The sequence below is a fragment of the Microcaecilia unicolor genome, chromosome 4, assembly GCF_901765095.1.
Source record: "Microcaecilia unicolor chromosome 4, aMicUni1.1, whole genome shotgun sequence".
Taxonomy (NCBI): domain Eukaryota; kingdom Metazoa; phylum Chordata; class Amphibia; order Gymnophiona; family Siphonopidae; genus Microcaecilia; species Microcaecilia unicolor.
Window position 1 is genome coordinate 338,724,955 of NC_044034.1, and position 121,896 is coordinate 338,846,850.

Genomic DNA, 121,896 nt, shown 5'->3' on the forward strand with positions numbered 1-121,896 from the left:
CCCGTTTATGTTTAAGCAAAAGAGATCTGCATGAAACAAAATATTTATATTTATTTTTATTTCGACTTAATTCAGGCTGTCTCTGTTGCGTCCTGCCTACAAGGAAACAGTAAGTTACATCAAGAGGCAGGACGCAGAAGAGATCCCTGGACTGACCAGAGCAGGTAACTTGTCTTCTTAACTACAAAGTAAAAATATTCATGTCCCCGTGCATACCCCTACCCTCCCACTCTGTCAGACTGTCAAAGTAATGCTTTGATGTTTCTCTCATATATACTATCTGCTACCACATTTGCTTATTTCCAATCTGAGGAAGAAGGGCAACCTTCGAAAGCTAATCAAGAAATGTATTAAGTTATGTCCAATAAAAAAAGGTATCATCTTATTTTCTTTTCCATGTTTTATTTTGTTTGATTTCTATAGATTCTACATGGAATGTTGCTATTCCACTAGCAACATTCCATGTAGAAGTCGGCCCTTGCGGATCACCAATGTGGCCGCGCAGGCTTCTGCTTCTGTGAGTCTGACGTCCTGCACGTACGTGCAGGACGTCAGACTCACAGAAACAGAAGCCTGCGCAGCCTTCTACATGGAATGTTGATAGTGGAATAGCAACATTCCATGTAGAATCTCCAATAGTAGCAACATTCCATGTAGAATCTCCAATGGTATCTATTTTACTGTCATAGTAATGCTTGAATGTTTTCACTTATATACACTGTCAGCTAGCACATTTGCTTATTTCCGTTCTGACGAAGAAGGGCAACCTTCGAAAGCTAATCAAGAAATGTATTAAGTTATGTCCAATAAAAAAAGGTATCATCTTATTTTCTTTTCCATGTTTTATTTTGTTTGATTTCTATTGATAACCTTTAAGAGTGGACTAACACGGCTAACACACTTCTCTATTTTGACTTATAAAACCACTTGCCCCTGAAACATGTTCAAAACGGAATAATCCATTTGTGTACCTAAAAGGTAGACTACACAATAGATGAAAATGTGATTTCATGTGCCCTAATGAAAGGAGAGTTTAATTCTACCTCCATTTAATTTCAATATATTCTATCTTCCCATGGCAGATTACAACAGTTAAGATAATGAACCCATCAGAAAACAGGATATCCTCACTGAAATCTGGATATCTGTATTGCATAGAAGCACAGTGAAGAAAAATCAAACTGTACCGTTTATAATTGCAGTTTCTACCAGCTACTATAATTTTTGAAGCTGTTTTAGTGATAGTCAATTGTTACTACATCTACATTTCTCCTCCAGCTTTTAAAGCACTGCCTATCCAACTAAAACAACTTTAGACTTGTTACAGACATGGACCAACAATAAAGAAGGACAACATGGATACACAGCTGCTCATATCTTTGTGAACGGCAGTGAAGGCTGAGGGGGGGGGGGGGGCAGTGGCGTACCAAGGGGGGGGGGGCGGTGGGGGCGGTCCGCCCCGGGTGCACGCCCCTGCTCTGAGTTCGCTGACTTCGCACGTTTGCTGCATCTCCCTCTGCCCTGGAACAGGTTACTTCCTGTTCCGGGTCAGAGGGAGGTCCAGCGAATGCGCGAAGTCAGGGAACTCTGAGCAGGCACGTGCTGCGGCACCCCCCCAGCGGCGTGCACCCGGGGGGGGGGAGGTTCCGCGCTGCATCTGGGGGGTGCTGCACCCGGGGGGGGGGGTCCGCTCTGCATCGGGGGGGGGGTGCTGCACCCGGGGGGGGGGCGGGGTGCCGCCCCGGGTGTCCGCCCCCCTAGGAACGCCACTGGGGGGGGGGAGTGTAAACAAATGAACCAAACTGGGTTCCATGCTTACAGTGGACTAGATGGCTCACTTCCACTCCTATTAAGCTTTTTCTAACTTCTCCACCCCCTACCTCCCTCTCTTCAGCCAGCTATCTCCTGTCTGCATAGTTATTTTTACTTCCCTGAAGCCTTTTCCCTCCTGCTGCACCTGCGATTCTCAGTCAGGCCCAGATGCACAAAACCTAACGAGCCCACAACTTGCGTTTTAAACTGGTTCCAGCCAGTTTAAAACGCAAGTAGTTCACCCCGGGCATGCACTAAGGGCATTTTCCCTGCCACGGTAGCAGGCAACGAAAACGGAATGCAAATGATTGAAAAGCTATTATAATGAGCTGCACTACCGTTGCAGCCCATTATAATGAGATGCACTACCGTTTTTCCGATTCCCTTACCGTAGGAACCCTAACGAGATGTCTGACCTCTTGTTAGGGCTCCTGTGAGGGAATCGGAAAGGAAAAAGGCCCCCAAAAAAGGTAAAAAAGAAAAAAAAAAGCAGGGAGCGCATGTGAGGGGAGTCCTTTAAGGACGTATTCTTCCTGCGCTTCTGAGAGACGTCTTTTTTTTCGCATTTTTTTTTTTAGCTCTGCCGGCGCTGGTGTTTTTTCCCCCCTTCTATTTTGTCTTCGCCGCCCCTCCACAGCAAAACTTTTATGTTTTCCTGGTTGCCGGAGAATCGGGACGTCCCTTTAGATTAGGCTCCTCTTCCTGGTCTCTTCAGCCAATCAGAGCGCGTTTCGCTGACAACAGCCAGCTAAGCCCGCTTTGATTGGCTGAAGAGACCAGGAAGAGGAGCCTAATCTAAAGGGACGTCCCGATTCTCCGACTCAGGTACCGAAGGACTAGAGAATGCAAGTGAGCTACAACGAGTAGCTCATTTGCATTCCCTATCGTTGATGCATTCCCGTTCCCTACCGATTCGCTATGGAATCGGTAGGGAACGTGAATTACCAATGTCTTTAATGCATCTGGGCCTCAGCTGTTTACCAGGGTCGGGGCCTCTCCTCAGACATGTCCCTGCCTACTCTAAGCAATGTCGGGACGCTGACTGTGAATCGATGCAGCAGGAGGAGGGAAAAGGCTTCAGGGAATAAAAACAACTACAGACGGGAGAGAGCGGGCAGGAGAAGAGACAATAGAACAGATGACTCGAGCAGGAGGGGGGGGGGAGAGAAAGATTTTCCATGTGGCACATAGGTGCCATTTTTTTCAAAATATCTGTTTAGGGGAGCGACCGCTCCCCCTGCGCCCCACCTAGCTACGCCACTGCATAAGTGTAATGGTGCTCAATATATGTAACACTTGTATATTTAAAACACCACGGCTGCTTGTCAAGAAAAACACTGAGAGAAGGCAAAGAAGCACCAGGGGCCGTTCAAGATAGGGTAGTCGAGAGTCCTGTATTAGCAGACCTGACACAGACCATGTTTCAGCGTGAACTACACCTGCATCAGGGGTCAGTAAAATCAAATCTGATTACAAATAAGGAAGTAAAAACTCATATGTTTCTCTCAAGCCAATCCTAATCAGCGAGCAATAATCAGCAGGAAGTAAAAGTACGTCATGATATATCAGCATCCTTGAATTGGCGCCAGAACACTGGCCACGGTATTTGAATATTACATTGCATTACAATATGCTTCCACACCGCTGATACCTTCAGGTTCTTAGCAGTTTACAATAATTTTTAAAAAAACAAGACAGTCTCTTGGGAAGCAAAAAACAGAGAATCTTATTCATGAACTAAGTTATTACATTTTTCTTGAATAAGAAAAAAGATAACTGAGCAGTAAAAGAAATATTAAAATCACTCCAGTCTATCAAACATTTTTAAATCTCTTTACTCCCTTAATTGATGGAAGGACGAAAAGTGAATTGTGAAATGATCTTCAATCCCTATTATTGGAAATAAGTTCCATATGATACATTATATAAATGGGTCGTTCACTATTTAAGATCTTATATAGAAAGCAAAGGAATCCTGTTGAGAAGGAATGGATCCACAGAATCTTAGCGGAGATTGGGTGGCAACACCGGTAATTGGGAAGCAAAACCAGTGCTGGGCAGACTTCTACGGATTCAAGGATTATTTCATCAAAACACATGATTAAAGGTTTTTCTCCCCCCTTTTTTTTGAAGGCTCCTGGTACTTTTTGTTTTGTTCTTTGGACTTTTCTTTGTTCTTTTCTCCCTCTCTTTGCTTAACTTTTTTTTCTAAAATCAAAATAAGATGAAGCGGAATTAAATAAACCTTTTAACACCTTCCAGTTCTTTGCTTGCCTGAAATGCCAAAGATAATTCTAATAAATACAATCTTTTTTTTTCCCCTTGAGTGATGGAAAGACAAAAAAAAGTACCTCCATTCCTTCTTACTCTATGCAGTGTGGGAAACAGAAAATGATCATATAAATATGTGGATGTCAGACCGTACATAATCCTATATAATAAAACTCACCCTCAACGTTCTGAGGACACTGACTTCAGTGTCACTTCCTTCGGGTTCGAAGGGTTCGTGGTGGTGAAGCCAGTGAAATCACTGTCTCTGGGCCCCGCCCTTGCGTCAAACGTGATGACGTCAAGGGCGGAGCAATGGCGTCACAGAGCGAGGGCGGAGCAATGGCGTCAGTGGCTTCACGACTCAGGATATTAAGGTGGCGTGAGTTGACGAGGTGCAGAGCAATGGCGGTCAGTGGCTTCACAACGCCGAAGGGGTGGGTAGGGAGGGAGGGGGGGTTCCGGAGGCAAACCTTGCTAGCGCCCGTTTCATTTGCTCCAGAAACGGGCATGTTTTACTAGTCTTAAATAAAAAGAAGCCAACTTGTAATTCTAGCCTCAACTGGGAGCCAATGTAGCTTTACAAAATTTGATGAGATATGATCAAGCTTAGGGCCCCTTTTACTAAGCTGCGGCAAAAGGGGGCCTGTGCTGACATTAGCGCATCTTTGTTATGTGTGCCGAGGTCCCCTTTTACTGCAGTGGGTAAAAGGGCAGTCTTTCTTTCCTGCAGGAAATGGTTGTGCAGCAAGTAAAGCACTTGCTGCATGGCCATTTTTTTTGGGGGGGGGGGGTGAGCCCTTACCACCACCCACTGAAGTGGCGGTAAGGGATCCTGTGCTAACCTGGTGGCAACCTGGCAGCGAGCGGCACTGCCCAATTACCATCAGGTACACCCCAGAGCGTCGGATATGATGGCGCGCTAGGGGTGGGAAGTACCGCCAGGCTGCTGCCGTGATATTCTTCCCTCTTATCCTTCTACTTATCAAAAGGAATATAATAATTTGGACAGGTGAGGCGATAGGGTTTCTGCCTCCTATCACTTACCCCAAGATACAGTGGACCAGCCATCCCCAAAATAGAATGTAACAGAATAGACAGAGAGAACAGAGTAATTAGAGAGGACGGAGGCTATGTTTCTTCTAAAGGAAAAATCTTTATTACTTACCAATGATAAGAAGGCAATAAAGCAATTAGGCAAAATAATCAGGCAAAGCAATTAAAGTAATAGTAATCAGAGCAATTAGGTAATAACAAAGCAATAAGGCAGGTAACAAACAGCAATTAGAGAGAAGGAGACCACCATGGTGAAGAGTCACTCTGTTGATCATCTTACCTTCTGACTAGATGTAACACCACAGTGCCTTATATACAGTGGATTGGGCATCAATCCCCTCCCAACTTGCAATTTCAGCTAAATTATGTGTTACATCAGCTAATTTCTCACTCACTTTATTGTTTACATAGAATGGTACGTACTATCTGAATGTTTACAGAACACAGAACAATGTTTATGAAACTCAGCATCTTATAATAAGTCCAAGGTTTCTTTTACAGCGGATTATAGACACCATCCCGTTATATGGATTTCCCAGCACCTAGGCCTTATCAGAGTATTATCTTAACCCTCAACACTCTTCGCTTTCAAACTGTATATTCATTCTTGTGTCCTTGGTGATGTAGAAGTAGTGGCACCAGCTCTTCCAGGGTGGGGGAAGAGTGCTCCTTGCTGGGTCAGCACGACCTTGCAGCTCTCAGCAGAAAGTCAGCTTTTCAGAAAATACAGTTCTGAGGCATTTTGAGTCTTTTTAGCCATGCAGTTCATAGGTCATAAATGACCTGTCAGTGGTCAGAAAAGTGCACATCAATTCGTTTCCCCAAATCTTAATTGTAGGTGAGAATTCTCAAATAACCTGACCAATAGTAATAGTCCGTGGGATATTCTCTAGTTTAAAGTTAAAACGCAGGAATTTATTTTTTTCAGTGTTCAGTTTTAGTTCATGACAACTCATCCATGTTTCTAATAATGATATGCAAAGTTGGATTATAGGATGGTCTATTTCAGAGATCGAATTGAAGGGAATAAGCGCCAGAATGTCATCTGCAGAAATATATTACAGAAAGTTGTTAGCTTGTAGAAGATACCCCAATGATTGCAAGTGAACATTGAAGAGTAAAGGCGACGGGGTAGCTCCTGGACAAAGTTTCTGCTGCAGACCGCTAGCAGCTGCGGTTTAACGCTCCCACTGCATCTGACGTGGATGACAATGGGCAGAGCTAGCTTTCACGCCCAACTCCGAGATGGTAGTTCAATCAATGGGTGGAGTGTGCTCCCACTCCCACAGCAATACAAACAAGAGCAGCGCTAAAAGTAGAGCCTAGATTATGTAGGATGTCACCAGCAAACTCCTTCAGGATCACACTTCCTTGTGTGTCTTCTGCACAGTGGCGTACCAAGGGGGGGGGGGCGGTCCGCCCCGGGTGCACGCCGCTGGGGGGTGCCGCGGTGCGCGCCTGCTCTGAGTTCGCTGACTTCGCGCGCTTGCTGCAGCTCCCTCTGCTCTGCCCTGGAACAAGTTACTTCCTGTTCCGGGTCAGAGGGAGCTGCAGCGAACGCGCGAAGTCAGGGAACTCTGAGCAGGTGCACGCTGCGGCACCCCCCCCCCAGCGGCGTGCACCCGGGGGGGGTCCGCGCTGCATTGTGGTGGGGTGCTGCACCCGGGGGGGGGTCCGCGCTGCATCGGGGGGGGGGGGTGCTGCACCCAGGGGGGGGGCAGGGCGCCGCCCCGGGTGTCCGCCCCCCTAGAAACGCCACTGCTTCTGCAGAAGAGTTGCACTTCACTAAGCTGCACCTTCTGGCCATGAACAGGCTCTTCCCTGTTCCTGCTCATGAGCTGAGACCCCTTGCCTACCCCGAGCACTCCTCTCAAACAGTTACTGCCCTTGGCTGACAGTAACTTCCCCTTGACTCAGCCTTTCCAGGATACCGCCTCTCCTCCAAGGGTCCTGGCAGGGGTGAAGGCAACCAAAGACCTCATGCACTCCCCATCCACACCAGTTGTTAACTCTAACTCCCCCCATGTTGTCACTCAACAAACAAGAAACATTTTCCTCTGCAACTTATCCCAGGAACCCACCCCCTTGGTCTGGATCCTTTACCTCCCACAATTCCAGAACCTTCTGGAGCATTCTCTCAGATGACTTTTAGTAATCCCCATTATAATGGGGGATTACAGTTAATTAGCAGAAGCAGCAGTAATTTGGGAGTAAAAATTCAGCCGGCGGCAGTCAGTGAACTTTTCACCACTGCCAGCATTATATCCCAAATATTCAAAGCAAGGCCATACCAGGCACTGGCATTAAATATACGGGTACATGCAGCTGGCCGGCTGCAGTTAACTTATCTGGTTAAATGCTGAATATCGGTACTTAACAACAAAAGAGCCAACTCCACCCCTGGACTGCCCACAAAATAGCTTGTTTGTAGAAAACTGATTAGAGCAGTGGTGACCCTATCATTAGGTCAAATGAGCCGGGGGCCTCAGGCGGCACTTTTCACGGAGCATCATCTCGCTCCTTTCCACCCCCTACGCTGGCCGAGGTCTGGCTTCTCCTCCCTTCGTTTCTCATCCCCCTTCTCCGAGTGTACCTTTTTGGGTTTTCCAAAAGGCAGCGGTGGTGGCAGCAATTCCCATACACTGTCCTGCTGCCAGCATCAGCTTCTACTCTGTACTGCAGCCCGCCGCTGAGGAACAGGAAGTTATGTCAGAGAGGCGGGCTGCAGTAGACAGAAGCCAGTGCCAGCGGCAGGAAAGCGTATGGGAATTGCTGCCTCTGCTGCCTTTTGGAAAACCAAAAAAGAAGGTGCTCTCAGGGAAGGGGGTTGATGAAGGAAGGGGGAGATGCTGGACTGTGGCTGGGGGAGGAGGGAGTTGGGAGAGAGAGTAAGAGTGTGTGTGAAGGGAGAGATGTGGGGAGACCCAGGGCTGCCATCTCATCCTTGCCTCAGGTGGCAGATTGCTTTGGGCCGCCACTGGGTTAGAGGGGATATTCAGTGGTGCTGTACGGTTAAGTACCGCTGAACATCCGTGGATAGCCTGGCATAGGCGATGTAACCAGGCAGGAGTCTCTCCTGCCCAGTCAAATCACTTTGAATAGCAACCCCTTAAAAATTACCATCTTATCGAAAGTCACAAGAAACCTATGGTAGCTTAGGATAAAAGCAGCAGCAGCCTAAATTTAGGAACAGAGCTGTGAGACGAGCAGATGAGGAAATTAAGCATGTGTGAGCTGAAGAGGAAGAAGAGGAGGAACACATAAGCTATGCCAAGAAGAAAACCTCAAAGCGGAGGGTGAGAACTGAGCTGCCAAGTTCCCCAGTTTCAGGAAGGAGACTTTTTGTTTTGAAAGTACATCCTGAATAAAAAAAATAAAAAAACCCTTTCTAATGCAATGCGGTATTTTGTAACTCGTGATTCTACCCATTGAAATCAATGCTGGTGGTCCTATAATGTATCAGGATGGGGTTGTTAGAAATCCAGGACTGGCCTAAAAAATCTCACTTCTGGAACTGGGTAACTTGACAGCTCTGAGAACTTGTTAGCAAAAAGAATTGTATATTAGGAAATAAAGTGCAAATGAGGAACTTGTATATAACTGTGTATTTCCTTTGTAACGGTGATGCTGGGACTGGCCAGTTCAGTGCACTGTGAATAAAAGCACTACTACTACTACTATTTAGCATTTCTATAGTGCTACAAGGCGTATGCAGCGCTGCACAAACATAGAAGAAAGACAGTCCCTGCTCAAAGAGCTTACAATCTAATAGACAAAAAATAAATAAAGTAACCAAATCAAATCAATTAATGTGAACGGGAAGGAAGAGAGGAGGGTAGGTGGAGGCGAGTGGTTACAAGTGGTTACGAGTCAAAAGCAATGTTAAAGAGGTGGGCTTTCAGTCTAGATTTAAAGGTGGCCAAGGATGGGGCAAGACGTAGGGGCTCAGGAAGTTTATTCCAGGCGTAGGGTGCAGCGAGACAGAAGGCGCAAAGTCTGGAGTTGGCAGTAGTGGAGAAGGGAACAGATAAGAAGGATTTATTCATGGAGCGGAGTGCATGGGAAGGGGTGTAGGGAAGGACGAGTGTGGAGAGATACTGGGGAGCATCAGAGTGAGTACATTTATAGGTTAGTAGAAGAAGTTTGAACAGGATGCGAAAACGGATAGGGAGCCAGTGAAGGGTCTTGAGGAGAGGGGTAGTATGAGTAAAGCGACCCTGGCAGAAGACGAGACGGGCAGCAGAGTTTTGAACCGACTGGAGGGGGGAGAGATGACTAAGTGGGAGGCTAGCAAGAAGCAGATTGCAGTAGTCTAAACGAGAGGTGACAAGGGTGTGGATGAGGGTTTTGGTAGAGTGCTCGGAAAGAAAGGGGTGGATTTTACGGATGTTGTAAAGAAAGAAACGACAGGTCTTGGCAATCTGCTGGATATGAGCAGAGAAGGAGAGAGAAGAGTCAAAGAAAGGGGCGGATTTTACGGATGTTGTAAAGAAAGAAACGACAGGTCTTGGCAATCTGCTGGATATGAGCAGAGAAGGAGAGAGAAGAGTGAAAGATGACCCCAAGGTTTCGAGCTGAGGAGACAGGGAGAATGAGAGAGCCATCAACAGAAATAGAAAACGGGGGGAGCGGGGAGGTGGGTTTGGGGGGGAAAATGAGAAGCTCGATTTTGGTCATATTTAATTTCAGGTGGCGTTGAGACATCCAGACAGCAATGTCAGACAAGCACGCTGAAACTTTGGTTTGGATGCAAGGTGAGATATCAGGGGTAGAAAGGTAGATTTGGGAGTCATCAGCATAGAGATGGTAGGAAAAGCCATGGGATGAGATTAATGAACCAAGGGAAGAAGTGTAGATAGAAAAGAGGAGGGGACCAAGAACAGAACCCTGAGGTACGCCGACAGGCAGAGGGATAGAAGTAGAAGTGGATCCACCAGAGTGAACACTAAAGGTGCGGAGGGAGAGGTAGGAAGAGAACCAGGAAAGGACAGAGCCCTGGAATCCAAGTGAGGATAGGGTATCAAGAAGTATGCTGTGATCGACAGTGTCAAAAGCAGCGGAAAGAATGAGGATGGAATATTGACCTCTGGATTTAGCCAGTAATAGGTCATTGGAGACTTTAGTAACGCAGTTTCGGTTGAGTGGAGAGGGCGAAAACCAGATTGTAATGGGTCAAGAATAGCATGCGAGGAGAGAAAATCAAGGCAGCGGCGGTGAACAGCACACTCAAGTAATTTGGAGAGAAAAGGAAGGAGGGAGATGGGTCGGTAATTAGAGGGACAAGTAGGGTCGAGTGAAGGCTTCTTAAGGAGAGGTGTGACCACAGCATGTTTAAAGGCAGCAGGGACAGTCGCAGTGGAAAGTGAGAGGTTGAGAATGTGACAGATAAAAGGAATAAGAGCAAGTGAGATGGCATTAAGAAGGTGGGTGGGAATGGGATCAGAGGAACAGGTGGTACATTTTGAGGAAGAAAGGAGAAGTGTAGTTTCCTCTATAGTAACTTCAGGAAAGGAGGAAAGGGAATGAGGGGAAGGAGAGAGAGGGGAATGGACTAGTGGAGGGAGAGGTGGTGAGGTAGAGAAAGCAAGGTTTATCTTTTGAACCTTGTTGTGAAAGAATTCAGCAAGGGTCTGAAGAGATAATGAAGGGGGAGTTGGGGGAGGGGGCACCTTGAGGAGAGAGTTCAATGTGGTGAAGAGAAGTCGAGGATTAGAGCCAAGAGAGTTGGTCAGTTGGATATAAAAAAGCAGTGATATTCTGAAGAAGGAACAGAGCTGAGCTGCTTCTGACACCGTATTGGTAAAGGTTTCAGCAGTGATGGACTGAGGCTACAAATTGTCACTGACATCTCTAACACACCAGCCTAAATCCAGACTGTAAGATGGCCACTGGACTGGCCTTTTTGGCATTTGTTGGAGTTGCCACTGTGGGCCTGGTTTGGGGAGAGGATTCTGACTATACACATGAACCAGGTGCTATGAACACATTACGAAAGTTGCTAAGTGGAATTGCTTTCCCAGCAGGAGATTTAGGGCATGACCCCCAGCCTGCCCATAGCCTATCTCTCTGCTCAGCCCCGCCCACAGCTCCGCCCCTGAAACACTCACTGATGCGGCACCAGCAGCAGCTTCCCTTTCCAGCAGAGACGGCAATTCCACGTGTTTACAATGGGATTGGGCTGATTCCCGTCGCCCCCGCGGTATTTTTTCCGAACACCACGGTCGCGGCCCTATTCGGCGGTTTTGATCGCCTTGGCCGCGGGTTGAGTGCATTTCTATGGTGACTTCCATTGGGCCAATATTGGACCAATAGAAGCCCTGAGAAGGCGGGCGCAGGCTTCCTTTAAGTATGCCTGCGTGCTCCTGCGCCAGTCTCTCCCGTCCCCGCCCCTGGCACTGTGAGTAAGAGGCAGGGAGGGAAGAAGATCGGGCAGGAAGGATCTGATCCCAGAGCTCCAGTCTCTCCCTGCCCCCCCCCCCCCCCGGCAGCGTGGCGTGCCCACATTTTTCTTTTCGTGTGGGCTCGGAGGCCAGACCTCCGCTTTCATCACTCACACCGTCCGTGAGCGCCGTGACCTCCTCGTGGCAGGCAGCATCAATTTTGCAGCAGCATCGTAGCTGATAACTTAAGTAAGATTAGACTTTTAATTTAACTGAGGGGGGGGGGGGCATGCGGGACCAGTTGGTGCCAGTGTTGATGTTAAAAAATATTAATATTAGCCTCATAAATATTCATTTTGCCTAATTAATATAAATATTAAAATTGGGCTATTTTTGGGCTACTTTTGGCCAGAAATTGGGCTGGAAAATATTTTGCCATCTGGCAACCCTTTCCAGTGGTAGCAGGATATGCCTTAATAAAATGTCATCTCCTGCTGCTGCAGGACCAGCCCCACAGCTCTTATCACGAGACTGGTCCCGTGGGCAGCAGGAGATGACGTTTTATTAAGTTATCTCCTGCTGCTCAGTGGGAGACTCGGCAGGTCTGCATTATATGCAATGAAGAAGAGTTCCAGAGCTGTCTGAAAGCAGATTTGCCACAGGGGAGACAGTTTTCAGAGGACGATTTTAACCCCAGTTCCCAATCCAGCTTATCCACTGACCCACTCTACCCACCACCATTCCAACACTTCACTACCAGCACTGTGACAGATCTAATGGCTGAACATTTGGTGCCTGTTAAATCTCACAGTAAGAAATATTGATCTTGGGACTTGAAGTTGCTCGTGGTCACGTGCAGGCAGAGAAGAAAGTGAACGGTTGGTCTTCTTGAGTCTCCCAGGTTCAATGTGAGTTTCCTGGTTTTATACAGTGGAAGACTCCTGCTCAATGAGGGAAACTTGGTAGGTCTTTTAGAGGGTTTGGTAGCTTACCTGTACCATATTTATTTTATTTTTTTGTTACTTATTTAGGGGTTCTTTTACCAAGCGGTAGCTTGGGTAGCGCACGGCAAAACAGCACTACTGTTCTCGTATACGCAGCGGAAAAAATAGAGCTTCTTGTATGGTAAAGGAATCTTTTGCATCTTCAACCTTTATTGGTGAGTGAAGACTTTCAGGAGAAGACATACTGTGTTATAACCTCATCTGACCCATAAGCACATAAGCACCGCCATACTGGGAAAAGACCAAGGGTCCATCAAGCCCAGCATCCTGTCTCTGACAGCGGCCAATCCAGGCTTCAAGAACCATGCAACCCCCCCCCCCAAAAAAAAAAAATTAATAATGTTCAATGGACTTTTCCTTCATGAATCTGTCTAAACCCCCCCCCCCCCCTTAAACTCCATAAGACCAGCCGCTGCCACCACATTCTCCGGCAACGAGTTCCAGAGTCTAACTACACACTGAGTAAAGAAAAACTTTCTCCTATTTGTTTTAAATCTACCATATTCTAGCTCTAGCTTCATGACGCAGACGTTTGCCAGGTTGGATCCTTCAATAAATTTTGCTTCTTCCCATGATTGGCTCCGCTTTGTTGTTCCATCTGTGGCCCTCTTCCCTGTTCTGTTGCAAAATGATTGAGGTGCGAAACACAATACGAATGATCTCTCTACAGACACAATGATGCAGTTTGCTCAATATTGGGGGTGCTTAGCACCCACTGGCACCCGGCTCCTGTGTGGACACGTTTCTGCCATTTCCTATGTAGTTAAACCAATCAGCCCATCTAAATTTCAGGAAATTGCTGAAGACCACCCTGTTCAAGAAGGCCTACCTTCCAGACTCAAATGACTTCTTCTTTGTTACAGCAAAATTCATGGACTTTATCATCTTTAATTATCTTTTACTATCTTTGTGGTCTTATACGTTGCATATTCGATTACTATCTTATTATTACATTGTTAAATTGTATTTTACTAACAGTAGCCTACACTACGGTATTGTGTAAGCCACATTGAGCCTACAACTAGTGGGGAATTGTGGGGTATAAATGTGTTAAATAAATAAATAAATAAATATTTAAAAATAAATAAATAAATCTCTACATAAGTATTGCCATACTGGGAAAGACCAAAGGTCCATCGAGCCCAGCATCCTTCCAACAGTGGCCAATCCAGGTCACAAATACCCGGCAAGATCCCCAAAACATACGAAACATTTTATACTGCTTATCCCAGAAAACGTGGATTTTCCCCAAGTCCATTTAATAACGGTCTATGGACTTTTCCTGTAGGAAGCCGTCCAAACCTCGAAACTCAAACTTCAGAGTCCAAATCAGTCAGGGCTCCTTGAGGTGATCAGCGCTGAGAAGGCCTTCATTCACTCCGTGGGAGCAGAATGCTGCTTTCACATCTGCCAGTGAAAGAGCAACCTTAAATCTATAGAAGGCAGCACCTTATTCTTTCAGCCACAAGAGGTCACTATACAGCGAAATAAAGGAAGAGGCTGAACATGGAAGCACAGCTCTCTGAGCCTACAGAAGAAAAATACAAAAGAAACCAGCAAGGTTATCTCTGGCAGTTTTCCAAACCCTTGGAACAGTTCATCAACTTTTCACCAAACCTTGAAGGGTAACTACAAAAGTGTGCTTCCAACATATATTGCTATGTCTCTAGGGGTGATTTTCTTAAAATATACACATAAAGGGGATAAATTGGGCTACTGATAGGACGGGTCATTTTACTATTAACCCAGGTTATTAGTAACTGGGGGGGGGGGGGGGGGGTGTCTTCTACTAAAGCTTAGTTTGAGTTATTTGCAGCAGGGCCCATTTTATTTCTATGGGCCCTGCTGCAGATAACTCTAGCTAAGCTTTAGTAAAAGACTCCCTAGGTCTATTGCATAAAATGGGATGAGTTACAGTAGGCTACATTCATAACTTCACCCCTAAATTAATTAGTTAATGAATCAATAAACTGGATTGGTAGTCTGGAAGTGAGAAGTGATGGGGTAATAGGGGGTGAGGTGTCTTGAACCTCCCTTCCCTTTGCTTGTGTTGGTTTGTCTCAAATTGTTACTTCATTAATACCTCTCTCTGTCTTTCCTCTCCCAGCTCTTTCTCACCAGTCTCTGTCTTCCACTGCCTATCCCCACCAGCAATTGTTTCCCTCATCCAATCTATGCCCCCAGCCCATCACCACGAGTCTGTGTGACTGACTGATCCTACTGTCCACGGAGAACCCTCGTTACAGGTAAGTAACTTTACTTTCTCTCCTTCAGCCTGGCCCACCATCCTCCCTCTCTTCTCTCACCAGCCTATAGACTTTTTGATCTTTTTGTTGGGTTCTCCTTCCTCTTCCCAGCAGGTATAGTGGGATCTAGGTATCATCATTGATGATATTTTGAAACCCTGTGCTCAGTGTGCGGCGGTGGCTAAGAAAGCAAATAGAATGTTAGGTATTATTAGGAAAGGAATGGAAGACAAAAATGAGGATGTTATAATGCCTTTGTATCGCTCCATGGTGCAACCGCATCTCGAATATTGCGTGCAATTCTGGTCACCACATCTCAAAAAGATATAGTGGAATTAGAAAAGGTAACCGTGGCAGATGTAGATGATCTGGGTCGGTGAACTGGCATGACTTGTCATAGAATCACCACTGTCCCCCAAATTCTATAAAGTTTTGCATGCCCAATTTTGTGCGTGATCCTTAGAACTGTGCACAACCTAATTAGGTAATGAGCTAATTAGCACTAATTAGTGGCACATTGCTACATGCTGTCTGTTTAGGGTGGGAGTAGTGTGAGAACCCTTACCCGCCTAGAAATAGGTGGCAGTAAAGGCTCCCGCAGTAATGGCCACACACTAATTGGGGAATTAGCGCATGGTCATTACAGGAAAGTATACAAATTCGGCCATTTTACCACTATGCTAAAAATGGCTGCAGCACGTGGGACAGCCTCTTTTGAGTGTGGCTTAGTAAAAGGGCCTCTAAATGTGTCAAGGACACACATAACTGTTAATCTTGCTGTTAGGAGGAATGAAGACATTTTGTTTATTTTTTTTTTTGTTACATTTGTACCCTGTGGTTTCCCACTCATGGCAGGCTCAATGTGGCTTACATGGGCAATGGAGGGTTAAGTGACTTGCCCAAAGTCACAAGGAGCTGCCTGTGCCTGAAGTGGGAATTGAACTCAGTTCCCCAGGACCAAAGTCCACCACCCTAACCACTAGGCCACTGCGTGGCTTAGTAAAAGGGCCCCTAAATGTGTCAAGGACACACATAACCTACACATAACTGTTAATCTCACTGTTAGGAGGAACAAAGGACATTTTATTGATTTTAAGGGTTTTTTTTATTTTGGGAATAATGTAGAGTATGTTTACTGTATGGTAACATTCGGGTATGGTAGGTGGGAATTGTGGGAAATGTTTGGATGGATATGACAAGGGAAGGGTCAGGATTTTTAATATTTTATTGGGAGGAAAGAGGATGATTGAGGGAGGGGGTGGGTTGGCTTCTTTTATTAATACACTGCTGTGATAGTTTTTGTTAACTTGCAAGTGGTACCTTAAAGAGTTTTATAATGATGATTATTATTATTGTTATTAATAATAATAATAATAATAAGTGAGGGTACTGCCTATGTCCTGCCAGTGCGCCGCCCCTTGTAAGTATGTGCTATGTAGTTTAAGTGGGTATTCGCAAAGCTGTGCTTACACGTCATCTAGCCTCTTTGTGCGTAGGTGTGCATATATGCTTGTATTCTATCCATTTGTGCATGTAACACATTCGTAAATGTGAGTGCTTAGCTTACAGAATTGCCCTTTTTGATGATATGCAGAAGCGTATTTTTAAACAGGAGTTACCTGTCTCCTGTAGTGAACTTAGGCAGTTCCTTGACCAGGGGCCGACTGACCATTCGGGCAACTGGGCAGTGCCCAAGGGCCCAGAGGCTCTAGTGGGCCCAGAGGTTCTCCTGCCCCACCGCTGCCGCACACTACAGCCTCCAAGCCTCAGTGGGCCTCCCCGGTCCCACTTTCAAGAGCCCTGGTGGTGTAGTGACCTCTACGGGGGGGGGGGGGGGGGGCAGGAAAGAACAACACTCTTTCCTGCTCACTGCCGCTATTCTGCCCGATGCCGCCATGTTTTCAAAATGGCTGCCGAGACTCCCTGCAGCAGTCTTGCAAGACTGTCGAGACCCACGAGACTACCGTGCGAAGTCTCGGCACCCATTTTGAAAACATGGCGGCGCCGGGTGGAATAACGGTAGTGGGCAGGAAAGAGTGAGCTTAGCCAAGTGGCTTCATTAGAACCATTTGAATCTTACTGTAGTACATATAATTCCTCTTGTATCTTTAGTTTCAGTTTTAGAAGTTATTCTTGACTAGACACTAACTTGACTCCCATATTGCTAAGACAACAACAACAAAGACTTGTTTTTTTCACTTTGCATCAAATCAGATCTATTAGATCTTTAGTAAATTCATGTTGCTTGTCCTTCTTCATGCTTTCAACATTAGCCAAACTAATTATTGTAACTTCTTATACAATGGAATTTGTCTGTGCACTCTTAAACTCCAAACAATTCAAAATACTGAATCACACTGAAAAGACTGACCACGTCTACCCTTTCCTGAAAGAAAGTCACTGGTTGCCAGTAGCCTACGGGGCTAAATTTAAGATGTGAGTTCTGGCATTTCAGATCTTACATACTGGTCGGCCAGCTTTTTCTTTCTAACAACCCTACTTCTTCAGATTACATCATCGCATTCTCTTCACTCTCCAAATAACAGATTATTATAAGCGCACAACTATGGAATGGGCTCCCAAAAGCTGTGAAAACAATCCACGACCACTTAAACTTCAGGAAATTACTAAAAACCAAAAAGGCCTACCCCAACGACCCCACGTATTCCTCTTCACCTACCAACACAGCATGACTATGATCGAACAGGACATCACGCAATCTTCATCCATTCCGACCCTCCACTTATACCTCATACGATCACTATACAACTTTGTATTTGTTATCCACCGACTGGGCAAACGCCTTTGACGGTACTATGTAAGCCACATTGAGCCTGCAGATAGGTGGGAAAATGTGGGGTACAAATGCAATAAATAAATAAAAATAAATCCCTTCCTCCATCTTCTAAAGTTCAACTTGTGATTACTTGTCATCAGCTTTTTATATTTTCAAAACAAATAATACTCGTGCAAAATATACATAACAATGCACCCTCCTACCATGAATATGGGGGCAGAACAAAAACTCCCAAACTGTTTTGGCTCATTTTTACTTTTTATGTTTATACTAGTAAAAAAGGCCCGTTTCCGAAACCAATGAAACGGGCGCTAGCATGTGGCTTTTTTTTTGTGTGTGTGTGTATGTGTCACAGAGTTATTTTGTGTGTGTGTGTGTGTCTATGAGTGTGTGAGGGTGCGGTGTGTGTGCAGGTTGTTGATGTGTGTCTTTTTTTGTTTTGTTTTTTTCCAGCTGTGGTTCTGTGCTCTCCGTCCTGCACAGATAATGAGCCATTCTGCTGGGGAATGCTCCTCCCTTATTGTCACGTAGTTTCCTCTGATTGGTCCGTCTTACGTTGCCTAGTGTTGCCTGGGAACGGTGTTGTGATGGTCCTTTGTGTTTCAGAATGTTGAGAGTGTTTTTTCTGATTGGTCCGTCATGCGAGGGCGGAGCAGAGAGACATGGTCAGTGTTGTGGCTTCACCACCATGAATCCATGAACCCTTCAGGGAGTGACTGAGTGACTTCAGAACGTTGTCTTCAGAACGTTGAGAGTGAGTTTTATTATAGTAGATTTGGATGGTACGACTCCAATCCAAAGGCTTTTCAAATGTTCGCCTTCAACTGCTTTCTAAGGGGTCCTTTTACAAAGGCGCGCTGAAAAATGGCTTGCAGTAATGTAGGCGGGGGTTTTGGGCATGCGCAGATCCATTTTTTAGCGCGCCTGTCAAATGCCACTTGGCGCGCATCTGTTACGGGCCAGAAAATAAAAAAATATTTTCAGACGCGTGTAGTGGATGTGCGCCAAAATTGAAATCACCACAAGGGCCACACGGTAACCGGGCAGTAACTCCAATTTGGCGTGCGTTCGGCGAGCGTAGGCGCCTACGTGGCTTTGTAAAAAGGCCCCTATAACTCTCCGGCTGAGTAATAATCCATAGAAACAAAGGCAACATTATGGAATTACTACCAACAATAATCATTTGTATAATTTATTTTATTTTATTTATTTTTGTTACATTTGTACCCCGCGCTTTCCCACTCATGGCAGGCTCAATGCGGCTTACATGGGGCGATGGAGGGTTAAGTGACTTGCCCAGAGTCACAAGGAGCTGCCTGTGTCTGAAGTGGGAATCGAACGCAGTTCCTCAGTTCCCCAGGACCAAAGTCCACCACCCTAACCACTAGGCCACTCCTATAATGCTGCTGGATGTACAGAGTGCTGTGCACATTATCCCCCGGGAGTTATGCGCACAAATCGGCACGCACAGCTGATTTCTGTGCATAACTTAATTGAGTAACGAGCCCATCAGTTCGAATAATTGGATGTTAACGAGCAATGATCTGTACTAATGGGGACTAATTAGAACTTACACGTATCACTCGCTAAGCATATTCTATAACGTGGTCCGCGTAAATCTACTGCATGGATCTCAAAAGGGGGTGTGGCCATGGGTGGAGCATGGGCAGATCATGGGTGTTCCTAACATTTATGTGCAGTGTTATAGAATAACCCGTTTTGAACTTAAATTTAAATGTGGGCATTCACACCAACTTTTCATTGGTGTAATTGTCTGTGCCTTGATTCTAGCTGTATGCACGGTATTACGCATATTCACTAAATCACACCTAAATTTGTAGTTATGTGGATGGTGTTATGCCTATTCTTTAAATCATGCCTAACTTTAGGCACGGCTTACAAAATATACCTAAGCATGTTTTTTTTCATCACTGCTGATTAATTAGGTTACGTATATCGAATTAGGGCCTATATGCAGGTAGTTTTTCTGTCCCTGCAGGGCTCAAGATCTAAGTTTTTGCATCTGGAGCAATAGTGGGTTAAATGACTTGCCCAAGTTACTACTACTACTACTTAACATTTCTAGAGCGCTACTAGGGTTACGCAGCGCTGTACAAATTAATAACTAAGGACGGTCCCTGCTCAGAAGAGCTTACAATCTAAAGGACGAAATGTCAAGATGGGGTAGTCTAGATTTCCTGAGTAGAGGTGTTGTGATTAGTTGCCGAAAGCGACATTGAAGAGGTGGGCTTTGAGCAATGATTTGAAGATGGGTAGGGAGGGGGCCTGGCGTATGGGCTCAGGGAGTTTGTTCCAAGCATGGGGTGAGGCGAGGCAGAAAGGGCGGAGCCTAGAGTTGGCGGTGGTGGAGAAGGGTACTGAAAGGAGGGATTTGTCTTGAGAGCGGAGGTTACGGGTAGGGACGTAAGGGAGATGAGGGTAGAGAGGTAAGGGAATCACACCTAGGTTGCTGGGATCAAAACCCTGCTGCACAAACTATTAGGCTACGCCTCCAGTCTGTAATTCAGGTCCTGTGACCTCAAAAATCAAGGACCCCCCCCCCCCTAGTTTCCCTGGTTTTTGAACAGGACTTAAACTCTATCTTGAAATTATACTTTAAAAATACATTAAAAACTTTTCATGGGGATAGAATTTGGATATACCCTGATGTAGTCAAATCTACACAACAGAGAAGGAGAGCCTTTTTTGGCATTAAGAGAAGAAACAAAAGCTTTGGGAGCGAGATTTTTACTTGCATACCCATGTAAATGTGTAGTACGCTACATGGATAACAAATACTTTTCTTTTTTAACCTGAACAACTTAGAACTTTTCTTGATATAAAAAAAACTAACCAAATAGACCTTAGACTATGAAGAAGATCTGTGATTAATCAATATATAGGAATAAGCGTGGAATCACCAGGCCTTTTGCTTGTTTAATTTACCTACAATATTCTCCTTTATAATGTTCGTTCGTCCCCCCAAGTAACATAATATTGGTGGTCTAAGAAAGAGCTGAAATGTGTGCGTTATTCTTTTTTTTTTTCATTGTTGGTCTCTGAATTTCTGTATACAAGATTTAAGCTTGTAAATGATTATAAAAATTTATAAAAACTAAAAAAAAATCAAGGACCCCCCTTGTCCTTTTCTTTAAAAGAGAAATAGGAGGGGGGCAGTTAGAGAAGGGAATCCTAAGTGATACAATTCCGTCATTGTGGATTTAAAAAATTACATAAAATCTGCAACTCACAGAAACAATGGAGTCCCTACTTATAAGAACATGCGTTGAAGATTGGGGGGGGGGGAGGGGAACTGAAAAGAGTCAAGATCCTAGCCTCACATATCTTCTCTCTATGTAAAACGCACCACCAACGTTCTGAAGCCTCCACAAGTCCCAACGTTCTAAATGCATGGTGGGGAAACCAGGAATTCGCCCATGAGTGTTGGCCCCGCCCCCCACGTAAAATGTCATGACGTCGAGGGCGGACCAATGACACTCAACCAATCACATCGCGAACCCGTTACTAAGCGACAGAACATGACAAAAGACACATCACGGAACAATGAAAACCAGCAGCACACAATTGCTACACGACGTCAACAGATCTCTGCTCTACACACAAACAACAGACACGGAGGGCATATGAGGGAAGGAAAAAAACCAGCACATACACACACACTCTCACTCTTAACTGGCTATAATGAACAACTGACCTGCCACTATCACAGGGACTGCTAGCACCTCTCTCTCTCTCACACACACACATACACACGGGACACAGAGGGGATGGAAGACAAGGAACGAATCGTTGGGTATGGAGGGGGCGACAGAGGAGATAAGGCAATAACTGCCTCAAATGTTTGTGCTGTGCTATATACAATTATAATGCTGTCTCTTCATTTTGACCCTACCCTTTCACACTCTCTTTCACACAGACGCACACACACACACTTACACTGTCTGTATCTCACACACAACCGCACCCACGCACATATACACACTCTCTCACACAGACACTCAAACATGCCTCAAATGGTTCAGCTGTCCTATGTAAAATTTCACTGCTGTGTCTTCATTTTCACCCTACCTGTGCACACTCTCTTTCACACAGAGACACACACACACACTTTCTCTGTGTCACAGACACACATACATATACACACTCTCACTCTCTCTATAGCCTTGCTAGCGCCCGTTTCATTTGTTTACAAAACGGGCCTTTTTTTACTAGTATATATATAATCAATCATGTTACTGTATAGCTATAAGTGAGAAAGTCAGAAGTGATATAGTTGAGCAACAACTGTCACATCCTTACAGTCGATTACAGGAAGCAAATTCTGAGTTTCCGCTTAAGCAGTACCAGTATGATAAGCAGATTTAATCAGCTAGACAGTTCAAACTCTCAGCATGGCAACCGCGGAGTACCGGTAAGGAAACAGGTTTGAATGGTAGCCTGATTGAAAGACAGGCGTTTACATAAGAGCCTGGCAAACTGAGAAGAAAACCATGCAGTTAAGAAACAGTTATGTGCTTTCCAACCGAAGTTCTGACAGCTTGGGTCTCCGCTCTCAGCAAGCTGCAGGTGCCAAAGTGCTGGAGCAGGTAGGCTCTTATTTTTTTTTTCATGTTTTCCTTGAAATTTGTGAAGCTAAGAAATAGCTATGCATGCAGTTAAATGCACAGATGTATAGAGCTGCAACAGACAATCACAAAGGCGGGTGCTATTAATACAGCATAGCTATGTTTTGCGTTCTGTGTGATGACTTTACTAATAGGCTCAAAGAAATTGCCAAGGGAGGGTCAAAAGCTTTGCAGTATCAAACAGAGAAACTTTTTTGCTGGAGAATAAAATTGAATGTGGGATATTTTGCGTGAAGGGGCTCTTATACCATACTGCGGTAAAAAGAGGCTTTAGCATTTGCTTACATGGGTCATTCCTGCGCACTAAGGAAGTCCTTTTACCAAATTGCGTTAAAAGGGCCCTGCGCTAGCGGCGGGGGCCATTTTTGCCATGTGCTAAGGCCCTTTTACCGCAGCGGGTAAAAAAGGCTGAAAATGGCCATGCAGTACAATTGCTCCTACCCCATGGCCCTGTGAGGGGGAGCTCCAACGCTAACTCGCTGTAACCGGGTAGTGCGGCGCTGCACGATTACCACTGAGTTAGCGCTGCGCTAAAAAAATACGGGCTGATTTTCCCTAGCTTGGGAAATTGCGCACACTGGGGCTGGGAACTACCGCCAGCATCTGCATTGAGTCAGTGGTAGCTCCAGATTAGCATGCGGTAAGCCAGCGTTGGACCCCTCAGGCCATTTTTCTGCATGGGTAAAATGGCCGAATTTCAACTTTTTTATATTAATAGCCTTGTGCCATTAGGACATGAGCCCTACTACTGCCACCCATTATGTAGGCAGTAAGGGGTCACGCACTAACCACAGCAATGTAGCTGTGCTAATCGATTAGAGCAGATTAAGCCTACTCACCACCTCACTTCCTCTGCCCTAAACATTTCTTACCCCATCTATGGGGTCCACAAATCCAAACGGGGCAGGAGTGATTCCAAGTCACTCAACGTGTAATTAAACTCTGGAATTTGTTGCCAGAGAATGTGGTAAAGGCGGTTAGCTTAGCAGGGTTTAAAAAGGGTCTGGCCGGCTTCCTAAAGGAAATGTCCATAGACCATTATTAAATTGACTTGGGAAAATCCACTGCTTATTTCTGGGATAAGCATCATAAAATGTATTGAGCTTTTCTGGGATCTTGCCAGGTATTTGTGACCTGGATTGGCCACTGTTGGAAACAGGATGCTGGGCTTGATGGACCATTGGTCTGTCCCAGTGTGGCAATACTTATGTACTTATGTAAGTCACCCTTGTCCCACTGGGTCAGTATTTCAAAAGGTGCCAGTGGGCCCAAAGGCCACCACAATTTGCTGTACTGAGATATGGATACTGAAATTATTTTATATCTTTCGGGTAGATCCTGGAATCTCTTCTTACATTGATTTGACTTTTTCTGATTGATGTTTCTGATCCTCTCCTTTTCCGTCTTGTTTGGGGCAAGCAGAAGAAATCAAGAGATGTAGCACAGCAGTTTTAAAGATCACATCATGCCCAAATTAGAGGTGAATCCCCTGAATTCTATAATAGTGCACATTTTTAGTGAATGCTCCTGACCCACCCATTCCCCTCCCATGGCCACGCCCCCCCTTTTCAGTTGCATTGTAAAGAATTTACGCACGCATCCTCATGAAATAGTGCTTAGCAAGATGTGCGTGCAAATCCAAACTGTTGCCAATTTGTGCTAATAATGGATTGTTAGCACCCAATTATTGGCATTAGCAGGGTCGTTACTCAGTAAAATTGTGCGCATATCCAAATTTACACACGCAGTTTCAAGTACCATTTACAGAATTCCCCTGTGTATATCTCTGATATTTTACCTTTACTGCCCAAGGGAACAAAAATGACAATGGGGCTCATTTTCAGAAGAGAAAAAAGTCGTCTGCAGTGCGTTCAAATTTCAAGGGAGTGTGTCGGGGGCGTGTTAAGGGGTGGGATTAGGGTGTTCCTAAGACTTGGACATTTTTCAGCCATAATGAAACAAAACAAAACTGTCCAGCCCTAAAACGAAGACGTTTTGAGCTTGACCTGATTTTATAATGAATAAGGCACAAAAAGGTACCCTTAATGACCAGATGACCACTAAAGGGAATTAGGGATGACCCCGTACTCCCCCAGTGCTCACTGACCCCCTCCTCCCCCCAAAAAAATAATGATTAAAAACATTATTTACCAGCCTCTATGCCAGCCTCAGATGTTATACTGAGGTCCATTAGAGCAGCATGCAGGTCCCTGGAGTAGTCTAGTGGTGGGTGCAGTGCACTGCAGACAGGTGGATCCAGGCCCATACCTCCCCCTACGTGTTACACTTGTGGTGGAAACTGGAGCCCTCTAAAACATTTTTTTTTGGGGGGGGGGGGCTCAGCAGACAAGGTAAGGGAGCAATGATAAGATGTTGGGCAGACTGGATGGACCATGCAGGTCTTTTTCTGCCGTCATCTACTATGTTACCATGTATGTTATGTGCACCTAGCAGCATTTATGTGAAGTTCACAGCAGTGCCCCTAGGGTACCCCATTGCTGTCCTGGGATGTCTGGGGGACCAGTCTACTAAAATGCTGGCCCCCTCTAACATCTCAATGGCTTGATTTTCTATGTTTTTCACTTGGATGTACATAGGTGTTCCCGCTGCAGAGTTTGGGCAGAACAGGGGCAGAGTTGCGATGTGCATGCATCCCCTTAACTGTCTGGACACTATCCGCATGATATTTAGTGCTATTTAATCAGCCAGAACGGCTGCTGACTGGTTAATAGCACTTAACCAGCAATCCACCACTGAATATCCCTGGTTAGCAGATAGCCAGTTATATCTTGCAATATAACCGGCTATCCGCTGAATTTTTTAGCCAGGTTTAGTGGCCGCTTGAAACTCTGGTATATCTTTGGCAGGTTTGAAGATAACCAGCTAAGTCTGAATATTGACTTAGCCGGTTATCTTCAAACCGCCCCAAAATAAACTGGATATTCAATGCCGGTCACAAGAATTGCCCCGGCATTTAATATCCGGGTTTTGTGCCAAGCACGGCAATCAGCTAGTCTAACGCCCATGGTCTGAATGTCGGCCCATATACTTACATGCTTCTAGGTCAGTTCCCTCCTGAACAGATCCAACCAGACAGTTCCCACCCACCAATTCCCACTGAACCAATTCCCACCACACCAGGGAGGACAATTGCCTCCCATAACTAAAAAAAAAAAAAAAAACCCCAAAACACTAGAGGAATATTAATCTCCTTTCCTGTCCCCTTCTAGAGCACTTGAGGGGGCAATCCCCTCCTCAAACCCCCCAAGCAATATCTTTTACAAATCCCTTTCCCCTTCCAGACTTGCAGTTTGTTTATGTGTGGGGGGGGGGGGGGGCAAGAAGAGGCCTATGGAGGGTTATTCTATAGGAGACTGCCAAGGACATGCCAGTTTGGAACCCATCAATCTATATAAATGAGACATGACCGACTCACCTGCAAATGCGCAGTAGAGACCGAACGTTGATAGAGTCCAAGCCCCACCTCCACCAGCAGTACAGCCCAATAGGGAGCAGGTCTTGGACATGGGCGTGGAAATCGGAGGAGGAGGGAGGGAAGGAGGGGGCGGAACTGAGAGGGAAACGGACAGAGCGTTGGAGGCGAACTGAGAACAGGACTCACAGGAGGTAACACAGCGACGGCGGAAAGAGGGGGATTGACGCCGGGGGGAGGGGTCAAAAGTGGTGGCGCGAGTCCGCGCCACATCATGCCCGATGTTATTGCGGCGAGCTGGGCGACGCTAACCAATGGAGAGAACCGCGATGTTCCTGGGCGGAGCCGCTGTGGCGAGCTGGGCGAGGCTAACAATGGAGAGAAGAAGGCTCCTGGAGGGAGGGAGAGAAGAAGGCTCCGGGGAGGGTGGGAGGGAATTAGATGTGAAAATAGAACAGACCAATACTCGCCCATTTTAACGGGCTTAACGGCTAGTTCTATAAGAAAATAGATGCCCACTTTTCTTTAGAATACTAGCATAACAGGTCAAATATACGCATCTGCTTTTAGTTGCAAGCACGCCAATGACAGAGCTGATGTAAATGCTCACACCTAGATTGTGAAAATACACGAAAAATCATAGTATTCCTATAATTTATGCATGTAATTGTTCAATCCACCCATGCTCTACCCAGACTCTGAACACCCACCTGCAAAGTGTGCACCATCAAAGATTAGAAATCAACGAAGCAGATCATTAGGAGATGAACACAAATTTATTGAATGAAAACCAAATGATATAATGAGGCTCATTATATCATTTGGTTTTCATTCAATAAATTTGTGTTTATTTCCTACTGATCTGCTTCGTTGATTTCCATCTTGGAATTTGCAGATCGTCTGCCTTGCTGTTTTCTTGGACCCATCGAAGATTAGGGCATGCTAATCGAAGATGAGTGCATAGCTGGAATATTGTCTTATACTCATGCATCGTTAACATACACATCAACACCCCCCCCCCCCCCCGATTCTATAAAGGTCGCTAAAAATTGCACATGCAAATTTAGATGCGGCCTTGATTTACTCGTGCAATTTAATAGAATAACGAGCCAGATAGTGCCAAGAATTGGCTTTTTAACAAGCAATTAATTATTGGCACTAATTAGATTTATTTATTATTTATTTATTTATTTGTTATATTTATACCCCACATTTTCCCACCTATTTGCAGGCTCAATGTGGCTTACAAGTAACCGTAAGGCATTTGCCGTTATGATTGGTAAACAAATACAAGATTGTGTTGTGGTCAGATGAGGTAGATGTGATTCAGGCGTCATTGGGTTGAGGGGAATGATGATAGTAGGTTGTCCAGTACGATCCTTGATTATGTTGTGTTGCTGGGTGTGGGGAGTTATGTTGGATCGGAGAGATAGGCTATTTTGAAGAGGTGAGTTTTTAATGATTTCCAGAAGTTTAGATGGTCATGTATTGTTCTCACAGCATGCGGGAGTCCATTCCATAGTTGTGCGCCCATGTAGGAGAAGCTAGATGCAAATGTTGTTTTGTATTTTAGCCCTTTGCAGTTGGGATAGTGTAGGTTTAGGTAAGATCGTGCTGATCTGGATCTGTTTCTTGTTGGTAGATCTATGAGGTCTATCATGTATCCTGGGACCTGGGACTACGCCGTAGATGATTTTATGGACCAAGGTGCAGATTTTGAAGGAGATCCGTTCTTTGATTGGGAGCCAGTGCAGCTCTTCACGGAGGGGTTTAACGCTTACGAATCGTGTTTTACCGTGATTCAGTCTGGCTGCTGTGTTTTGGGCGGTTTGGAGGTTTTTTTTGTGAGTTGGAGATTTAGTTGGAGATTACACACATAAAGGGACTAAGGCAAGCCAAAAAATGGCCTGCGCTGGTGTAGACGTGTGTTTCGGACACACGCAGGTCCATTTTTCAGCACATCTGGAAAAAAAGGCCTTTTTTGTGGTTGAAAATGGATATGCGGCAAAATTAAAAACAGCGTGTGTCCATTTTCGGCCTGAGACTTTACCGCCACCCATTGATTTAGCGGTAAGGTCTCAGGCGCTAACCAGGCAGTAATTATCAGCATGAGTAAACTTCCAGTTACTGCTGGGTAAGCGTCACGTGGTAGAAAATAGAAAATAGTTTCTACGCGTGTTTTGGACGCACGTCAGAAATGGAATTACCCGCCCACGGCGCGTGGTAGCTGGGCGGTAGTTCCAATTTGAAGCATGTTGGATGCACGTAGGCGCCTACACGTCTTAGTAAAAGGGCCTCAAAGTTAGGTGCGGGATCCAAACCTAAAATGTACGTGCGACCCAAAAAAGGGGGGCACAGAAATGGGAGGGTCATGGGTGTTTTGGGGCGGATCGGGGGCATCGTTTTGAGTTGCATGTGTAATTATAAAATAAAGGTGCTCCTCACATAGGCGTGGGCATTTACACCACATTTTTCTTGGTAGAAATGGTGGCCGCCTACATTTACGTGTGACCTATCTGCGTAAGCATTTATTCTAAAAACAGCACCGAACCCGAGGTGTGGCTTAAAGAAAATTACTTAAGCGGATTTTTCTTGGGCTGATTTTTGTAGGTGCCAGATATAGAATCCAGGGGCGTAGCCAGACTTCGGCGGGAGGGGGGATCCAGAGCCCGAGGTGAGGGGGCACAGTTAGACCCCCTTGCCATTGTTAACCCCCTCCACCATTTTTGACCCCCCTCCCCCTGCCGCTGCCACCACCTTTGACTCTCCCCGGCACCAACCTTTTCGACCCCCTCTTCCCACCACCGCCAACCCTCCCCCGCCGCCGCCGGGTACCTTTGCTGGCGAGGGTCCCCAACCCCCGCCAGCCGAAGTCCTCTTCTCCAGCGCAGCCGCGTTGCTGATCTGCAAGGGCAGGCTTCTGTTTCTGTGAGTGAGGACGTCAGACTCACAGAAACAGAATCCTGTGCGCCGCGTTGCTGATCTGCAAGGGCAGGCTTCTGTTTCTGTGAGTCTGACGTCCTGCACGTACCTGCAGGACGTCAGACTCAGAAACAGAAGTCTGCCCTTGCAGATCAGCAACCTGGCCGCGCCGGAGAAGAGGAAGGACTTTGGCTGGCGGGGGTTGGGGACCCCTGCCAGCAAAGGTATCCGACGGCGGCGGGGGAGGGTAGGCGGCGGGAGGGGAGGTTGAAGGGGTTTGGCGGCGGGGGGAGCCAGGGCCAAATCCACAGGGGCCCATGCCCCCGTGGCCCCACGTACCTACGCCCCTGATAGAATCTAGCCCCTAATGGACTACAGTGCCAGCGTTTATGCATAGATTTGATGCCTAAATCTAAACAGCTTATTATAGAATTACCCACCTTCCCCCTGATTCTATAGCAGGGAACCCACATTGGTGTACTGCTTATTTATTTATTGCATTTGTATCCCACATTTTCCCACCTTTTTGCAGGCTCAATGTGGCTTACGATAATCATGAATAGTAGACATATATTAGAAATTAGACATTTAGTGTTACAGAGGATATTGGGCAACATGATAATGATAAAACATGATAGTAGTATAACAAGCAGAAATTGTGAGACAGTTCTGAATATATGTGGATGAGTTGTGTATATTCACATTGGTTGATCTTTGTGGTATGCCTTGTTAAAGAGATGGGTCTTCAGTAGTTTGCGGAAGTTCATTAGTTCGTAAATCGTTTTTAAGTTGCGTGGCAATGCGTTCCATAGCTGTGTGCTCAAGTAGGTAAAGTTTGACACGTGCGTTAGTTTGTATTTCAGACCTTTGCAGTTAGGGAAGTGCAGATTAAGGAATGAGCAGGATGATCTTTTGGCATTCCTGGATGGTAGGTCTATCAGGTCTGACATGTAGGCTGGTGTATCTCCGTGAATGATTTTGTGAACTAGGGAGCATATTTTGAATGTGATGCGTTCTTTAAGTGGGAGCCAGTGTAGTTTTTCTCGTAGGGATTTAGCACTTTCATATTTTGTTTTACTGAATATAAGTCTAGCTGCAGTGTTCTGGGCTGTCTGAAGTTTCTTGATTATTTGCTCTTTACACCCGGCATAGAGTGCATTGCAGTAGTCTAGATGACTGAGCACCATTGATTGTACCAGGTTACGGAAAACAGTCCTTGGGAAGAAAGGTCTTACTCTTTTTTTTTTTTTTAAATTATTAAATCATTTATTTATAATTTTTTATTTTACAAGGGTCACTTGCAAACAGTAATACAGAGATGATTGCACATTAATACAATATAAGAAGAAAACAATCCCAACTAGATATATGGATTATATACAATCTTTCTCTTTTTTAGACCACAAAGTGAAGAAAAATAGGGAGAGTGAAATAAGACAAGGAAATCAATTAAACAGTAAACAGAAAAAAGAAAACATGGTATTAACCTGATTATCCCCAGACATTACTCATCTAATACATTATTCCACATTGATCATCTGGTTGGCTTCCTCAAGACCAAATACGGTGTATAGTCAATTCATTTCATTGAGAACATACTTATTGTCCAGGTTAAAGTTAAAAATAATACGTCTGATTACATTCTCTCTCTTTTAAAAACCAGAAATTATTTAACGATACATATACTCAAGTCTCTAATTCAAATCCCACTGATTAAAGCAATCCCAGTTTTCACAGGCTTCACTCCTTTCGAAGTAATAATTAAGGAAATATTTCTGAGGAAAACTTTAGGAGTCATACCTGGAACTCTGGGAAAAACAATAATCTCGACATTAATCATCCACAAAAACATCCACCTTATTATCAAAGTTTCTGGTCCATTATCATTTTCAAGATCATAACCAATTCTTGCTTGTACAGAACTTCATCTGTCATATCAATTTTTTCAGTCTCAGAGGGTTCAGTCAAATTGTCCATGCAACTCTCCAATAAGATCATATCTGAAACAAAGTTATTTACTACCACCGTTAGGACCCGAGGCGCCTTCCAGATGGTATTCAATGTAACCTCCATGGGAGCCAAAAACTCCAAGATGATTTCTCTTGAGGTGTTTAGGAGTGGTTCCGCCAATTCGGGTTCTGCTGTAAACGTCCTCCGTTTCAACATATGCCTCTAACTCACTCCTCCACTCCTTTGGACATGGTGGTTGAATAATTCGGGAGCGATGGAGTTGTTTTTCCAGGTCCAAGAGCGTTGACGCTCCTTCGCCGGCGCTAATCAAAGGACTCGCCAACCCTTTCATCTGTGGGCAGTTCGATGCGCAGTGGTCCCACACTTGCTGCTCAGGGGACAAAACGCTGGCCATCAGCGGCTGAACGCCTGTTGTTCCCTTCCTCTCAGTTAAGGAAAATGCAATTGCAAAGAGGAAATTTACATAAAGAAGACAGAACCTCAGAGGGCAGCTGGGCCGTTGGGTATACGAACTCCAGGTCACCATCTCACCATTCTCCCAGTTTGGGACACTCTTTGTCTGGTTTCTCCTCAGAGGCCTGTCTGATATGGGTAGCCCTTCAGCATAGCCCTCTGAGTCACTGAAACACGGAAGCCCCTCCACCACTTCAAGGTGGTGTCCCTTCGGAGGGGAGGTCTTACTCTTTTAATTTCCACATGGAGTGGAACATTTTCTTGGTTGTGTTTTTCGCGTGGTTCTCGAGTGTTAGGTGTTGATCGATGGTAACTCCAAGAATTTTTAGGGTGTCCGAGATTGGAAGGTTCAAATTTGGTGTGTTGATGGTGGTGAATTTGTTCTTGTTATGTTGAGAGGTGAATATTAGGCATTAGGCTTGGGTATTAGATCCTGATTTTCAAAAGCATTTAACCAGCCAGGATCGGCACCTGGCCGGTTAAATGCCCCATACTGGCTATCCGGCGATATTCAATGGGGAATAGCCGGACTATCTCCCACTGAGTGTCACCAGTTAGTGACTAGCAGATAGCCGGTTATATTGGCCGACATAGCCAGCTATCCATTAATTTTCAGCCCCACTTTAGCGGCTGTGGGGCCCGTTTACAGAGCGGCGGTAAGCCCTTCGCGGGCTTACCGCTCGCTCTTTTGGGACTGCCGCCAGCCCAGCATGGCCGACGGTGGTAGTCCTGCCCCGAGCGCACACCATTTCTGGGGGGGGGGGGGGAAAGAACCCCCCCCCCCCCCAGAAATGGCTTGAGCGGCGGTAACCCGGTGGTAATCAGGCATCATCATGTGCTGTCTGGTTAGCGCCAGAGCCCTTATCGCCACCTCAATGGGTGGCGGTAATTGCTCCCTGTCACATGGCCATGCTGGGGGCTTTTTTTACCTGCTGCTGTGAAAAGGGCCCTGATTCGTGGGGAAAACAGCCCCCGCCGCCAGTGCAGGGCCCTTTTTCCTGCAGTTTGGTAAGATGGACCCTATATTTGGCCACATCAATATGTGGGATATCTTTGGCTGACACTTTTTCAAGGGAATAAATGTGCATATTTCTTATATTCCACTGTCCCTCAATCTCTATTGGGCATCTATAGTGTGCTGGATCCGCTCCTTCTAACAGCGCTTCCCTTGAAAAAGCATCAGCAAAATGGGACCCCGTTGGGTTTGAAATATCGAGATATGTTTGCAATTTTTCATTTTGAATGCCATTGTGCCTATCAAGGTTATTTTCAAAAGAGAAGGGCGCCCATCTTCCGACACAGATCGGGAGATGGGCGTCCTTTTCTCAGGGTCGCCCAAATCGGCATAATCGAAAGCCGATTTTGGGCTCCCTCAACTGCTTTCAGTCGCGGGGATGACCAAAGTTCCTGGGGGCGTGTCAGCAGCGTAGTGAAGGCAGGACTGAGATGTGCTTAAGAGATGGGCGTCCTCGGCCGATAATGGAAAAAAGAAGGGCGTCCCTGATGAGCACTTGGCTGACTTTACTTGGTCCATTTTTTCTTGTGACCAAGCTTCAAAAAGGTGCCCAAACTGACCAGATGACCACCGGAGGGAATCAGGGATGACCTCCCCTTACTCCCCCAGTGGTCACTAATCCCCTCCCACCCTAAAAAAAAAACTTAAAATTTTTTTTTCCCAGCCTCAAATGTCATACCTAGCTCCATGACAGCAGTATGCAGGTCCCTGGAGCAGTTTTAGTGGGTGCAGTGCACTTCAGGCAGGCGGACCCAGGCCCACCCCCCCTACCTGTTACACTTGTGGTGGTAAATGTGCCCCCCTTCACCCGTAAGGGCTATGGTAGTGGTGTACAGTTGTGGGTAGTGGGTTTGGGGGGGGGGGGGCTCAGCACCCAAGGTAAGGGAGCTATGCACCTGGGAGCAATTTGTGAAGTCCACTGCAGTGCCCCCTAGGGTGCCCGGTTGGTGTCCTGGCATGTTAGGTGGACCAGGGCACTACGAATGCTGGCTCCTCCCATAACCAAATGGCTTGGATTTGGTTGTTTCTGAGATGGGCGTCCTCAGTTTCCATTTTCGCCGAAAACCGGGGACGACCATCTCTAAGGACAACCATCTCTAAGGTCGACCTAAATGTTGAGATTTGGGCGTCCCCGACCGTATTATCGAAACTAAAGATGGACACCCATCTTGTTTCGATAATACGGGTTTCCCCGCCTCTTTACGGAGCTGTCCTGTGAGGAAAACTTGGGCGCCCCATTTGATTATGCCCCTCTATGTATGTTATCACTGATCACTTATATGGATATTCAGAAAATGTATAAAAGCTGGAGATTTGGAGGTTTTGGTCAATGATGAACTGCAGCCAAAGTGGATGCCTTGTTTAGAAGAAAAAGTGGCACCACTGGCTTTCTTGAGATCTTTTTTTCCTCTGTTATTATTTTTGAGATAATTATTTATTTTGTGATGAATATTTATTAGCAATTTGATAGTATCCACTATGAGGGTCTTTTACTACGGCGCGCTCGCGTTTTTAGCACACACTAAAATTGTGGGTGCACTAAACGTTAGAGACGCCCATGCTTTCCTATGGGCGTCTCTAACATTTAGCGCGCCCACAGCTTCTATTAATCACAGTAGCAGCCCACAATATAACAAAGGGCATAATAATGTGTTTTTTCGTAAACTGCATCACATTGCTGCAAAGCCGCAACAATCCTTTAAGAGCATTCCGAAGCCGCATACCTGCAACAGTAAAAGAAGAGGTTCTGGTTTCCACATAACGTGTCTGCATCGCCGGATCCAAGGACAGCCGCGTCATACTTTCCGATCTCAAATGCCTTTTCGGATGATACACGTGGAGGGGCATAATCGAACGGGGACGACCATCTCTAAGGGCGCCCATCTCTATGGACATCCCGGCGAAGGGGTGGGTCATCCTGTATTATCGAAACAAGATGGGCGCCCATCTTTCGTTTCGATAATACGGTCGAGGACGCCAAAATCTCCACATTTAGGTCGACCTAAGAGATGGGCGACCTCGGTTTCGCCGATAATGGAAACGAAGACGCCATCTCAAAAATGACCAAATCCAAGGCATTGGTCATGGGCGGAGCCAGCATTCGTAATGCACTGGTCCCCCTGACATGCCAGGGACAACCAACCGGGCACCCTAGGGGGCACTGCAGTGGACTTCACAAATTGCTCCCAGGTGCATAGCTCTCCCTTACCTTGGGTGCTGAGCCCCCACAAACCCCCCCAGAACCCACTCCCCGTAACTGTACACCACTACCATAGCCCTTAGGGATGAAGGGGGGGCACCTACATGTGGGTACAGTGAGTTTCAGGTGGGTTTTGGAAGGCTCACATTTACTACCACAAGTGTAACAGGTGGGGGGGGATGGGCCTGGGGTCCGCCTGCCTGGAGTGCACGCACCCACTAAAACTTGCTCCATGGACCTGCATACTGCTGTCATGGAGCTGGGTATATGACATTTGAGGCTGGCATAGAGGCTGGAAAAAATGTTTTTACATTTTTTTGGGGTGGGAGGGGGTTAGTGACCACTGAGGGAGTAAGGGTAGGTCATCCCCGATTCCCTCCGGTGGTCATCTGGTCAGTTCGGGCACCTTTTTGAAGCTTGGTCATGAAATAAAAGGGACCAACTAAAGTCGGCCAAATGCTCGTCAGGGACGCCCTTCTTTTTTCCATTATCGGCCGAGGACACCCATCTCTTAAGCACAACCCCGTTCTGCCTTCCGACATGCCCCTGGGAACTTTGGTCGTCCCCGCGACAGAATGCAGTTGAGGGCGCCCAAAATCGGCATTCGATTATGCCGATTTGGGCGACCCTGAAAGAAGGACGCCCATCTCCCGATTTGTGTCGGAAAATGGGCGTCTTTCTCTTACGAAAATGCCCCTGTTTGAGGACTTGTTGAAAATACACGGGGGCAACAGCATAAATAGTTTGATGCACCTAAACCAACACTTTATGTAACAGAAATATGCTAAATGTCAGCAGGGTACAACTAATACACCATAATAAGTAGCACGGAGGGCCATTGATACAACACTGACATGATGTCAGCACAATCCAAATGAAATCCTTTATTAGGCAACATATTAGAACGTTCATGTAACATAGATATTGTAAACAAGATGTCAACATAGTATGAAAGAGGTATATAAAATAATGAGTGGAGTGAAACAGGTGGATGTGAAGCGTCTGTTCACGCTTTCCAAAAATACTAGGACTAGGGGGCATGCGATGAAACTACAGTGTAGTAAATGTAAAACAAATAGGAGAAAAACTTTCTTCACCCAACGCGTAATTAAACTCTGGAATTCGTTGCCGGAGAACGTGGTGAAGGCGGTTAGCTTGGCAGAGTTTAAAAAGGGGTTGGACGGTTTCCTAAAGGACAAGCCCATAAATCCACAATTTCAGGAATAACTTGTATAAAATGTTTGCATGTTTGGGTAGCTTTCCAGGTGCCCTTGACCTGGATTGGCCGCTGTTGGGGACGGGATGCTGGGCTCGATGGACCTTTGGTCTTTTCCCAGTATGGCATTACTTATGTACTTACTTATGTACTTAACTGCAACCCAACTTTCTGAAACTATGTGCTGTATGAATGCCAGCCTCCTCCCTTCCGGTCTGACCACATATTACGCAAAGCTCCATCAATTCTCAAACTGTCAAAAAAAAAATCATCACAATGTAAACCACATTAACAGCCTGCAGTTTCAGTATGACGTGTCCTCAAGTCAGTTAATTATTAATTCACAATATAGTATGTCTTAAAATGAGATTCCTCAATGATAAATATTATGGATGTGAATTTGTTAGTATGCATATAGGGCTCCTTTTACAAAAGTGCACTCATGGATTTAGCACGCACTAACAATTAGCCTGTGCTAAGTGCTAAGAAGCTCATAGGTATAAAATGGGCTTCTTAGCATTTAGCACATACTAATTTATTTATTTATTTATTTATTTATTGCATTTGTATCCCACATTTTCCCACCTCTTTGCAGGCTCTTTCCCACCTCTTTGCAGGCTCAATGTGGCTTACATTACATCATGAGTAGTGGAAATACATAAGAAAGTAGACATTTAGTATTGCATAAGGATTTTGGGTACATGATAATCATTAGCACATGCTAAATCCATTAGCACACTTTTGTAAAAGAACCCCCTTGGTTTCTTAGTGCACCTTTTAAAAATTTAGGACCTTCATTTCCTAAGCGGCGGTAAGCCCAATGCGGGCTTACTGCTCGCTAAATAGGAAGTACCGCCGGGCTACCACAGCGGCCCAGCGGTACTTCCCACCCCTAAGAGGGGCATAATCGAAAGGGGCGCCCAAGTTTTTCGCAGGACGTCCCGGCGAAGGGGTGGGGAAACCCGTATTATCGAAACAAGATGGGTGTCCATCTTTCGTTTCGATAATATGGTCGGGGATGCCCAAATCACGAAATTTAGGTCGACCTTAGAGATGGAGTAAGAGTTTTCTCAACATCACTACAATTGATAATTTTCAGAGAATCTCTTGGGTTTGGGAAACCATTGCCATGACAGTTTGGGGCTTCTTAGCATTTAACATGCGCTAAATCCATTAGCACCCTATGCCTGGAATAAACTTCCTGAGCCCCTATGTCTTGCCCCATCCTTGGCCACCTTTAAATCTAGACTGAAAGCCCACCTCTTTAACATTGCTTTTGACTTGTAACCACTTGCCTCCACCTACCCTCCTCTCCTCCTTCCTGTACACATTAATTGATTTGATTTGCTTACTTTATTTTTTTGTCTATTAGATTGTAAGCTCTTTGAGCAGGGACTGTCTTTCTTCTATGTTTGTGCAGCGCTGCGTACGCCTTGTAGCGCTATAGAAATGCTAAATAGTAGTAGTAGTAGTAGTGGTCGTCCTTAGAGATGGCCGTCCCCGATTTTCAGCCATAATGTTAATGTGTGTATGTTAAAAACTGCCACTGCATTTAAAATTTTTTTTATTAAACTGAATGTCTGAAACGAACTGAAAAATAGGCATAGAAAAATAAAGAAAAAGGCCACAAAATGAACTGCAATATTTTTGCCCATGCACATCTGTAGTAAATATTCATATATATGAGTGGAGGAGTGGCCTAGTGGTTAGGGTGGTGGACTTTGGTCCTGGGGAACTGAGGAACTGAGTTCGATTCCCACTTCAGGCACAGACAGCTCCTTGTGACTCTGGGCAAGTCACTTAACCCTCCATTGCCCCATGTAAGCCGCATTGAGCCTGCCATGAGTGGGAAAGCGCAGGGTACAAATGTAACAAAAATAAAATAGATACTATTGGAGATTCTACATGGAATGTTGCTACTATTGGAGATTCTACATGGAATGTTGTTATTCCACTAGCAACATTCCATGTAGAAGGCTGCGCAGGATTCTGTTTCTGTGAGTCTGACGTCCTGCACGTATGTGCAGGACGTCAGACTCACAGAAACAGAAGCCTGCGTGGCCACATTGGGAATCTGCAAGGGCCGACTTCTACATGGAATGTTGCTAGTGGAATAGCAACATTCCATGTAGAATCTCAAATAGGAGCAACAGTGGAGGAGTGTCCTAGTGGTTAGGGTGGTGGACTTTGGTCCTGAGGAACTGAGTTTGATTCCCACTTTAGGCACAGGCAGCTCCTTGTGACTCTGGGCAAGTCACTTAACCCTCCATTGCCCCATGTAAGCCGCATTGAGCCTGCCATGAGTGGGAAAGCGCGGGGTACAACTGTAAGAAAAAAAAAATATATATATATATATATATACAACCTGTACAGACTGATACTAGCAATAAGAGTTGCACCTTAGAACTACAAAAGACTGATGGAGTAAACACTGTTCTGGCATGAGAAACAGGGAAGAGTTCCTTTCAGAACCGTTCTATAGAAATGCCAGCCTTTGTGGACCTCTATTCATAAGGAGGGGGGGGGGGGGGGGGGCAATTTTCACACTGCCTGGACTGGTGCTTGGTATACACTGTAAAAGTGAAAATTGGAAATGCTTAAATAAAAGTCTTGTGCACTTCATACCCCCAAACCACTGTCAAAGTAGATCTCGTGGGGATGACTCCAAATATCCAAGTGCTGACACAATAGTATCTCCAATTCCTCTTTCCACCTTACCAGTAGACACGTCTTTGAGATCGCAATCTTCTCCGGGGCATCAAATTTCAAAACATCCCTCAAATACATCTGCCACAAAAACCTTTATTTTCTTAAAGAGCTATTTCAAGCTATTTCACGGTTTCTTTTGTGGCCAAAGAACAATGATATTTCCAGATGTGGCTAAGGCTACTTTGGTCAGGAGAAGGCCTTTTTACAGCTTAGGCCTAAAGTGGTGGCTATTGGAGCCACCTTTTTCCTTGTGTTTCCCTGCAAATGTGTCGTTCAGTACAAGAGAGATAAATATGCAAGTCAGTATTCAAAGTGATTTAACCGGGCAGGAGAGTCTTCTGCTTGGCCAAATCGCGTGAACCTGCTTGACTGCTGATATTCAGCAGCACTTAACCAGACAGTGAATATCAGTGCTAACCGTCCCTTAGTTAGTACTGATATTCACTGTCCAGTTAGCGCCAGGGTGGTCTGAGGGTGGAGCTTGGACAGAGCCATTACTTAATCCATTAGCGGCAATATTCAGACCACTAACCAGTTAAGTAAGTGGATAAAGTTAGGACAGCTAAAGCCTGAATATTGGCTGATGTCTAGTTAACTTCTGGGTAGTAGCATCATTTATTTATTTATTACATTTGTATCCCACATTTTCCCACCTCTTTGCAGGCTCAATGTGGCTTACAATATATCATGAATAGTGGAAATACATAAGAAAATATACATTTGGTATTACAGAAAGGTCTTGGGTAACATGACAATAGTAGAACATAATAGTAGATTAACAATCAGATATTAAAGACAGTTCTGGGTGTATGTATAGGAGTTCATATTTGTTGTTCTTTGTGGTATATCTTGTTGAAGAGATGGGTCTTCAGAAGTTTGCGGAAATTAGTTAGTTCATAGGTCGTTTTTAAGTTACGTGGTAGCGCGTTCCAGAATTGTGTGCTCAGGTAGGAAAAGGTTGATGCATACGTTGTGTTGTATTTTAGACCTTTGCAGTTGGGGAAGTGTAGATTAAGGAATGTGCGGGATGATTTTTTACCGTTCCTGGGTGGTAGGTCTATCAGGTCTGACATGTAGGCTGGGGCGTTTCCGTGAATGATTTTATGAACTAGGGTGCATATTTTGAACGCGATGTGTTCTTTAAGTGGGAGCCAGTGTAACTTTTCTGCTTTCCAGTGTCCCCCTTCCTCCCACCCCGGATGACCCCTTACCAAGCTCCCTATCCCTGTAGGTCCTCCTGCCCTACCTTGTATATCCATGGTGGTCTAAGGGTCCTATGGGCAGAAGCAATGCCCAACATGACTCTGGTCACCAAATGGCTGACACAACCCTTAGCAACAGTCTTACTGTACTCGCTAGTACCACAAGGCCACTGCTAGAGGGTGACAGTGGCCATTTTGTGACTGGAGCCTTGATGAGCAGGATTGAGTAGGCATCGCTCCTGCCCATAGGACCCCTGGAAGGCAGAGGAAACTCAGTTGGGGCCTTCATGTCATCAGGGTTGGGTGGGAGGGGGATTGGGATTACAGACGAGGGAAGGGAGAATCTGAGGTGCTGAGGGCACCTGCATCCTTTATGCAGGTCCCAGCCGATATTCAACCAGGGCTCTCATAAAGTTTCCTGAGCTCTGGTGGCCAGCATATGTGTAATCAGCCACGGATATTCTATGCTTGCGCCTGGACGTGACCTGGCATTGAATATCTGGAGCTAATTCTGCCCTCAGCAGTGTTTAAAAAAATGCTGACCACCGCGGGTTGAATATTGACCAGATACTGTTTTTGGATCACTACAATTGCATTCTTTTCTTGCGGTTAAAATTTCTTCTACTTCATGTTTTCTTTATTATGCTTGTGATTTGGAGTTGAGTTTTGAATAATGCATGGAAATGTTCATATTGATAACAGGTTACTGTTATTTGCCTGGGGTTAGTTTCTTTTTGGAGCTCTACCCCCTCCCTCCCCCATGCATTGGACTGTAGAATAGCCGTGAATTTTGTTTCTTTTCTGTGATTGATGTTTATTTTTCTTAGTATTTTCATTGTGTTGAACTGATTCTTTTTTGCTTGATTCTATTTATGGATTTATAATTTTGAAACTTCATTTAAAAAAAGAAGAAAACAGACAATGCTTTGCCACGTTGAAATAGACTGCAGGTACAAACTATTTGCGGACCTCTGTGTTTTATGTTGTTACTTCATTTTCATTGAAATTAAAATATGCAGAGCTGAAAGTGGAATCTGAGAACATCATTTTGCTCCCCTGATCTAAACACTTTCTGTCCTCCCACACACTCCAGGATCACTTCCCATAAACGGGGCTGGGTAACATTTGCAGCCTGCTAAGTTTAAGCAGATTTTTAGCTGCAACATAGATGGCTAGGTAAATTTCTCTAAGGGGCCCTTTTACTGAGCCGCATAAGCATCTATGCGTGCCCAGCGCGTGCCAAAATGGAGTTATCGCACTGCTACCGCGTGGCCCTTGCGGTAATTTCATTTTCGGCACGCATCCGCTACACGCGCCCAAAAAATATTTTTTATTTTTCTGGCGCACGTCAGCTACGCGTGCCAAGCGGCATTTGGTGTTCGTAGGTCATTACCGCTCAGACCCAGTGCTTTTTTTGTGCCGGTACGCAACGGTACGGCGTACCGGCACCTTTTTCTCCTCCTCCCCTCCCCTCCCATTATTTCCAGCGATTCTCCGCCTCTCCCCTGCCCTCCCATCGACGTCCAGCGATTTTTCCGTCCCTCCCCTGCCCTCACCTCTCCCATATCCAGCGATTCTTCGTCCACCAGCCGTCCTCTTTCACTGCCTGCCAGCCAGCGTCGGACTCAGAAGCGAACGGTGCAGGCAGCGATTGGCTGGCAGCGTCGTAGCTTCCCTCTGCAAGTCCCGCCTATGCGTAAACAGGAAGTTGTAGGCGGGACTTGCAGAGGGAAGCTACGACGCTGCCAGCCAATCGCTGCCTGCACCGTTCGCTTCTCAGTCCGACGCTGGCTGGCAGGCAGTGAAAGAGGACGGCTGGGGGACGAAGAATCGCTGGATATGGGAGAGGTGAGGGCAGGGGAGGGACGGAAAATCGCTGCACGACGATGGGAGGGCAGGGGAGAGGCGGAGAATCGCTGGAAATAATGGGAGGGAAGGGCAGGGGAGAGAGAACTGCTGGAAATCAATGGGATGGGAGGGAAGGGCAGGAGAGAGAGAATTGCTGGACATGGGATGGGATGGGAGGGAAGGGCAAGGGAGAGAGAATTGCTGGACATGGGATGGGATGGGAGGGAAGGGCAAGGGAGAGAGAATTGCTGGACATGGGAAGGGCAGGGGAGAGAAAATTGCTGGACATGGGATGGGAGGGAAGAGCAGGGGAGAGAGAATTGCTGGACATGGGATGGGAGGGAAGGGCAAGGGAGAGAGAATTGCTGGACATGGGAAGGGCAGGGGAGAGAGAATTGCTGGACATGGGATGGGAGGGAAGGGCAGGAGAGAGAGAATTGCTAGACATGGGATGGGAGGGAAGGGCAAGGGAGAGAGAATTGCTGGACATGGGATGGGATGGGAGGGAAGGGCAAGGGAGAGAGAATTGCTGGACATGGGAAGGGCAGGGGAGAGAAAATTGCTGGACATGGGATGGGAGGAAGAGCAGGGGAGAAAGAATTGCTGGACATGGGATGGGAGGGAAGGGCAGGAGAGAGAGAATTGCTGGACATGGGATGGGATGGGAGGGAAGGGCAGGAGAGAGAGAATTGCTGGACATGGGATGGGATGGGAGGGAAGGGCAAGGGAGAGAGAATTGCTGGACATGGGATGGGATGGGAGGGAAGGGCAAGGGAGAGAGAATTGCTGGACATGGGATGGGATGGGAGGGAAGGGCAAGGGAGAGAGAATTGCTGGACATGGGAAGGGCAGGGGAGAGAAAATTGCTGGACATGGGATGGGAGGGAAGAGCAGGGGAGAGAGAATTGCTGGACATGGGATGGGAGGGAAGGGCGAGAGAATTGCTGGACATGGGAAGGGCAGGGGAGAGAGAATTGCTGGGGATGGGATGGGAGGGAAGGGAAAGGGAGAGAGAATTGCTGGACATGGGAAGGGCAGGGGAGAGAGAATTGCTGGACGTAGGATGGGATGGGAGGGAAGGGCAAGGGAGAGAGAATTGCTGGACATGGGAAGGGCAGGGGAGAGAGAATTGCTGGACATGGGATGGGAGGGAAGAGCAGGGGAGAGAGAATTGCTGGAGATGGGAGGGAAGGGCAAGGGAGAGAGAATTGCTGGACATGGAATGGGAGGGAAGGGCAGGGGAGAGAATTGCTGGACATTGATGGGAGGGCAGGGATGAGATAATTGCTGGACATGGAGGGGAGGGCAGGGAAGATAGAATTGCTGGACATGGAGGGGAGAGAGGAGAATCGCTGGACGGGGAGGGGAGGACAGGAAAGAGAGAATTGCTGGACATGGAGGGGAGAGAAGAGAATCGCTGGACAGGGAGGGGAGGACAGGGAAGAGAGAATTGCTGGACATGGATGAGAGGGGAGAGAGGAGAAATGCTAGAAATGGATGGAGAGGAGAGCAGGAGATAGAGGAGAATTGCTGGACATGGATGGATGGAGGAGTTGGCTAGGAGAGAGGAGAAATGCTGACTTGGATGGAGGAGAGGGGAGAGATAATTATTGCTTTATATGGATACAGAGGAGGGAAGAGAGATGAGAAATGCTGGACATGGATGGAGAGAGGAGAAGTGCTGGACAGGAATGGAGGGGAGGAAAGAAAAAAGAAGATGCACATGGATGGAGATGAGGGAAAGGGAAGAGGAGAAAAACTGCACATGGATGGAGAAAATAGGCAAAAGCTGGATCCATGTTATACCTCCTCCAGTCAATTCCATGGAGGAGGACCCAGCTTTTACTTATGGATGCAGGGCAACAAAAGAAGAAGAAAGGAGGAAAGTAAAGAAATAAATGGAAAGGAAGCCCTGGAAACGGAGTTAAGAGAACAGATAGAGAGCAGCAGAATCAGAGACTGGGACCAATATGGATAGAAAAACAAAGTCACCAGACAACAAAGGTAGAAAAAATCATTTTATTTTCATTTTAGTGTTTGGAATTTCTTATGTTGCACTGGGTATACTGGAGCTGTAACAGCTTACAGAAATTATTTATAATGAAAAGAAATCATGTTATTTTTTCTCCTATACTAGTATAATATTTTCAATGATGTCTGTTTATATGCGCCATGGCTGGTATAAGGGGTGTGACCAATGTGGGTGTGGCTATAATAGGGGCGGTGCCATGTGTGGTGACCCCGCCCACAATGAGTACCGGCACCTTTTTTTCTACAAAAAAAGCACTGCTCAGACCCAAAATGGACATGCGGCAAATTTCATTTTGCCACACGTCCATTTTCAGCAAAAATTTTAAAAAGGGATTTTTTACAGGCACGCTGAAAAATGGATTGGCGCACGCCCAAAACCCGCGCCTACACCACCGCAAGCCATTTTTCAGCCATCACGCATTCCCTTTGTTTTTTTATGCACCGGTCCTTATGGACGCCCCTCAGGTCGCATACCATTAATCCGTCCATTCCCAGTTTATGTTGGTCTTGTCATGCTCAACGGGGTACTATCAGACGCCTTGTTTTTGACTGTGTATGCCTTCAATCATTTTGGACTGATGTCTGGTTCACTTTAACGGATATATTTCATTTCCATGGTCCTATGCTGTATAAATATGTGTTGCTCAGAGACCAATGTTTTCGCTCTTCCTTAAGCCATAATGAATGCTTTACTTGTTAATACTTTGCTCACTTTAGCCTTGAAAGTAGTTTTTGGGCACTGGAAGACCCTGGGTCAAGTCACATATCAAGAATGGTGGAATTTGGTATTTCAGACTTATAAATATGATACCTTTCTGGCTAAAAAGTCATGTCGCTATATCACTTATAAGGAGAAATGGTCTTTGTTATTGTCCCACTTTAGAGATGCTTGATGAGAAGGGTTTTTCTTTTTTCTTTTCTTCCTCTCCACTCTGTCTCTCTTCTGTCCTTTACATGATTTTTGCAATTTGTATGCTGTTGTACTGTTACACTGAATTGTCTTCTGTTATTTTATTTTATTTTATTTTATTTATTGCATTTGTGTCCCACATTATCCCACCTCTTTGCAGGCTCAATGTGGCTTACAATTCTTCATGGATGCTGGAGGTAGAAGAGAACATACAATTGGTTTTACAGAGGGTTTTGGGTTACATGGTGGTGAAATACATGATGGTTTTAAAGCAAAAGACATTAGAGAACATTTCTGAATATATTAGAGATAGTGCAGTTACACGTGTTGATCTTTATGATATATTTTGTCAAAGAGATAAGTTTTCAGTAGCTTGCGGACGTTGGTCAATTCATAAACCGTTTTCAGGTTGCGTGGCAGCGCGTTCCAGAGCTGTGTTATTGTATAAGAAAAGGTTGATGCATGCATTGATTTGTATTGCAAGCCTTTGCACTTGGGAGGATGAAGATTAAGGAATGTGCGAGAAGATTTTTTTGCGTTTCTGGGTGGTAGTTCTGTTAGGTCTGACATATATGCTGGGGTGTCACCATGGATGATTTTATGGACTAGGGTACAAAGTTTGAACGTGATGCATTCTTTGAGTGGGAGCCAGTGTAGTTTTTCACGTAGGGGTTTTGCGCTTTCGTATTTTTAAATTTATTAAAATACTACGACCTTAAAAAAAATTTAAAAAGGGATTTTTTACAGGCACGCTGAAAAATGGATTGGCGCATGCCCAAAACCCGCGCCTACACCACTTCAAGCCAAATATAGCATAGTTAGCTAAATTTAAGCCAGCTATCCTTGTACACAGGGACAGCTTGCTAATTAATGCATTTTAGTAATTAGCTCCTGTTCACTGTAATGTGAACCTCATTAATTTCTGTGTCAGTTAACAAAGTGTTTAATAACAGGTATTACCGTAGTGAGCATGCCTTAATAAATGCTGATGTTAAGGCATTTTCTCTGTCTTATATGGGATAATGTATTATCAAGTTTATCCACTCCCACCCTAGCTGAGATAATATTTAACCATCTCTCTGACCTCAAGTGCACCTTTCTTTAAATTAGTCACCTTATTTTCCATCTCCTCTTACTCTTTTACCTATCTATGGGGTCCTTTTACTAAGGTGCGCCCAAAATGGCCTGCGCTGATGTAGGCGCGTGTTTTGGACAAGCACTGGTCCATTTTTCAGCACACCTGTAAAAAAAAATCCCTAAATTTTGGCTGAAAATGGACGTGCAGCAAAATGAAAATTGGCGCGTCTGTTGTGGGTCTGAGACCTTACCACCGCCCATTGACTTAGCGGTAAGGTCTCATGCGTTAACCGGGCGGTAATGGTCTACGCACGCAGAATGCCTTTTACAGTCCGGTTAGCGCCGTGTACGCAGTGAACGCGCGTAAAAAACAAAAATTACCGCCCGGGCCATGTGGTAGCTGGGAGGTAATTTCAAATTGATGCACGTTGGGCTTGAGTAGGCGCCTATGCGGCTTAGTAAAAGCGCCCCTATATGTTAACCATCTCTCTGACCTCATGTGCAACTTTCTTTAAATTAGTCACCTTATTTTCTAACTCCTCTTACTTTCTTACCTATCTTATGTGCCATCTTTGCTTCTACCCTACACTGTCAATTAAAATGTTGTATTACATATTGTGTTGACATTGTAAGTAGTATATTATCAAAAATTTTAAAAACTGCCCAGAGCAATCATTTCAGAAACTTATTATACTGTTGCCCTGAATCAATGGTATTGATTGTGCAATCCCAGTAAATGTCACTTATTATAAATTTAAACAAATAAAGCCTCATATGCTCAGGGTACCACTTAATTGGACAACACCTGAATGGGCTCTCATCATTGGCTCCTACTTCCTCCGAAAACACCTGCAGAGCAAAACAACTCGAAATGGAGAAAAAAGGTCTGCAGTGTTGTTTGGAAGAAAAGTGGTCATTTTTGGGTTTTTTTCTCCTGATGAAGTAGCGAAACAGAAGAATTCCTGGATCTGACGAGAAAGAGTTATTGGATACTTTTGATTGATTATTCAGTGGACCAAAGTTGTGATATCATAGACATGTGATTTGAACAATATTAAGAGTATTCCCTGGATTGTTTTTTTGCCAGCATTACCATGGTGAAGCTAAGTAATCTTTTCGTTCCCTTATGCATATGTTTTACATTTTGAATTAATTCTTCCGATTTCTGTTATCCATATACCCTGGAGCTTCACCGTAGAGGATTTTGTGCACCAGGGTGCAAACTTTAAAAGTTATCCGGTCTTTGGCGGGCAGCCAGTGTAGTTTCTCACGTGGAGGGGCATAATTGAACAAAAACGTCTATCTCCATGGGCGTTTATCTCCGAGAACGGGTCCGTGAAGGGGCGGACCGAACCGTATTTTTGGAAAAAATAGACGTCCATGTTTTATTCGACAATGTGTGAGCTGGGCGTTTTTGTTTTTCAGTGATAATGGAAAATGAAAGCGCCCAGCTCAAAAACGAATAAATCCAAGGCATTTGTTCGTGGGAGGGGCCAGGAGTCGTAGTGCACTGGTCCCCCTCACATGCCAGGACAACCTAGGGGGCACTTTTACAAAAACAAAAAAAAAGGTAAAACAGCTCCCAGGTGCATAGCACCCTTCCCTTGGGTGTTGAGCCCCCCAAATCCCCCTCAAAACCCACCGCCCACAAGTCTACACCATTACTATAGCCCTAAGGGGTGAAGGGGGGCACCTACATGTGGGTACAGTGGGTTTGGGGGCCGGTTTGGAGGGCTCCCATTTACCAGCACAAGTGTAACAGGTGGGGGGGGGGGAATGGGCCTGGGTCCACCTGCCTGAAGTCCACTGCACCCCCTAATAACTGCTCCAGTGACCTGCATATTGCTGCCAGTGAGGTGGGTATGACATTTGAGGGTGAACATAAAAAGTTGTGAAACGGCATATTTTGTGGTGGGAGGGGGTTTGTGACCACTGGGGGAGTCAGGGGAGGTCATACTCGATTCCCTCCAGTGGTCATCTGGTCATTTAGGGCACTTTTTGGGGCCTTATTCGTGGAAAAACAGGGTCCAGGAAAAGTGCCCTAAATTCTCCCTAAAAACGCATATTTTTTTCCATTATCGGCGAAAGGCGCCCATCTCTGATCGGCCGATAACCACGCCCCAGTTCCGCCTTCGACACGCCCCCATCAACTTTGTCCGCATCCGCGACGGAGTGCAGTTGAAAACGTCCAAATTCGGCTTTCGATTATACCGCTTTATTCATTTTTGTGAGATAAACGTCTATCTCCTGATTTGGGTCGCAATATAGGCGTTTTTCTTTTTCAATTATAAGCTGGATAGTGGCCTTGAACTTTCGAACCTCGATTTACTGATTCCGGTCCTAGGTTCTGAGCTGCGTATGTGTCGACACTTGCACGTTTCACGTTTCGCACATTCATAGTTGTAAAGTGAATGCTCCTGCCGCGCATAGCCCCCACATCACATGCATTCCTCAATGCATTTTACAAAAAGCTCTACTTTGGAAGATTCTTTTTGAAGTGCTGCCAAAACTAGACACGCCCTGACCCGAATGTATTGGTTTCAGTGGGACTTCATTTGAATCTTGCTGGCTATATTTATCCATTTGGTGGGAGCGCATCATTAAAGCCTTTGATCTAGCATACTTATTCCATACTTAGGCAGCTCTGTTCCTTTGAAATTTACCCTGGACTAGGCTGCTTCATGGCAGGGGACTAGGAGACTCATATTAGTTTTATCTGAGACAGGGATGGGAAGGCAGTCAGAAAGGTGAATCACAAAGGAGCCAAGATGGGATGTGTAGGACATTACATTACACGTTATCCTTCTATGTAACACACCAAGATTTCCGTACAGAAGTCAAAGCGAATTCCATAGCAATGCGAATAACTTAATTGGTTAATAAGCCAATCAGCTCTGATAATTGGATGTTAACAACAATTAACAGCACTAATTGGCATTAATTAGAATTTACACATACTGCTAAGCATATTCTGTGATGTGGTGCGCATAAATATAAGTCCCATAGTTGAAAAGTGGGCGTGGTTATGGGTGTGGAATGGGCGGGTCGTGGGTGTTTCTAAAATCTATGCGCCTTGTTATAGAATACACTCGCTCTGCACCTAACTTAAGAATCAGGATTTACATCAGGTTTTACTTGGCGTAATTGATTGCGAGTACATTCAGTTGCGTGAACCACTGCGTGGCGTATTCTATAAATTGAGCAGAAATGTAGGTTTATTCTATAACGTACGCCTAAATTAAAGCATACTTTATAGAATACGCCTAAGCGAATTTCATTTCAGCACGGATTTTTTAGGCATGATATATAGAATCTAGTCCTATACTTCTATACCACATTCTACCTTCAGGTTCTGAGCAGTTTACGTCAAAGAGGCCAAGTTATACTCTTAGGGGCCCTTTTACTAAGCCGCGTAAGCATCTACCAAAATGGAGCTACCGCACGGCTACCACGTGGCTCTTGCGGTAATTTCATTTTTGGCGCGTGTCCGATACACGCGGTCGAAAAAATAATTTTTATTTTCTGCCGCGCGTATTGGATGCGCACCAAGTGGCATTTGGCGCGCGTAGGTCATTACCGTCCAGTTACCGCCTGAGACTTTACCGCTAGGTTAATGGCTGTCAGTAAGGTCTCAAACCCAAAATGGATGCGCAGCCATTTTCATTTTGCCGCACATCCATTTTCGGCAAAAATTTAAAAAAAGGCATTTTTCGTAGGTGCACTGAAACATAATTCTGCGCGCACCCAAAACACGTGTCTACACTACTTCAGGCCATTTTTCAGCACACCTTAGTAAAAGGATCCCTTAGGAAGTTAATGGAATACAAATTTGCTAAAAAAAATAGTTTTTAAAATTTCTCTTAAAAGAGTTCAAATCCAACTGAAAGTTAACACAAGGGCAGTAGCATAGCCAGGAATGTTTATAGGGGGTGTGTCTCTCCCTGCCCCCTGCGCCATCACCCCCTACTCTCCCATCGCTCCCCCCTCACCGCTGTCACCCCCACCTTATTTATTTATTTATTAGGATTTATTTACCGCCTTTTTGAAGGAATTCACTCAAGGTGGTGTACAGTAAGAATAGATCAAACACGAGCAACAGGCAATTACAGCAGTAACAATATTCAAGTAACAATACAAAATATGGCATGGTATACTACTTAAAAAACACTCTTATTTGTGGGAACCACTGGTTTAAATTCTGTTTCTTAATACTACTACCAGTTGGCACCTTAAAATCCTCTCGGCATCTTCACCCAGCAGCGACATTCTGGCTGCCTGAGGCTTACTCCGGGACTTCTTCCCTGCCGTCCCGACCCTCAGGGTTCAGGGAGGAAGCCCCGGAGCAGGCCGCAAGCAGCCTATGAGTGCCGCTGCTGGGTAAAGACACCGAGAGGATTTTAAGGGGGGTGCATATACCACAACGCACCTACCCTAAATATGCCACTGAAAAGGGTACAAATCCTGCCATAATTTTGGTGCTTGCACAGCTAAAAGTCTATTAAATACTTTAAACCTCTTTATACCCCTTATAGAAGGTGAGACAAAAAAATGAGTTATGGCAAGATCTTCTAACTCTATTATTAGACAAAAATTCTAAATGGTTTAGCAAGTATAAAGGACACTCCCCATTCAAAATGTAAACATGATCCTAGCCTCTGTGGGTAACCAGTGGAGTTCAGCAGAGCACAAGGAAATGCTATCCCTTTTCTGCAGTGAAAACATCAGTCATACAGCAGTGTTTTGGATAATTTGTAACTTTCGGATAGTTGCTCTCGGAGCATCCAAGTATATAAGGTTACAATCATCAAACTTTGATAACAATGACGACTGCACTAATAATCTAAACTGCGCAGATTCAAAAAATTTGCACATTCACCTTAGATTCCAAAAGTGGAGTGGAGTGGAGAAGTGGCCTAGTGGTTAGGGTGGTGGACTTGGGGCCTGAGGAACTGAGTTCGATTCCCACTTCAGGCACAGGCAGCTCCTTGTGACTCTGGGCAAGTCACTTAACCCTCCATTGCCCCATGTAAGCCGCATTGAGCCTGCCATGAGTGGGAAAGCGCAGGGTACAAATGTAACAAAAATAAAATAGATACTATTGGAGATTCTACATGGAATGTTGGTACTATTGGAGATTCTACATGGAATGTTGCTATTCCACTAGCAACATTCCATGTAGAAGGCTGCGCAGGCTTCTGTTTCTGTGAGTCTGTGCAGGACGTCAGACTCACAGAAGCAGAAGCCTGCGCGGCCACATTGGTGGAATAGCAACATTCCATGTAGAATCTCAAATAGTGGCAGCAGTGGAGGAGTGGCCTAGTGGTTAGGGTGGTGGACTTGGGTCCTGAGGAACTGAGTTCAATTCCCACTTCAGGCACAGGCAGCTCCTTGTGATTCTGGGCAAGTCACTTAACCCTCCATTGCCCCATGTAAGCTGCATTGAGCCTGCCATGAGTGGGAAAAGCACAGGGTACAAATGTAACAAAAAAAATATAAAAGCACTCTTAATTAAAGAGTTAAGGTGCAAAATGGCCAGCTTTGAGAGTTGACCAGTGCCAGCCAGGTGAGCTGTTTAGAACTGTTTTGCAGACAGTAATAGTCAAACAAGAGACATTTTACACTAACTCATGCAGTATACTGTTCTGCTTACTGCTTCTCCTGGCTGTAGCCAGAGCAGAGACCTGCATGGCTTGAGCTGAGAGTGTTCACAAGGAGAGAAGAGTCTTTTAGAAACCTGTGTGTGTGTGTTTCTCTGTACAAGTTACAGAGCAGCTGTCAGCATCAGCTGCTGGAATCTCCTTCTCAGTACATACATTATCTTTGTAGTTTGCAACCCCTTTTTCTAACCTAACCTTCATCAAACAGAACAGTGCTTCTGCATGCACAGGTGCTGCTCAGTCTTGTTTTCTTGTCCGTTGTTTTTTTTTTACACCGAAACAAGAACACAAAACCATCAGTGTCACTGTGACACTTTCCATGCTGTTATAAGTGACAGAGTAATGAAATACAATGCAACATCGATTATCCAGGCTATCCTCGGCAGGGGGCTGGTCCAGATAATCATACATAGCCACCTGGTTGCAGAAGAAAAACGTTTTGCCACCCCCACGGGAATGGTAAAACGTTTTTTCCCGCAGTAAAACAAAGCAAATTTGCTGATTACCATGCCTCCCTGTTTCCACGTCTCTTGTAGCTCCCCCCTTAAAGGTCAAGTTCCCCCCCCCCCCCCTCCCTTCCATTGGCCAGCAACCCGGCATCTCTTATTCTTCTTCCCCCTGGCGACCCTCCAAACCTGCTTTTACAGTCAGCAAGCACTGAACACGGTGCCTCTCTCTAGCCCAGAGCCTCCCTCTGTAGCGTTCCACCTCCTTTGATGGAACTTCCTGTTTCCTGCAGGGAGGACACTACGCTACAGAGGGAGGAACGAGTTAGAGAGAAGCCACTTGTTTAGCGCTACTGTAAAAGCAGGTTTGGAGGGAGACAATGAGAGATGCCGGTCCGGGTAATTGGGCATCTAGTTCATTGGCATTCGGATAATCGATGTTGTAATGTCAATAAAATGGGGACCACCAGTTGCAAAAAAAGACCATATATCATAAAAATGTATCCATAATGTAAACAGTTTATAAAAGACATCATATGTCTCCTTTATTTCTACATTTTTATTTAAGATTCTTTTTTTATATTTCATTCAAATTCATGCTCAGTAAACTCTATACTTAATGCAATCTTATGGTGTGTTTATGTCCTCAAAAAATTGCTGAAATCAAATATCAAACATGGCTTCAAACAGGTATCTCAATGTGGCACCTGAGACTCCTCTATATTACAATGCAGGTCTCATGTAATCATTTGGTCTTGCATCTGCCCTGACACAGCCAGTGTTTCGAAAATATTAGCCCTCTCCTCAAGTCACTTCACTGGCTTCCTATCCGTTTCCGCATACAGTTCAAACTCCTCTTGTTGACCTATAAGTGCATTCACACTGTATTTCCTCAGTACCTCTCCACTCTCATCTCTCCCTACATTCCTCCCCGGGAACTCCATTCACCGGGTAAATCTCTCTTATCTGCACCCTTCTCCTCCACTGCTAACTCCAGACTCCTTTCCTTTTATCTTGCTGCACCATATGCCTGGAATAGACTTCCTGAGCCGGTAGGTCAAGCTCCATCTCTGGCCGTCTTCAAATGTAAGCTAAAAGCCCACCTCTTTGATGCTGCGTTTAACTCCTAACCCTTATTCACTTTGTTCAGAACCCTTATTTTATCATCCTCACTTTAATATTCCCTTATCTCTTGTTTGTTCTGTCTGTCTGTCCTAATTAGATTGTAAGCTCTGTCGAGCAGGGACTGTCTCTTCATGTTCAAGTGTACAGTGCTGCGTACGTCTAGTAGCGCTTTAGAAATGATAAGTAGTAGTAACATCTCAAACATCTTAGAAATTCCTTTGCCATTGTTCAAGTACTTCATCTAAGGAAAAAATAGATGACATCAATCATGTGACTTTCAGTCAAGAACTATTTCATCAAACAACTAATAGCACCTCTTGAAATTCAAATTGCAGTGAAGCAGATTAGACTACTCTTCCACAACATTCAGTCCTCTAGCTGCACTAGCTTGTAACATGAAAATCTATCATTTCTCATGATAATATAAATGATCAGCAAAAGTGCCACCCCCGTTTCCCCTCCCATACATGTTCAGTAATTCTCCAAGGCAGACTGTCCCATATTCACACAATGGTCACCTATTGGAGATTTTAGGGATCAATACTCAAAGTGATTTAACTGGGCAGGAGAAGCTGTGCACTGTTGTCTGCTGATATTCAGCCACACTAACCACCTAAGCTGAAACTGGGTATTCAGAGGGTGGTCTGGGGTGCAGTCAGGGTAGAGTTAACACTCAACTGGCTAAGTGCTGATATTCAGCACTTAACAGGTTAAGTGAACCAGCCAAATAAGAGAGCACAAATAGCCGTCTTGTCTTTGGCCACTTGAACTTAACTGGTTAAGGCTGAATATTGAAATTTAACTAGTTAAGTGCTAGCTGTCTACAAATACCTGGATATTCAATGTTGTTTTCCTCACTGTATTCTGCTAACTCTTTCCAGGGGCTACTGTTCATTTGTTAATTCTCCTCTCGCCTCCTGTCTTCTTCCATTGCCTCATTGCATCTGTTTCTCACATATTGATCTTTCTCTTTTATCTCATCTCTTTCTTCTTGTTTTTCTTTTCTGCCACTGTCCACTCAAATTTCACCCTCTTTCTCACCCTCTATTCCTCAGTTTCCTTCTTGCTTTTCACCTATCAACATTCCTTCTCCTTCTCTCACCCCCAGCTCTCTCATTTCCAGCCTCACTCCTTCCCCAGCCTCCTAGTCCCTTCTCATCTACGTCCCATTAGCACATTTCTACCCTCTGTACTCTCAATATTCCTTTCACTCATCTCCTCGACAGTAATCCATGGGCCCCTTCCACATGGTTCCACCATTCCCAGTATCTCCTCTTCCTCTCCCTCCCTCCACCCTTGTAAGTCAGCATCTCCTCTCTCTCTCTCTCTTCTCTCTCTCTCTTCCTCTTTCTCCACACCCCCCCCCCCCCACCATTGTAGCTTGACATTTTCCTGTCCATTCCCATCTAGCCCCAGCATCTCCTTGTCCCATCTCTCTTCCTCTCCCCATGGTCCAACATCTTTCCCTTTCTCTTTCTTGCTGTCCTTCCTCCCCCTCCCTCTAGTCCAGCTTCTCCCTCTCTCTTCCCTTACTGGCTGCCCCTGTGGTCCAATATCTCTTCTTCATTCCCCTCTGCCTCCATATCCAACATCTCTCGCAGTCTTCCCTCCCCACTTCCCCTGGTCCTTTCATGTCTGCTTCTCTCTCCCTCTTGTCTGCCCCCAGAACTAGCATCTGCCCTTCCTCCACCCATGGTCTGGCAACTCCCCTTCTCTGAACCCCCTGCCCCTCCACAGTCTATTTCACCGGTGGCAGCAACCATTCATATAGACTGCCTGTGCTGGTCCTGCAGGCTGCATCCAGCCAGTAAGGAAACAGGAAGTAACATGAGCAAGGGCAGGACATAGCAGAGGGAAGCCTATGGGGCCAGTTTAGGCAGTCTATATGAATGGCTGCTGTCGTTGATGACGGTTCTGAGGTAGAGCAGGGAAAGGGGGAGTATCAGAAAGAGGGGGAGTTGCTGGGCCATGGGTGGGGGAGAGGAATATGCTGGATCCAAGGGTTGGAAATAGGAAGAGAGGGGAGCTAGGCAGCCACTGATGAGATATTTTTGGAGACTCATTGGCCACCAGACTAGGTGGGTCTGAGCAAAGTATGAGTGGGCCTGTACCCACCTAGGGCCTTCTTTAGCAACGCCACTGGTGTCATCCTTTCAACCGTGGTTGAACAGATGATGTTTGAGCCCCACAGATCAAAGAGATCAAGATTGAATCGTGCAGCCCAGCCTTGTAAGAAGAAGGAGTTACCTTGTAACCCAGTGCTGGTGTTGCAACCCCAGTCAGACTAGTTTAAGACTGTCTGGTTCTTGTTGAAGTAGCAAAGGAGGGCAAGGCAATTTTTTGGGATGGTACCTGCCACCCCATTCCACCTCAGTAATGCTTAGGGGTGCAGCGCATTTGTGTAAATTCAAATCACTGAAAACACCTAGAATAGTACAAAACAATTGTTTCGGAATTGTCTGCAAGTGTGTGTAAAGTGAAGCATTCTTCAAACACAGCTAAGTCTAGCATCAGATATCTCACAGTTATCTCATTTGCAAAGATCCAAGTCAAAAGATACGAACCAAAGGAAATTATACTTAATCACTAAGTGAATGCTATCATTGCAATTATGCAATTTTCCCACAGATATTACAACAGAGCCAGCTCTTCAATTAAGCAGGCCTAAGAAATCACCTGGCTTGCAGCAATGCACAGAGCAGTCTCCAACGGCTTCAATATGCTCGAGTATGCAGTGCGTGGTGGCACAAAAAGGGCGTAAAGATGTGTATGTTCTGCTGTTGCTGCCAGGTACAGGAAGCAAGAAATAGCTATAAAGCACTGATCCTCAGCCCAGTCCATTGGACCCACCTGACCAATCTGATTTTCAGGATATCCACAATGAATATGCATGAAATATATTTATATTTTTTTAAGCGTTGCATGCATGTATATCTGAAGCTTACTCATTGTAGATATCTTGGAAATCCTACTGGCTCAGTGGATCCTGGAGACCAGACTAAGAAACCTTTAGTGCAGAAAAATGATGAGGTGATGAGGTGATATAAGGGCCAGCCCAAGGGTATCTAACCACTAGGCAAACCTTCTGTCTTGCAGCCTCCCCATAGACCAGCTTCTCCTCTTCCCTAGAGCCCCTCCCTGCCTCCAGCATCTATCCTTTTCTCTCCCCTTGCCCAGTATCTATTCTTCCCACTACCCTCTATGTCCAGCATCTCTTCATCCCCTCTCTCCTATATCCAGCATCTTTCCCTTTCTCCTGCCTTACCCAGCATCTCTCTTCTCCTCCCCCCCATGTCCAGCATTTCTTCTTCTCCCCAATCCACCTCGCATGTCATGTCCTTCCCACTGGCCCCTCCCCTGTTATATCTAGCATCGCTCCTTCCCTTTTCTCCTGTTGCCACTGCCGCCATCACCTTACCTGCACCACAGCAGGAAACATTTCATGGGGCCTTTGAGTACGTTTGTCTCCACCCTTCCCTACTAAGTGGTTGAGCTTCTAGAGTACACTGACAATTTCCACCACAAGTGGACAGAAATGCTAGAAAACAAGTTCAGTCAAAACCTCAGATTGGTTGTTGCAATGTGCCAATTTTGTTCAACACAAACTTTCATAAAGCAGTTTAATTCTACAAGCTTCCACAGTAAAAATATAGAACAGTTGCACAGTTTTAGCAGCAAAACACAATCCTTCTGCCGCTGTCCAATTGATCCAAGGTAAAGGACTAGTTCTGTGGGCAGAACGTCTACATGCTGAATCCTTCATGAAACGAGTGGAGGAACTGAGAGAGGAGGTGGCAATGTTGAGCAGCATCTGTGACTATCCAGGTTATTTTTGAACGAGAAGGCCGGCGATCTTCCGACACAAATCGGGAGATGGCCGGCCATCTCCTGAAGCCGGCGAAATCGGTATAATCGAAAGCCGCTTTTCGCCGGCTTCAACTGCTTTCCGTCGCAGGTCCGGCCAAACTTCAAGGGGGTGTTTCGGCAGGGTATGGAAGGCGGGACGGGGCGTGGTTACGAGATGGCCAGCTTCGGCCGATAATGGAAGAAAGAAGGCCGGCTCTGACGAGCACTTCGCCGGCTTCACTTGGTCCATTTATTTTTAGGACCAAGCCTCAAAAAAGTGCCCCAACTGAGCAGATGACCACCGGAGGGAATCGGGGATCACCTCCCCTTACTCCCCCAGTGGTCACCAACCCCCTCCCACCCAAAAAAAAATTTTTAAATCATTTTTTTGCCAGCCTCTATGCCAGCCTCAGATGTCATACTCAGCTCCATCACAGCAGTATGCAGGTCCCTGGAGCAGTTTTTAGTGGGTGCAGTGCACTTCAGGCAGGTGGACCCAGGCCCATCCCCCCTACCTGTTACACTTGTGGCGGTAAATGTTGAGCCCTCCAAACTCCCCCCCCAAAAACCCACTGTACCCACATGTATGTGCCCCCCTTCACCCCTTAGGGCTATGGTAATGTTGTACAGTTGTGGGTAGTGGGTTTTGGGGGGGATTTGGGGGGCTCAGCACACAAGGTAAGGGAGGTATGCACCTGGGAGCAATTTTTGAAGTCCACTCAGTTCCCCCTAGGGTGCCCGGTTGGTGTCCTGGCATGTGAGGGGGACCAGTGCCCTACAAATGCTGGTTCCTCCCACGACCAAATGCCTTGGATTTGGCCAGGTTTGAGATGGCCGGCATCGGTTTCCATTATTGGCGAAAACTGATGCCAGCCATCTCAAACTCGGCCATCTCTGACTTTGGCCGGCCCCAACTGTATTATCGAAACGAAAGATGGCCGGCCATCTTTTTCAATAATACAGTTCGGGACCGCTGTTTGTAGTGCCGGCCATATAGATGGCTGGCACCATTCGATTATGCCCCTCAATGTGAACTACATTGATGAAATGTTTCTTGAGGCGTCAAGGATGTTCGGCAGAGGGGAAGAAGAAGCTGTGCTGAAAGCAGACAACTGGACACTGATAATCAGGACCTGCAGAATCAACACCTCAACTCCACCGTCCCTCAAACAGAATTGATGTGCAGCCTTGGGAGAACAGGAGAAACCAGAGCTCAAAACCTCCAAAGTTACCAGATCAGTGACCACTAAGAAGCAAATAGTATTTATGGTTGGTAATTCATTTCTGAGGAGGTATGGAGCCATCCATCTGCTGATCAGACATGATATCCCTGGAAGTGTGCTGTCTGCCTGGTACCAAGATCCAAGACAGAAAGCTTCTGTGTCTGTCCAGATGGAAAGCATGATTCAAGTTGAGGGACTTGTTCCATATGCAAGATGTCTGAATGTTGATTGGGACATCTGTTGTGGTGTCATCTAGAAGCAGGGGGATTGGGGATTCTCTACAGGGACCTAGTGCTTGCACATGGGGAAAGTGTTTCTAATGTTACTAGTGGGTGATCATCTGGCATCCAGTGATCACCAGATGATGTGGTCCAATATTAAGACATGCATGGAGAGGGATTATTGATAGATGAAGGCTCTAGACTTAAAACAAATTAGACAAACTTTGTCAAAGTGGGAGTGTACCTGAAAGAGTTATTAGCTGGATTGGAACATCTGGGGATGGGCAGATAAGCAGTGGGTGAAACTGAAAGGAGCTATATTAAGGCCAACAATTTTTTTTTTGTTACTACAGTAAATAAAAGTAAGAGGGAAAGGGTACTGCTGTGGTTCTCAAAAGAAATAGCTGAAAAGGTTAGAAAAAGGGGTTGGCCTTCATAACCTACAAGAGATTACAGACAGAGGAAGACAGGCTAGCAAGTGCTAAGAAAAGCTGGTAAAGTCAGAAAAGCAAAAATGCAAGTGGAGAAAAATACGGTAAAATGTTGGCGAAAACAGGAAGTGCAAAGGTGTCATTGTGAAACTCAAGGGTAAAGGGGGAGAAATATGTAGAATCTGATAAGGATAAAGTAGAATTGCTGGACCAATATTTCTGTTCTCTGTTTACAGATGAAGGGCCAGGAGTAGGACCAGGAATGGAAGTGAGGTAGATCTTGAATGATTTTTAGAACATTGTGTTTATGAGAAGCTAGCTAAACTAAAGGTAGACAAAACAATGGGGTGCATCCAAGGGCACTAAATGAACTTAGGGAAGGTCTGGCAGATCTGCTATCTGACTGTTTCAAAACTTCTTTAGAGTCAGGAGTGGTCCCAGAAAACTGGAGAAGGATGGATACGGTCCCTCTCCACAAAACAGGAAACAAGGAGGAGATTGGAAACTACAGGCCAGTGTGTTTGACCTCTGTAGTGAGTAAATTAATAGAAATGTGCTTCAAAAAACAGAGGACAGTGCGGACTCAGGAATCCAGTGTTTTGCAGGACCCAAAGCAACACGGTTTTACTAGAAGTAGATATTGTCAGACAAATCTGATTAATTTCTGTGATTGGGCGATCAGAGAGTTGGATCATCAAATATGGCATCTTTGACATAGGTGACTTTTAAACTGAATGCCATTGGTACAGACCCTAAGGTGAAAGGCTGGGTTAGAAACTGGTTGAGTGGAAGGCAACAAAGGGTAGTGGTAAATGGAGTTAACTATGATGATAAAGGTGTTTCCAGTGGTGTGCCTCAAGGATTGGTTCTTAGTCTGATTCTTTTCAACATTTTTGTAAGTAATATTGTGGAAAGACTGTCTGGTACATGCTCCCAGTAGATGTTACTGCTGACATCTAGTCTTAAAGGCATGGATCTCTTCTACCAGCTCCACTACATGAACGGATAGAAAGTATTGCTTAACACAGGTAGAAGTTAAGCATAGATAGAGGTAAAGGTTACACTTGTGAAAGCAGGGCCATGCTTCAACACTGCACCCCCCCCCCCCCCCCCCCCCGGCACATCACCCCTCCGGCATATCACTTCCCCCCCCTGCACACCTCCACCCCCACCTCCTGGCGCATCACCTGGGGGTGCAGGGAGCAGTTGCACGGCTGTTGGCTCTGCCGGTTCCCCACCCCAGAACAGGAAGTAACGTCAGAGGGAGCAGGGAACCGGCGGAGTTGACAGCCGCATGGCTGCTCTATGAACCTCCTTGCAACATGCACCCGGGGGGGGGGACCGCCCCCACCTCCCCGCCCTTAATATGCCATTGCGTGAGAACAAGAAAGATGGGTACAATCTCAAGCATCAGGATGTAAAAGATGCCAAGGATCCACTAGATTCAAAGCGTGGCAAAATGTTCTCAATTCCCTTCCTAATATGGCTATTCTTATGTTCTTGTAGAAGAAGTAGTCCTGTCCACAGAGGGGTCCATCACCAAATTAAAGTCCCCCAAAACAAAAATTAGTTTCTTTATCTGGACAGATCAAAGTTGTATCAAATGGCTAAAAAACTGAGGATCAGAGTGATTAGGGTCCATACACCACGAGCAAAATAAGATCTCTGCCCTGTAATGTAAAAATAACGTCCCTCTCTAAAATTTGCCAAAACCAAAACTGTACACTGGAGAGACTTCCTGATAAGGACAGTGACTCCTCCACGTCTGCCCTCCAAAGAAGAAAAATATACTTCTGCCACCCACTGGCACTGTAATGTAAGATGCTCCACATCAGTGAACTTGGTCTTCTGTAGGCAGCTTTGAAACGATTCAGAGCTGCCAGAATTTTAGTCCATTTTATGGGCAAGGTGATACCTTCCATGTTCCAAGACAAAAACTTATGACACTGAGTGCCTACATTTAAAACATAAGAAAAACAGTAAATAGATACCACCCACTAAAGATTCTGGGAGCCCAGCCTCCCCCAGGATAAATCTTCTCTGCCTGTAACCAACAATGACATTAATTAACAAACTCGTCTGCTACACTCACACCGCAGAAGTCAAGAAACATAACTACTTGTGTAGAACCCACAGAGAGACAACCAAAAAAACCAGCAAGAAATCCCACCCCACTCCGCCCTCTAATATTTCCCCTCTTATCTTACCTACCCTCCACTTTGAACCAACAACCCCCCACCATAGCAACCCTCCCCACACCTCTCTCCCTCCTCCCCCCACCCACACAAGAATGCCAGATGACAGAATTGCCCTCCTCCCCATCCCTTAAGGGTATCAGGAATGCAAAGAGTCACAATTAAGTGCCAGCAGGCCATGCCGACCTCACCCAAAACTTTAGATGAGAAAAGAAAAAGTCTCGGGTCAACACTATACAATACCTCCTTCAGTGAATTATTTCAAAAAGGCGGTAAATAAATCCTAATAAATAAATAAAATATCAGAGATCTGCCAAAAATTAAGAGTAATACCAAGTGAATGAGAACATTACCAGGCATAATAAAACACTTGTGCAAATGCATAGATATAGATATATGAAGCATAGCTTGGATGAACCCTCACAACAGCTCGTGCAGATAAACAAGTAAAGAGCTCCTTGCTTTAAATGATGGAAGGTCAAGTAGCTTGCATGCTTCCTGTATCATCCAAAGTGTATACCATGCCATATTTTGTATTGTTGTTCGAATATTTTTACTGCTGTAATTGTCTATTGCTCATGTTTGATCTAATCTTACTGAACACCGCCTTGAGTGAATTCCTTCAATAAGGCGGTAAATAAATCCTAATAAATAAAGTCCCGGGCAGCAGAAATAGTGTCCAAAGTAATCCAGCAACTAGAGTGAAAGACTTTCAAAATGGCTGGGCAAATCAGCATAAACCAAAATTTTTTTTTTCAAAAGGTTTATTACATATTAGTGTAAAACCGCTTTGTTTTTCCATTAAAGCAGATGAATAATCCTGGAATATGCGCACGGGAACCTCCTCATAGCGCAGACTCCAATTTAGATTTATAGCTGTGCAAAAGTTCAGTCTTCTAGAAATAATTATGCACCTTAGCAATTACCACGCAGGGCTGCCGCTGCTTGTCTAATGTTCGCCTTAAACTATGTGCGTTCTCCAAACTCAGTGGGCTTACTCCTTCCAGCAAGGACAGCTCATTTGCCACCCATTGTTCCAGAGCAGGAATTAAGCGGACTTCAGGAACTGTTTGTGGGATCCCATGAAAACAGAGGTTATCCCTGCGGGAGCAGTTCTCAATATCTTCCCATTTATGCGTAGTTGCTCCCGCAGGGCCATCACCATGTTGATACATCCTCTACAGCTGAGACACGATTTTCTAATTCTCCGGTATGACGAGATGTCTGTGCTAACAGTTCCTTCTAAATGAGTCATTTGTCTGGAAAGCTGCACCACTCGCAGCTCCAGAGCCTGAACTACTGCCAAGGTCAAAGCTGAAATGTGCTCAGGTGAGAGTGACAGGGCCTTGTCTCCCAGGCCCTCCGCCATCTCATCCTCGCACCCTTTACTTCTTTCCTTATCTTTTTCTTTTTTTGTTTAGCCTTCAAGCTCACGTCAGTGCTGAGTTTTGTAAGAAATTTGTCCATACACTAATATGGCAATTCATCTCCCAAATAGCAAAGCACTACAAAAGATGCCACTGGATGAAGTCGGGGAGCCCAGAGCAGAGCAAAAACACGTCCTGCTGCACTCACTGCATCAGCTGAGTCCACCCCGAGATAATATTAAAATGTGTTCAGTGGGACTATACACAGAACATAAGCCTGGGAAGTGAGATATTTAGGGGAAATCTGTAGACGGCAGCACCACAAGACTATGAAAGAGAGTGAAGCCAGGCAGGAGGGGGCTTCTTTCTTCCTTCTTTCCTGGAGAGCAGAGGGAAAGGGAAGTCACTGCCAAAGGTATACTTCTGTGCTCCTAGAAGACAGCATATGCTGCAAAGCAGAGAGATCTTAACATATGGTTCTTCAAAAGTGGGGGCCAGAGACCTGCGATCAACAGCGTGACCTCTGGAGTCTCCAATCTGGAGAAGTGGGACATCTCCTGCGATATGCCCTGTACTATATGCTGTCTTCTGATATGACAGAATCAAGAGTACGTGTATCAGACAAAAATTTGGTGGAACTAGAGAGAGAAACCTCAGTCTTCCTTATGAGGTTATGAGTAACCTAAGTAACCACTTGCTCAGTAAAAAGGAGAAAGCCTGGTAGGATCTGGGGCCTTGTAATTTCCATATTCATCTTCACAAAGATAAAAGACTGAGATGGGAAGGTTACTTAAGACTGTAAATAGTTTGTTATGGATTTGTATGGAAGCAACTGCCTACAAGATGTTAAAAAATGTTGAGGTATCTATCAACTTTCTTTTCTGATCTATCCTGGTTTCTATTTCTGTTCCTCTAATTTCATTTATTGGTTATATAAACAGCTTTGACAAGTTTGAATGAAAGGCAGCATAGCAAATGCTTGAATAAACTTAAAAAACAAACTTCAAGTACAGCTTACATTTTCTTTGGGAAACGCATCACAGTTGGGCCACCTGATTACTGAGCTGAGGGGAATCATTCGCCTTGAGTTACTCTGAAAAAGGTGTGAGCTAAATTCAAATAAATACCCCAAAAAATAGAGACACTGAAAAGCCCAACAAAGGTTTCTGTTGTCTCGGGGAACCCTTGAAAAGTGTCTGAATAGCCTGGAGACACAGGAAGCTGTAGGACATTTTACAATTTCACAATATGCGTGGACGTTATCAATCAAAATGTTTGCACTAGGGCAAAACTTAAGGAATTCTGTTAATTGAGTGTCCGAAATCAATACCTGCAGTAGCACAGGGCACATTATGTAGGAAATGGAACCCCAAGTATTCAAACTTTTGAGGAATTTTAGACGGAGTAGATCATTGTAAAACATTGTAAAAACATTGTTCATTGTAAAAACATTAACACTTGCTCATTTCAATTATTGTAACATCATCTATCAGGGTTGTCAGGAATCGCTAAGGCAAAGGCTTCAGATATTAAAAAATACAGCTACGTGCTTGATTTGTAGAGTTTGATTGAGAGAGCGATGCCTATGCATTTAAGACTTCATTGGCTTCCTATTGAAGCTTGTTCCCATTTTTAAACTGTGTTCATTAATTTTTCTTATTCATCATGCTCAGGCTCCAAGTTATATCTTTAATCTTATTGACATATCTCCTAGAAACTGTAATATCGAGTCTAGACATTATCTAACTTTGCATTTTCCTTTGGTTAAAAATGTTGGTGCTGATATTCAGCCAACGGTGGGCAGCACGGTTAAAGCTCTCTGCCAGCACTGAATCTGGAAATTCAGAGGTCCTTTCACTAAGCGGAGGGAAAAAGGGCTCTGCAGTAGTGGTGGGGGGGGGGGGGGGCATTTATCCCACACACTAGGGCCCTTTTTATCACAGCGGGTAAAAATTTGAAAAACAAAATGGCCATGTGGCAAAATAACTTTACCACGTGGCCATGCAGCAGGGAGCACTTACCGCCACCCATTGAGGTGGTGGTAAAGGCTCCCGTGGTAACCAAGCAGTGCGCAGCGATTCCCAATTACCACTGGGTTAGCGCCGCGCTAGAAAACAATGTTTTGGCACACACTCGAGCCGGAACTACTACCGGCAGCCACGTTGGGCTGGCGGTAGTCCGATTTAGCTTGTGGTAAGCCCGCGTTGGGCTTTACCAACACTTTGTAAAAGGGCCCCTAAATGTCGCGCCATATCCGGCAATCAGCATTGAATTACCAGTTTCATTTTTGGCTGTCAGAACTTAATTGGTTAAACTGATATTCAGCACTAACTGGTTAAGTTCCTAGTGGTTAAAGATAGGACTGCTATTTATGCGGTCTTACTTAACCACTAAGCCTGTTGCAGGAATTGAGATAGGAATTTGTGATACTTCAGGAGTCAGACAGCACACACCAGAATGAGGGAGAAATCTTCTTTATTTGCCAGCAAACAAAGCAGGACATCAGCATTAAGTCTCTTCTTCTCTTTCTCAGCTCTCTGTGTCTTTCTCTCAGCTCTCTGTGTCAGCTCTCTTCTTATGCTGTCTTCTCCTTCTTCTGTCTGTTCCTTCTGTCCTTCTCTTTCTTCTGAGCTCCTTCTGACGTAAACTGCTTCTGCTCCTACTTAAATACTGTTCTATCTAGCCTAGCCTAGCCCAGCCCCCTTACTCTCCAATTGGTTAAGGAATTAGATTGGCTACCTTGCCTCAACCAATCATTACTTTTGAAATATCAGTTACATAGGTTCCAGACATCCTAAACTGACCTGTGACCTGGGGCCCCTTACACCAGACATTTGGGCTCCAGTCTCTTACATGTTATTATGATTGATTTCTCATATTCCTAGTACTAACTGCTAACTAAACTCTGGCATTCATTAAAGGGGTCAAAAGCCAGGCTTACTTAATGGCATTCAGGACCATTTCTACATTTACCTACAATTAATCAAGGAGAAGAGAGCTGACTAGTTCTGACCTTTTTCACCTATCAGCTTATACATTGAACCAGCCAGAACTGCAGATAAGTCAAAACACATGTTGGCCCCCCTTCACAGCAGACAAAGAGTAATACAGAATTTAACAGACATCCTACACAGAATACAGCATATTCTAAAGTAAGCATCCTTATAAGCAAGAACTTCTAAAATCTAACTCATTTATATCTAGGATTATTTAGACTCTAACTATTTCCTTCTAAGCAGTGTTCAATTTAATCCTAAACAAACTGCCTGCTTGCCGGCTCATTCCTTTGTTCATTCATAATAATATCCCCTCAAGATTTAATAGTATACAGATGTGCCAGCTAGCATTGGCAATTCACAAGGGACAGAGTTTCATTTCTCACTGACCTTTCCTAACCCAGCCCGGCAAAGCTAGACTTTCTAGTAATTAATTCCAGCCTGCATTCCTCCATCTTGCTTGCAAGGTAAAAAGCTAGAATTCAAACACCACTTTTAAACCCCAGATTTTAACAGAATTAACCCTTCATATGATTTCTTATATATAATTATTCTTTGCCCATGGCTGCCTCATTCCCCCCTTTGAGACTAAAATCAGCTTATGCAGAGATAAGTCTCACAACTCAAACTCTGGAGATTATAGTGATCCTAATTAGGAATAGACTTGTGAATCACCATTACCCTACTTGTTAAGGTTCGACGGCATACTGCCGAAGCACACGAGGCCAGGAAACAAAACAAAAACCCTGCTAAAACTAAGACTATTAGGGAAATAAACAAGGGACGTATCCAGGAGGTCAATGACCACCACCAGGAGGTAAGGTCTAATCCTCCTCGGTAATCCTCCACATTAAGGCTGGCCAACTGTAGGACTTTATCCATAGCATGCCTAACTACATGCGTCCTATTTATGACAATGGTACAGCACTCTGAAGAATTTAGCACTGTGCAGAGGCCACCCTGAGCTGCAAAGAGATAGTCAAGACCCATACGGTTATATCTAGAAACTATACTTAATTCATTAATTTGATCCTGCAATGCATTGACTACCACGTTCAGCTCATGAACTAGAACATGGAGTAGAGACTGAAGTCTCCGAGTAGCCATACCTAGTTCAGTAATACCCGCTACCGGGCCTCCAATTGGAATCCAGGCCGTGGCAGAAAGGGCTACAAGTCTCTTTTTAGTCAGAGGATAAGTAGAATTGATATACTGGAGGGCTAATTCAATCGCCTCATCCTCTGTGGCAACGGAGGAGGGTAAGGACAAAGCCTCTCGCTTAGAGCGGTGCGGGGATAGTGGCTTAAGAGGAATAACTTTAGGAAAATAATTCAAGGTTACCAATACACAAAAATCATATGTGGAGGGAAGAATCATGTGGAGGACATTATCACAGAGCCAGTAATGACCAAGGAGAGGGTGAGGAAAGTTCCCAATAAATGTTGGCTCAGGCTGGACAGGGTACTTAGGGTGCCCATAATGCGAGCCCCTATCCCAGGGGGAACGAAGACGAAATGGAGACTTTGCACACCATAGGCGCCAATCCCCAATTGTGACAGGCCGCTCATTTGTTAGTAACTCTTCATACCCCGGGGACTTATGAAAGTAGAAAATAAGCTTGGACACTATAGTCTTCTCAGTGGTACGCTTAGGAGCCAGATAATCACCTGGGTCATAATCTGCAGGTACGGTAGTAGGGCACATAGGAGTACCTGGAGAAACTACCCACACAGATTCTCCTTTTTCTGGGAGAACATTAGTATAGTTACAGGGAATGGGAAGAACAGTTGAGATGCTTCTTGTTAAACAAAACACTCCAGAGGCTGGATAGGGAGACGTAAAAACTGGCCTTAGAGAAGATTCAGAGGGGGAAGTAGCATTATAAAAGGACCACCAAGTATAATCCTGGCTCCAAGGACCTGAACTCGAAAAGTAGGGAGGTATAAGAGCTGGAAGCTGCACAGGGACAGGTACAGCTGGGACATCTGTGGTATAAGGAGAAAATCGGGAACACACAATACAAGGGGAAGTAATCTTTGCCTGGCTAATTAGTTCCTGGACTGAGTGTAACCAAAGGTTGGAGCGAGTTGGGGTATTAGGAACAAGGAGGCAAGGAGTAGAAAACAACAAAAGCATCCAAACTACTAACATTTTCTTTCTTCCTAATCTAAAACAATACAGCAAACTAATTAAGCAATAATATTTCAACAGTCTGTGCTAATCACAGATTACTCTCATATAGTGTTCTCAGTCTTTGAGTTCTTATACCAGTTGGGATAGACCCTCAACTGACAAGGATCAAGCTCTCAAATTCCAAGAAAGCCAGAATCTGGGCAAGAAAGAGTCTCAGTGTGAAGCCGAAGTTCAGCCGCTCCTGCAGTATACAGTTGACCCTTCTTTTCAGCTGGTAGATTCTTTGGTTCGGGTCAGGCGCAACTTCAATGGCTCCGCTGGATCACTTTCTGCTCTCCACTGTCTAGGCTCCGTCTGATCCGTGCTGGGCTCAGTCTGGTCAGCAGACTTAATTCGAGACCAATGGACCCATGGAGTAATCCCTGCGACCTTCACAGCTGCAGGGGTAGAAAGCAAAACAGTAAAAGGTCCTTTCCATCGGGGCCCCAAAGGCTGGAGCTTCCAGTCTTTCACCCAAACTCTATCCCCTGGCAGGAAGGAATGTACCTGAGCCTGGAAGGGGACAGGGTTTATTTCTCTCACATAAGACTGAAGCTCAGAAATTATCTTTCCCAAGAGGGCTACCTGCTCCTGCACCTGGGCAGACCCTAAAATCCCTATGTCTCCCTTAATTCCCTGTAAAATGGCTGGGGGCTTCCCATACACAATTTCAAAGGGAGAGAGGGCTGTTCCTTTAGTTGGGGTGCATCGGAGGCGGAAGAGGGCTAGTGGCAATGCCTGTGGCCATTTCAATTGGGTTTCCTGACAAATCTTTGCTAGGCTATTTTTCAAGGTTCTGTTTGCTCGCTCAACCTGCCCTGAACTCTGGGGACGATAGGCACAATGCAATTTCCAGGTAATGCGCAATGCGCGGGACAGGGCCTGAAGTGTAGCTTCAACAAAGGCGGGACCATTATCTGAACCTATGGCAAGGGGCAGTCCATACCTGGGGATGACATCCCTAAGGAGAGCTCGAGCTACTTCTGTGGCTTTCTCAGTGACTGTAGGATATGCTTCCACCCACCCAGAAAAGGTACAGACCATAACTAAGAGATATCGGAGCCTACCACTCCTGGGCATTTCTGTGAAGTCTATAACTAGGGACTCAAAGGGTGTTAGTCCTCTAGACTGAACTCCTGGTGGAATACGGGGTCCCTGACGAGCATTATTCTGGGCACAGAGAGTACATCAGGCAGAGGCAGTGGCAACCAGACTATCCAATCCTTCCAGCACCACTACTCGATTGAGTAGGCGGGCTAGTGCTGTTTTCCCTAAGTGTGATAGGTCATGAGCTTGAGACACTACAGGCCAAGCTAGGTGGCGTGGCACCAGAACTCTGGTATCAGGGAGATGTAACCAGCCATCAGGTCTCCTTACTGCACCTTCTTCTTGAGCCCATTTCTCTTCCATTTGGGTATACATAGGCGTCCATTCTTGCAATCGGATTTGGAACAGGGGGGTCACAGTACTTGCTGGGGGTCCTCGAGCAGCTTCCTTGGCCACCCGATCAGCATGGCGGTTCCCTCGGGCCACTGGAGTATCTATTCTTTGGTGTCCCCTACAATGAATGACAGCTACCTTCTTAGGGGCCCACACAGCCTCTAGCAGCTGAAGTATTTCGGGTCCATACTTAACAGGTTGGCCTGCAGCATTTATGAGTCCCTTTTCCTTATACAAAGCTCCATGAGCATGTAGAATTGTGAAGGCATACTTGGAATCAGTATAAATGTTGGTTACCAGTCCTGCTGCTAACTCCAGAGCTCGTATGAGGGCCACAAGTTCTGCTTTCTGGGCTGAAGTTCCTTGGGGCAGGGCTCTTGCTTCTATCACCTTGTCCTCTGTCACCACAGCATAGCCTGCCAATCGCTTGGAGTTCTCCACATAACTGCTTCCATCTGTGAAATAAATTACATCTGGGTCCCTCCACGGAACATCTTTAAGATCTGGTCGACTAGAGTACACTTCATCCATGGTTTGGATACAGTCATGATCCGGTGGTCCCTCAGATGCTGGCAAAAGAGTGGCGGGATTGAATGTAGCCACTGTTTCCAGGTGTATCCGTGGATTCTCACACAAGCTAGCTTGGTACTTAACCATGCGGTTATTTGTAAACCAGTGGTTGCCCTTATACTCCATGAGGGTGAGAACTGCATGGGGGACTTTAACAACCAGTTCTTGCCCCAAGGTCAACTTATCAGCTTCCTGGACCAGTAAGGCTGTTGCTGCAATGGCCCTCATGCAGGCTGGCCATCCTTTAGCCACTCCATCCAGCTGTTTAGACAGGTATGCAACAGGCCTCTGCCAGGATCCCATCATCTGGGTCAGCACACCCAGAGCAACCCCCTGTCGCTCATGGACATACAGTGAGAAAGGTTTCTCCACATCAGGAAGGCCTAACGCAGGGGCTTGGAGTAGGGCTTTCTTTATGGCAATGAAGGATTGTTGAGCAGTAGGTCCCCATTCAAATGGTTCCTTTTCACCCCCCTTTGTGGCTTGGTAAAGGGGTTTCGCCATCAATGCAAAATTTGGAATCCAAATTCTGCAGAATCCAGCTGCTCCCAGGAATTCCCTAACTTCTCTTCTGGACTTGGGTTGGGGAATTGCAGCTACCGCTTGCTTCCTACTAGCATCCAGTCTCCGACTTCCCTGGGAAATGCAAAAGCCCAGATACTTCACTTCTGACTGACAGAGTTGGGCCTTTGAGCGTGAGACCTTATAGCCTGCATCCAAGAGTAGCTCCAGCAATTCTCTGGTAGCCTCAAAACACTCTTCCTGAGTCACTGCTGCAATCAGGAGGTCATCTACATACTGGAGTAAAACTCGCCTGGAAGGCTCAGATTTAAAAGTCTTAAGGTCTTGCCCTAGGGCAGTCCCAAAAATGGTGGGGGAATTCTTGAACCCCTGTGGCAGGCGGGTCCATGTATACTGAAGCTTCCTTCCTGTTACTGGGTTTTCCCATTGAAAGGCAAAAAGCAATTGACTGGCTGGGGCCACCCGAATACAAAAGAAGGCATCTTTTAGATCTAGTGTTGTGAAATGGGTAGCTCCAGAAGGTATCAATCCTAGCAGGACATATGGATTAGGCACTACAGGGTGTAATGAGATAGTGGATTTGTTGACCACTCGTAAGTCTTGGACTGGCCGGTAGTCCTCAGTCCCTGGCTTCTGAACTGGCAATAGTGGCGTATTCCATGGAGACTGGCAAGGACGAATAATTCCATGGGATAACAGACGATTCAGATGTGCTTGAATCCCTTCCAGAGCCTTTCTGGGAATTGGGTATTGACGAAGATGGATTGGCCGGGCACTTGGAAGTAAATCTACATGGACAGGAGGAATATTTCGGGCCAACCCTGGGGGATTATCTTCTGCCCATACCCCACTGACCTGAAAGCTGTCTGCCAGGGGTAGGTCAACTTGGCCATGCGACTGATGCAGCCGCCATTCTTCTTCAAGAGGGCAGCAGAAACTCAATATACCCTTAGGGCTGGATGTCGGGGGCCGAAAGGAGACTGAAGTCTGGCCATCAGAGTCAAAGGAAATTTGGGCCCTAAGCTTGGACAGCAGGTCTCGACCTAACAAAGGGATTGGACAGTCTGGCATATACAGGAATTCATGAGTGACTATGTGTGAGCCTAATTGGCATCTACGGGTTGTCAGGAAGGGCCTCCGGTTCTGCACCCCCGTGGCTCCCACCACTCGGACAGTTTTTCCAGACACAGGCGCTAATCGCTCCGTCACAACAGAATGTTCAGCTCCTGTATCAATCATGAATGGAATTGAGCGGCTCCCTATAGTTAGCTTGACCATAGGTTCCTGGGAGCCCAGTTTGTAGGAACCCGGTCTGTCCTATTCGTCCCATTCTGCCATCTCGGCTATCCCGATGATGTCAGATTCAGGAGGCTCATATCTTCCCTCTCGAACTCGGCCTCGGCTTCCTCGATCTCCTGGTCCCCTTCTCAGTCCCTGGCGCCTCTGGGGGCATTCATCTTTCCAGTGCCCTCTTTCCTTACAATAGGCACACTGGTCCCTCTCCAATCTTGGTCTGGGATTCTCCCCCCTTGGCCGGGATTGATTGAAGGAATCTCGGGGCCTGGCTGGTGGTCCAGGGTCCCACTTTGGCTTCCCATTAGCTAGAGGTCGACCTCGGTTAAGGGTGGAATTAGTAATGGCTGCCGCTAAAAGGTCGGCCTTCTTCTGCATCTTCCGGTCAGCCTCTCGGCGCACCTCCTGATCTCTATTAATGAAAACCTTGGTTGCGATCTCAATTAGCTGGGTGGTATTCATCCCTGCGAATCCCTCCTGACGCTGCAACTTCTTCCGGATATCTGGCATACTCTGGGCCACCAATGCGCTATTCACCATTCTCTGGTTTTCTAGGGCTTCAGGGTCAAATGGGGTGTATGTTCTGTAGGCTTCAATTAGTCGCTCTAGAAAGGCCCCAGGGGATTCAGTTGCCCCTTGGAGAATTTCAGAGACCTTTGCCAGATTAATGGGCCTCTTTATGCCTTTTCTCATACCTTCCAGTAAGTCCCGGCAATAGCCAGACAACAGTTCATAGTGCTGCCCATCATTCGGATCCCAAGCTGGAGCTGCGCGAGGAAACCGAGCTCTAACCCACCCCTCTGGGTCCTGTGTCCCCCCGGGGACACGCTCTCGCGTGATGGCCTCAGCATTTTGCAAAATCTTCCGCCTCTCCTCAGTTGTGAAGAGGGTCAGGAGAAGTTGTTGACAATCAGTCCAGGTTGGGTTATGGGTGGCCATAATGCTAGTCACTAGGTCCACCACTGCCTGAGGCTTTTCAGTATAAGAGGGATAATGCGTCTTCCAATTCAGGAGATCAGTGGTTGTGAAGGGTACATACTGATAGGCCTGTGCCTGTATAACCTGACCCTCATTATTAGGATCCGGTCGAGTGATGGTTACCTGTCGGAGTGGCAGAACTCTCGAGGAGGTGGGAATGGAACCTGAGGTAGAGCTAGGAGCTACCCTCCTATCATGCTCAAAGGTGATTGCAGCAGGTCTAACCCATTCAGTGGAGGTGTGTTGAACCCCTGAGGGATGGGGAGGGGTACTCATAGACTGAGAGGTGGTCACAGGTGATTCAGTCCATTGAAAGGGATGCCGGGCCCCTAATGAGTGGGTAGGGGTACTAGAGGGAGAGGCTGGGCTGTCAGGAGTTGAGGAGTCAGGGAGTGGAGCCCAAAGTGGGTCTACAGAGGTTAACAGGGGAGGATGTGGCACAGAAGGGTAGAGGCCAGGTGAAAAGTCCAACCTAGGGTGTGGCAGGTTTGGCACAGGAGGGGAAGAACTATCCGGAGAAGCCTGTGCTGGAGAAGCTTGGGCTGGGCGGCGTGGATCTCTAGGGGTGGCACGGAACCCCAACAATGGGCCATAAGGTGGTGGCTCAAGGTCTGAGGGGTCATCAGAGAGTATGGGTTTCTCGGACAGGGTAGGGGCGGAAGCCACCGATTGGGTGGTAGGCTTCCTAGGGCTCTTTCCCTCTTCTAGTTTTGATTTTCTAATCTTTCTTTGAACACGGCCTAACATGAATTTTACTGGGGATCCCATATAAGTTTTTAACCAGGAGGGAGGGTCAGTCACAAGGCTGTCCCAGGAATCTATATAAGGGAGTTGTTCAGAATATTCTGGTTCTCCTACAACTATGCTGTAGACCTTCCGGATTACTTCAATATCTAAGCTGCCACTAGGGGGCCACCCCACTCCCATAGATGGCCACTCAACTTCACACAAGGTTCTTAAAGTACTTGAGCTTAAAGTCTGTCCATAGTCATTAATTAAAAAGCCTTTTTTAAAGTTCTTAAGCATACAATCTAGGGGGGTAGCAATTTGTCTAGATGATGTCCCACCCATAATGCTTACAGTTACAACACACAAAAAGGGAGGGAATTTTTTTTGAAAGTGCAGTAAGGGGTCTGCACTCTCGAGACACTAGGTAGACAGACAGCAATCGCTTCCTTCCGTTGCTGACCAATTGAACTCGCGTTAATTGGAAATGCAGCTATAAGAAGTCCGCACTCATTTAGCATTCACTCATCACACATTCCATACAGAAAATCCCACCCAACAATTTCAAATTTCTCAGATACAGATAAGCTCAAGCGTTTTCGCTTCTAATCTCCTCTAGATTAGAAGGTACTAGGGCCTTCGCTGAGAGTTGATCAGGCTCTCCTTCCCTCCTTCTTGAGGGGCTGGTTTATAACTTCCTAGCTAGGATTACAATACAGAATACAGAATACAAAATACATACCCGGCGAATGTTCTCCAGTCAGTTGGGTGCTGGGATTAATGCAGGATTCATCCCACCGCTGCCACCAAGAATTGTTGCAGGAATTGAGATAGGAATTTGTGATACTTCAGGAGTCAGACAGCACACACCAGAATGAGGGAGAAATCTTCTTTATTTGCCAGCAAACAAAGCAGGACATCAGCATTAAGTCTCTTCTTCTCTTTCTCAGCTCTCTGTGTCTTTCTCTCAGCTCTCTGTGTCAGCTCTCTTCTTATGCTGTCTTCTCCTTCTTCTGTCTGTTCCTTCTGTCCTTCTCTTTCTTCTGAGCTCCTTCTGACGTAAACTGCTTCTGCTCCTACTTAAATACTGTTCTATCTAGCCTAGCCTAGCCCAGCCCCCTTACTCTCCAATTGGTTAAGGAATTAGATTGGCTACCTTGCCTCAACCAATCATTACTTTTGAAATATCAGTTACATAGGTTCCAGACATCCTAAACTGACCTGTGACCTGGGGCCCCTTACACCAGACATTTGGGCTCCAGTCTCTTACATGTTATTATGATTGATTTCTCATATTCCTAGTACTAACTGCTAACTAAACTCTGGCATTCATTAAAGGGGTCAAAAGCCAGGCTTACTTAATGGCATTCAGGACCATTTCTACATTTACCTACAATTAATCAAGGAGAAGAGAGCTGACTAGTTCTGACCTTTTTCACCTATCAGCTTATACATTGAACCAGCCAGAACTGCAGATAAGTCAAAACACATGTTGGCCCCCCTTCACAGCAGACAAAGAGTAATACAGAATTTAACAGACATCCTACACAGAATACAGCATATTCTAAAGTAAGCATCCTTATAAGCAAGAACTTCTAAAATCTAACTCATTTATATCTAGGATTATTTAGACTCTAACTATTTCCTTCTAAGCAGTGTTCAATTTAATCCTAAACAAACTGCCTGCTTGCCGGCTCATTCCTTTGTTCATTCATAATAATATCCCCTCAAGATTTAATAGTATACAGATGTGCCAGCTAGCATTGGCAATTCACAAGGGACAGAGTTTCATTTCTCACTGACCTTTCCTAACCCAGCCCGGCAAAGCTAGACTTTCTAGTAATTAATTCCAGCCTGCATTCCTCCATCTTGCTTGCAAGGTAAAAAGCTAGAATTCAAACACCACTTTTAAACCCCAGATTTTAACAGAATTAACCCTTCATATGATTTCTTATATATAATTATTCTTTGCCCATGGCTGCCTCAAGCCCAGGGAGAATATCGGTGCTAACCGTAAATATTCAGTGGAGATAACCGGTTATCTCCCACTGAATATTCATGGTTATCCAGTTAAATGCTGTTTAAGCAGTCAGCGGCCATTGCTGACCAGTTGAATAGCGCTGAATTTTTTTTTTTTTTTTTGGGGGGGGGAGTTGTATATAAGTCAAGTCTGTCCAAATCGTTTCCTTATCAATGTGCAAACTGGCGGTCAGCTTAGCAGAGTTTAAAAAAGGTTTGGACGGCTTCCTAAAGGAAAAGTCCATAGACCATTACTAAATTGGACTTGGGGAAAATCCACTATTTCTGGGATAAGCAGCATAAAATGTTTTGTACTTTTTGGGGATCTTGCCAGGTATCTGTGACCTGGATTGGCCACTGTTGGAAACAGGATTCTGGGCTTGATGGACCTTTGGTCTGTCCCAGTGTGGCAATACTTATGTATGCACTTACCTGAACATACGGAGTACTGCCAGAAAATTATTTTTTATGGAGAGGGTGGTGGATGCCTGGAATGACCTCCCAAGGGAGGTGAACATAGTAACATAGTAGATGATGGCAGAAAAAGACCTGCATGGCCCATCCAATCTGCCCAAGACAAACTCATATGTGTATACCTTACCTTGAATTGAATTTGTACCTGTCCTTTTCAAGGCACAGACCATATAAGTCTGCCCAGCAGTATTTCCCGCCTCCCAACCACCAGTCCTGCCTCCCAGCACCGGCTCTGGTACAGACCGTATAAGTCTGCCCTCCCCTATCCTCGCTTCCCAACCACCACCCCCTCTTTCCCCCACCTGCTCCGCCACCCAATTTCAGCTAAGCTTCTGAGGATCCTTTCCTTCTGCACAGGATTCCTCTATGCATATCCCACGCATGTTTGAACGAAAAAAAAACTGCGACGGAATTCAAAAAAGCATGGGATGAACATAGAAGATCTCTAATGAGAAAATGAATGATATAAAACAATGGTTGTATGTGTGTTTGCATGTTGAGTGGTGCTTTATAGATGGTGACTCTGGCTGTGAAGAACTAAGGTCGGTGTTGAGCAGGCTTGTATGGTCTGGGTCCTTTATGTGGCAGTCGGGTTTAGGATGGGCTGGAGAGGGCTTTGACAGTGCCAGGAGGACTTCTACGGTCTGTGTCCCAGAAATGCCACCATTGTTTTATACCATTCATTTTCTCATTAGAGATCTTCTATGTTCATCCCATGCTTTTTTGAATTCTGTCACTGTTTATTTCTCCACCATCTCCCTTGGGAGGGCATTCCATGCATCAACCACCCTCTCCATGAAAAAGCATTTCTTGACATTATTCCTACCACACCTCAACCTCAATTCATGTTCTCCAGTTTTAGCATTTTCCATGCTCTGGTAAATATTTGTTTCTATATTAATACCTTTCAAGTATTTAAACACTAGTGAGAAATGCCCGTTTCGGATAAAAATGAAATAGGCACTAGCAAAGTAATCCCCCCCCACCATCCTCCCTCCCTCCCGAGTTCCAGACCCCCCCCCCCGTCCCTCCCTTCCGATTTCCACACACCCCTCTCCCTCCCTCCGTCCCTCAGTCACTTGTTTGCGAGTTTGTGATTAACGTTCGCAGCGCTCTCCCCGCTGCTGTCACTGAATGTGTGGGACCCCCCGCTGCTGTCACAGAATCTGTGGAACTCGTGCGTTGTGCCTTCCCCGCCCCGCCCTCTACGTCATCGCGTTTTGACGCGAGGGCGGAGGTACAGTGACTGCAGGCCCGTCCCGCCCTCTGCGTCATCGCGTTTTGACGCGAGGGCGGAGCTACACTGACTGCAGGCCAAACCGGATATCTCTGGTGCCTCAAGTTTCCGGCTTGAGGCTTCATTGGAACGTTGGAGGTGCCTTTTATATATATAGATCTGTATTACTACTACAAATCATTTCTATAGCGCTACCAGTCGTACGCAGCGCTTCACAATTGAACACGAAGAACAGACAGTCCCTTCTCAAGAGAGCTTACAATCTAATATATCTCCCCTGTCCCTCGTCTCCTCTAGGGTATACATATTCAGGTCTTCCAGTCTCTTCTCATATGTATTTTGGTTCAAGCCCCATACCATGTTTGTCGCCTTTCTCGGGACCACTTCTAATCATTTTACACCGTTAGCAAGATACTTCCTCCAAAACTGAACACAATACTCCACTCTTTGGGAAAGTATGCACTATTTGGGGGGGGGGGGGGGGTTCTCCTGTTGTGTCAGGAAAAAAACAACATGGGAAATGTCATGGACATTTCTCAAGTCACTTCAGAGGAATGGTGGGCAATGCACAACTCCCTTATCTGTATATTTTTCAAGAAATGTTTGGATAATATTCAGCTGTTTTAATGACTAAACAGCCATATATTATCTGTATATTTGTGGACCGGAGTTAAGGGAGGAGTGACTGCAAGCCAATAAATGATCATTTTAGTAGCAATATTCCACTACTACTAGTACTACTACTTAACATTTCTAGAGCGCTACTAGGGTTACGCAGCGCTGTACAATTTAACAAAGAGAGACAGTCCCTGCTCAAAGAGCTTACAATCTAATAGACAAGTGAAAGGTCGGTCCGATTGGGGCAGTCTGGATTCACTGAACGGTAAGGGTTAGGTGCCGAAATAGATATCTAAATGTTAGTTTAAGCCTGATGAATAGCATTAAGCATGGTAACCAGGTAGCTCAAGTGAAGGCCCTTCAGGCAGCCCAGAATGCAATGGCTAAGGTTCTGGTCGGTGGGAACAGATTTGATCTAGCCCACTCCTCAAGTCACTTCACTGACTCCCTGTCCGCTTCCGCATACAGTTTAAACTACTCGTATTGACCTTTTGAATGCATCCACTTTGCAGCCCTCCATTACCTCTCCGCTCACATCTCTCCCTGCATTCCTCCCCGTGAACTCCGCTTATTGGACAAGTCTCTGTTGTCGTCCCCCTTCTCCTCCACTGCTAACTCCAGGCTTCGCTCCTTTTCTCTCGTAGCACCTTATGCCTGGAATAGACTTCCTGGACCTATGCGTCTAGCTCCATCTCTACCTGTTTTCAAATACATGCTGAAAACCCACCTTTTCACTGCTGCTTTTTAGCTCCTAGCCACTACTCAATTACCTCCCCTTGTTCCTTCCTTCCTTCTCACCCATTACTTCCCTCACCCGTAACTGTCTTGTCTGTCTGTATTATTTAGATTGTAAGCTCTTTTGAGCAGGGACTGTCTCTTTGTGTCAGGTGTTCAGCGCTGCGTGCGTCTGGTAGCGCTATACAAATGCTAATAATAATAATCATATTACTTCGGTTAGAAGGGTCTAGATTAGCTCCGAATTGAATACCGAATTCAATTTAAGATTTCCTGTATTAGATTTAAAATTATAACTGGTCAAGCTTCTAAGATCCTGGCCTCTGACTTCACATTTACCAACCAAATCGGTCATTAAGATCAGCTGACCAATTTTTGTTGTATGTTCCTTCATTTCGTGTTGTGAGATTGGACGAATATAGGCATTCGTTTTTTTTATATTCTGGCTCCTTTACTCTGGAATGGGTTACTCCTAGGTATTAGAAAGATCAGAAATAAGAGAGAATTAAAAACTTTCTTGTTTATCTGGGCATATCAAATCATTGAACAATGAATTAAGCAGGCAGTACTCGTGAAACATGACGACTGACGTATTTGTGTATAGAAATTTGTGGTGTTTTCTTTGTTTGTTATTGAACGCTGCTATTTGAGGTATGTGTAATTACGCTGATTATGAATGTATAATTGTGATCTGCCAAGGACCTTGGGACTGAGCGGAATATACATTTTTACAATAAATAAATAACCACACTAGCCATATATTTACTGCAATTATCCATGCAGGCATCGAAGTTGAGTATATGGGTTAAGTTCAACACCCTGCATTTAGCTCAAGCCAGTGACTGTGCCAGCTAAACACCGGGCAGATTGTTATTATTATCTCTCTATATAAAACGCACCTCCAACGTTCTAATGAAGCCTCCACAAGTCCCAACGTTCTAAATCTGTGGTGGTGTAGACCAAATTTTGCCCATGAGTGTTTACCCCGCCCTCGCATCCAACGTGATGACGTCACGGGCGGAGCACTGACAATCAATGAATCACATTGCTGGCAGCCATGTGGGGAGTTGCACCGCTGCGCGAGTGAGAGAGGGGAGGAGACAGACACTGGAGGGCTGCAGGGCCGTCGGGGAGTCAGCTTGTTCGGCGGGAAGGGGGTTGGCGATGCTGTTGAGGGGCCCAGCGAGACCGGAGCGGCGATTTCAACGGCCGCGTTGGGGAGGTGGTTCGGAGGAGAGGGCTGCAGGGCCGTCGGGGAAGAGGGAGTCAGCTGTTCAGCGGAAAAGGGGGTTGGCAACGCTGTTGCGGGGCCCAGCGAGCCCGGAGTGGCGATTTCAGCAGCCGCGTTGGGGAGGCAGTTTGGAGGAGAGGGCTGCAGGGCCGTCGGGGAAGAGGGAGTCAGCTGTTAGGCGGGAAAGAGGGTTGGCAACGCTGTTGCGGGGCCCAGCAAGACCGGAGCAGCGATTTCAGCAGCCGCGTTGGGGAGGCGGTTTGCAGGAGAGGACTGCAGGGCTGTCGGGGAAGAGGGAGTCAGCTGTTCGGCGGAAAGGAGGAAAGCAGCCTGAAAGAGGAGGGACGGAGCGAGCAAGCCTGAACGTGGGAGGGAGGCAGGAAGGCAGGCAGGCAGCCTGAACGTCGGAGGGAGGGAGCCAGCCAGCCAGAATGTGGGAGGGAGGGAGCCAGCTGGAACGTGGCAGTGGGAGGGGGGCCACGACCCTGAAAGGCAGAGGGAGGGGGGCCACGACCCTGAAGCTGGGAGGGTAAGGGGAGGAAAAAGGGGAGGGGGATGGGAAGGAAAGGGGGGAGGGAACACAGGGGGGAGGGGGAAGGAGGGTGGGAGACGGAGGGGGCGCCCCTGCCGCACACTCTCATTCTTTCTCACACACACACTCTCATTCTCACACACACACACACACACACTCACACACAGACAGCCTCACTCTATGTCACACACACACACTCGCACATTCACTCTGTCTCTCTCTCTCACACAGTCACTCACACACGCACTCGCTCAAACATACACACTATGATGAAAACCTTGCTAGCGCCCGTTTCATTGGTCTCAGAAACGGGCCTTTTTTACTAGTCATTATATAAATTCTGCTATTATTTTATTGAGAGGTTAATAAAGCCTCTGGTAGGGCAGCATACCCTGGTAGCATTATGGAAATAAGTATTCTGGCTTCGGGTAATTGAAAAGTCCATAGACCATTATTAAAATGGACTTGGGGAAAATCCACTGCTTATTTCTAGGATAAGCAGCATAAAATGTATTGTACTTTTTTGAGATCTTGTACTTGTGACCTGGATTGGCCACTGTTGGAAACCGGATGCTGGGCTTGATGGACCTTCGGTCTGTCCCAGTATGGCAATACTTATGATGTCAGAATTCTACCATAAGTAACAACTGATAAAGTGAAATTCTAATGTCCTGTCTTGGCTGAATTCACCAGATTTGAATTCTTGCGCATATCACAGTGACAGAACTCAAGGCACTTTCTCACTGCAATCAGTAGCAAGAATGGAGGATATGCCATTTGAATCTAGGTCAGAATCTTCATCTGAAACTTGTCATAAGCTACACCCTTCCTGTTTCTGTTTCCTTTTTTTACTTTGGGTGAATCTAGTTTTTTTTTGGACTATGGCACGGGTTTTGGTTTCTAACTCGTCAGTCCAGGCTGCTCTGATGGCAAAAGGCAATACACAAGGTGAGATGATATCGCATTGGCCTATTGGTGCAATCACCTATTTGTGCCAAGATTAATTCCTTACTGCAGGAAAAGAAGCTTCCTACATTTGTTGCAGTTCTTTCTTGTAGTCGTTCTGTGGCATCTTATTTATACAGGGTCTTTGAACTGCTTCAAGAAGGTTTCATGAGTTTATGTAAAGGAAATAGGCTTATGTGAAGGTCACGGGTCAGAAAGATGAAGAACTGATGGTGACTGGCGGTTTCTTCGTTTTGCTTGACAGTTGTTTTTCTGCCCGCAGGCATAGTATGTGTTTTGGGTTGGTGTACAAGGTAGCTTCCTCCTTTCTTCTTTGTGCCATCAAGCACTCTGAGCTTGCATACTAATATTTTGTTTTTAGTTTCAGATCCTTTTTCTTCAATTGGCTGCTATTACAGTGGACTATACTCTTTTTCACATAAATAGTAGTTAATGGGGGAGATTTTCTACATATGGTGCCTAAAAAATCAGCGCCATTTAAACGTATTCTATAATCAGTGCCTAGGTTCTGATTATGGAATATGCTTAGTTGATATCTCAGCACCTAAAACTGCACGCATCCATTTACACCAGCAAAAACATGGTGTAAATCCCAATGTGTAGAACTGGGTCATATTCGATCAGTATGCGCATAAATTTCAGAACGCCCACGCAACACCCATTTCCCCACACATAACCATGCCCTTTTTTTGCCTGTGCACATTAGAGGTCGGGCAAACTTTGTTACAGAATATGCTTAGCGGGTTGTGTGCGTAAATTCTAATCAGTGCCAATTAAACGTATTCTATAATCAGCGCCTAGATTCAGGCACGGAGTATAGAATATGCTTAGTTGATATCTAAGTGCCTAAATCTACATGCATCCATTTCAGGGGCGTAGCCAGACTTTGGCGGGAGGGGGGTCCAGAGCCCGAGGTGAGGGGGCACATTTTAGCCCCCCCCCCCCGGTGCCGCCAACCCCTCCCCCCGCCATTACCGACCCCCCCCCCCCCCCCCGTCATTGCCGACGCCACCACCAACATTGACGACCCTCTCGAACCCCCCCTCCCGCCGCCAACCCTCCCCCGCCGTCACCTACCTTTGCTGGCGGGGAACCCCAATCCCCACCAGCCGAGGTCCTCTTCTTCCCGCGAAGACTTCGTTCTGTTTCTGACGTCCAGCAACGCTGGCTGATCTGCAAGGCTTCGTTCTGTTTCTGTGAGTCTGACGTCCGTTTTCTGGCTGATCTGCAAGGCTTTGTTCTGTTTCTGTGAGTCTGACGTCCGTTGCTGGCTGATCTGCAAGGCTTCGTTCTGTTTCTGTGAGCCTGACGTCCTGCATGTATAACGTGCAGGACGTCAGAAACAGAACGATGCCTTCGGAGGAAGAAGAGGACCTCCTCGGCTGGCGGGGATTGGGGTCCCCCGCCAGCCAAGGTAGCCCACGGTGACGGCGGGGGAGGGTTGGTGGTGGGAGGGGGTCAAGAAGGTTGTCAGCAGGGGGGTCCAGGGCCAAATCTACGGGGGCCCAGCCCCCCCCCCCCCCCGGCCCCACGTAGCTACACCACTGATCCATTTACACCAACAAAAATGTGGCATAAATCCAAGTGCGTAGATTAAGGCGCACAGGGCAATATTCTATAAAGAGGCGCATAAATTTCAGAACACTCATGAAACGCCCATTTCCCCTGCCATAACCATGCCCCTTTTTGCCTGCGCACGTTAGAAGTTCAGCGCGCGCATCATTACAGAATACACTCAGCCCTGTTTACTAAGCCGCACTGTAGGCGTACAAATTGTTTAGCGTGTGCTAACGCTAGCGACACCCATAGGAATATAATGGGTGTCTCTATCGTTAGCACACGCTAATTTTTAGCCCTTAGTGAGTTGTGCGCCTAAATTCTAATCAGTGCCAATTAGTGCTCATTATTGCTTGTTAAGTGCTGTTATCAGCGCTGATTAGCTTGTTAAATTGTGCGCATTGTTATAGAATCCACGCTGATTTTGGCGCCTAAATCTAGGCGCACTATATAGAATCTGGGGGTAAGGGTCTTGAGCTAGAAAACCTGCAGAGTTCATCAACAGGCTACACTTGACACCATATTGGGAGTAGAGACATGGATTGAATTCAAATTAACTGTACGTTGGAGTTCTTCCAGGGCTCCTGGACCCCCAGCCTAGCTTCTCCTAGTGATAGCGTCAGGTATATGAATAATCTTTAGCAAAGTTAATTGCTGAGCAAAATAAGGTGAATTTACTTTGTATGACTGGTAATATCAATGTAGATGTTCATAATATTAATTATTAAATTTGCCGAGGTAAAGAAGATTGATAATGTTGGTGCAGTATTCGTCTTTTTTTGTTTAATAGTGACTTATTTCATTAATTAGGTTAATGTTGTCATTAATCCTCTCAACTAAATATATATGGGGTAGATATTCAGCTGCCAGTGGTCAGCGGTTTGCCCTTAATTAGTTGATTCAGCTTGGCTTGGCACAAAATACTGTAATTCCTTTTTCTACTGAATATATCGTACCCTCCAGCCAGCCTTGCAGTTTTACATTGGTGCTCATATTTTGTAGTAACAAATATAAGAGCAACAGACTGAAAACTTCCAGAAATATCTGAGATTTTAACTTTAAGAAAATAAGATTTGAATACTGGGTCAAAAGGGAGATTGACTCCTTGGCCTACTGTGTAGGAATACTGGCCCAAGTTTCAGTGTGCAGCATTCAAATGCGCACATTAAAAAAACACTTTTTTTTACTCCTGATGCAGAATCTAATGGCATTCAAAGTACCGTAGTATTAAAAAAAAAACCTGTGCACTGTCAGAAAAAAACTGTGCACACCGCTACAGTAATATGCAGCTGGTATAACCAGCAGAAGAAAGGAGGTGTTGAAGCCCCTCTACAAGTCGTTGGTGAAGCCCCACTTGGAGTATTGTGTTCAGTTTTGGAGGCCGCATCTTGCTAAAGATGTAAAAAGATTGGAAGCGGTGCAAAGAAAAGCTACAAAAATGGTATGGGATTTGTGTTGCAAACCGTACGAGGAGAGGCTTGCCGACCTGAACATGTACTGTATACCTTGGAGGAAAGGAGAAACAGGAGTGACATGATTCAGACGTTCAAATATTTGAAAGGTATTAATCCGCAAACGAACCTTTTCCAGAGACGGGAAGGTGGTAGAACTAGAGGACATGAATTGAGGTTGAAGGGGGGGGCAAACTCAGGAGTAATGTCAGGAAGTATTTTTTCACAGAAAGGGTGGTAGATACGTGGAATGCCCTCCCGCGGGAGGTGGTGGAGATGAAAACGGTAATGGAATTCAAACCTGCATGGGATAAACACAAAGGAATCCTGTTTAGAAGGAATGGATCTATGGAATCTTAGCGGAGATTGGGTGGCGACACCGGTAATTGGAGAGTAAAACCAATGCTGGGTGGACTTCTATGGTCTGCGCCCTGATCGTGGCTGAATAGATATGGATGGGCTGGAGTGACGGCAGCTGGCCTTGCTCAGTTTAAAGGGGGTCTGGATAGATTCCTGAAGGGTTCTTGGGGCCTGGATTGGCTGCTGTCGGAGACGGAGTGCTGGGCTTGATGGACCTTGGGTCTTTTCCCAGCGTGGCGGTGCTTATGTGCTTAAATTTTAAGGGGCTTTGACGTTAGCTTCTGAACTTTTAGTACAGGAACAGTGCTGGGCAAACTTGCACGGTCTGTGCCCTGAGAAAGGCAGGAACAAATCAAACTCGGGTGTACATATGAAGTATTACATACCATGTAAAATGAGTTTATCTTGATTGGACAGACTGGATGGACCGTTCAGGTATTTATCTGCTGTCATTTACTATGTTACTGTGTTATTTGACAGAGGTTGGCTCATGCACTGATAGGAAGAGAGGTATAAAAAGTAGGCCAGACTCCCCGGACTTCTCATGAACCCATCCAGCAAAACATCCCTGGAGGCCCAATGGGCTCTAGATCCCCCCCTTCTCCTCATACTTCCAATCCTTCCCATGCCCTGACCCCTCAAAACCTGTCCTTGGTGGCTCAAGTGGGCCCCACCAGCCCCCAAACCCTAACCCCTGCTCCTACAAAAAGTATCATTGGTGTCCCATGCCCCCTGTCTCACAAAACATACCTTAGGGTTCACATAGACCCCCCAATATACCCTCCTAGAGTTGATAGGTACCTCGGTTCCACCATCTTGGAACATGGCAGCACCTGATCCAGTGAGTACATGTTCCTTTGGGTTTGTATGACTGTCAGAACCTATTGTTTTACTTTGTAGTTGCTTTTTGCAGTACCCTCCCCCCCCCCCCCCCCCCCCCCCCCCCCCAGAAGCTGCTACCTTATTTGTCTATCGGTTAAACTGGGCCTGTGTGGAAGCTATTAGGATATAATTATATACAAAGCATCAAAAGCAAATAGGTAACATGAAGGTTGCCGAGTTAAGTGCCAGTAGCTTTAAAGATTTGGCATGTGACAGGACCTCTCATCACTGTAATGCCGTTTTTTGCATTTAAAAAGTTCAACGTGCTAATAATTTTATTAGCAGATGAGATAAAATTCTTTTTCTGCCATCGATTAGTCATTTCTTGATGCATTTGAGTGACTTGGTATTTGCTTTCCGTTGAACAATGGATTTCTATGGATAGATTGGCAATCGAAAAAAAATGAAGTGATGATCTTTAGTTGTCTATCTGTAAAAGAATGTCCCATCTAGAGAATGACACGGGGACGGGGACCTGCAGTTACCGCGGGGATGGGGACAGAGCCCACGGGGACGGGGTGGGGATAGAATCTTCAGGGACGGTGCAGGGATGGAGACAGAGCCCGTGGGGACGGGGACAAACTTTGTTCCCGTGTTATTTTCTACTTTGAAGCCTGTTAATGAACTGGACTGTTGTTTATGTTTGAGCGATGCAGACAACGATATTTTGATTTTTTTTTGGAGAAACAAGCAAACATGCTGGCCACAACTAGCAAAATTTACATGGGGGATCCTGTACATTCCTGCTACCAGCACATCTTCTAAGAAGACAAGTTGCTAATTTTTATTATTGTTTTCTATTTGTGATTTATAAACAACAATTGCACAACATATGCCTTTTTATACTTTAATAAAAAGATTTAAATATAAAATCATAAGTTTTTGAGGCTTCTGCCGATGAGGACAGAGCCCACAGGGATGAGGCGGGGACAGGGCCCGTGGGGACGGGACGGGGACAGAGACAGAACCTGCGGGGATGGGGGGGACAGAGACAAAAGCCACGGGAACGGGGACAAATTTTGTGCCCCCATCATTCTCTAGTCCCAACACAATTCGTGTAACGGATATGCTGAATCCTGAATCTCGCCAGGTGCCTAGCTTGGGGTCATATTTGACTCTACTCTCACAATGGAGCCTCAACTTAATGAAGTCGTTGGAGCTACTTTTTTTTAGATTATGGTCACTGTGCAAATTTAAATCAGTGCTGCCTTTTAAGGATTTAAGAATGGTCTTATAGTCTTTGATTCTAATTCAATTAGGTTATTGTAATTCGCTGTGTCTAGGTTTACAAAAATAATCCCACCAGAGCAATGCAAGTTATGCAAGATGGAACTACAAGGCTCTTGATGGAGGCTTCTTATTCTAGCCAGATGTTCTCAACCCAGTCCTCGGGGCGCACCTAGCCTGTCAGGTTTTCAGGAAATCCACAGTGCATATGTATGAGATAGATTGGCATAAAATGTAGGTGGGGCATGCAAATTTATCTCTTGCATATTCATTGTGGATATCCTGAAAACCAGACTGGCTAGATGGGTCCCAAGGACTGGGTTGAGAACCCCTGTTTCACAGCACCATATGTTGACAGCTCGCGTCTCACCAGTTTGTGCTTCCCCGCGCAGAGGTGCACATAATTCCAGCTTACCACAGCAGTTATTTTTTTTTTTTGTTACATTTGTACCCTGCGCTTTCCCACTCATGGCAGGCTCAATGTGGCTTACATGGGGCAATGGAGGGTTAAGTGACTTGCCCAGAGTCACAAGGAGCTGCCTGTGCCTGAAGTGGGAATCGAACTCAGTTCCTCAGTTCCCCAGGACCAAAGTCCACCACCCTAACCACTAGGCCACTCCTCCGCTAATGCTGGAGCGGAGGTCTGACATCAGATGCGCTGCTCCCGTATCTTCGGGCCCTGCGCTCTCTTTGGGGCCTCAGCCACAGGTCTTTCGCACTTGGTCTGCCTGGATTCTGATGCTCTTCTACTCACTGTCTGCCTTTATGTGCCTGGATTTTGACACTGTTCTGCCCATTGCCTGCCCAGAGCCCCCCCCCCCCCCCCCCCCGGGACCCTTGCCAAGTCTTGCTGGCCCGCCCGAAAGTGAGGGCTGAACTCTTGGGGAACAGGGGTCGGTCCAGGTGAAAGTTTCACTGGCTTTTTGGCTGCCATTGACCAGCTTCGGACACGGCACAAGGGCTCACTACAGTCCTGCACCACTGGTTGCGTGACACCCTGTTCTAGACACATCCCTCCTTCTCTGTCTACACTTCATTAGCTACCGGTAGCTCAGAGAATTAAGTTCAACAAATTATTGTCGATGCAAAAGATCTTTAACAGAGACTCACCTTCACACTTAAGTTGTGTTCTGAAAATTTGTAAATCACCTTGTTCATTGAGATCTAATAGAGCTCAGCTATTGTCAGTTCCCTTGAGTCTGCAAATTCATTTTGCTGACACCTGAAGGTGTCCGCTCTCTATTCAAGGCCCAACAGAATAAACTAAATTACCAGTGGCATTAACAACTATGACTAATACTCCTGCTTTTAGAAGCCAACTGAAAGCAATGTTCTTTAACTGTGAACTGATTAGTTGGTATTATATTCTGCAGACGGTGATATCTGGCATACTTGTGGTAGGATTTCCATATTTATATAGTCGGATTGTGGTTATATTTTATTGTTGAATTTGAGCTGGAATCAGTGGAGCAAGAAGTGCAAGAGGGCTTCAGGTGATAACGCATAGTAAGAAAGATAGATCACTATGATTAAATGTTTGGATGTCTGAATGACTGTTTCATCGTTATATTGACTTTCAGTTTTATGTGATAAATTATAGAGCTAGCGTGTCACTGGTTCCAGAAGTGAGATTTGAGGCGAATCAGGGATTTCTGACAACCCTGTCCCAATGCATTATGGGACCTGTAGCCCTGATTTCAATTAGTAGAATCAGGGACTCCCCAAACTGAAATGCTTCAGGAGGTAAGTTCTGAATTGTCCAAAAAGTCTCCTCCTGGAACTGCATAATTTGGCAGCGCTGGAATTATCCAGATATCTGGCTGTATTTTAGCTCTACAAACTGTTTCTTCTTCAGATCTGAATCATGTATACAACTATTTCTATGAATAATTCTTATGATGTAGGTGCGACAGAAAGCATCAGAACCCATAAAAAATACAATCCAAAATTATGTTAGTGAGGGTAAGAGTACATCAAACTAAGGCTGCCAACTGGATCCAGATTTGCAGAACAGGGTTGATCCCATCCTCAGTATACCCCAGTGCATGCAGGGACTTGTAGTCTTGCTTTTCTTAGGGAATGCAATGGGAAAATCAGAACTACAAGTCCCTGCATGCAATGGGGTAAACCCAGGACCATCCTATGAATCTGGATCCAGTTGGCAGCCTTGCATAACCTTGATTGGCTTGTATTGAACTATCTGATTCAGCAAGATCTCTTTCCCATATATGCCTTAGCAAAAAAGAGGCCCCATGTCTTTTTCTGTGGCGAGAGGGTAAGAAAATCAGTTTGAAAGAGTAAAATAAAAAGACCTGTTTACTAAAGCAGTGTTTCCCAAGTCCGGTCCTGGAGTACCCCTTGCCAGTCAGGTTTTCAGTATATCCACAATGAATATGCATGAAAGAGATTTGCATATACTGGAGGCAGTGTATGCAAATAAAGTTCATCCATATTTATTGTGGATAACCTGAAAACCTGACTGGCAAGGGGTACTCCAGGACCGGACTTGGGAAACATTGTACTAAAGGTTTTCTCCCATTTTCCCCCGGAATCTATATAGCACGACCAAAATTAAGCCTGCAAATCCAGTCGTGTTCTGGTTCTACAAGCGCAATTTAATTATTTAACAAGCCAATCAGCGCCAATAATTGCCAATTAAGAAGCAATCATTGACACTAATTGGCATTAATTAGGATTTACATGCACAACTTGCTAGGCATATTCTGTACAGTGGTGTGCATAAATTCTAATGTGTGCTGCCATAAAGGGGGCATGGCCATGGGAGTGGAATAGGTGGACCATGGGCATTCTGAAAATCTACACACACAGTTAATACACCCGTTCTGTGCCATACATGCCTAGAGTTAGGTGCAGGCATGGCCACTAGGTGTATTCTATACAGGGGCGTAGATACGTGGGGCCTGGGCCCCCCAGATTTGGCCCTAGCCCTCTCCGACCCTTTCGACCCCCCTTCCCGCCGCCACTGATAACCCTCCCCTGCCGCCATCTGGTACCAGTGCTGGCGGGGGTCCTCAACCCCCGCCAGCCGAAGTCCTCTTCAGCCGGTCTCCGTGCCGGCACGTTGCTGCAGCTGATGTGGAAGCCTAGGATTCTGTTTCTGTGTGAGTCGTCCTGACGTCCTGCACGTTGAACGTGCAGGACGACTCACACACAGAAGAAACAGAATCCTAGGCTTCCACATTTTTATTTATTTATTTTTGTTACATTTGTACCCCGCGCTTTCCAACTCATGGCAGGCTCAGTGCGGCAGGCCATGGAGGGTTAAGTGACTTGCCCAGAGTCACAAGGAGCTGCCTGTGCCGGGAATCAAACTCAGTTCCCCAGGACCAAAGTCCACCACCCTAACCACTAGGCCACTCCTCCACCATCAGAAGAAGGTGGGACATTGAGCGAAGGGAAGACTAGAGACGTCGGGAGCACCGCCTCCTTCACTGACACTGCGCCTTCGTTCGCTGCCGGAGGTAAATTTAAAAGGGATCTTGGGGGGGGGGGAGAAGAGGGCGGGCAGTTGGGACATGGCCCAGGGAGCGGGAGGGCAGCGATCACCTTCACGGGGCGGGGGGCACGCAACTGTTCGTCTGCAGGGGGGGGCGCCAACTGATCATCTGCAGGGAGGCGCCACAGACCCTTGGCACGGCCCTGACTGGAGCTCATGTTTCCTTGAACTGGCGATGTAGTTAAGTGGCCTTTGTGGTTCAGCCGTCAGACTTCAGTTTCTGGTACACAGGGGTCACAGATCTGAATACCTCACAGCATGTCATCAACAATCTGCCACATAAAGATTTGTGTGAATGGGGGAGGGTAAAAAGACTTATTTCCACTACAAAGCTATAGGGTGGCTTTACAACAATTAGCATATCTTCGCAGCTGGAAGTTTAGTTATTTTAAACATCTTCTGATGTGGTGCTCTGCGCAGGTGTAACACACGACTATACCAACAACAGGAAGCTAATGAGCATGTCAAACAAAACAAAAATTGAGGCAGGGTGTTTTTCCATGCAGAAAAAGCAGACAGCAGACCTACGTTGTCTGTACATAATACCACTCTTCCGTGACAGGAACCCAGAGCTTTGTTATTTCTTTCACTCCTTCTCCACCAAATCTCTGCTTCTTGGCCATTCAATTCACTTTCCACATCAATCATGACCTCAGAAACTAAACATGCAAAATGCCAGACGTATTGAAGATTGAATAACTAAAGATGGGCCTTGTTGAGAGCACAAGAAAAACAAGCAAAGGTTTGCTTATTCATAGTCACGCTCTAAGCTGCTTGTTTTGGTTACGAACAGTCAAATCCACTTCTTTATCATGTACCTGGGAGTCATTTATGCTCCTGCAGATCTGGAGGAGTATAATGAGTTGTCCTGTGTTTCAATTCATTGGGGTAAACTAAGGAACTGGAGTGGAGGCGTGGCCTAGTGGTTAGCGCACTGGTCTTGACATCCAGAGGTGGCCGGTTCAAATCCCACTGCTGCTGCTTGTGATCTTGGGCAAGTCACTTAACCCTCCATTGCCTCAGGTACAAACTTAGATTGTGAGCCCTCCTGGGACAAAGAAATATCCAGTGTACCTGAATGTAACTCACTTTGAGCTATTACTGAAAAAGGTGTGAGCAAAATCTAAATAAAGAAATATTTGCGATTCTACATGGAATGTTGCTACTATTGGAGATTCTAGATGGAATGTTGCTACTATTGAGATTCTGTTGCTAGTATTTGAGATTCTACATGGAATGTTGAGATTCTGTTGCTGCTATTGGAGATTCTACATGAAATGTTGCTATTCCACTAGCAACATTCCATGTAGAAGCATTTCCTTGGAGATCAGCAATGCGGCTGCGCAGGCTTCTGTTTCTGTGAGTCTGAAGCAGGACGTCAGACTCACAGAAACAGAAGCCTGCGCGGCCGCACTGCTGATCTGCAAGGGCAGCTTCTACATGGAATATTGCTAGTGGAGGAGTGGCCTAGTGGTTAGAGCACCAGTCTTGCAATCCAGAGGTGGCCAGTTCAGATCCCACTGCTGCTCCTTATGATCTTGGGCCAGTCACTTAACCCTACATTGCCTTATTGTGAGACAGACAGGGAAATACCTACTGTTCCTGAATGTAACTCACCTAGAGCTACTACTGACAAGGTGTGAGCCAAAAGGAGCTGCTGTGGGATTTGAACCTGGGCCTTCCCACTTACTAGCCCACCAGTCCAACCATTAGGCTACTCCTCTGCTCCTGGAGATATTAGCTATGAGTTATTTCCTGGCCTATTAGAAATTATTGACTATGTAGGCTTTTACCTCAGTATCATTGTAAAAGACACTTTCTCAGCAGAGATAACAAAAAGAGAATGAGCCTGTAGGTTGCACTGGTTCTGCTAGTGATCCAGCCAGGTTCAGGTACATGGTGTAACATGCAAGGCAAGCTTAGATGTGCTACACTGTACTGTTACATAGGCAAATACGGGATTTTCACATACCAAGGGCACTGAATTAAGAAAATGATAAAGGGGATGGGACGACTTCCCTATGAGGAAAGGCTCAAGCGGCTAGGGCTTTTCAGCTTGGAGAAAAGACGGCTGAGGGGGGGTTATGATAGAGGTCTATAAAATGGGTGGACTGGAACAGGTAGACGTGAATCGCTTGTTTACTCTTTCCAAAAATGCTAGGACTAGGGGGCACACAATGAAGCTACAAAGTGGTAGATTTAAAACAAATTGGTGAAAATATTTCCTCACTCAATGTGTAATTAAACTCTGGAATTTCGTTGCCAGAGAATGTAGTACAAGCAGTTAGCCTAGCGGGGTTTCAAAGAGCTTGGATGGCTTCCTTGGAGGAGTAGCCTAGTGGTTAGTGCAGTGGACTTTGATCCTGGGGAACTGAATTCAATTCCCACTGCAGCTCCTTGTGACTCTGGGCAAGTCACTTAACCCTCCATTGCCCCTGGTACAAAATAAGTACCTGAATATATGTAAACCGCTTTGAATGTAGTTGCAAAAACCTCAGAAAGGTGGTATATCAAGTCCCATTTCCCTTTCCCCCTAAAGGAAAACTCCATAGACCATTATTAAAATGGACTTGGGGAAAATCCACTGCTTATTTCTAGGAGAAGCAGCATAAAATGTATTATACTTTTGGGGGGATCTTGCCAGGTACATATGACCTGGATTGGCCACTGTTGGAAAATAATGCTGGGCTTCATGGACTTTCGGTCTGTCCCAGTATGGCAATACTTATGTACTTATGAGTTATGGATTTGCCACCTGCCAGCAAACACATGACTTGACCTGAATATTGAGCAAATGCCATGCACCTGTTTCTCCAAATGCTTGAACCTCCTCTCTACTTTGCATTATAGGACACCTTTGGATTCTAGGAGAAAGCACTGGTTGGGCACCTGTCTCTTTTCCTCCTTTTCCTGGCTGGGTACCACTAAATACGCACCTGGTACATGCTACCCCCGCAAAGATCTTTATTCACTCCTTGAATTCAGATTCAGGTCCTCTCTTCCCATAAGAGACAGATCCAGAGCTATTGATAGGGACACTCTACACTCCATTGCTGAATCCTGATTCAGAGCTACCACAGGGACTTTTCTGTGTGGCCCTCTGCTTCCACCTCAGGATTCCTCCTTCTCCAGCTGTTTTATTCCTCTCAAAGGCAAGAGACTGGCCTTTTTCCTTCTCTGCTGACCAGAATCATCATCTCTCTGGGGATTCCTGATCAACACCTTGGACCACACCATTGAGGTCAGTATTAGAGGGGGATGCCATTGTAAGTGGTCCAGTCTGCTGTTCTCTGGCACTCTCAATATGTCTCCTCCTGGGAGAAGTGTAGTCCCAGTAAAAGTCTAAATCCAGTGACTGCAGTCGTATGCTAGGGAGGGAGGGCCACAAGGCCGTGCATAGCTAATGCTATGGAAGCATTTTCTAAATATAAGTAAAACGAAAAAAAAAAATGTATCCGCAAAGGGGCTTCCCTATCCTAACTTGAAAGGCTGCCAGCTGCAGGTACGCTTGGATTGCCAGACTCTGGAGTGCACAGCTACGTTTCCTCTTTTTCGCTATCCTATTTTAAGATTGTAATGTCTCTGATTTCCTCCTTATATTTAGTCTCCATTCTTTCTATATTTTTAGAACCTATTGTAAACAAGAAGGTTACCCAGTGGGCTGGGGTAGTAAATGTTGAGTAAACTTTAAACAACCCCATTGCGTATGTGACAATTTCTCTTATTTATTATATTTAGAATATGCCTCTGGAACAGTGGCTATGCACTCTGCCGAGGCTATCTGACCAGGGCTCTCTCCTTTTCATACTTGCAGCTCATCTTTGCAATTGAGCCAGATAGAAAACTTTACTCTGGCCACCGTTGGGGTTTTTTTGGTAAGTTATATATTGACTTTTGTAAAATTTGTGGATTTAGCGGCATTTTCTTTGTCAGAATAGTATTAACCAAACAGTTTGGCAGATTCATCCTTTCTTCAGGATGGTAGTCTATATAGGAGAGCAACTGTATATCCAACCAGGCGGTCCTGGCTGTGTGGGAAAAAAAAAAAAAAAGCTGTAATTTATTAATGTTATATTTGTACCCCGTGCTTTCCCACTTATGGCAGGCTCAATGCGGCTTACATGGGGCAATGGAGGGTTAAGTGACTTGCCCAGAGTCACAAGGAGCTGCCTGTGCCTGAAGTGGGAATTGAACTCAGTTCCTCAGGACCAAAGTCCACCACCCTAACCACTAGGCCACTCCTCTCACATCCTGTTCTGTTAAGGATTTAGCTGTATATACATTGCATATGTTTGTTGACTAATGTAAAATATAATTAGGCCGTATATGGAGTTTGGGCACTCAGTACCGTGTAGTATTAGATCCAACAGAGAGCTATCCAAGAAACTGGAAGGAAGGAGAGGTGAGCAGGGGCATAGCCAGACAACAGATTTTAAGTGGGCCTAGGCAGGGTGGGTGGGCACCAAGTGTTCTCCCCTCTCAGCCCCACCCCCTCCCACCCCACCACCACCAAAACAATATCTCAGCTGGCAGGAAAATGCTTCTTTCCACCTTGGCAGTCGGCAGCAGGCATGTGCTGAAAATTGAGCATGAACAGGTGCCGGTATCGTGGAGAGTAGCGTTTTTGTTTGATGGGATCCCCACCAGCTACCGCTAAACATGTTCTACTGTTGGGTAGGCCTGAGGCCTACCTGTGGCTATGCCACTGGAGGTGAGGCTGATAGTATTGTTGAGTTGGAACAATGGATGAGAATTTTTACCTTTCATTCATTGGTCAAAAAAAAAAGCAGCCCATAAAGAATTCATGCATTAATTTTTAACCATATTCACAACAAAACCTAATTAGTACTATCTCATAGTCCAGTGCACTTCAAAATATGCCTTTGTTTTACCAAATGAGTCTGTTGTTTCAGGGGCGATTCAGACCATTCCTCTTTCTTGTCAATATAATCGGCAATCAAAGACCAGAAACATTAATAGACAGTGTTGAACAAAACCCTCCCCCCCACCCCCCCTCATAGCAAACAAGTTTCTTGGATTCAGCCTAGATCAACTTTCATTTTTTTTTTTTTTTAATTCTTTATTTATAAATTCCAAATTTTTAACATTACAAGAGAATCTTGTTTCAGAAAAACGGACAAGAAATAAACATTATAACAATCTTAAATTTAAATGTCTTCTTTAAATCACAAATGAGCTAGATAAAGGAGGGCGTGTTAACAAAATAAAAGGGGATATTGAACAAATAAAATTTGTAACAGGAATAGGCTTAACACGCATTTTCTCACCTATTTTAACTCCTTCTTAATCAGTTGGTAGCAACCGCAGACACTTTCCTAGAGTCAAGAAACACTCTTAACTGTTCTGGCTGAAAGAATATATATTTTAAACCTTCATATTTCAAACAGGGGCGTAGCCACGGGTGGGCCTGGACGGGCCCAGGCCCAGCCAGTTTCCCTCCAGGCCCGCCCAGCCCCGGGTGTCAGCAGGTGGGGAGGGGGGGTGCTCTGCTGGCGCTGCAGTCCCCACCTGCCTACCAGCTCCACGATCGACGAGCAGACGACCCTCGTCTTCCATCCGGCATCGAGTCTTAAAAAAAAAAAAAAAAAGCCCGGAGAAACGCCTCGCGTCTGCTGTGCACTGCTGTAAAGCAAGCAGCAAATCGTCTCGTCGGTCCTTCCTTCACTGTGTCCCGCCCTCTGATGTAACTTCCTATTTCCGCAAGGGCGGGCACAGTGAAGGAAGGACCGACGAGACGATTTGCTGCTTGCTTTACAGCAGTGCATAGCAGACGCGAGGCGTTTCTCCGGGCTTTTTTTTTTTTTTTTAAGACTCGATGCCGGATGGAAGACGAGGGTCGTCTGCTCGTCGATCGTGGGGAGGGGTTCAAATTTATAGTATTTAACTTTTAAAGTTCATGGGGGGGGGGGTAGAGAAGGGAAGAAGAAATGCATGCCCACCCAACCTACCCACTGGCCCACCCAAAAATTACATTCTGGCTACGCCACTGATTTCAAAACACATTTACTAGGATAGTTCAAAAAGAACGAGGCTCCCATGCCTAAAGTTTTCTTTCTCATGCTCAAAAACAATTTTCTAATTTCCTGTGTCTGCTTTGTAACATCTTCATATATACGTACTGTTTTACCATGAAATAAACCATTCATTTTTCGAAAATATATTCTTTTTAGCGCATCTATATCCTTTTGGAAAACAGATTGAACAAATAATGTCATTCTTTCTGATTGTTCTGATAAGGAGACTTCCAGCAGTTCAGATATCTTCAGTTTACCATTTGAAGATTTTCCTTCCGAGAGATTTTTATTTTGTATGTAGTAAATTTTATTTACCAGAGGTAAGGCTTCTGAGGAATATTTCAACACTTCAATCAAATACATTTTAAAGGCATCCAATGGCGATATACCTATTTCTCTCGGAAAGTTTAAAATACGCAAATTTAGTCTCCAATTATAGTTTTCAATTTGTTCAATCCTTCTTTTAATAATAGTTTTATCTTTTATCATTTCTGAGGATAAATCTTGTCATTTTCTCACATCTTGGTTAAGCTTTGTTGTTTGAGTTGAGGAGTGTGGTAGTCGTGTTAGTCCACTCTTAAGGTTATCAATAGAAATCCATGTTTTATTTTGTTTGATTTCTATTGATAACCTTGTTTGAGTTGTAAACTCCGTTTTAATAGTAGCCGGAGAGTCAGAAAAAGTGTTCATTGTTTGTACTCACTAATGTGGAGATTTCTTTCGTGGATTTCTCTACAGTTGCTGCCAACTGTTGAAGAACTATCCATACGTTCTCCAACGACACCGTTCCTGGAGCAGCTCTCAATTGCTTCCATTCAGTGCTCGGGCCAACATGCCCTTGCTTTTCTTCAGAATCCGCTTTTCCAGTACCTTCGATCGAGGTCCCCCCATCAAACACTTCGATTTCGGGAGATCCTCTCTGGTTATTATTTATTTATTGCATTTGTACCCCACATTATCCCACCTCTTTGCAGGCTCATTGTGGCTTACAATACATCATGGATAGTGGAATTTAGAAAAGAGTAGACATATGGTATTATAGAAGGATTTTGGTTCTGGCGGCTATCTGGAGGGAGCGGTGGATGAAGCGCCGGAGGGGAAAGCGTGACATCTAGGCCCAAGTCCTCAAGGATTTCCCCTTCCTGGAGGGCAGCCGGGCTCCTCTCGGCGTTCTGGGTGGAAATTCGCGAGGTGAACCTTTCTATCGACATCTGATGGTGGAGAAGAGGTCCGGGTTGTCGAAGCTTCTCCCCGGACCGTTCCCTTTCTTTTGGTGTGCGGCATCAGTAAGAAAATGTTCTTTAACGGAGCGTCGATTCAGGAAAGGCTCAAACCTCATTCAACTGCGTGCCACCATCTTGACACGCATTGCCTAGATCAACTTTCAAATGCTTTTATGGCAAATTCAGGTCCTTTATCCAAGGTAACTATCTTTAAGGAATTCCACATCATTTACTCCTATGCCAACTTAACCATTTACTACCCTCCTTTCTCCCAACACTAACATGCTTGTTGTACCCCTTTCCTAACCTCTTCCTATCTCCCTCATCCTCTCCCTTCCCCCTCCTCCTCCTCACCTCCCTTCTCTTATACTCCTAAAAGGCCTCTATTCCACCATAGCCACTTTAGAGGATTTGAATCACCAACCAATGTTGCCAGGTGGAAAATTTTTTTCCCACCCAAACCAGCCTAAATCCAGCCCAAAACCCGCCCAAACTCAAACCCCGCCCCCAACACCCCCACCCCCGCGTCATCACCCCCGCCCCCGCCGTCATCAACCCCGCCCCCCGCCGTCATCGGCCCCCGCCTCCCCCGTCATCAGCCCCGCCCAGAACGTCATCGGCCCCGCCCCCCGCGGCCGAAAAAACCGCCAAAAAAACCGCCCAAAAAACAAAAAAGAAGCCCAAAAAACTGCAACCCGTCGCAGACAAAAATTTCCTGCGGCGGGTCGCGGAAAACCGCCCAATTAGGCGGTAAAACCGCCCACCTGGCAACACTGTCACCAACAGAATCATAGCATCATCTACCTCATATATTTGCAACGTTTCCTCTGCTCCACCCCCAACATCTCCCTCTCCTCCAATCCCCTAGTCACTTCCACTTTAACCACATACAGATTCACTCACTCACTCACTCATACTCTCCATTAAGACACTCACCATGCCAACTATACATTATACAAATTCATCACCTTAAAGTCACGATCCACTAGCTAGGTTATCTCAGTATCCAGGTTGCTTTCTCCATCTCTGTTTCAGGGTCCTGTCTCTCTCTCTTCATTGCTCTACTTATGTTCTTACAAGAAGTTATTAAAATGGGGTATCCTCCAGGGTTCCCACGCTCACCATTACTTTTAATATTTGTATGTCATCTTTAGGGAAATTAGTGAGACAATGTGGATTTTCATTTTATGCATATGCAGATATCATGCAGTTTTTAATCATCTGTAAATGGTGATGGTAAAGTGCAACAATCGACCCTTTCCTTCTGTTTAATGGAATTTGATTATTTTGGTCTTTTACATTTACTTATATTTACTGTTCTATTTTGTTTTATAAGATTATGTGCACCATCTTGACTGGGACTCCCCAGATATCTCCACAGTGCAATTGTTTCAATATAATACAATACAATACAATTCCCCTAATCTAGATATTTTTAAAGGTATCTAAGTAAATAAGTATTGCCATACTGGGACAGACCGAAGGTCCATCAAGCCCAGCATCCTGTTTCCAACAGTAGCCAATCCAGGTCACAAATACCTGGCAAGATCCCAGAAAAGTACAAAACATTTTATGCTGCTTATCCCAGAAATAAGCAGTGGATTTTCCCCAAGTCCATTTTAATTATGGTCTGTGGACTTTTCCTTTAGGAAGCTGTCCAACCCTTTTTTAAACCCTGCTAAGCTAACCGCCTTTACCACATTCTCTGGCAATAAATTCCAGAGTTTAATTGCACGTTAAGTGAAGAAACATTTTCTCTGATTCATTTTAAATTTACTACTTTGTAGCTTTATTGCATGCCCCCTAGTCCTAGTATTTTGGGAAAGAGTAAACAGACGCTTCACGTCTACCTGTTCCACTCCACTCATTATTTTATAGACCTCTATCATATCTCCCCTCAGCCGTTTTTTCTCCAAGCTGAAGATCCCTAGCCACTTTAGCTTTTCCTTATAGGGAAGTCATCCCATCCTCTTTAACATATTTGTCGTCCTTCTCTGCACCTTTTCTAATTCAACTATAAACTTTTTTGAGATGCTGTAACCAGGTTTTCCCAGCCCACTCCATCTGTGCTAGCTGTTCGACCTCCTTCTGTACCTCCAGGACTATGTCCTCCTGTACTTCAGGCTTCTTTAGCTCCTCAATATGCCTTTCCAGATCACTCACCACTTGTTTCAGGTCCACCACCAATTTTAAGTCATTATTTCATTTTTTATTTTACTAAGTGCAGCCACATTTCATACCAAGTAAACAGCAGCTCTGTTTTTCAGTCGCTAGCACTCATCTCTTCCTCAGAATCAGTGCTCGCAACTGCCATTTTCTCCACCTCTCATGTTACACGTGCGTCCTTTCTGCTGCTGGAGTTTCTGACATTAGATGGATAACTAAAGGCCTCCTTTCCCTTCTAACGGACATTTATTCTATCTCCTCATTGGTGATCAGCTTCTGGAGGGTAAGGGTGTTATTAAGCTAAAAGGAAGCTTTTTTCACTGACTTTGAATGGAGTTCCATTCTTAAGCAGCCATCATCCTCAGTAACTACTACTACTTATCATTTCTAAAGCGCTACTAGACGTACGCAGCGCTGTACACTTGAACATGAAGAGACAGTCCCTGCTCGACAGAGCTTACAATCTAATTAGGACAGGCAGACAGAACAAACAAGAGATAAGGGAATATTAAAGTGAGGATGATAAAATAAGGGTTCTGAACAAAGTGAATAAAGGTTAGGAGTTAAAAGCAGCATCAAAAAGGTGGGTTTTTAACAACACTTGCTTCCAAATCGGGCCTTCCCAAACTGTGGATTAAGAACATAAACGTTGCCATACTAGGGCAGACCGAAGGACCATCAAACTCAGTATCCTGTTTCCAACAGTGGCCAATCCAGGTCGCAAGTACCTGGCAAGATCCCAGAACAGTAAAACACATTTTATGCTGCTTATTCTAGATATAAACAGTGGATTTTCCCAAGTCCATCTTTAATAATGGCTTATAGACTTTTCTTATAGAAAATTATGCAAGCCTTCTTTAAATCCCACTGAGCTAACTGCTTGTACCACATTCTCTGGCAATGAATTCCAGAGTTTAATTACTCGTTGAGTGAAGAAATAATTTTCTACTACTACTACTATTTAGCATTTCTATAGCGCCACAAGGCATACGCAGTGCTGCACAAACATAGAAGAAAGACAGTCCCTGCTCAAAGAGCTTACAATCTAATAGACAAAAAATAAATAAAGTAAGCAAATCAAATCAATTAATGTGAACGGGAAGGAAGAGAGGAGGGTAGGTGGAGGCGAGTGGTTACGAGTCAAAAGCAATGTTAAAGAGGTGGGCTTTCAGTCTAGATTTAAAGGTGACCAAGGATGGGGCAAGACGTAGGGGCACAGGAAGTTTATTCCAGGCGTAGGGTGCAGCGAGACAGAAGGCGCGAAGTCTGGAGTTGGCAGTAGTGGAGAAGGGAACAGATTTAAATTTACTACTTAGTAACTTAATTGTGTACCCCGTAGTCCTAGTATTTTGGAAACAATACACAAGCAATTCACTTCTACCCGTTCCACTCCACTCAGTATTTTATACACCTCTATTATATCTCCCCTCAGCTGAGCCCTAGCCACTTTAACCTGTCCTCATAGGGAAGTTGTCCCATCCCCTTTCGTCGCCCTTCTCTGTACCTTTTCTAATACCGCTATATCTTTTTTGAGATGTCGTGACCAGAATTGCACACAGTACTCGAGGTGCGGTCACACCATGAAGTGATACAAAGGCATTATAACATTCTCCTTTTTGTTTTCCATGCCTTTCCTAATAATTTCTTACATTCTGTATGCTTTTTTAGCTGCACATTGAGCAGAGGGTTTCAACATATTATCAAAGGTAACAACTAGATCCTTTTCCTGGGCGGTGACTCCTAATGTGGAACCTTGCATAACTTAGCTATAGTTTGGGTTCCTCTTTCCCAAATGGGCTTACAAAATCTGCATTTGAGGTTGCGACCTGGGTGAGTCAAACAGTCCATACTTTCTGACAAGCCTGTGCTGTTATTTGGCCAGCATAGGCTCCATGGAAGGCAGGGGATGACAGCTGCAACAAAGTAGAAGGGCTGAGAGCAGCAGCATGGATGAAATATAAACTACTGGGGGTTGGGTGCTTTCTTGTAGATGCAGGAATAGGGTCAAGACCATAGAAAGTTTGATAAACACTGTTCCTAAATGTTTGATTGCCTTTGGAATCTGTAGTGGTACCGATGCTTTTTAACATATTTATAAATGATCTAGAAATGAGAAACAGTGAGCGAGATAATCAAAGTTGCAGACAACACAAAATTATTCAACGTGGTATGGGTAATTACTTCGGACCAGGGCAAATGGATTGGCAGCATCGCTAAGCTCCTGATGAAACAGTAGTGAAACAGAAGTGCTCTGTACAAGCTAAGTTGCCTGGTTTAGGACAGTTATAAGTACATAAGTACATAAGTAGTGCCATACTGGGAAAGACCAAAGGTCCATCTAGCCCAGCATCCTGTCACCGACAGTGGCCAATCCAGGTCAAGGGCACCTGGCACGCTCCCCAAACGTAAAAACATTCCAGACAAGTTATACCTAAAAATGCGGAATTTTTCCAAGTCCATTTAATAGCGGTCTATGGACTTGTCCTTTAGGAATCTATCTAACCCCTTTTTAAACTCCGTCAAGCTAACCGCCCGTACCACGTTCTCCGGCAACGAATTCCAGAGTCTAATTACACGTTGGGTGAAGAAAAATTTTCTCCGATTCGTTTTAAATTTACCACACTGTAGCTTCAACTCATGCCCTCTAGTCCTAGTATTTTTGGATAGCGTGAACAGTCGCTTCACATCCACCCGATCCATTCCACTCATTATTTTATACACTTCTATCATATCTCCCCTCAGCCGTCTCTTCTCCAAGCTGAAAAGCCCTAGCCTTCTCAGCCTCTCTTCATAGGAAAGTCGTCCCAACCCCACTATCATTTTCGTCGCCCTTCGCTGTACCTTTTCCAATTCTACTATATCTTTTTGAGATACGGAGACCAGTACTGGACACAATACTCCAGGTGCGGTCGCACCATGGAGCGATACAACGGCATTATAACATCCGCACACCTGGACTCCATACCCTTCCTAATAACACCCAACATTCTATTCGCTTTCCTAGCCGCAGCAGCACACTGAGCAGAAGGTTTCAGCGTATCATCGACGACGACACCCAGATCCCTTTCTTGATCCGTAACTCCTAACGCGGAACCTTGCAAGACGTAGCTATAATTCGGGTTCCTCTTACCCACATGCATCACTTTGCACTTGTCAACATTGAACTTCATCTGCCACTTGCACGCCCATTCTCCCAGTCTCGCAAGGTCCTCCTGTAATCGTTCACATTCCTCCTGCGACTTGACGACCCTGAATAATTTTGTGTCATCGGCGAATTTAATTACCTCACTAGTTATTCCCATCAGATTATATTTTCTGTACTGAAACTACCATGAATTAATATTGAGTGTCATACATTGAGAACTAAGGTTAAAAATTTCTATTAAAAAAGTGGAGGTTTTTGAGACTAATGACGAGGCAACTTAGAAGTAAAGCAGATCTAATAGGGTTTGCTTAAGTCACTACAAAATATTTTGGCTTTCTGAGCTTCTGAAGTCTTTTCCTCCTGTAAACAGAGAAGTACTCTGGTGAGATATCTTGAAGTATTTGATTTTGTGAATTTCCTCACTTAACAAGGTATAAACCAATTGTGGTTTGAGATTGAACGCACCTGGAGAATAGAGAGTTGCACGGGGACAGAAATCTTACCTGTCCCCGCTGGAATCATACCCATCCTCGCCCATCCCCACTGGAATCTTACACATTCCCACCCATCCCTGCAAGAATTTAACCTGAACCCCACTCAGTCCTACAAGAATTGAATGGTACATTTTTAAAAAATTCCAGTCGGCTCTCTCATTCTCTCTGTGAGTTTGAGCTGCAGCACTGCAGGCAAGGAAGGAATGGAAGTTGCAACACTGGTGTGCACATGTGAGACTTGTCTCTGATTCACTGGCAATGTGTGCTGAGAGGTTGCCACATGCATGCGCCAATGGGTGAGGTAACATCTGATTCTTGTGCCTGTGTCAGAGCTGAGGTCTGCGCGTGAGCCTGGGAGCAGAAAGGATTAACAGTAACATAGTAAGTGACGGCAGATAAAAACCTGAATGGTCCATCCAGTCTGCCCAATAGTCACACTCATTATCAATTCATAATTAAATCAACAATGAATGTGATATTATTTCTCCGAGGACAAGCAGGCTGCTTGTTCTCACGACTGGGTGACGTCCGCGGCAGCCCCCACCAACCGGAAAGAAGCTTCGCGGGACGGTCGACACGCAGGGCACGCCCACCGCGCATGTGCGGCCGTCTTCCCGCCCGTGCGCGACCGCTCCCGCCAGTTCCTTTTTTTCCGCGTCTGGAGAGAGTCGTGCTTCGCCGCTCTCTCTTGTTCAGCCGCCGGATTTTCGATCGCGTTTTGTCTCCTCCTCTGTGGGACACAGACCGTAAAAGCTGTCCTCATGTTCCAGCCACTAAAATTGCTGTCTAAACTTTTTCCAGCCCATCCTAAACCAGATTGCCATATATGAGACACAGACCATATAAGTCTGCCCAGTATCAGTCCTATTTCATCACAGCCGGAGTCGCCATCTAAGTGTCACTCAACACATCCATACACATGCAGCCATTTAAGTTTAGGTCTTTTATAACTTCTATTTTCATCCCCTGCCTTTTCTGTCACCGTTTGTGTCTCTACCACCTCCTTAATGGAGACTTGGTACTCGGTACGTGAAAGGCTGGTGCAAGTGCAGTGTACACTTCCATGGAAATCCTGCAGGAATTGTTTCCATCCCCACGGGAACCCTGCAGGAACTGCTTCCATCCCCATGGGATCCTTGCAGAACTGCTTCCATCCCCACAGGAACCCTGCGGGTTCCGCGGGATTCTCACAAACCCTGTTCCTGTGCAAGTCTCTACTTGAGAATTGTGCTCAGTTCTGGTTACCATATCTGAAAAAAAAAAGATATCAGAACCAGAAAAGGTACAATAAAGTTTTAAATTTAGCCCTGTATTGTACTGGTAGCCAATGAAGTTTTTGCAAAAGTGGTGTGATGTGGTCACGTCACTTGTAACCTTCTATGAGTCTTGCTGCTGCATTCTGAATCAACTGGAGCTGGTGCAGGCCCTTTGTAGTCAGACCATTGTATAGTGCATTGCAGTAATCCAGTCTTGATGTTATCATGGCATGCACAACTGGGATAAGATTTACCTTCTTGAAGTAAGGAGAGAGGTAGCGTAGCTGTCGCAAATAGTAGAAGCAGCTCTTGATGGTTGCTTTGATTTGGGGAATCAGAGTAATTGTTGAATCTAACTGTATTCCAAGGTTCCTGACTTGTGATTTGAGGGGGAGTTCGTACTTCCCAAAAGGGATTTTGATGTCAGGTATGTATCCACTTGTGTTAGGGAACCAGAGGAGCTCAGTTTTACTTGGGTTCAGGCAAAGTTTATTGTGTTTAGCCCAATCTTGAATTGATGTTAGGTAATCAATGTATTCAAGGCTGTAGGTAAGTCAGGTTCAATAGGTATGAGTAGCTGCACATCATCTGCATAGATGTAGAACTGAGTGCCAATTGACCGAATCAGCTCAGCTAGTGGCTTGAGATAGATATTGAACAGAATAGGTGACAGTATCGATCCTTGTGGTACCCCGCAGGTCAGTGTCCACGGTGGTGATGAGTTGCTGCCAATCCAAGAAGACAGGAGGAGCCTCCACGGAAAGTCAAAGCAAAACAGCAAAAGTAGAGGCTGACAAATGCGCAAACCAATAGGGAGATAATCTCAAAAAACAGTTTATTCAGAATGAGTTGCTGCCAAACATTATGGATTGTTGCCTGTGTGATAGATAGGATCTGAACCAGGCAATTACTGTTCCACTGATACCTGTGTCTGTCAGTCGTGCTAGCATGATGTCATGATCCACAGTGTCAAAAGCTGCTGAGAAATCTAGCAGTACTAACATCGAGGCAAATCCCTTTTCTCGGTTTCTGTGGAGATCATCTAGTAGGGATACAAGGACCGCTTCTGTTCCAAAACCTAGCAAGCAAATGTATGAGCTGCTGCATCCACGTTGTCATCCTTCATTGTCGGTAGCATTTTTTATTTAATCTAATTTATATTTTCAAACATGCTGGCTTGTGCAGCATATAGATGTACACAGAGGAAATATAATAACGGAATAACTTTTCATAGGTAAAGTGGTAATTTGTTATAAATCATAACGAGTGTGTCATTTGGAGGGGCTGGTTACAGGGACACCCTAGCAGTATTATATTTGTGCAGAGAAAAAGATGGAGACCGGGGGGGGGGTGAGGGGTGTCGCAAAATGTTTCGCACATGAACGGTGCCGTGAACCAAAAACGTTTGGGAACCACTGGCCTAGAGGCTGTTTCCACTTCAGGATCATGGCTGACTGGCTGTGAGAAACCCTGAGGTATATGGTTGTTCGATGCAGTCATTGCCACTTTCTGGGCTGCATTTTAATTGTCACACAGTATTTCGTTGCTGTGTTCTTTTGTTCGCTAAGGAATAGTAGCTTTAGTGTCCGTTGTTCCCGTCAATCTGTTCCCATATGGCTTATTGCAGGAACATTGGACACTAAAGGGTCAAATTGTTAGAAAATTAAGCCCCCAGTTTACTAAGCTTCACTAGCGGCTACCGTGCGCTAATGCCGACACAGCCCATTCACTTTGAACGGGCTGTGTCAGCATTGCCACGCAGCAGCCACTAGCGCGGCTTGGTAAACAGGGTTTTCCTCCTGTCTATGGGTAGGCATGTGAGTGAGATAAGTGGTGAGCAACATCATCTCTTCATGGACACCAAATAAACCGAGGAATTAGTAAAGGTACAGAGAAGGGCGATGAAAATGATAATGGGGTTGGGGCGACTTCCCTATGGGGAAAGGCTAAAGCGGCTAGGGCTGTTCAGCTTGGAGAAAAGGTGGCTGAGGGGAGATATGATAGAGGTCTATAAAATAATGAGTGGAGTGAAACGGGTAGATGTGAATCGCCTGTTTACTCTTTCCAAAAATACTAGGACTAGGGGGCATGCAATAAAGCTACAAAGTAGTAAATTTAAAACAAATCGGAGAAACTTTTTCTTCAGTCAACGTGTAATGTTGCCAGATAATGTAGTACAATCAGTTAACTTAGCGGGGTTTAAAAAAGGTTTGGATGGCTTCCTAAAGGAAAAGTCCATAGACCATTATTAAAATGGACTTGGGGAAAATCCACTGCTTATTTCTAGGATACTGCCAACTTGTGCAGCTTACTCTACTCAATGTAACTACTACCAACAAGAAATAAGCAGAGTACTAAGGGAGAATTATATGGTGGAATTTGTAGGTAAAGTCTCATAAACATGCAGCAGTTATTGTTTAGTATCTATTATGCTGCTTAGTTGTAATCATAGACTATTACCCACCGTCCTACCATTAAATGAACTACCTGGCACGCTTATTTATTACTTTTTACTTTTTTCTTATATTTTTATAAAGCATGCCATTTGGCTCTTATATTATAACTAGCTGTTAAGCCCGTTAAAATGGGCGAGATTTCCAGTTACCCTCCTCGCCACCGCTCCCTCCCCCGTGCCGGGCCCCTTGCACTGACCTGACAGCGCCTCTCACCTCCGTGTGGAAGCGCTGCAGGCAGCAGCAGAGAGGCGCTGTCAGGTCAGTGCAGGGGGCCCGATACGGAGGGGGGCGGGAGCGGTGGCGGGGTTGGGGGAGGGTGGAGGTTGGTGCGCGCAATGTTCATTTCCAGGCTCCAGCGGCAGCGTCCGACAGTCCGACTCCGTTTCCCTCTCTGTTCCGCCCTCTGACGTCATCACGTCTTGACGCGAGGGCGGGACAGAGAGGGAAGTCTCCACTGTGCATTTGCAGATGAGTCGGTCACTTGCCATTTATATGTTTGATTATAGATGATGGCGTAAAGGATCAATCACTTATCTGTATGCCTATGCAGCAGCACACCCCAACAGGAGCCTGTTTCGTCCTCCTGGCTTTCTCAAGGGGAACTCTTCGTGCTGTTTCTATGAAAAAATATAGCAAACAAATATGTCATCCTTTATCCTTATGCTACTCCCTTTTGTAGCCTAAAATATTCGTCAAAGTTCAGGACTCACCAGGCAATCAATTTGTTCTCATCTGCCATCTATCAATGCTTGCAAAATGGCGGCAGCGTCTTTTTAAAATCCTACCTTACCGGAAACAGCTGATCTAACCAATTGTGTTTCACATAAAGCAGGTCCACTGGATATAAGTATTGAGACCGTATGGTTCCAGTGTATTTAGATGATAAATCCAATAAGTTTCCCGTTGTAGTAGCTGTCTATTATGGTCACCCCCTCTGGGAGCCGGACTGATGTGGTCTATAACCATGACTTGTAGAGACTCCACTTGATGGTTAAATTGCCTGCAATGCTGCACTAGAGGGGGACCCAGTACTTGAGCTATTATACTAGAACGATGTTCAACCATATGCTCGTGTAAAGATCTGCTGGTTTTACCAACATACTTTTTACCACAAGGGCATACTATACAGTAGATAACTCCGCGTGTGCGGCAGGTAGTATGATGTTTTAAATAGTAACTTTTCCCATCATGTACAAAAGATCGAATTTCAACTGTGATATCACAGGTTTTGCAGTTCTTCTTCATACATTTAAAATGTCCTGTAGGTTCGCATTGTCCGTCAGTATCAGGTTCGAAAAGTTCTGCCGGACTGAGCAATTCTTTAAGATTCCTTCCTCTGGAGAAGTCAGTGCGCAAATCACACTGCGAAAACACAGAATGGGTTTAGTAATATCCCAGTGTTGTCTGATTATCCACGCCACTCCTTCTCCACCCGGTACGTATCTCATGATACATGTCATCTTATCGTTTTCTTCTATAGTCTGGGTTCTAGATTGCAATAACAACTCCCTGTTGTTATACTTTGCTCTACGATATGCTTGCCTAAGAGTCTTATCTGGATAATTCCGCAGTTTCATCTTGTTGTAAAAAGAAGCAGAAGTCTGCATAAAATCTTCATCATTTGAGCAGATTCTGCGAAACCGCAGAAACTGCGAGAAAGGTAAACTGTCACGTAATTTGCGTGGATGACAGCTGCGATACTCCAGAATGGTGTTTCTATTTGTTGGCTTGTTATAAACTCGAGTAATAAACTTATAGCCACACAGGGGTGTGGTGCCGTGAGGTAGGAAGAAAGCTGCCAGCCCTGTTTGGTACAGGGTCCTCCTGGGTGCTGTGAAGAGGACAAGGGGCATTAAGTAGTGGTTTCCTTTGAAGAGTGTTTGTGAAAGGGTTGAATTATTGGGATGTATAGAACAGCAGGCTGAACTTTGACTGAGCCCTTCTGAGGGAGAGGGGAAGGTAGTGCAAAGGAAGTGGGCCTGAACTGTTAAGGAACTGAATGTTGGCTGGAGTTTGGAACCCGGCCTGAGCCCTGTTTGTGAACTGCATTTCAATTTTGAGAGTGGAACCGAATTGAGAATAAAGCACTTTGGTCTTAAGTCCATGTGGCAGTCTGGTTCTTTGTTGGAACCGGTGAGCCTAACAGGGCTGCCGGCCCCAACCCAGAGTGGAGGAAGCGGACCCCTTTACAATAGATAGATACAGTGGTGGAAATAAGTATTTGATCCCTTGCTGATTTTGTAAGTTTGCCCACTGACAAAGACATGAGCAGCCCATAATTGAAGGGTAGGTTATTGGTAACAGTGAGAGATAGCACATCACAAATTAAATCCGGAAAATCACATTGTGGAAAGTATATGAATTTATTTGCATTCTGCAGAGGGAAATAAGTATTTGATCCCCCACCAACCAGTAAGAGATCTGGCCCCTACAGACCAGGTAGATGCTCCAAATCAACTCGTTACCTGCATGACAGACAGCTGTCGGCAATGGTCACCTGTATGAAAGACACCTGTCCACAGACTCAGTGAATCAGTCAGACTCTAACCTCTACAAAATGGCCAAGAGCAAGGAGCTGTCTAAGGATGTCAGGGACAAGATCATACACCTGCACAAGGCTGGAATGGGCTACAAAACCATCAGTAAGACGCTGGGCGAGAAGGAGACAACTGTTGGTGCCATAGTAAGAAAATGGAAGAAGTACAAAATGACTGTCAATCGACAAAGATCTGGGGCTCCACGCAAAATCTCACCTCGTGGGGTATCCTTGATCATGAGGAAGGTTAGAAATCAGCCTACAACTACAAGGGGGGAACTTGTCAATGATCTCAAGGCAGCTGGGACCACTGTCACCACGAAAACCATTGGTAACACATTACGACATAACGGATTGCAATCCTGCAGTGCCCGCAAGGTCCCCCTGCTCCGGAAGGCACATGTGACGGCCCGTCTGAAGTTTGCCAGTGAACACCTGGATGATGCCGAGAGTGATTGGGAGAAGGTGCTGTGGTCAGATGAGACAAAAATTGAGCTCTTTGGCATGAACTCAACTCGCCGTGTTTGGAGGAAGAGAAATGCTGCCTATGACCCAAAGAACACCGTCCCCACTGTCAAGCATGGAGGTGGAAATGTTATGTTTTGGGGGTGTTTCTCTGCTAAGGGCACAGGACTACTTCACCGCATCAATGGGAGAATGGATGGGGCCATGTACCGTACAATTCTGAGTGACAACCTCCTTCCCTCCGCCAGGGCCTTAAAAATGGGTCGTGGCTGGGTCTTCCAGCACGACAATGACCCAAAACATACAGCCAAGGCAACAAAGGAGTGGCTCAGGAAGAAGCACATTAGGGTCATGGAGTGGCCTAGCCAGTCACCAGACCTTAATCCCATTGAAAACTTATGGAGGGAGCTGAAGCTGCGAGTTGCCAAGCGACAGCCCAGAACTCTTAATGATTTAGAGATGATCTGCAAAGAGGAGTGGACCAAAATTCCTCCTGACATGTGTGCAAACCTCATCATCAACAAGGGTTTTGCCACCAAGTATTAGGTCTTGTTTGCCAGAGGGATTAAATACTTATTTCCCTCTGCAGAATGCAAATAAATTCATATACTTTCCACAATGTGATTTTCCGGATTTAATTTGTGATGTGCTATCTCTCACTGTTACCAATAACCTACCCTTCAATTATGGGCTGCTCATGTCTTTGTCAGTGGGCAAACTTACAAAATCAGCAAGGGATCAAATACTTATTTCCACCACTGTAGATAGATATCACAGATTTTCTGTATTATAACTTTCTACAACTACAGTATGACATGTAAACAATTCCATTATAATCAGATATTCTTCTTTCATATGATAAACCACAGTCATCATTTCATATTCCACTCATTCATCTCAAAATGCCACAGATGTCCATGATGCAACTTTTTACCATGGAATCAGAATCAACCAAGGACATTTGTATCACTCAGGGGTCATGAGCACAGCAAAGGCAGAAAGCTGAAACTTCAATGCTGCCTTCGGCGCCTAACCGCTCGAGAAATATAAAATACCCCAATCTATCCACCCTATCAGATTAACTGTTCACTCGTCCTCTAGATTGTTCACTTGTCTTTAGATTGTTCTCTTGTCTTTTAGATTGTAAGCTCTTTGAGCAGGGACTGTCCTTCTATGTTTGAATTGTACAGCGCTGCGTAACCCTAGTAGCGCTTTAGAAATGGTTGTTGTTGTTGAATGGAGGCTACAAAACAAAGCAGGGGAGGGTGACAGAGAACTAGGGAAAGTGGGGTTTGTGGTATTTTTCCAATAGACATCTCTTTTATTTTATTTTATTTTATTTTATCTTATATTTGCATCAGGTTTGGTTTTTGTATGGTGTTTTATCAGTTAAAACCTAAAATCATAATGCCCTAATTACTTGGCAAGTAATATTATAAAACCCACAGGAACCATACTTAATCTGAAAAATACTATCATGAAAGCCACATTTTTTCAGCACTCATACAAGTGAGCTAACCAAAGTCAGTGTATTTTTTCTAGCAAAAAAGATGCCGGTACTCAAATGCCAGGCCACCCTTCAGGGTTGGGGTGATCACTGAGGGACCCACCCCACAATAGCCAGGCTCCCTGCAACCAGTCACAGAACCTATAAGAAGGCAGAATTTGTTTGTAGAGACTGAGCTCTTTCATTAAATCTTGGAGACCGTGGGTCAATTTTAGCAGACAGTGGAAAAAGTGCCGGTACTCAGTACCCCCAAGTATCCCCTCAAAAAAAAAAAGAGCCCTGACCAAAGTAGTTTTTAAATCAAAAATGCAGAACAATCCATGCTCCGGAAATGTATTTGGAAGACTTTAATAACATAAGAATAGCCATATGGGTCAGACCAACGGTCTATCTAACCCAGTATCCTCCTTCCAACAGTGGCCAATCCAGGTCACAAGTGCCTGGCAGAAACTCAAATAGTAGCAACATTCCGGAATAACAAATAGTAGCGACATTCCGGAATCCCAAATAGTAGCAACATTCCATTCTACCAACATTTCAGCATGCTTTATTTTCATACTCATGTAGTCTAGTAAAGCCACATGATTTATTGTTTTCTGAACCTGCACTTGGCTGTAATTTAATAAGGTCTGAGTTCATTAAAACAGGAAGTAGCACACCAACGGATATGTGTCAATAGATACCCTTGAAAACTCCAGGTGCAATGCAGGGCACGAGGGTGAAGATCAAGTGCCATCAGCACTCAGGAAGTTTTCAAAAGCATTTATCATACGCCCTAGAGCGTACATCACTTTTAAAAAGTCTTATGCAAGATTTTTTTTCGAGACAACCCAAAACAAAAACCATTTTTAATGCAATTTTCAGTAGCTTGTGTTGTTGCAAAGTACTGTATGACAGTGGTTTTCAACCCAGTCCTCAGGGCACATCTAGGCAGTCCCGTTTTCAGGATATCCATAACGAATATAAATGAGAGGTTTGCATACAGTGGAGAGAGTGCATGCAACGCTGTCTCATCCATATTCATTGTGGATATCCTGAAAACCTGACTGCCTAAATGTGCCCTGAGGACTGGATTGAAAACCATTGTCATACAGTACTTTGCAACAATGCAAGCTACTGAAAATTGCATTAAAATGTTTTTTTGTTTTGTTTTTGGTTGCCTTGCAAAAAAATCTTGCATAAGACTTTTAAAAGTGCAGCAGCACGCTCTAGGGCGTATGATAAATGCTTTTGAACACTTCCTGAGTGCTGATGGCACTTGATCTTCACACTCGTGACTCCCATTGCACCTGGAGTCTGCAAGGACTGGGTTGAGATCTACTACAGTACAAGGTACTTTTGTTACTGCAGACTTGGTTTCAGCATGAATGGTTGCCCTTCTCTTTAAAAACTACCTACAAAGGGAGCCAAGAGGCAGCAGAGGAACAGGGCCATTGGAAGGTGTGAAAAAGTTGGGTGACCACCTAGATTGCAAAGTCCAAGGGGGGAGGGGCAGTGCTAATTGAAAAGTAGTGTCCTTCAGTTGCTGGCAAGCTCCCTTTTTCTTTCCCTCCAAGACCCATATTGTTCACTCTTCAACTACTACCTGGCGCTCAATAGTACTGCAAGTACTGGGCCACGCACAGCATATGCCCCTCTACCACTGAGTGAGCCCAGCAAAATGCCCAGGGCTGCCCAATGGTAGGGGCCACCTGTGGTAGTGAACCCTCACATCCCTCTTTGTCTCCCTCTCTCTGCCCCTCCCCGGAGGTCCGCCATCCCTCCCTTTCTCTGTCAAACCCCAACTCCCTTCCCCTCTGCAGGGTCCAGGGTCTGGCATCAATCCATCCCCCTCCCCCATGTGGGTCGAGCATCTCTATAACCTGTCTCCTACCCGAGGACCTCAAAACTACACCAGATTACCAGCAAAAAACAGTGACTGAGAAAAGCTGCCCCTGACCAACCCTGCCAAGCTATTTCATGTACAGTACCTCAAGCTGCTGTAACAGTTCTTGACAGCTATTTTGGAAAGGCACCTAAAGGCAAAGGGGCTGCACTCCTGCCCCCAACTACCACCACTGGACCACTATGAATACAGGAAGGCCCGGGGGGGGGGGGGGGTGCTACCTGGACAGCAGGGAGAGGGGTAGGAGCATTCTGGGGGAGGGGGGTCTTATTGATGAGGGAAAGGGGGAGGGAAGGAGGGACACTGTCGGGGGCAGGAGGGGGCTCCAGGGTTATTTTATTATTCTTCAAGTTATGCGTGATCTGGCCGTATGCAGTGCGTCACTCGCATAGTTAAACGGCCTTATGTAGGACAGCTTTTGAGCTGTCCTAAATTAAGTTGCTTAGTTATGTGGGTGTCGCAGTGGCGTAGCCACAGGTAGGCCTGGGTGGGCCAGGGCCCACCCAACAGCGGCACACCCTTAGCAGTAGCTGGTGGGGATCCCAAGACCTCCCTCTGTTGGTGCCAAAAATGCTGCTGTCCACTTCAGCAGTCTGAACTTCCTAAGCTGCACATGCTCAGTTTTCAGTGCATGCCTGCTGCAGACTGCTGAGGTGGAGAGCAGCATTTTCCTGCCAGCTGAGATTTTTTTTTTAAAGATAATAGGGGGAGGACACTTGGTGCCCACCCACTTCTTGTCTAGGCCCATCCAAAATCCACTATCTGGCTATGCCCCTGGGGTGCCAGCACCTGCATAACCTCAGGATCCTCCCCAGCACTGCCCACAGCACCACTCCTGACCTGCCCATGTTTTGTTTGGGCGGTCTGTGGGGATATTCAACGGCACTCTCTGGTTAAGTGTTGCTGAATATGCCCACTTTGGTGGCTGGAAGCGATTTCAGCAGCCTCTTAAATTGCTATGAATATCGCCATCTTAATGCCTAAATTCTAGTGGAGGAGTAGCCTAGTGGTTAGTGCAGTGGACTTTGGTCCTGGGGAACTGAGTTCAATTCCCACTGCAGCTCCTTGTGACTCTGGGCAAGAAGTCACTTAACCCTCCATTGCCCCTGGTACAAATAAGTACTATGTAAACCGCTTTGAATGTAGTTGCAAAAACCTCAGAAAGGTGGTGTATCAAGTCCCATTTCCCTTTCCCTATTTGAGATTCTACATGGAATGTTGCTACTATTGGAGATTCTAGATGGAATGTTGCTACCATTGAGATTCTGTTGCTACTATTTGAGATCTACATGGAATGTTGCTATTCCACTAGCAACATTCCATGTAGAAGCCTGCCCTTGCAAATCAGCAACGTGGCCGCGCAGGCTTCTGTTTCTGTGCAGGACGTCAGACTCACAGAAACAAAAGCCTGCACGGCCGCGTTGCTGATCTGCAAGGGCAGGCTTGTACATGGAATGTTGCTAGTAGAGGAGTAGCCTAGTGGTTAGTGCAGTGGACTTTGATCCTGGGGAACTGAGTTCAGTTCCCACTGCAGCTCCTTGTGACTCTGGGCAAGTCACTTAACCCTCCATTGCCCCTGGTACAACATAAGTACCTGAATATATGTAAACCGCTTTGAATGTAGTTGCAAAAAACCTCAGAAAGGTGGTATATCAAGTCCCATTTCCCTTCCCTTTCTATAAGCTGTACCTAAAGTTCAGCACAGTTTATAGAATAACCGCTTAAGCAAAGAGGTTGCCGGTAAATTTAGGCACTGCCATTTGCACCAACAAAAGCATGGTGTAAATGCCTGCACCAAAATTTATGCACAGAACACCCATATTCTGTAATTGCATGTGTAACTCACAACCACACCCCTGTTCTACCCTGAAACAACCATGGCCCTCCCATTTCTTCGCCCCCTTTTTTGGACCACGTGTAAATTTTCGGCACAGATCCAGCACCTAACTTTATGCGTGTTAGTCCCAATTAAATCTAATTAGTGCCAATAATTGTGATGCGATGTGACATGATTCTTATAGCCCGCTAACTTCCAATTATTGGTTCAAAGCGGGTTACAAAAACAAGTTACAGAAATATGACAAAAAGTCACATCACATCCCACAAAATCAGCCTCCACGAGGAAAGGGTTCATTTTTAGAGGCCATCCCCATGGCCACAACCTTAGTGGTTAGTGCAGCGGACTTTGATCATGGGGAACTGGGTTCGATTCCCACTGCAGCTCCTTGTGACTCTGGGCAAGTCACTTAACCCTCCATTGCTCCTGGTACAAAATAAGTACCTGTATATATGTAAACCACTTTGAATACCACAGAAAGGTGGTATATCAAGTCCCATTTCCCTTTCCCTTTTTTAACCCTTAATCCAGTGGTTCCCAAACCTGGTCCTGGAGGCACCCCAGCCAATCAGGTTTCCAGGATACCCACAACGAATATTCAGGAAAAAGATCTGCATGCACTTCCTCCACTGCATGCAAAACTGTCTCATGAATATTCATTGTGGATATACTGAAAAGCTGACTGGCTGGGGTACCTCCAGGACCAGGTTTGAGAACCACTGCCTTAATCCATATTTGGAAGATGCCTCCATTGTAGATATTAGAAGTTCCTTTCAATTGGCTTATGTAGACCATGTGATATATAAAACATTCTAATTAGCCCTATATGGTTCTGTATTTACTAACATTAAGGATTACTGAACTATAAATCAGTTAATATTAGTGAATTTCTTAAGTATAAATCAGTTAATATTAGTGAATTTTGCATGCTTTATATTTGAGCTATTGATCATTTGTTTTATACCATTTACATTTTTGTGGGCATTTAATATGACTGTCACTTGAGTTGAAGATTGATTGACTTGAGATAAGAATTGCTGTTTATGGTTTTTCTCCTGCTTGGTTTGTATCTTTTCAGGTCTCATGACTAAATTGTGTTCCCTGGCTACAGATTTGGCTCTACCAGTCATGCTGTGTGAAGATCCATGTTACTGCTTCCAGGTTTGAACCACTTATGTTATTTTTTTAGTACAACTGAATGCAGGGTTCCTATGCAATATGCTGATGTTTTTCACACTTCTAAGTGACAGTTTACAGTTGTGAGTGGGATTTGTAACAGGAGGCCTAAAAAATGTGAATTGTGTGCCTATTTTACGCTAATTGTATAAAAGCAAACTATTTCATCCCCCTCCCCCCCCCCCACACACACATATCAGAGCACAACATTTTAAATGCTTAAATCATTTTTTTTAAAGCACAGGGTGGGGGGAGGGGAGAGGCATTATTTTCTTCCTGTTTCTTCAGGCTTCCAGCTCATTTAACATAGTAACATAGTAGATGACGGCAGAAAAAGACCTGCACGGTCCATCCAGTCTGCCCATCAAGACAACTCATATGTGCTACTTTTTGTGTATACCCTACTTTGATTTGTACCTGTGCTCTTCAGGGCACAGACCGTATAAGTCTGCCCAGCACTATCCCCGCCTCCCAACCACTATCCCCGCCTCCCAACCACCAGCCCCGCCTCCCACCACCGGCTCTGGCACAGACCGTATAAGTCTGCCCAGCACTATCCCTGCCTCCCAACCACCAGTCCCGCCTCCCACCACCAGCTCTGGCACAGACCGTATAAGTCTGCCCAGCACTATCCCCGCCTCCCAACCACCAGCCCCGCCTCCCACCACCGGCTCTGGCACAGACCGTATAAGTCTGCCCAGCACTATCCCCGCCTCCCAACCACCAGCCCCGCCTCCCACCACCGGCTGTGGCACAGACCGTATAAGTCTGCCCAGCACTATCCCTGCCTCCCAACCACCAGTCCCGCCTCCCACCACCGGCTCTGGCACAGACCGTATAAGTCTGCCCAGCACTATCCCCTTTATCCAGAACCACCTGGAGATTCTTCCCTTAGTTTATAGCCCTCCTGACTTACTTTAACCCAGCCATGGTAGTGATGGTTCTTTGTAAGTGGATGGAAGGATCCATGCACCATGACCTCTTCTAGAAGCCTGCAATCAAAGCCCTAAATTCAGCCACTGGGTGTCACTGTTGCATAATGACTAGGACTTCCTCCCCCAGAGGTTGTGAATGCTGACTCTACAGCCTCCCCAGCTCCAGCTGGCCTAGGGAGAAGAGGACCTGACCTAGGAACCAAACATAGGTCCTTTGTATGGTAGTGCACAGTACTACCACCAGATTGTTAGAGAGCTAATAACTTGTTTTCATTGTGAAAACTTGGGTATCTCACACAGGGTCTGAAAGCGGACAGGGACAGCTATTATACTCGCCATGCCGGGCCGGGAGAAAGATTGTTTTAGGTCCCTCCTTTTCTGAAAAACTCACCCTTACTCCAGGTAGAATCACAGGCACTCAAAGAACCAACTCTCCAGTAAGGCGTGGCTGTCAGAAATAGAGTTGAATTTTACTGATGAGTTCTTGTGTCTCAGATTCAAAAGCAGCAAGTCAATATGTGATCTCTAAGCACCATCCAGTCTAGAACTTCAGAAAAGGAAATCAGGTCAGATCCTGTAAAATCCTTGGGTTCCTCAGTGTGAGTTCCTTCTCAGCCTGACATCACAGGCGTGTAGCCAGACCTCAATTTTTTTTTTTTGGGGGGGGGGAGCAAAACCACAAGGTGGGGGCACAAAATTTTGCCTCACCCTGCTGCCACTCTTTGTTCCCCTGCAATTCCCACATACCTGAGCCGGTGAGGGTCCCCAACCCCGCCAGCAGAAGTGCTCCTCCCACCTGCAGCCACTGCCATCTCTGTTCCGGGCCTCCCTCCCCACCCCCCCAGTGCACGTTCAGTTTTCACAAAACGAGGGCACACTCTTATGGAAACAGTATGCATTCTTTCCTGATAGTGTGTACATACGTGCACTGTTCATATGTGTGCAATGGTTCATACATGCACACACACTATTGGAAAAGAGTGCACCCTCTTTGCAAAAAGTGCTCACTCTTTTGGAAGGGTGGGGATTTTTTTCCTGTCATTTTGAGAAAAAAAAACAACAACCTAAAAGGATGTGTTGTTTCAAATGAATGCAGATCCCTATTACCAGGGCTTTTTTCAGCCAGTGTGAGGTACAGAGCATCACACCTTTTACCTGCCTTGCAGAAGTATCCTCTCCTCTCCATTACATTTCTCACTCAAAGTCTCCCAGCTTCTTTTTCCTCCCAGCAGCGATGCCCATTCACTCTTGCCCTGGCCGCAGCTGCATCCAATATGGAGGTACGGCAAGACTAGGGCGAAAGGTTGCAGTAGCCATATTAGAAACAGTTGCGGCCAGAGCGCCAATGGGATTTAGGTAGACCTGAGGGCCTTATAGGAACTGGGGGGCTCATGAGAGCGGGCTGCTGGGAAGGTGGGGGGTTGTTTGTTTTTGGCAGATGGGTGGAGAGGGTGTGGGAAGGTGTCAATAACATTTTTGTTTTGTCACGGAGAGAGTGGTGGATGCTTGGAATGTCCTCCCGCAGGAGGTGGTGAAGAGGAAAACGGTAACGGAATTCAAGCATGCATGGGATAAACATAAAGGAATCCTGCTCAGAAGGAAGGAATCCCCAGAAGCTTAGCCGGTGGTGGGAGGCAGGGCTGGGGAGGTGGGATAGTGCTGGGCAGACTTATATGGTCTGTGCCAGAGCTGGTGGTGGGAGGCGGGGCTGGTGGTTGGGAGGCGGGGATAGTGCTGGGCAGACTTATATGGTCTGTGCCAGAGCCGGTGGTGGGAGGCGGGGCTGGTGGTTGGGAGGCGGGGATAGTGCTGGCCAGACTTATACGGTCTGTGCCAGAGCCGGTGGTGGGAGGCGGGGCTGGTGGTGGGGAGGTGGGGATAGTGCTGTGCAGACTTATACGTTCTGTGCCAGAGCCGGTGGTGGGAGGCGGGGATAGTGCTGTGCAGACTTATACGTTCTGTGCCAGAGCCGGTGGTGGGAGGCGGGGCTGGTGGTTGGGAGGCGGGGATAGTGCTGGGCAGACTTATACGGTCTGTGCCAGAGCCGGTGGTGGGAGGTGGGGCTGGTGGTTGGGAGGAGGGGATAGTGCTGTGCAGACTTATACGTTCTGTGCCAGAGCCGGTGGTGGGAGGCGGGGCTGGTGGTTGGGAGGCGGGGATAGTGCTGGGCAGACTTATACGGTCTGTGCCAGAGCCGGTGGTGGGAGGCGGGGCTGGTGGTTGGGAGGCGGGGATAGTGCTGGGCAGACTTATACGGTCTGTGCCCTGAAAAGGACAGGAACAAATCAAGGTAAGGTATACACAAAAAGTGGCACATGTGAGTTTATCTTGTTGGGCAGACTGGATGGACCGTGCAGGTCTTTTTCTGCCGTCATCTACTATGTTATGTTACTATGTGTCATCTCCTATGGGCGGGGAGGAACTCCCCAAATAAACAGAACATTTCCCTAAACAACATAGGAAATGACATGATATAAAAAAATATTGGCTGCCCTTTCCTATTTCTTAGTGCTAAATATACAAGCATATATTGTTGAGTTTTTTTTCTTGTCAAAAGGTTATTAATATTCCCATTTACCTTTACTTTCCAGATTTAAAGCCATCTGAGATTACCATCACAGTCAGCCTCCTGCAGTATGATGTATCCCAATACATCCGATTTGGATAATCTAACACTGAATATGCTTCAGAATAAAGCTGTTTCCATCACTTTGCCAGCAGTGTATGTACTGGTGGTTGTCATCAACATCCCTTGCAATTTAGTCTCATTTTATGTACTGTGCTGTCATACCAAACCCATAACACCCTCGGTCATCTTCATGATTAACCTCAGTATCACAGACATTGCAGTTGGTGTGTTTCTCCCATTTCAGATTATCTACCATCTCAATAATAACAACTGGATCTTTGGGAGTTTTCTTTGCAATCTGGTGGCAGTGTCTTTCTATGCTAATATGTACTCTTCCATACTCACAATGACTTTCATCAGTATAGAGCGCTACATAGGAGTCGTCCATCCCATGGCGTCAAACAGGTGGAGGAAAAACAGATATGCAGTTGCAGCCTGTACGGTTATGTGGGCCTTCTTATTACTTGTCTTGTACCCACTAGAGAGCACAGACTTAACCTACGAGGTGAAAAGCCTAGGGATCGTAACCTGCTTTGACATCCTCAAATGGAGCATGCTCCCAAATATTCCATCATGGGCAGCTTTTATTCTCACATTATTTGTTGTTCTTTTCCTTATTCCATTCATTGTCACAGTATCTTGCTACATTGGCATTATTCGGAAACTGATTCAGACCTCCAGCAGATATGGCAACGGGCAGAAGAGAAAATCGATGTACCTTGCTGCTATAGTTCTCATAGTCTTCATCACTTGCTTTGCTCCCAATAATTTTGTCCTTCTTGTGCATACGATTAGCCGTCTCTTTTACGACAAAAGCTTCTACCATGTATACAAGATCACTCTCACCCTCAGTTGCCTAAGCAGCTGCGCAGATCCATTCATCTATTATTTTGCTTCCAAGGAATTTTTACAAAATTTCAAGAAGCTATTTCGGAAGTCATCTATTGAAGCCACAGAAACCAGAAGGGACAGCTTATTCTCTGCCCGGTCTATGTCAGCAAGGTCAATGACATTCTCCAGTGGACAAGGGGAAGGCTTAGAAGTAGGAAAAAAGCCTATCTTCCATCGACAAGAAAGTATTTTGTAACTTAAGCATACAGCTCAGGTGTAAGTAGCGTGGCATAGTCTTCAGAAAGGGAAAAAATGGGAGAGAATGTTTACTGAGGAACGAGGACAGCCTCACTGTACAAACAGTGAAAGAATCTGAACAGATTCTTTAAAACGATCTAAGGTCATCTCTCCACTACAATTACATTGAATGATCTCCCCTGAAGAAATGCTGTGATCATGTTATTAAACTTCAAAGTCAATGTGAAAAGAAAGAATTGTTGATAACGAATACATGGAGAACATTAACAAACGTCAAAGCTCTACAAGACAACCAAAAATAAATTATGTATGTAGTTGAGGAAAAAAATTAATGGTATGAAACGGTCAGCACATACAAAGACAGAAAAGATCATGTGTAAAAAAATTTATGACTGTGATGTTTGCAAGAGGATAGAGCAAAACGTAGACCGTAAACACCATTGGTATAAGAGTACTGAACGAGTTTGCAGGACCTCATGTTGAGCAAGTGATAGTCTCCACATGACTTTTATTTGAATAAGACCAAATAGTAGTTGCATGTTCATACATTTGACATAATATTGGTGTTCATCAAAGGTCTGAATATAGTCTGGTCTAACCATGATAAAAAAAGAAAACTGTCATCTGCGTTCTGTGCAATATTTCAAAAGTAGCATGTAGCAAAGAGGTGTGATGCAAAAGCAAAACAATCTTTATCACAAACATTTTCCCCCTGATTTTATATAGGTCACCCAAAGTTGGGTGCCAAGCCCAGATGCACGTATAAACTAATTAGTCAACTAGGTGTTAACCAATTAGTGGTGTTAATCTGTACTAATTTGGGTTTACGCATTATTCTATAATGCTACAAGCCCAAAATGTCTTACGTACAACCCCATAGGGGACATGGGCATGGGTAGGTCAGGGACATTCCCAATATTTAGGCACATGTTATACAGTATTCGCGCATCAGGATTTATATCAGGTTTCACCAGGTATAAGTCCTCACGCCCAAAGTTGGGTGCAGGAATCCGCTCTAAGCGTTATTCTACAAAGGGCGCTCAGCAGAATAACGCTTACGCCCGGATCCTATATAGCGTGCCTAGAGTTACGGGTGATTCCATATGTAAATCTAGTTGTTTTTTATAGCTACACACATAGATTAATTGTTTTAACAATCTATTAAGCGTTGTTAACAGCTCTTAACAAGCAATAACAAGCACTAATTGGCAAAAATTAGAATTTACATGCGTACATTGCTAAGCATATTCTGTAATGTGCTGTGCTTAAATTCTAATGCGTGCAAGCAAAAAGGGGCGTGGTTAGAGGGGCATGGAAATGGGCGTTTTGTGGGCGTTCCAAAATCTACACGCGTTGTTATACAGTATGGGCCACGTGCATAAGTCTACATGCAGGGATTTACACCAGCTTTTCATTGATGTAAATGGATACACGTAGATTCCCTTAGTACAGTGGTTTCCAAACCTGATCCTGGACACACCCTAGCCAGTCAGGTTTTTGGATATCCACAATGAATATTCATACAGAGATTTGCATGCAGTGGAGGCAGAGCGTGCAGATATCGAACCTGAGTATTCATTGCGGATATCCCAAAAACCTGACTGACTGGGGTGCCTCCAGGACCAGGTTTGGGAAACACTACCTTAGAAGTCAAAAAAGATTTTGGACAATTGCAATCACTCAGGGGGTCTTTTACTAAGGCGTGCTGGCGTTTTTAGCGTACATTAAAAATAGGCACGTGCTAAACGCTAAAGATGTTTGGCATGTGCCTATTTTTAGTGTGCGCTGAAAACGCCAGCGTGCCTTAGTAAAAGACCCCCTCAGGTAGTTACAACATCTGTTTCCTCAACAT

At 45.4% G+C, this 121,896-nt stretch overlaps 1 protein-coding gene across 4 annotated transcripts; it reads left to right on the forward strand.

Moving 5' to 3' along the window:
• The first annotated feature begins 14,712 nt into the window (after nucleotides 1-14,712).
• On the forward strand, nucleotides 14,713-120,504 carry LOC115468124 (P2Y purinoceptor 8-like). 4 transcript variants are annotated; one of them, XM_030199651.1, is made up of 4 exons: nucleotides 92,071-92,451; nucleotides 93,025-93,085; nucleotides 115,294-115,376; nucleotides 118,918-120,504. In XM_030199651.1, exon 4 carries the CDS (start codon nucleotides 118,963-118,965, stop codon nucleotides 120,040-120,042), a length of 1,080 nt encoding a protein of 359 aa, XP_030055511.1. In that variant the 5' UTR covers nucleotides 92,071-92,451; nucleotides 93,025-93,085; nucleotides 115,294-115,376; nucleotides 118,918-118,962; the 3' UTR covers nucleotides 120,043-120,504. The 4 variants fall into 4 exon arrangements, with proteins under 4 accessions (XP_030055512.1, XP_030055510.1, XP_030055513.1 ...); XM_030199652.1 differs by lacking the exons at nucleotides 92,071-92,451; nucleotides 93,025-93,085 and adding an exon at nucleotides 14,713-14,766; XM_030199650.1 differs by lacking the exons at nucleotides 92,071-92,451; nucleotides 93,025-93,085 and adding an exon at nucleotides 21,967-22,170.
• Nucleotides 120,505-121,896: the final 1,392 nt, after the last annotated feature.

Coding starts and splice junctions, on each gene's coding strand:
- LOC115468124 (XM_030199652.1), top strand. CDS start 118,963: ATGATGTATCCCAATACATCCGATTTGGATAATCTAACACTGAATATG.